Raw genomic sequence first — 112,614 nt, forward strand, 5'->3', positions numbered from 1 at the left:
TATACAGTTGGGTGTCATCCGCGTAGCTATGAAAATCTATACTGTATTCTCTGATGATGTCACTAAAGAGAAAAGAGTAATGGACCTAAACAGCTCCCTTGTGCAACCCCATAGCAGCTTTTATGTTTCTCTGACATATGGTCTCCTAGACTAACGCAAAACTTCCTTCCTCTAATATATGTTTTGATCCAGTTCAATACACAGTCTGAGAACCCAATAAGATTTTCAAGTCTATTGATTAGGATGTCGTGATCAATGGTATCAAATGCTGCACTAAGATCTAATAGGATAAGGATAGAAACTTTATTTGCATCAGAGTTTTGTCTGAGGTCGCTAATTATTTTGGTATGAGCGGTTTCAGTACTGTGATATTTTCTGAAACCTGACTGAAAGACTTCCAATATGTTATTTTGTTCCAGAAAGGAATTTATTTGGACTAATACTATCTTTTCAAGGACTTTACTAATAAAGGGAAGATTTGATATCGGCCTATAGTTTGCTAGTGTACTGGTATCCAATTTGGGTTTCTTTAATAGGGGCTTTACAACAGCTGTTTTGAAGGCATCTGGGAAAACGCCAGTTCTCAGGGATGTGTTTATAATGTCAAGGACCGGACCTGAGACACTATCAAACACTCGCTTAAAGAATGCAGTGGGAATAGGATCAATATCTGAGGTTGTAGATTTACATTCAATGATGATTTTGGAGAGTTCACTTAGTGTGATACATGTAAAACTGCTCATGGTTAAGTTGCAAGATCTATGGATGTCAATTTCACCTCCAGTAGTAGTGATACTAGATCTGATCGATGTTATTTTGTTCTTGAAGAACTGAGCAAACTCTTCGCATTTAGCTGCTGAGGATAGTGAGGGGGCAGGGACAGTGTTTAGCAGCCGGTCAATGGTGGAGAACAGAACTCTGGAATTTCCGGCATTTTCTGTAATAATGTAGGAAAAATAACCTTTCCTTGCTAGACGGATGGTTTTGTTATAGGTAGTTAGTGCATCTTTGTAGATACCGTGGTGGATAGTGGTCTTTGTTTTTCTCCATTTTCTCTCTGCTACGCGACATTTTCTTTTTATTTCACTAACATTTTTATTTTTTAGCCATGGGGAGGTCCTACTTGTAAACTTCTTTTTAGTTTTAAGTGGGGCTACGGAGTCTAACACAGATGATAATGCATCATTTAGGTTTTCTACCATTTCATTTAGAGAGCAGTCATGACTAGTTGGCTCATATAGAGCAATCTGCTCAGAAAATCTCTCCGTAGCTTCATTGTCTAGATGTCTTTTATGGACTAAGAATTCTTTTGTGGTTTTTGGTAAGATGATTTCCACATCAAAAAGTATAAAATGATGGTCAGAGAGCGGTAGATCAGTTATTGAAATATTATTGATGTTTAATCCAGTTGTTATTACTAGATCTAGTGTGTTTCCGTGCTGGTGTGTTGGATCCGTTATGTGCTGAGTTAGATCGAAACTGGTGAGGAGATTTAAAAGCTCAATAGTTCTTTGGTCTGCTTTTTTATTAACGTGGATGTTAAGGTCTCCATTCAGGACTATTTTGTCATATCTGGTGACACATAGTGATAATAGTTCAGAGAATTCTTGTATGAATATTGGTGAGTGCTTGGGTGGCCGATATATAATAACAAAGAGTACTGATTCAGTTTTGAGCTCTATAGCAAGATATTCAATTGATGTAAATTCACCTAGCTCAGTGATTTTGAACAACAGTTTAGATGAGAAAATAGCTGCGACTCCTCCACCTCTTTTTGATTTCCTAGAAACTTGGTGGAAGCTGTAATCAGGCGGACACGCTTCTATCAAAGTTGCTGTTGCCGTGTCATCGTTTAGCCAAGTTTCTGTTAGACAGATACAATCTAAGTTGTTTTCTTTAATCAGATCGTTGACCAGAAAGGTTTTGTTATTTAGTGATCTGACATTTAGAAGGGCCAGTTTAATCTGTGGGGTATTTACAGGTAAAACTGGGGGAGATATAGGAAGAACATGGATAGTTTTCAACCTTCTAGGACGAGTTTCGGGTTTATAACCATGCATTTTACCATGCCATTTGCTGTTTAGGCAAGTCTACCACTAGTGATGCTGCCAAATGCTCGCGTTGCTATCATTGGAGCTGATAGTGTGTAGGCAACATTTTGGCGAAACTATGTTCATAAAATGTAAAAAGTAACGAAACCTATAGTAGAAATGTAGTGGAGTAGAAAGTATAGATAATAGCTGCAAAATGTAACATTCCACCACTACTGTATTTAAACAATTATCTGTCACCGTATGGAGGCTCCTCAGCTGTTCTCACAGACTGATGGTTATTAACACCCCAGCATCTTAGAATGGCCGTACATCAACATTTCAACAATTTTAATGGATTTCAGACTCTTGTCAACTACTGACCCTTGAGCCAAGAGAGTCGGAGTTGATAGGCTCAATCGACAGAGAAATTGGTGCCAAAATATGAAACTATTTTCACAGCAACTCCCAGAGTGTTCATCCTGGTCCAATATCCAAAGGTGCAAAAATGCATCCCAACAGCACTACTTGCCCAATCAAAGTGTGGGAATCAAACTCTGCACACCTTTGATATCAAGGAGAGATACTTGTCAGGTTCAGGCCCTCTATAGGGACTGAGCATCGCTGTTTACTCACAGTGTTCTGTGTAACTCCACATCAGGCTCTTCCTGTAAATAAGTGACAGCCTAATTGTGTGTATATATATACTACATACATTTCAGCTGTCCCCAACAAATTATCACTTGCACTCAAACAATTCTCTGTCACCTTATGGAGGCTCCTCAGCTGTTCTCACAGCCTGATGGTTATTAACACCCCAGCATCTTAGAATGGCCTTTTACATGAACATTTCAACAATTTGAATGGATTTCACACTCTTGTCAACTACTGACCCTTGAGGGGTCTTCAAGCCAAGAGAGTCTAAGTTGATAGGCTCAATAGACAGAGAAATTGGTGCCAAAATATGAAACTATTTTCCCAGAGTGTTCATCCTGGTCCAATATCCAAAGGTGCAAAAAAATGCATCCCAACAGCACTACTGTACTAATCACTTAAAAACTCTGCACACCTTTGATATCAAGTAGAGATACTTGTCAGGTTCAGGCCCTCTATAGGGACTGAGCATCGCTGTTTACTCACAGTGTTCTGTGTAATTCCACATCAGGCTCTTCCTGTAAATCTTCCTGTAAATAAGTGACAGCCTAATTGTGTGTATAGGTATACTACATACATTTCAGCTGTCCCCAACAAATTATCACTTGCACTCAAACAATTCACTGTCACCTTATGGAGGCTCCTCAGCTGTTCTCACAGCCTGATGGTTATTAACACCCCAGCATCTTAGAATGGCCTTACTTAATAAATTACCATTTCAACAATTTGAATGGATTTCACACTCTTGTCAACTACTGACCCTTGAGGGGTCTTCAAGCTGTGAGTAACTGATGCCGTTAGCACACAAACTTAACCTTCAGACATCTCCCTTCAGCACTGATGTAACAATAGTGGATGAGGTGCTACATGCTGTTCTTCTCAATCAAACACAGGCACTCGGCAGGAATCTCACAGTGCTATCTTTGTGCTTATGTGAGAAGACTAAGGAATCTATGATGTGCCAACAGGGCAGGGTAAAGTGAGGCTTTGTCATCAGATGACAGCTGACTGACCTTGGCCTTGACTGGACTTACACAGACACCAGCTGGGCTTGGTTTAAGGCCACACATGAGCACCTGTGACCACAAGAAAACACTCATAAACACCTGAAGAATTTCAGATGGAGCATTTGACCATAAAGATCACTGGCTGACTTGCTATGTCCATAAGTCACAAAACATCATTGTTTTTATTGTTAAATGCATTTAATTTTTTTTTATGCAGCTACTGGTGAACACAACATAACATTCTCAGCGTCAAAAACAAATAGCTTTGTTTACACATACTCATGGAGATTATTAATGGAAAAAATGTACAGACCTTTGATTTTAAGTGTGTTTAGGTCTAGAATAAATATTTGGAGCTCACTTTCCACATTTGACCTTTGACCTTTATTTTGGGGTACCGTCATTTATAAATGACTACAGCCCATTAGGGTAAAAAAAAAAATAACATTTTCCTAATGTAAAATACCATTGATAAAAACACAGAGGCATATATATATTTTTTATACATTTTAATGAAAAACACTTAAGTTCATATCATAAATCATCTCAAAATTCATCATTTAAAATCAATTATGAGATGACTTTTTCCTTTATATGGAATGATCTGCTCATCAACACAGAGATGTTCACTAGGTGGGATGCATTGCATTCTCTCAAGTGTATAGGTAAGAAAAGGTCTGACCTTAAAAAGTGGGTAATGGCCCCAGCAAGCAAGCCTCCACAGGACCCATGCAGGCACTGTGGGCACTGTGAGCTAGGGCCAGCCCACACCAATCCTACACAGGCCCTGTGTGGGCTTGCCCAAGCGGGGCCCGCAGCTTTGGGTTCACTGCGGGCTGTCACCGGATAGCCCAACAAAAGATTCTAGAGTTTAAGCTGCCCAGAAAACCCATGCTGGGCCTGTGCGGGCTGCCACATATGGGCCCCCTTAGGGCTGGCACAAGGGCCCTTTGAGGGCTGCCCACGCAGGGCCCCTGAGCTTTTGCTAATTGGCAAAGTGCTGGGCCCTCAGTGATGGCCCTGCGTGGGCAGCCCTAACATAGCCCACAGGAGCCCTCACTAGGCCCACACAGAGCCTGCACTCATTTTTTGCTCATTTATTTATTATATCATCCTCATCCTGTTCTTCCTCACCACTCTCAGCATCACTGCTTCTGTCATTTTGTACTCTAACTACCTCATCCTCATCACAGCTTGACTGACTTTCTTCACTTCCCTCAGGAATTGGCAATGCTGTCCCTCTCACCTTTCCATAAAACTTATACTTAAAACTTCCATAAAAAACATACAGTATGTGTAAATGTGTGTATACTGTCTGATAGTGTATCTCAACAATTGGAAACTATACTGAGCAATTGTGTAAATTTCTATCCCCTTATAGGACTTTGTTAGTTATACATGACATGAACTTTTTCAAGGTTTTACACAAATATTTCAATATATCTCTACATAAAATTGCAAAAACAATAAGAAAACAGTTTAGGCTACCAAGAAATATTTTTTTGGTTGGTGTGTTTTATGTCATATTGCTTAAAAACTGAACTTACCACCGTGCTCTTCCGGCATGTGACTCACATGTGCTCTCCTCTGCTATACTTCCTTATAGCAACATATATCACCAAGATATGTAACAACTTTTGATTTTATTGGTTGAAGGGGATGTCATGTGACACATTTTTAGGTTAATATTATTAGTCAAAGGTTTAGGTGTTTTTTTAAAAGCAGTTTTTCTTAGCGTCATTTATAAATGACAAGTCCCTTAGAGGGTTAATAGGGGCTTTACAACAGCTGTTTTGAAGGCATCTGGGAAAACGCCAGTTCTCAGGGATGTGTTAATGATGTCAAGGACCGGACCTGAGATACTATCAAACACTCGCTTAAAGAATGCAGTGGGAATAGGATCAATATCTGAGGTTGTAGATTTACATTCAATGATGATTTTGGAGAGTTCACTTAGTGTGATACATGTAAAACTGCTCATGGTTAAGTTGCAAGATCTATGGATGTCAATTTCACCTCCAGTAGTAGTGATACTAGATCTGATCGATGTTATTTTGTTCTTGAAGAACTGAGCAAACTCTTCGCATTTAGCTGCTGAGGATAGTGGGGGGGCAGGGACAGTGTTTAGCAGCCGGTCAATGGTGGAGAACAGAACTCTGGAATTTCCGGCATTTTCTGTAATAATGTAGGAAAAATAACCTTTCCTTGCTAGACGGATGGTTTTGTTATAGGTAGTTAGTGCATCTTTGTAGATACCGTGGTGGATAGTGGTCTTTGTTTTTCTCCATTTTCTCTCTGCTACGCGACATTTTCTTTTTATTTCACTAACATTTTTATTTTTTAGCCATGGGGAGGTCCTACTTGTAGACTTCTTTTTAGTTTTAAGTGGGGCTACAGAGTCTAACACAGATGATAATGCATCATTTAGGTTTTCTACCATTTCATTTAGAGAGCAGTCATGACCAGTTGGCTCATAAAGAGCAATCTGCTCAGAAAATCTCTCAATAGCTTCATTGTCTAGATGTCTTTTATGGACTAAGAATTCTTTTGTGGTTTTTGGTAAGATGATTTCCACATCAAAAAGTATACAATGATGGTCAGAGAGCGGTAGATCAGTTATTGAAATATTATTGATGTTTAATCCAGTTGTTATTACTAGATCTAGTGTGTTTCCGTGCTGGTGTGTTGGATCCGTTATGTGCTGAGTTAGATCGAAACTGGTGAGGAGATTTAAAAGCTCAATAGTTCTTTGGTCTGCTTTTTTATTAACGTGGATGTTAAGGTCTCCATTCAGGACTATTTTGTCATATCTGGTGACACATAGTGATAATAGTTCAGAGAATTCTTGTATGAATATTGGTGAGTGCTTGGGTGGCCGATATATAATAACAAAGAGTACTGATTCAGTTTTGAGCTCTATAGCAAGATATTCAATTGATGTAAATTCACCTAGCTCAGTGATTTTGAACAACAGTTTAGATGAGAAAATAGCTGCGACTCCTCCACCTCTTTTTGATTTCCTAGAAACTTGGTGGAAGCTGTAATCAGGCGGACACGCTTCTATCAAAGTTGCTGTTGCCGTGTCATCGTTTAGCCAAGTTTCTGTTAGACAGATACAATCTAAGTTGTTTTCTTTAATCAGATCGTTGACCAGAAAGGTTTTGTTATTTAGTGATCTGACATTTAGAAGGGCCAGTTTAATCTGTGAGGTATTAACAGGTAAAACTGGGGGAGATATAGGAAGAACATGGATAGTTTTCAACCTTCTAGGACAAGTTTCGGGTTTATAACCATGCATTTTACCATTCCCATTTGCTGTTTAGGCAAGTCTACCACTAGTGCTGCTGCCAAATGCTCGCGTTGCTATCATTGGAGCTGATAGTGTGTAGGCAACATTTTGGCGAAACTATGTTCATAAAATGTAAAAAGTAACGAAACATATAGTAGAAATGTAGTGGAGTAGAAAGTATAGATAATAGCTGCAAAATGTAACATTCCACTACTGTATTTAAACAATTATCTGTCACCGTATGGAGGCTCCTCAGCTGTTCTCACAGACTGATGGTTATTAACACCCCAGCATCTTAGAATGGCCGTACATCAACATTTCAACAATTTTAATGGATTTCAGACTCTTGTCAACTACTGACCCTTGAGCCAAGAGAGTCGGAGTTGATAGGCTCAATCGACAGAGAAATTGGTGCCAAAATATGAAACTATTTTCACAGTAACTCCCAGAGTGTTCATCCTGGTCCAATATCCAAAGGTGCAAAAATGCATCCCAACAGCACTACTTGCCCAATCAAAGTGTGGGAATCAAACTCTGCACACCTTTGATATCAAGGAGAGATACTTGTCAGGTTCAGGCCCTCTATAGGGACTGAGCATCGCTGTTTACTCACAGTGTTCTGTGTAACTCCACATCAGGCTCTTCCTGTACATAAGTGACAGCCTAATTGTGTGTATATACAGCCGCGGAAAAAATTAAGAGACCACTTCAAAATTATCAGTTTCTCTGGTTTTACTATTTATTGGTATGTGTTAAAGTAAAATGTACATTTTAGTTTTATTCTATAACCTACTGGCAACATTCCTACCAAATTTCAAATAAAAATATTGTCATTTAGATCATTTATTTGCAGAAAAATGACAATTGGTCAAAATAGCAAAAATGATGCAGTGTCTTCAGATCTCGAATAATGCAAAGAAAACAAGCTCATATTCATTTTTAAACTACACAATACTAATGCTTACACTTAGGAAGAGTTCAGAAATCAATATTTGGTGGAATAACCTTGATTTAAAATCACAACTTTCATGTGTCTTGGCATGCTCTCCACCAGTCTTTCACATTGCCGTTGGGTGACTTTATGCTACTCCTGGCGCAAGAATTCAAGCAGCTCGGCTTCTTTTCATGGCTTTTGACCATCCATCTTCCTCTTGATCACATTTCAGAGGTTTTTTATGGGATTCAGGTCTCGAAATTGGGCTGGCCATGACAGGGTCCTGATCTGGTGGTACTCCATCCACACCTTTACTGGCCTGGCTGTGTGGCATGGAGCATTGCCCTGCTGGAAAAAACACTTCTCAGAGTTGGGGAACATTGTCAGAGCAAAAGGAAGCAAGTTTTTCTTCCGGGACAACGTTGTACTTTGCCTGGCTGAGGTTTGTAAAAGACCATAAGGGTTGAAAAAGCGGACTGGAGGTTCTTCTAAGTTAGTCTTCTCTGATGAGTCCGATTTCACAGTAGGTGCAAGACTCTCTGGCTTGTAGGCCTCTCCAGGTCTCCGTCTAACCATCAGACGACCATGTGTTGGGCAAAGCTGAAAATTGGACTCATCAGAGAAGACGAACTAGAAGACCCTCCAGTCCGCTTTTTTCAATCCTTATGGTCTTTTACAAACCTCTGCCAGGCAAAGTACAACGCTGTCCCGGAAGAAAAACTTGCTTCCTTTAGCTCTGACAATGTTCCCCAACTCTGAGAAATGTTTTTTCCAGCAGGGCAATGCTCCATGCCACACAGCCAGGCCAGTAAAGGTGTGGATGGAGTACCACCAGATCAGGACCCTGTCATGGCCAGCCCAATTTCGAGACCTGAATCCCATAAAAAAACCTCTGAAATGTGATCAAGAGGAAGATGGATGGTCACAAGCCATGAAAAGAAGCCGAGCTGCTTGAATTCTTGCGCCAGGAGTAGCATCAAGTCACCCAACGGCAATGTGAAAGACTGGTGGAGAGCATGCCAAGACACATGAACGTTGTGATTTTAAATCAAGGTTATTCCACCAAATATTGATTTCTGAACTCTTCCTAAGTGTAAGCATTAGTATTGTGTAGTTTAAAAATGAATATGAGCTTGTTTTCTTTGCATTATTCGAGATCTGAAGACACTGCATCTTTTTTGCTATTTTGACCAATTGTAATTTTTCTGCAAATAAATGATCTAAATGACAATATTTTTATTTGAAATTTGGTAGGAATGTTGCCAGTAGGTTATAGAATAAAACAAAAATGTACATTTTACTTTAACACATACCAATAAATAGTAAAACCAGAGAAACTGATAATTTTGAAGTGGTCTCTTAATTTTTTCCGCGGCTGTATATACTACATACATTTCATCTGTCCCCAACAAATTATCACTTGCACTCAAACAATTCACTGTCACCTTATGGAGGCTCCTCAGCTGTTCTCACAGCCTGATGGTTATTAACACCCCAGCATCTTAGAATGGCCTTTTACATGATCATTTCAACAATTTGAATGGATTTCACACTCTTGTCAACTATTGACCCTTGAGGGGTCTTCAAGCCAAGAGAGTCTAAGTTGATAGGCTCAATAGACAGAGATATTGGTGCCAAAATATGAAACTATTTTCCCAGAGTGTTCATCCTGGTCCAATATCCAAAGGTGCAAAAAAAATGCATCCAAACAGCACTACTGTACTAATCACTTAAAAACTCTGCACACCTTTGATATCAAGTAGAGATACTTGTCAGGTTCAGGCCCTCTATAGGGACTGAGCATCGCTGTTTACTCACAGTGTTCTGTGTAACTCCACATCAGGCTCTTCCTGTAAATCTTCCTGTAAATAAGTGACAGCCTAATTGTGTGTATAGGTATACTACATACATTTCAGCTGTCCCCAACAAATTATCACTTGCACTCAAACAATTCACTGTCACCTTATGGAGGCTCCTCAGCTGTTCTCACAGCCTGATGGTTATTAACACCCAAGCTTCTTAGAATGGCCTTACTTAATAAATGACCATTTCAACAATTTGAATGGATTTCACACTCTTGTCAACTACTGACCCTTGAGGGGTCTTCAAGCTGTGAGTAACTGATGCCGTTAGCACACAAACTTAACCTTCAGACATCTCCCTTCAGCACTGATGTAACAATAGTGGATGAGGTGCTACATGCTGTTCTTCTCAATCAAACACAGGCACTCGGCAGGAATCTCACAGTGCTATCTTTGTGCTTATGTGAGAAGACTAAGGAATCTATGATGTGCCAACGGGTCAGGGCAAAGTGAGGCTTTGTCATCAGATGACAGCTGACTGACCTTGGCCTTGACTGGACTTACACAGACACCAGCCTGGCTTGGTTTAAGGCCACACATGAGCACCTGTGACCACAAGAAAACACTCATAAACACCTGAAGAATTTCAGATGGAGCATTTGACCATAAAGATCACTGGCTGACTTGCTATGTCCATAAGTCACAAAACATCATTGTTTTTATTGTTAAATGCATTTAATTTTTTTTTATGCAGCTACTGGTGAACACAACATAACATTCTCAGCGTCAAAAACAAATAGCTTTGTTTACACATACTCATTTTCCTAAAGAAGACTGATCGGTCCAGCTTAATCTAAATACAACATACTAGTAAGGGGTAATTCTTAACCAATACTTATTTTTTTTTCATTGAGTAGCCAGATTTATAATATGTCATCCCAGGTGCTATATTTAATCAATCTGCAACTAGTTGAATAAGGACAGCTCTGCCTAACTATATGCTTTTATGGATGGGAGCGTTGACACAATAATGATGGACCTCCTTCCCCACTGATGTTGAACCCCATTACCCTCACCAAACAGACCCTGAAAACTCTTAAGAAATGCATTGAAACCTGTCACAAAAATACTAGAGAGGTACAGAAAACCAAGAAATATTATGATACACAACCTTTTCATTGTTCCTTCTAAATCATCATTACTGTATAGGTCCAAAAACAATTGTTTACTGTACCTTTAACAGTACTGAATGACCCAATTGCCCCCACCTTTCCATTCAAACCTAACTGGGGTGCTATCGCTGTCTATTTCTGCCACAGCCCTTATATGAGGGCCAATTGTTGTATATATAACAGGGAGTTGTGTCTGCTCACACTCAAGTTTATCATCCCATTACCCACAGGTAAGACAACCAGACTAATCAAATGATAATGTACCCTAAACTTTAAGAGCTTTTAGATCCAACAGTTCACATTGATCCTTCAAATAAGGAATTAATAATGACATTTTAGGGCTTGATAGGCAATCTCTTTTTTTTCTTTTTCATTTCAGGCTAATCATTAGGAGAGTGAACATCAACTACAGGTACTGTAGTTGGTTTTAAAACTTGTGTCTATACTGCACTCGTAATACACTATACTCAGCATCTGATTAAGCTTACTTAAACTCTGTGCTCAGTATGTATAATGGATGTGTAATTTTACTGTCATTCTTAAGTATATTTAACTACATAATAAGTAATTTATGGATGTTCTCTGTGTCTTGCTGTGGTTGATCTGACTTGAACTGTGCTTGTTCTATCTCTATCAACAATTGTCTTGAGTTATGTAATTTTACAGTGAACTGTCTGACTAATGATAAGTTGCGGTTGGTCATATTTACACACTTTAACAAAAGTCATGCTGTCCAATATCCAGTCGCCAGGCTTGAGATATTTTTTGATAAAATAGCTGTGCTTGCTTGTCTATGATGTGATTTTTATATTCTGACAATCTAAACTACTCAATCTTTCTAATTAATATTATCAAGGACTAAACCATGTGTGATGCGATGATGGTACATTTAACTACACAATGTGTTAATAATGGATATTCTCTGTGTCTTGCTGTGGTTTATCTGACTTGAAATGTGCTTGTTCTATCTCCCCAGGGCATATTTTTTCCCCACTGACTAAGGACTAAACCATGGGGGATGCTGCTATGGCAGAATTTGGGGCGGCGGCTTCATTTCTGAGAAAATCAGATATGGAGCGTCTGGAGGCCCAGACTCGCCCCTTTGACATCAAGAAGGCATGCTTCGTGACGGATCCTGAGGTTGAATTTGTGAAGGGAATGATTGTCAGCAGAGACGGGGACAAAGTCACCGTTGATACTGAGTATGAGAAGGTAAACAAATCAGTTTTACTGTATTCTTTCACATTTTATTTGAACAAATCTTTTAGACCGTTTTAAGATTATTTAGACACATACATTGTCATTTTAAGACCTAAAGACTACCAAATGCATATATGTAGATTTCCATGATTGCAGGCCTGTGAATAACACAAGACTTTTGACTTCCGATGAATAATGTCCGCACAACAAAGATTTGTATGACTAACATATTCACTCCTTCTCAAAGACTGTCACTGTAAAAGAAGAAAACGTCCACCCCCAGAATCCACCAAAGTATGACAAAATTGAGGACATGGCGATGTTAACCTTCCTGCACGAACCTGCTGTGCTGTTTAACCTCAAAGAGCGTTATGCAGCCTGGATGATCTACGTAAGTACATTGACAAGTGTGTTTTCTCAGGAGGTTCTCAGGAGATGTCAGATATGTTCAGTGTTGTATAGTAACGAAGTATAAATACTTCGTTACTGTACTTAAGTAGTTTTTTTGGATATCTGTAGGCTACTTTACTTTACTGCTTTGATGACTTTTACTTTTACTTCGCTACATTTTGCAAAGAAAACTGATACTTTTACTCCGATACATTTCCCCTGAAACCTTCGTTACTCGTTACAAAATCGAATCATCTTTAGAAAAAATTATAATCATGAGAGTGATGAGACCAAAGTCGGGGACTGTGGTAGAACAGACTCCAAGCAGGTTTGGCGAATCAGCTGTCCTAGCGCTCGTTTACCGTTTGCAAAAGCCCCCTTAGTTACAGTTGCTACGTCAGACAAAACTCCGAGGTCTGTACTCAAAAGCATGGCTACGACGAGGACAAGCCGCGCTATATCTGTCAGTGTCAGTGATTCTTTTTGGAGTAATATATCCGCGATATCCTCCAGATCAAGGCAAAATGGACTGCAATATGCAGTGGAAGAACATATCAAAAACAAGGTGTCAATCAGGGAATAGCTCAGCGTGCAATTCCAGACGGTAACGTTAACATTTTGACATCAACATTTTGATTGTAACATAAACACATTTGTTGAAGAGACTAGTTATATACTAGAAGTGGTAATACTACCAGTTGACATTAACCATAACTGTTTGTGGATTTTATCTTAACTAGATAGTTAGTTACCACCTAGCAAAAGTGTAGATCGCTATCTAGATATATCTAGCTGCAAGCAGCTTCATTTGCAGACATACAGTAGCCTATGTGTTTGTCTTTGTCGATGTAGGAGTGGGGTTCAAATCAGCCCATGTTTATAAGTTTGCTCATTTTAGTCTGAATAAACTTCATTATTCTCAAAATTCTGACCCTTTGCTTTTTTTACTTTTTACTTTTACTTTCAATACTTAAGTACATTTAATATCAGAAAATTACTTTTGATACTTAAGTACAGTAAAGATCAGATACTTTAGTACTTTTACTTAAAGGCACCCAGTGCAACTTTCGAGGCTTAAAAATAAACATTCAATTTCTAGTCTTTTTTACACGTAGTAAGTTTCAATAACTCCATACCATTACATACCGACATTCAAGCAGCAAAGATGAGACGTCGTTGTGTGGTGAGAACTGATAGAAAATCGATAACAACAACAATCGCCGCCATTTTCTTTATTTTTTGGTAACCTACAATAAATAAAGCAGGTTCCAGTCAATGGAAAAATGGCTTCTCCCCACCGGCGATTGTTTTTGTTTACGATTTTCTATCAGTTCTCACCACACAACGACGTCTCATCTTTGCTCCTTGAATGTCGATATGTAATGGTATGGAGTTATTGAAACTTACTACGTGCAAAAAAGACTAGAAATTGAATGTTTATTTTTCATTGAATGTTTACATAAAGTTGCACTGGGTGCCTTTAAGTAATATTCTAAAAGGTGACTTTTACTTTTACTTGAGTAATTTTCCAGTAACGTATCTATACTTTTACTCAAGTATGGCTTTTGAGTACTTTATACAACACTGGATATGTTCAAACTAATTATGATCAATCTTATGTCTCTTTCTACAGACCTACTCTGGGTTGTTCTGTGTGACTGTCAATCCCTACAAGTGGCTGCCAGTGTACAACCAGGAAGTTGTTGTTGCTTACAGAGGCAAGAAGAGGACTGAAGCTCCTCCTCACATCTTCTCCATCTCTGACAATGCCTACCAATACATGCTGTCAGGTAAAAAGGTCTTAATATATTCAAACAAGGATATTTTATATATGAGGTATAATCACTACATATACGTACATATAAAATATATATGAAATGAAATTAATTAATTTGCTTTGTTTGATTAGACAGGGAGAATCAGTCCTGCCTGATCACGTAAGTACATTATAGTAATGCTGTTTCTATTTCTTACTTAAGAGCTGGTAAAAAATAATAGCATAAAAACTAAATTCCTTGCCCTTCTTTCTAAGTGGAGAATCTGGTGCTGGGAAGACTGTGAACACCAAGAGAGTCATTCAGTATTTTGCCAGCATTGCTGCTGTAGGTGGAGGCAAGAAGGATCCGAATGACAAAAAGGTTGTTGAATTGAGACAGTGCCTCTTCTGTGTTTAATGCAAATTTCCCATAATCTTAATGGCAGTGACACTGATAGGTGTTTCTCTTCAGGGAACCCTGGAAGATCAAATCATCCAGTGTAACCCTGCTCTGGAGGCCTTTGGTAATGCAAAGACCATCAGAAACGACAACTCCTCTAGATTTGTAAGTATGACTTTGGATCGTCAAACGTCACTAAAGAAATGGAAATAAAATCCTAGCAATGCAAAACAATGTATTATGAATGCTAATTATTTTTTTTCATGTTTTTTTCAGGGTAAATTCATCAGAATCCACTTTGCTGCAAGTGGCAAACTGGCCTCTGCTGACATTGAGACATGTGAGTGAACTTCAGTTCAATTACATCAAATCAAAATCTATTATTCCTTAAAAATGCTGAAAAACATGTATTTCCTCATCATTTGGCAGATCTCCTGGAGAAATCTAGGATAACTTTCCAGCTAAAGGCTGAGAGAGATTATCACATCTTCTACCAGATCCTCTCTATGAGGAAACCAGAACTGCCGGGTTAGAATCCTCAAACTTTAACATAGCATACCAATCACATGTCACTTACTGAGGAAGAAACTGATGAGAACCATATTCTTCCATTTTAGAGATGCTGCTCATCACAACCAACCCCTACGACTATGCTTTCATCTCCCAAGGACAGACCACAGTAGCATCCATTGATGATGGTGATGAGCTGACAGCTACTGATGTGAGTAAAGCTGCTGTTGTCTTTAAGTTAGTCTTCTGCTGGATAGAAACACATTGGATAATTTTTCTATTTGGTTCTGATCTGTTTTCATCTGGAGGAGCCCTGCAATGTCCCTGTCCTTTTAAAGTATTACTATGTTAATAATAATAATAATACTTTTCTAGATACCCCAAGACGCTGGGTGATGTTGGGTTACATATAGTTATATACACAGCTAGTGAGTGTAATTTCACCACTTACTCTATTATTTCCGCTACAGGAAGCTTTTGATGTGCTGGGCTTCACTGCAGAAGAGAAGATTAGCATTTACAAGCTGACTGGTGCCATCATGCACTATGGCAACTTGAAGTTCAAGCAGAAGCAGAGAGAGGAGCAGGCAGAGGCTGATGGCACTGAGGGTATGATGAAAAGCACCACTGTATCTTGACAGTCAATTTAACCTGACCACAATTAATAATAACCAAGGTTGTGACAAAGATTGTTTTTGAGCTACTAAACATCATGATATAACTACTCCTATTGAAGGTTTAGATCGATAGCTTCACCTAAAAACATGGTCACAAAATTGTATTCATATAATGTATCAATGCATAAAGTATGTGTTCTTTAAAACAGATATGGACAAGGCTTGTTATCTGATGAACTTGAACTCTGCTGAAGTCATCAAGGCCTTATGTAATCCAAGAGTCAAAGTAGGAAATGAGTGGGTCACCAAGGGACAGAATGTCCAACAGGTAGGAGGGATGCAAGTTTTTTCAGAACTTTGTCCTCTTGTCTATTAAGTATTAAGTATAAGTATATTGAATATACTATGTATTAAGTATGTTTTAATTATTAACCCCTCTTTTCTGAAAGGTGTACTATGCCATTGGAGCACTGTCCAAGGCAATATATGAGAAGATGTTTAACTGGATGGTAGTGAGAATCAACAGCCAATTGGACACTAAACAAGCTCGCCAGTACTTCATTGGTGTGCTGGATATTGCTGGATTTGAGATCTTTGATGTGAGTTTGTAAAACAAAACAGACATCTAGTTAATAAAGAAACCTGATGCTATAAAAGGCCAACAATATTTCTATCTTCTTTATAGTTAAATACCTTTGAGCAACTATGCATCAACTTCACTAATGAGAAGCTGCAGCAGTTCTTCAACCACCACATGTTTGTGCTGGAGCAAGAGGAGTACAAGAAGGAGGGCATTGTGTGGGTTTTCATTGACTTCGGCATGGACTTGGCGGCGTGCATTGAACTCATCGAAAAGGTGTGCAAATCTATAGTTTATATGTATAATTATAACTTTTATTGTTAAAATGTCATTTTTAAAACATTTTAAGATCTAGTTCCAGTTCCTTCCCTAGAGCAGTAAAATAACATATTTGTTTCCGAAACTAACTTAAAATGTGCTACTAAGGAGCATGAATGTGATTTTAGATCTAGATTTTTAATGATAAAAACACACCAACGATCATCTGACATTTCTTATGTCTGTTTATACTACAGCCCATGGGGATCATGTCCATCCTTGAAGAGGAGTGCATGTTCCCCAAGGCCAGTGATGCTACATTTAAAGCCAAGCTTTATGACAACCACTTGGGCAAAAATGCCTGCTTCCAGAAGCCCAAGCCAATCAAGGGGAGACCAGAGGCCCATTTCTCCCTGGTTCACTATGCTGGAACTGTTGATTATAACATTTGCAACTGGCTGACGAAAAACAAGGATCCCCTCAATGATACAGTTGTGGGACTGTATCAGAAGTCATCAATGAAGATGCTGGCACAACTCTTTGAGGGATATGCTGGGGCTGATGCCGGTAAGCTATTTATCCATTACATAAAACACCACCTTTTTTTTTAGCACACAACTGCCAAATACGAGACAAAGAGAGAACATTGGCAAAAGATCAAATCTGGGGTACCCTCAAGGGTTTTGTATTTTTTTCCATTCAAAATTTTAATAATTTTAGTCCACATATAAATAAGGGTCATCAGGAATCTAATCCAACCTCAACCCCAAGCTGGAGTGTGTATTCAATTACGGACATTTATACTTTTGCTGCAGATGCTCCAAAGAGCAAGGAGGCTGGTAAGAAGAAGAAAGGTGGTTCCTTCCAGACTGTGTCCGCTCTCCATAGGGTCAGTATGACTTACTAGTTCATGTATGATGTTTCTGTTCATTATGCATTGTACACAGGGTCAGTGATTACTGTTTTATTATCATAGTTCTAAACCTGTGACAGACATACTCATGCTGTTCTGAACTCTCATTAAACAAATACAAAATATCTTACAACAGGAGAACCTGAACAAGCTGATGACCAACTTGAGGTCGACTCACCCCCACTTTGTGCGCTGCATTATCCCCAATGAGACCAAGACTCCTGGGGCCATGGAGAATCCTTTGGTCATGCACCAGCTGCGCTGTAACGGTGTGCTGGAAGGCATCAGGATCTGCAGAAAGGGCTTCCCCAACAGGATCCTGTATCCAGACTTCAAACAGAGGTAAAATCTGTAAATGTTTTGTCCTGACTATATGATAACACTATGAGGACATATCAAACAGACCATTTAACTATTTTTTCAGATACCGTATCCTGAATCCTGCTGCTATCCCTGAGGGACAGTTTATGGACAGCAAGAAAGGAGCAGAAAAACTCCTGGGATCTTTAGATATTGACCATGAGCAGTACAGATTTGGACACACTAAGGTGTTTCATTGTATAATGTTCCTATATACATCTTCAATATTAAATTAGCACGTTTTGTTCAGCCTAATGGAACTCTAAATGCCCAAACTGTTGATTTTAAGGTGTTCTTCAAAGCCGGTCTCCTGGGTGCCCTTGAGGAGCTGAGAGACGACCGTCTCACTATCATCATGACTGGCATCCAAGCAAATGGTCGCGGCCTTCTTGCAAGAGTTGAATACCAGAAGATTGTTGCACGCAGGTAAATTGGTTTACTAATTAAATGGGAGGGTCATACTACCGAAGTGTCCAAAAAAGTATCATTAAATGCATTCGTTATTCTACATATGTTGTTTTTCTACATATTACATGTATTACTACATGTATACATTATTGCAAAAAATGGAAAACATATGACCAAAACTGTCTATACATGATAGTGGGGACAAAAACCTTCATGGTTTTTGGAATTCATACTGGTTGATTTAAAACAAATATTGCCCAAACTGATGGCTCAAATATGTAGGAATAAATGTTCAAAGAACATACTGTATCAATAACTTAGCTGACAACATACAGATTAAGCAAAGGGAAATTTCCACAGAATAACCTGGGTCCATCTTCCCAAATTCACAAATATATTTGCCATGTCAATCTATACTTTGGGACTCCAACTTTTTTTAAATTCACAAAGCCACTTAGCACTCATAGTAGCACCTAACTTTGGGAGAACTAAGAAGCAGTCAAGATGACTCATAAGTCACCAAGGACCAACTCCTAGAAGATAGTGGGTATCGTGGTTGGGTAGCGTATTACGTTATTACTGATGAATTTGCAATTCTTTGCAATAGGCCCTAAAGCGCATGCCTAATCACCGGCACAGACCTGCCACTCATCAATCAATCACCAAGGTCACTGAAAGCAAGCTCATGACTTGACTTCAGCCAGCTTTGGGAATAGGATTTTTGGAGAGAACTTTCAGTTAGAAACTTTAAGTGTGACTTAGGAGTACACTGAGTGGTAGGATCAAATTCTTAATGAAATAAATGTAATAGTCATAACACTTTCATTATCAATTTGTGATGTTGGGAAATTCATTAGGAGAAAATATTTGCAATATATAAGATCTAAGTTTAACTCCCTTTGCCTGATCACACAGCAAGGAAGCACTCGTCATCATCTTCCAACACATTTCTTCACAATGTAATGGAGCCTTTTACTTTTACATTGAAAAATGTTGCATTCAGCATTCAGTTCTCAAAAAGCTCTACCTCTTATCAAGTATTAAAATGTATGTTTCCTTGTTTTGCTAAATGGCCTTTCCTTTCCATCGAGTTTAATTGTACAAAAACTCACTCAAACTGAGGGCAAAAATCAATGTTGCGATTCATGTGATTGTGAACAGAGAATTGCTGAAATTGCTGACACTAAAGTCAAATCATACTCACACATTACTATGAATACAGTTTATGGGTACAAAGGTTGAGCCGTGGTAAACTTGAATGTAATCATGTGCTACAAGTTAGAAAGGAGTTACAATGTAATCGGCAAAACATGCCTTTCACGTTTCTTTCTGTGCTTAGATGAGAAAAATGGCCATATAAAGACAATAACTCACATCAACCCGTTTCTTCTACAATCTCCTATTTCTTGCACATACATCTTTCCTTCCTTTCCAAATTGCAAGGGATGCCCTGCTGGTGATTCAGTGGAATGTCCGTGCATTCATGGGTGTCAAGAATTGGCCCTGGATGAAGATGTACTTCAAGATCAAGCCCCTGTTGAAATCAGCTGAGTCTGAGAAAGAGATGGCCAACATGAAGGAAGAATTCCTGAAACTGAAGGATGCCTATGCTAAATCTGAGACTCGTAGAAAAGAGCTGGAGGAAAAAATGGTTTCTATTCTCCAAGAGAAGAATGACCTGCAACTTTCAGTTCAGACTGTGAGTAAAGCTTATTTTCAGTGTTCAACGATGTGTTTAAACGATACATTTGTTTGGCATATAGATGAAGGAAATATTTGTAAAATAAGCATTAAGCTACAATTACCATTTTCACCTACAGCAATCAATTTCTCTTCACAGGAACAAGATGCTCTTTGTGATGCTGAGGAACGTTGTGAGGGCCTGATCAAGAGCAAGATCCAGCTTGAGGCCAAAAGCAAAGAGCTGACTGAGAGACTGGAAGATGAAGAAGAGATGAATGCAGAGCTGACTGCTAAGAAGAGGAAGTTGGAGGATGAGTGCTCTGAGCTCAAGAAGGACATTGATGATCTGGAGCTAACACTGGCTAAAGTGGAGAAAGAGAAACATGCCACTGAGAATAAGGTCAGTGCATGTGAAATAGGCGTAAGGAGATGGTAAGTGAACTCCCTATTCTAAAATGTTTTCATTCCTTCTATTCATTTAGGTTAAAAACCTGACTGAGGAGATGGCAGCTCTTGATGAAATCATTGCCAAGCTGACCAAGGAGAAGAAAGCTCTACAGGAGGCTCATCAGCAAACGCTGGATGACCTTCAGAGTGAGGAGGACAAAGTCAACACTCTGACTAAGGCCAAAGCCAAGCTGGAGCAGCAAGTTGATGATGTGTGTGTCCAGTTATCACCTTATTCAAATCTTTGTGTATTGCGCTGGTGTCGGAAAATGAAAAACAAATTCCTTTCCGACTCTTTTTCAGCTTGAGGGCTCCCTGGAACAGGAAAAGAAGCTAAGGATGGATCTGGAGAGAGCTAAGAGGAAGCTTGAGGGTGACTTAAAGTTGACCCAGGAAAATGTGATGGACCTAGAGAATGACAAACAGCAGCTAGAGGAAAGGATGAAAAAGTATGTTTTCTGGATCACACATGAGACAAAACCAAAACCATTTTATTTCATTAATAAATATCCCAAAATACAGAGTACTATGTTAACTCTAAAGACGATTAAATCTGTTTTTTTTTTTTACCACAGGAAAGACTTTGATATGAGCCAGCTTACCAGCAAGATTGAAGATGAGCAAGCTATAGGAGCACAGCTCCAAAAGAAACTGAAGGAACTTCAGGTACAGAGGAAACAATTAGAATAAAAAGCTGAGTTTACAATATAAGATTTCATTTGAACATATTCATGTTTTCTTGAAAAAAAGGCCCGAATTGAGGAGCTAGAAGAGGAGCTGGAGGCTGAGAGAGCTGCCAGGGCCAAAGTGGAGAAGCAGCGGGCAGACCTGGCAAGAGAGCTGGAGGAGATCAGTGAGAGGCTGGAGGAGGCTGGAGGTGCCACTGCTGCCCAGATTGAGATGAACAAGAAGAGGGAGGCTGAGTTCCAGAAGTTGCGCAGAGACCTTGAAGAGTCCACTCTGCAGCATGAGGCCACCGCTGCCACACTGAGGAAGAAGCAGGCAGACAGTGTAGCTGACCTTGGCGAGCAGATTGACAACCTTCAGAGAGTGAAACAAAAGCTTGAGAAGGAGAAGAGTGAACTCCGTCTGGAGCTGGATGATGTTGCCTCCAACATGGAGCAGGTTTCCAAAGCCAAGGTAAAGTATGAAAACCTTTCATAAACAAAATTGTTTACATATCAAGACTCTAGATGTCTTAGATCTTTCTATTTTCATGAACAATTTTCTTTTTTCAGGGAAACTTGGAAAAAATGTGCAGGACCTTGGAGGATCAGATGAGTGAATATAGGACAAAGTATGAGGAAGCCCAGCGTGGCATCAATGATTTTTCTATGCAGAAAGCTAAGCTTCAAACTGAAAATGGTACATAACAGTTACACTGACATAACCTGTTTAAACATTAACACTCTCATCATGCTATCATGACTAACCATCATATCTCAATCAAACAGGGGAGCTTTCCCGGCAACTAGAAGAGAAGGATTCTCTTGTCTCTCAGCTAACTAGAGGCAAACAATCCTACACTCAACAGGTTGAAGACCTTAAAAGACAACTAGAGGAAGAAGTCAAGGTGTTTAGAAAACATACTATAACATGACTTACATGAATGATGAACATACTGTTACAGCAGAATGTAAGGTAAATATGAATGTATTAATTTTGGTTCTTAAAACAATTGACTTATTAGCTTCTCCTATGATCAATTTATCCCAGGCTAAGAATGCGCTAGCCCATGCAGTGCAGTCTGCTCGCCATGATGCTGACCTCCTAAGGGAGCAGTTTGAGGAGGAGCAGGAGGCCAAGGCTGAGCTGCAGCGCAGTCTCTCCAAGGCCAACTCTGAGGTGGCTCAGTGGAGAACCAAGTACGAGACTGATGCCGTCCAGAGGACTGAGGAGCTGGAAGATGCCAAGTAAGGCCCCCTGACGTGACTCTGTATGAACTGTTTGAAAAGACTAAACATGGCCAGTGCCATCATAATGCACCCTTTCAATCTATTCTTACTCAGGAAAAAGCTGGCTCAGCGTCTGCAAGATGCAGAGGAAGCTGTGGAGGCTGTTAATGCTAAATGCTCCTCCCTGGAGAAAACTAAGCATAGACTGCAGAATGAGATTGAAGATCTCATGGTAGATGTGGAGAGATCTAATGCTGCTGCTGCTGCCCTGGACAAGAAACAAAGAAACTTTGACAAGGTAACAAACCCATTTCCCCTAACGAGTATTTAACTTCGGACCCTTAATGTTATATCGCAGGGAGAAAAATATTCCATATTTTAATTTCATCAGGTCCTAGCAGAGTGGAAGCAGAAGTATGAGGAGTCTCAGACTGAGCTGGAGAGCTCCCAGAAAGAGGCCAGATCTCTTGGCACTGAGCTCTTCAAACTCAAGAACTCTTATGAGGAATCTCTGGATCACCTGGAGACCATGAAGAGGGAGAACAAAAACCTCCAAGGTCTGTCAAGACATGAAATCACTGCCATGTGCAAGAACAGTGATGTATTTAAACATACTTTTGTTTGTGAACCCAATTTTTTTACCCTATAGAGGAAATATCTGATCTCACTGAGCAACTTGGTGAGACTGGCAAGAGCATTCACGAACTTGAAAAGGTCAGAAAGCTACTTGAGCAAGAAAAGGCAGAGATTCAAACTGCTTTAGAGGAAGCAGAGGTATGTTCAAAATAACTCAATTCGATTGCGTCTGTTTCTTAGACTTGCTAAGGAATGTTCTAAGTGTATACTAATGTGCTTATATATTTCAACAGGGTACTCTAGAGCATGAAGAGGGTAAGATCCTGAGAGCTCAGCTGGAGTTCAACCAGGTCAAAGCTGACATTGAGCGTAAACTTACTGAGAAGGATGAAGAGATGGAGCAGGCCAAGAGGAACCAACAGAGAGTGGTGGATACCCTGCAGAGCTCCCTGGAGTCTGAGACTCGCAGCAGGAATGAGGCTCTGAGGCTGAAGAAGAAGATGGAGGGAGACCTCAATGAGATGGAGATCCAGCTCAGCCAGGCCAACCGGCAGGCATCTGAGGCCCAGAAGCAGCTCAAGGGTCTCCATGGGCATCTGAAGGTTAAAAAGCAGTACCTGAGTTCAGTTATAACTTTAGATGCAAATATGTCCATGTGCATTTACGATTTCTAAAATGTATCCATCATAGGACTCTCAGCTTCATCTGGATGAAGCTATCCGTAGTAATGATGATCTCAAAGAGAACACTGCAATTGTGGAGAGACGCAACAATCTGATGCAGGCTGAACTGGATGAGCTGAGGTCCCTGGTGGAGCAGACTGAGAGAGGCCGGAAACTGGCTGAACAGGAGCTGCTGGACGTCAGCGAGAGGGTGCAGCTACTGCACTCTCAGGTAAAATCCTTAACATGGTGGTTCTCCTGACTAATACATAATGTGACACAGACCATCTTGAACACTTTTGTCTTCCCAAACAGAACACCAGCTTGCTGAACCAGAAAAAGAAACTGGAGGGTGATACATCCCAGCTTCAGAATGAAGTGGAGGAGGCTGTGCAGGAGTGCAGGAATGCTGAGGAAAAAGCCAAGAAGGCCATCACTGATGCTGCCATGATGGCAGAGGAGCTGAAGAAAGAGCAGGACACCAGTGCTCACCTGGAGCGCATGAAGAAGAACATGGAGCAGACCATCAAGGACCTGCAGCACCGTCTGGATGAAGCTGAGCAAATTGCCATGAAGGGCGGCAAGAAACAGATCCAGAAGCTAGAGTCCAGGGTGAGTGCTCTATTTTACTGATTTGAGTTTATGCCTTGTTCAGTAAGGATATCTTTTCAAAATATTTTTTTGACGTTTGGTTTATGTGTCTACTTAGGTGAGGGAACTTGAGAATGAGGTTGAGATGGAGCAACGGAAGGCCGGTGATTCTGTTAAGGGGATCCGTAAATATGAGAGACGCATCAAGGAGCTCACCTACCAAGTAAGTATAATTTTATAAAATGTCTGGAAAATGTCTCGGTGTGTCTCTCCCCCACATCACATAGATACACAGTAATACATACAACATGCACTTACCTCTTAATCTACAGACTGAAGAAGACAAGAAGAATCTGCATCGTCTCCAGGATCTTGTGGACAAACTGCAAATGAAGGTCAAGTCCTACAAGAGAACAGCAGAGGAGGCTGTAAGTTTTCCATAATTCACCATTTCATTCAGACATACTAGAGTGATCTGTTACTTAATTCCGTGACTAATTATGATTTTCAGGAGGAACTGGCCAATGGCAGCATGGGCAAGTTCCGCAAGCTGCAGCATGAGTTGGATGAGGCTGAGGAGAGAGCTGATATTGCTGAGTCTCAGGTCAACAAGATGAAAACCAAGAGCCGCGATGCAGGTGGCAAGGTAAAGTCACACACTTACAAAAAATCCACTATCAATGTAATTCACAAAAAAAAAAAAAAATTGATATTACATGGCAAGTATCTGCCTACTAAGCACATGGGTCTATGGTAAACACTAGAACAGCCAAGCAATTCACACCAGATTAGAACAATAACCTGTGCTGTATGCACAGCTATTATCCCGGTTCACCTGAGTTGAACAGCATCTGCCATACAAAATGTATTGTAAAGACAATACTCCAGTAGCAGCCAATAGGTTGAGTATGAAGTATGAGCGGCATGACTTTTCTCAACGGTTTCTGGCTAATTTAACCATGAGGAACACTGGGTGCACTAGGGTGCTGTCATTTACTGTAACCCGAGCGAACATCGAGATTTTGCCACGCCCTTTTAGCATGTGTCCAGCACATCTGTATCTCAGCTTCTGAAGGTCGTAGACACTTGATTTTGGTCTCAAATTGACCGGAATACGCATATTTATATATGCACTATGAAGGTTTCTAAGCTCTAAAACCTTAACTCTTGAGATATTCAAGAATTCTAATTTTTTTAATTTTTAAATGTGGCGGGTGCTGTCGTTTACTGTCAACCGAGCGAACATTGAGATTTTGCCATGCCCTTTTCCCGTATCTCAGCTTCTGAAGGTCGTAGACACTTGAATTTGGTCTCAAAATGACCGGAATATGCATGTTTATGTACGCACTATAAAGGTTTCTAGGCTCTAAAATCTTTGCCTTTCGAGATATTCAAGATTTTTTGGGGGGGATATTCGCATGGGACGCAAAAAGCTTCAAATCTTGAATGTCTTGAGTATCTCGAATATCTAGAAAAGTAAAGGTTTTAGAGCTTCATAGTGAATATGTAAACATGCCTATTCCGGTCATTTTGAGACCAAATTCAAGTGTCTATGGCCTTCAGAAGCTGAGATACAGATGCGCTGGACACGCCCTAAAAGGCGTGGCAAAATCTCAATGTTCGCTCGGGTTACAGTAAATGACAGCACCCTAGTCGTTTTCCTTATGGTCAAATTAGTCAGAAACAGTTGAGAAAAGTCATGCCGCTCATACTTCATACTCAACCTATTGGCTGCTACTGGAGTACAAAATGCTAATGTCTGTCTGTTTTGAGTTTGCATGCTAATGTTCAGTAATCACGTCCATTAACATATAAGCATTCTAAAGCCATTAAAGTCTACAACACCCAAATTAAGTTTTTACGACACCAGCTTGTCCACTTTCAAATCATGTGCCACAGGGATTTATTTCTATATAAACTGTAAAATCAGTCTCATGTTTATAGGACTACTTAAATAGGCCTATCTGATGATGGAGATTGCAAAACAAATCATTCATCAATCAATGATGAACCCTCGGCCATTAATGCTAAAACTCCCACTCTAACCTGAGGCATAGCCTTTTATCTGACAAGAAAAATCACATATTCATGTTCTTGCCACAGGCAGGTTTTCAGCCAATCACAACCAAAGCTAGTGGGCAGCAATTCATCTTGATAACCTGTTTGCCTGATCAAGATACATATTTGTTGAACAGTAAAATACTTGCTTGATTAAAACAGATTATACATGCAAAATATATATTTTCTTTTTTATATTTCTCTTGCAGAAAGGTCATGATGAGTGAAGAGTGAAGCTCTGACTTGGATCTTTCCAAAGAGCATATCTGCCTTACAGTGATTTAGTCCTTTTAGCTATACTCTGTAGATTCAATAAAATGCGTGTCAAAACTATCACTCTGGTTGTCATATGGTTGTCATATTTTAGTGTATACTAGCACCTGAGTCATTGATGAATGTTTGCTCCAAATCAATCAATGAACTATAAAAGTAAGCAGCCAGCAAAAGGCAGTTGACCGATGGTGGATGGTATCTAAAAGCCTCTTAAAGAAGCTAATTTAAAAAATTAAAAAAATGATTTATGTACTGTACATGTTACTAATAATATAACTCTGGCCAGGAGCATTTTCATTGTGGCCAGCCAGTTGTACATTTCTGTGTGGAAATGTACAGGTGCATCTCCAAAAATGTGAATATCGTGGAGAAACAAAAATCAGTAATTTAATTTAAAAGGTGGCACCCTCATATATCATCACACATAAAGTGGCAAGTTTCAAGCCTGTTTTGTTTTAATCTTGATGATAACTGCTTACAGCTCATGAAAATCAAAATTCCAGTGTCTCAAAATATTAGATTAAAGAATTTAAAATACAGAAATGTTAACCTTAGATGAGCTCTAATCATCTAATTAACTCAAAATACCTGCAAAGGTCTCCTGAGGCTTCAATGTCTCAATCTGGTTCAGTAAACACAACCTCAATCATGGGGAAGACTGCTGACTTGACAGTTGTCCAGAAGACACTCCTTGACAGCCATCATGAGGGTAAGCCACAGAAAGTCATCGCTGAAAGGGTTGGCTGTTCGCAGAGCGCTGTATCAAAACATATTCATGGGAAGTTGACTGGAAGGGAAAAGTGTGGTAGGAAAAGGTGCCCAAGCAACAGGGATGACCGCAGTCAGGCAAAGCCGATTCAATAACTTGGGGGAGCTTCATAAGGAGTGGACTGAGGGCGTCAGTGCATCAAGAGCCACCACTTACAGACGTGTCCAGGAAATGGACTACAAGTGTCACATTCCTAGTGTCAAGCCACTCCTGAACCAGACACAACATCAGAAGTGTCTTACCTGAGCGAAGGAGAAAAAGAACTAGACAGTTGCTCAGTGGACATTTCATTTGGAAATCAAGGTACCAGCTTCTGGAGGACGAGTGGAGAGGCACAGAATCCAAGTTGCTTGAAGTCCAGTGTGAAGAATCAAAGTCAAAGTCATTTATTTCTTGCCACACAGCACGACACCCAACACACAACACACCTGTGCATTGGGCGGCGACACAGGACACACACACACACACACACACACACACACACACACGCTGAAGATGTCAGCAGTGGAAATTGTCCTCTGCTTTTCACCCATCCTGAGCTGTCCTTCATCACAGGCAGCCAGGAGCAGGGGGCAGCCTTTTAATGGCGCCAGGGGACCAGGCCAAGAGCTTGTGTCAAGTCCTTGGTCAGGGAGGGACAGGAGAGCGATCTGTTCTTCTGCATGTTTTTATGTTGGGGTTCTTAGGGGAGAAAACCCTTGTGAGAACATGCAAACTCCGCACAGAAAGGCTTGGGGGATAGCCCACCTGAGCACTGAAGGCCTGGGGAGAACCTGCCCCCCCAACAGCATCCCATGCGTAAATCGCACCCAGGACCTTCTTGCTGGGAGGGGGCAGTGCAAGCACCTGAGCCACAGTGTCACTGTTTCCAGCAGGACTTGGCACCTGCCCGCAGTGCCTAAATGACTGGTAACTGGTTTTCTGCTCATGGTATTTCTGTGCTTGATTGGCCAGCCAACTGTCCTGACCTGAACCACATACAGAATCTATGAGGTATTGTCAAGAGGAAAATTAGATCCACCAGACCAAACAATACAAGCGAGCTGAAGGCCGCTATCAAAGCAACCTGGGCTTCCATAACACCTCAGCAGTGCCACAAGCTGATTGCCTCCCTGCCACGCCACATTGATGCAGTAATTTGTGCAAAAGGAGACCCAATCAAGTATTGAGTGAATAATTTAACATACCTTTTTGTGTTTTGAGTTAAATAGCATATTAGAGCTCTTCTTCTCAGGTCGACATTTCTGTATTGTAAATTTGTTATTTGAATATTTTGAGCTACTGGATTTTTTATTTCCATGAGCTGTAAGCCGTAATCATCAAGATTTACACACAAAAGGCTTGAAACATGCCTCTTTATGTGTTATGATTCTAGAATATATGAAGGTGACACTTTTTGAACTTAATTACAGAAAAAAAAAAAAATGTGCAAATATAAGAAGTTTGACTAACTAGCTTGGTAGACTGAAACAAAATTGTATTAGTAGCTGAATGACAGGTGACTAGTCACAGGGAAAAACATGCTACACTACACTATATAAGCCATTTCTCAGGGGCTAGGATGACATGGTGCTGTATCCTAGAACACCACACTTTCATGAACTGGGGGAGGGTTCATATCAATAAACCCAGGCCACAAACAATACTATTTTCTACAGAAAACATCTAAAACAGATAATCATGTGATAAAAAACATGATCATAAATGTCCCAAATTTTTAATGATGGTCTAACTACAGAATATTTTACTGAATAATACACTACTGCTAAACCGTGGCACAAGGACACACACCCATTCACAATTTACTTCTCACACTTCTTCTGATATCTAACCAATGGTAAAATACTTTTGTTTGCGATCAAAAAGAGGAAGGTACTGTATATCCAATTGAAAATATAACAAAAGAAAAACATTTGTTTGCCAGTTACGCAATAAAATAACTATAGTTTACTGAAATTTAACAAAAAGACCAATGCTTACTTACTTTAATATCCAAAAAGCGCTTTGTTCAGCAACTGCAGCATAAAGGATCCATATCATCCAAAAGTGGTAGCATAATCAAAAATAAAAATACAAAGGAAGATTTAAATATAGATTTAGCTACAAAATACTGATTTCTTCAACATGTTTTAAAGTTATGAAGAAGAGTAGCCGCTGTTCAATTAACGGAGGAGTTCAGAGTGAACAGCTAACAGCCTTAGGATGGGAATGGGGTGAGGTGGTGTGGTGTTGGAGGAGTGAGGTTGTCCACAGGCACAAACTATTCTATTCTTGAAGTTGTAGTGCACTACAATAACTGGCAAGTTAGGGTTGAGGTAAAAGAAAAACAAAAATGATTACAATGTTTTAGCAATATACTCTGATGGACAGAGAGTTACTCATTGTCTAGTTATTAGGTTAGGTACTGCTCAAATGGGTTATATTATAGGTTATATTAGTCATTGACAAATGTTTCTAGTTATAGATATAACATTTTTTGCAGTAGAACCTTTTAAGAATCAAGACTTTCTGATCTCTCAAACTTTAACCAAAACCTTCTCTATTATTTGAAAGAAAAGGGGGTACAAGCAAATAAATTACTAACATTTAGTAGCTCCAAAAACAACACAATTAAAATTAACCACCACTTCAACATTATGCTTGCTGGGGAAGTATTGCCTCTCTGAACAGGGATCCAAACCTTCATGTAAGAAAACATTAATCTACACAAAATGACCAATCACAATCATAATCACCCTGTAGAATATGAGTAAGAGCATCCTGTACAAAAGCCCTGAAGGAAAACGAATGAAGTATCTTCAGACTTTACAAAATGATATCACAAGGGTTATACATATAGAGTGTGGGCACTGCAATGACTGCAAGTTGTCCAAGGCAAAGGAGGAGGTTAATAGTGTAATGCTATTGAAGGAGGAGTCTCGGCTGAACAGCTGAGATGACATCACTTAGAAAATAAGTGCTCCTCAATCAGACAGAGACACTGGGCAGGTTTTTCACAGGTTATCTTTGTCCTCAAGGACAATGGCAATGAAACCATGCAGAGTAAACAAGAATCAGGTGACACCATACAAGCAACCTGAGATGTCTACAACTCCCAACCATACCCTTAAGTGGGCTTCATAGTTCATGATTAGCTGATTCTGAATTAATTGTCATGATTTTCCCTTATGTACCTCAGCACATAGCAAGAACATTATTATTATTATTATTATTATTAAAATAGTAAATTAACACAACTATATGTATCTGTAATGAAGGTCATTTTCAAATTAGGCTTTGGCAATGACTTTGCAATTAAAGCAAAATAAAAAACAAACTAACAAAGAAAACCTGATCTGACCCTGATCTTGCAATTTCCATTAAAACGTTATGACAGTTTCCTGTAAGCAACTTACAAATTCATACATTTACACATTGGGTTTCCAAAATGGTTGAAATCAAAAGTTAAAAATGTTTAAATCCTAATCATGGCACAAATCAGACGTAACAGTGTGTTGATCAATAAACATCCAGCCATTTCACCTGCATTATACTATAGGAACCTAACACTCTATAGGTAATTTGTGGGTCAAACTAAGGTACTACGTGTGAGGATGTTAATGAGAGATGTCTTAGCACTCATCAATGGTACTTGGACCTTGTTGTTTCCCTCGACCTGTTTATTTAGCTGTCTATACTTAACCAGGTCACATTTATGCTACTTTCACTACTGTATTACTCTTCAAAATGTAAGAGCCTACAGCAACTGGCCAAATGGTGACCTCTGGACCAAAGGAAGGCAGCCATCAGATATTTCAAAGGGCTATCTTTATCCTTAATTCTGAAGGCAAATTAACAACACTGCACTGCCAGGATGGAACAATGTGAGTGTGACTACCAGCTGGTAGCTGACTGACCTTGGCTATTCCTTGGTTCGCTTCTAATAGCAGACGTAATCTATGCCTGTATGCAAGTCAAGGGAGAATACTGGCACCTACTGGAACATATTTCACATACCTTCATAGTAACATTCTGTTTTGTCTTTCACCTTCACCACTTTCACCTGACAACTGGACATCTTCTATACAACATGAGTGAAAATTCTATTTGGTTTGTGAAGTTTTTGCCTCAGGTTAGTCATTGCTTGGACTGAAAGTTGATAACAAATAAAACACTTGAAAGTGAAAGCAGTCTTGTTCGTCTAAAACACATTACTCAAAGTTAAGTTTCAGAGAGTTTGAAACAAGAAGCTATTAAAATACCATTATTTTTCCATATAACCAGCCATCAAACTGTCAAAATGAAATGGTAAAGACTATAACATTTTCTTACAGATTTGATGTCAAACAAACATTACAACAATCATATATCTTCAGGGACGTAGACAGGAGGGGGCTAAGTTTGCTCGGGCAACTGCCCGTTTGCCCTCCTCGACTGAAGTTGCCATTCCGAAGGAAATATATGTATTTTTTTAAATAGTATTACGGCTGCAGAACTTCATGAATGCCTAGATAAAATAATTGTAGAATAAGCGTCCAGGGGACGGGGGTGTGGCGGCGGCGATTAGTGAGAGTTTTAAATGATATAGGCAAAATAAGCGTCCAGGGGACGGGGGCATGGCAGCGGCGGTTAGTGAGAGTTATAAATTATCTAGGCAAAATTTGCGAGACCAAAATTTGCCAGAAATAAATGTACGTGTATCCCATTTTGTGGTGGACCCTCCACGTGAATGTGCTAACAGGTAGCCTACACAAATTTCAGCTGTCCCCAAAAAACACTTGCACTCCAACAATTCACTGTCACCTTATGGAGGCTCCTCAGCTGTAATCACACCCTGATGGTTATTAACACCCCAGCATCTTAGAATGGCCGTACATCATACATGACCATTTCAACTATTTAAATGGGTTTCACACTCTTGTCAACCACTGACCCTTGAGGGGTCTTCATGCTGTAAGTAACTGATGCCGTTAGCACACAACCTTAACCTTCAGACGTCTCCCTTAAGCACTGATGTAACAATAGGAAGAGGTGCTACAATCAAACACAGGCACTCTCACAATCTCACAGTGCTTTCTTTGTGATTAATGAGAAGACTAACTAGAGTTCAGGCAAACGTGACTCCGTGTAAACAGCGCTTAATGGATCAATGATGGGTCAAGGGTACAGGGAAAAGTGATGCTTTGTCATCATATGCCAACAGACTGACCTTAACCTTCGCTGGAGTCACACAGACACCAGCTAGGCTTTGTTATGGGCCACACATTTTAGCACCCGTGACCACAAGAGAACACTCATAAACAACACCTGAATCATTTCAGATGGAGCAATAATCTATATAGATCACTGGCAGATTTACTATGTCCATCTTTTAGGGCAGAGATGCTTTACAAAGACTCAAAAACATCACTGTTTTTTATTGCAATGTTTAAGGCATTTACATTTTTTTATGCAGCTAACGTTGAACTTAACATAACAGAACATTCTCTGCATCAAAATCAGACAGCTATGTTTTCACATACTAATTTTCCGAAAGAAGACTCGTTACAGCTTAATCTCAAAACAACATACTAGTGTGGGTAATTCTTAATTAACACTTCTTTTTTTCATCCAGTAGCCAGATTTCTAATGTGTCATTTCAGGTGCTATATACAATCAATTGGCAACTGATGAACTATGGACAGCTCGGTGTAACTATTTCCTTTTATGGATTGGAGAGTTGACAGAATAATTATGGATGCCCTTCCTTCACTGATGTTGTTACCCATCACCCTCACCAAACAGACCCTGAAAACGTTAAATAAATGCATGAAAACCTGTCCCACAAATACTAAAGAGGTACATAAGGTACCAAGAAATATTACGCTACATGACCTTTTCATTGCTCCTTCTAAATCATCATTACAGTATAGGTCCAGAAGCAGTTTATTTCTTGGCCAATGCAATTATCTACTGTAACTTTAACAGTACTGAATGACCCAGTTGCCCCCAACTTTCCATTCAAACCTAACTGGGGTGCAACCGCTGTCTATTTCTGCCACAGCCCTTATATGAGGGCCACTTGTTGTATATATAACAGGGAATTGTGGCTGCTCACACTCCAGGTTATCGTCCCATTCCACAGGTAAGACAACTGAAGTGATACAATTATAATTTACCTAAAACTTTAAGAGCTTTAAGATCCAACAGTTTATTGTGATTCTTTGATCATTCAAATTCTGGAATTACTAATGACATTTTAGGGCTTGAAAGGTAATCTCTTAATTTTTCATTTTTCATTTCAGAGTAATCATTAAGACAGTGAACATCAAAGGTACTGTAGTTGGTTTTAAAACTCTATGCTGCACTCGTAATACAGTATACTCAGCATCTGATTAAGCTTACTTAAACTATAAGCTCATTATCTATACTGGATGTGTATTTTAACTGTGATTCTAAAGTATATAAAACTACCTAATCAATCATTTATGGATATTCTCTTTGTCTTGCTGTGGTTGATCTGACTTGAACGGTGCAAGGTCTATTTCCATCAACAATTGTCTTGAGTTATGCCATTCTTCAGTGAACTGTCTGACTAATGATTAGTTGCGGTCCGTCATATTTACACACTTTAACAAAAGTTATGCTGTCAAGTATCGAGTCGCCAGGCTTGAAATATTTTTTTGTCAAAATACCTGTGCTTGCTAGTCTATGATGTGATTTTTCTACTCTGACAATCTATTCTAATCTATTCAATCTATCTTATTAAAATGATCAAGGACTAAACCATGGGTGACGCGCTGATGGCAGAGTTTGGGGCGGCGGCTTCATTTCTGAGAAAATCAGATATGGAGCGTCTGGAAGCCCAGACTCGCCCCTTTGACATTAAGAAGGCATGCTTCGTGACGGATCCTGAGGTTGAATTTGTGAAAGGAACCATTGTCAGCAGAGACGGGGACAAAGTCACCGTTGATACTGAGTATGGGAAGGTAAACAAATCTGTTTTGCTGTATTCTTTCACATTTTATATTAACAAATCTTTTAGAATGCTTTTGTTTTGGAATGAAATGTTTTGGACCTAAAGACTACAAAATTCATCTAAATTCATCATTATATGTAGAATTCCATGATTTCTGGCCTGTGAAAAACCCACAACTTTTGATGAATCTGATGAATAATGTCCTCACAACAAAGATTTGTATGACTGACATATTCACTCCTTCTCAAAGACTGTCACTGTGAAAGAAGACAACGTCCACCAACAGAATCCACCAAAATATGACAAAATTGAGGACATGGCGATGTTAACCTTCCTGCACGAACCTGCTGTGCTGTTTAACCTCAAAGAGCGTTATGCAGCCTGGATGATCTACGTGAGTACAATGACAAATGTGTCTTCTCAGGAGGTTCTCAGGAGATGTAAGAAATGTTCAAACAAATTATGATCAATCTTATGTCTTTCTACAGACCTACTCTGGGTTGTTCTGTGTGACTGTCAATCCCTACAAGTGGCTGCCAGTGTACAACCAGGAAGTTGTTGAGGCTTACAGAGGCAAGAAGAGGACTGAAGCTCCTCCTCACATCTTCTCCATCTCTGACAATGCCTACCAATATATGCTGGCAGGTAAGAAAAAGTCTTCATATAATGAAATCAAATCTGAGTTAAGAGTCAGTAAGAAACACTTAAAAGGATATTTAATATATAAAGTATAATTACAACATATACATGTCAAAGATATATAAAATGAAATTCATTTGTTTGTTTTGTTTGTTTAGACAGGGAGAATCAGTCCTGCCTGATCACGTAAGTACACTATAGTAATGCTGTTTCTATTTCTGTAGTAAGTGCTGGTACAAAATAATATCATAAAAAATACATTCCTTGCCATTCTTTCTAAGTGGAGAATCTGGTGCTGGGAAGACTGTGAACACCAAGAGAGTCATTCAGTACTTTGCCAGCATTGCTGCTGTAGGTGGAGGCAAGAAGGATCCGAATGACAAAAAGGTTGTTGAATTGAGACAGTGCCTCTTCTGTGTTTAAAGCAAATGTCCCATAATCTTAATGGCAGTGACACTGATAGGTGTTTCTCTTCAGGGAACCCTGGAGGATCAAATCATCCAGTGTAACCCTGCTCTGGAGGCCTTTGGTAATGCAAAGACCATCAGAAACGACAACTCCTCTAGATTTGTAAGTATAATTTTGGATTGTGAAACGTCACTCAAGCAATGCACAACAATGCATTATGAATGCGAAATAATTGATTTCCATGTTTTTGTCAGGGTAAATTCATCAGAATCCACTTTGCTGCAAGTGGCAAACTGGCCTCTGCTGACATTGAGACATGTGAGTGAACATCAGTTAGATTACATCAAATCAAAATGTATTAATCCTGAAATGCTGAAAAACATTTATTTCCTCAACATTTGGCAGATCTCCTGGAGAAGTCTCGGATAACTTTCCAGCTAAAGGCTGAGAGAGATTATCACATCTTCTACCAGATCCTCTCTTTGAGGAAACCAGAACTGCCGGGTTAGAATCCTCAAACTTTAACATAGCATGACATCACATGTCACTAACTGAGGAAGAAACTGATGAGAACCATATTCTTCCATTTTAGACATGCTGCTCATCACAACCAACCCCTACGACTATGCTTTCATCTCCCAAGGACAGACCACAGTAGCATCCATTGATGATGGTGATGAGCTGGTAGCTACTGATGTGAGTAAAGCTGCTGTTGTCTTTAAGTTAGTCTTCTGCTGGATAGAAACACATTGGATAATTTTTCTATTTGGTTCTGATCTGTTTTCATCTGTAGGAGCCCTGCAAAGTCCTTGTCCTTTTGAAGTATTACTATGTTAATAATAATAATAATACTTTTCTAGATACCCCAAGACGCTGTGTGATGTTGGGTTACATCTAGTGAGTGTAATTTCACCACTTACTCTATTATTTACGCTACAGGAAGCTTTTGATGTGCTGGGCTTCACTGCAGAAGAGAAGACGAGCATTTACAAGCTGACTGGTGCCATCATGCACTATGGCAACTTGAAGTTCAAGCAGAAGCAGAGAGAGGAGCAGGCAGAGGCTGATGGCACTGAGGGTATGTTATCCAAACACTGCTTCATTATGATGAAAAGCACCACTGTATCTTGACAGTCAATTTAACCTGACCACACTTAATAATAACCAAGGTTGTGACACAGATTGTATTTGAGTTAATAAACATCATGATATAACTACTCCTATTGAAGGTTTAGATCCATAGCTTCCCCTAAAAAACATTGTATTCATATAATGTATCAATGCATAAAGTATGTGTTTTTTAAAACAGATATAGACAAGGCTTGTTATCTGATGAACTTGAACTCTGCTGAAGTCATCAAGGCCTTATGTAATCCAAGAGTCAAAGTAGGAAATGAGTGGGTCACCAAGGGACAGAGCGTCCAACAGGTAGGAGAGATGCAAGTTTTTTCAGAACTTTGTCCTCTTGTCTATTAAGTATAAGTATATTGAATATACTATGTCTAAAGTATGTTTCCATTATTAACCCCTCATTTTGAAGGTGTACTATGCCATTGGAGCACTGTCCAAGGCAATATATGAGAAGATGTTTAACTGGATGGTAGTGAGAATCAACAGTCAATTGGACACTAAACAAGCTCGCCAGTACTTCATTGGTGTGCTGGATATTGCTGGATTTGAGATCTTTGATGTGAGTTTGTAAAACAAAACAGACATCTAGTTAATAAAGGAACCTGATGCTATAAAAGGCCAACAACATGTCTATCTTCTTTATAGTTAAATACCTTTGAGCAACTATGCATCAACTTCACTAATGAGAAGCTGCAGCAGTTCTTCAACCACCACATGTTTGTGCTGGAGCAAGAGGAGTACAAGAAGGAGGGCATTGTGTGGGTTTTCATTGACTTCGGCATGGACTTGGCGGCGTGCATTGAACTCATCGAAAAGGTGTGTAAATCTATAGTTTATATGTATAATTATAACTTTTGTTGTTAAAATGTCATTTTTAAAACATGTAAAGATCTAGTTCCAGTTCCTTCCCTAGAGCAGTAAAATAACATATTTGTTTCAGAAATTAAATTAAAATGTGCTACTTAGGAGCATGAACTTGATTTTAGATCTAGATTTTTTAAGAGAAAAACACACCAACAATTATCTGATATTTCTTATGTCTGTTTATACTACAGCCCATGGGGATCATGTCCATCCTTGAAGAGGAGTGCATGTTCCCCAAGGCCAGTGATTCTACATTTAAAGCCAAGCTTTATGAAAACCATTTGGGCAAAAACCCCTGCTTTCAGAAGCCCAGGCTAATCAAGGGGAGACCAGAGTCCCATTTCTCCCTGGTTCACTATGCTGGAATTGTTGATTATAACATTTGCAACTGGCTGACAAAAAACAAGGATCCTCTGAATGAGACAGTTGTGGGACTGTATCAAAAGTCATCACTGAAGATGCTGGGACAACTATTTGAGGGATATACTGGGTCTGAAGGGGCCGGTAAGCTATTTATCCATTACATAAAACAAGACCTTTATTATTTAGATGTAAAATCAGGACTAAGGCACACAACTGCCAAATACAAAAAAAGAGAGAACATTGGCAAAAGTTAAAAACTGGGGAACACTCAAGGGTTTCCAAGTTAGTTCCATTATCCAAAATTTTAATAATTTCAGTACACGTATAAATTAGGGTCATCAGGAATGTAATCCAACCTCAACCCCAAGCTGGAGTCTGTATTCAATTACATACATTTGCACTTTTGCAGCCGAGGCTCCAAAGAGCAAGGAAGCTGGTAAGAAGAAGAAAGGTGCTTCCTTCCAGACTGTGTCCGCTCTCCATAGGGTCAGTATGACTTACTTGTTCATGTATGATGTTTCTGTTCATTATGCATTGAACACAGGGTCAGTGATTACTGTTTTATTATCATAGCTCTAGCAAGATCTACCTATTAAGGCGTTGAGAGAAAAAGACTGTCCAGACTCCAAACTGTACTTACAGCTTATCTTAGTATTGGGCCTAGTTTTAATTGAATTAAATCAAACACTTTGGTCCAGCTTTCAAATTGATGTGACCAAGAACACATTTAACCAGGGGTTCTCAATTATATCAATTATTAATCTCTCAAACTATAATTTTTCTTAATTATTTCCACAGCCCATATAGAACCACAGACAGCAATTATTGTATTAGTTTAACGCTGAAACTATGTGTCAGATTTCATCTTCATATCCAATTTGAAATCTCTATCTGTCTGCAATACCGCTCGCGGCCACTACGCAACTTCGGCGCTCTCACACTTGCCATGCATACACAGTAATAGAAAGCACACACAGCATCTACTGTTTGGGCAAACCTGGATACAGGGCTGTTAACGATGTGTTTTTCGCCTGGAAGTCTCTAGAAATCTGGCACCTTATTCAATTTCAAGTTCAATTTAAGAATCCTCCTGAGAACACTTCAGCTGTGTTCAGATATATTTTCTGACTATGGTCTTCCGAAGTCTGTAAGAAAACAGTTTGAAAATGAAAATGATTTGACAGGGAAATTGTCCGAGATTGACACGTCGATCGTGATCGACGGGTTGGGCACCTCTGTTCGAAACCTTTGAAAGACATACTCATGCTGTTCTGAACTCTCATTAAAGCCCCATTACGCAACAATTATACTTCAGGATTAGGGTTAGGATAAGCAGTTTAACCTTAAAATAACAGCTTAAAAAAAATTGGGGCGCTACAATGACATTTAATATGGAGAATCAACTCCATATTGCCATACCAGGGTCCATAGGCATATAACTGCGTTCTGTAGTTTTGCCTGCCACAGCTCAAGTTGTTTACTTTCTGCAGTAGTACCAGTACTAGTAAGTAGCTTATTTGCCGTCTTGCTTTGTCTTGTGTTGCACTTGCTTGATGTTTGACTGTGTAAGGACAGTCGTCGAGTATCTAGTTTGTCATAATGTCATAATCAGCACATTTCAAGAGATTTTGTTAGTTTTAGCTGCTAGCATACTGATAGCGAATAGCTATTGATCCGTATTGCTGCTTTAAGCAAATACAAAATATTTTACAACAGGAGAACCTGAATAAGCTGATGACCAACTTGAGGTCGACTCACCCCCATTTTGTGCGCTGCATCATCCCCAATGAGACCAAGACTCCTGGGGCCATGGAGAATCCTTTGGTCATGCACCAGCTGCGCTGTAACGGTGTGCTGGAAGGCATCAGGATCTGCAGAAAGGGCTTCCCCAACAGGATCCAGTATGCAGACTTCAAACAGAGGTAAAATCTGTAAATGTTTTGTCCTGACTATATGATAACACTATGAGGACATTTCAAACAGACCATTTAACTATTTTTTCCAGATACCGTATTCTGAATCCTGCTGCTATCCCTGAGGGACAGTTCATTGACGGCAAAAAAGGAGCAGAGAAACTGCTGGGATCTCTAGATATCGACCATGAGCAGTACAGATTTGGACACACTAAGGTGTTTCATTGTATAATGTTCCTGTACACACCTTCAATATTAAATTTGGACGTTTTGTTAAGCCCAATGAAACTCTAAATGCCCAAAACTGTTGATTTTAAGGTGTTCTTCAAAGCCGGTCTCCTGGGTGCCCTTGAGGAGCTGAGAGATGACCGTCTCACTATCATCATGACTGGCATCCAATCAAGTGGTCGCGGTAATCTGGCAAGAGTTAAATACCAGGAGATGGTCGCACGCAGGTAAATTGGTTAACTAATGAAATGGTTAGGGTATACTGCTGAAGTGACCACTCCTGGAAAATATCATAAAATGCATTTGTTTTTCTACATATGTTGTTTTTCTCTATATTACTGCATTGGAAATTGGAATTGGAAAAAATATGACCAAAACTGTCTATACATGATAGTAGGGACAAAAACCTTCCAGGTTCTTGGAATTTATACTCGTTGATTTAAAACAAACGCTGCCTAAACTGATGGCTCAAATAGGAGTAGATGTTCAAAGAACATAGTGTATCATTAAGTTAGCTGCCACCATACAGTGTGTTAGGGGCAAACAGGCAAACAAAAGGAAATTTCCACAGAATGACCTTATTCACAAAGCACCTTTAAGCTAAAAGAAGCTCCTAACTTGTCGATATAGGAGAAATTCCCCAAAAGAATGGCCAGGTCAATCTCTACTTTGGCACTCCAACGTTCTTAGGGTAATTCCCAAAGCCCCTACGCACTAATAGTAGCACCTAAACCTGGGAGAACTAAGAAGCAGCCAACCTTCTAAGGGCCTTATTTACTTACAGGATTGTGCCCATTTCAGGCATAATTTCTGCGCAAATAGTGGGTAAAGACATAAAACAGTATTTACAAAGGCGGCGCACTTGAGTTTATACGCAGATTACCGCTGCTGAAAGGGTATAAAGAAAGTGGGCGTAGCATCCAATAGCAACCCAGAAACTTTCCCCAAACCAGCTCACCATTAAAATACAGTCTTGAATTCAAAGTGATCACGGAAGGGCTAAACGGAGAGATATTTATGAGTTTCTATATTTACCCGGGTAAGTTTGACTTAACCTTGTGAACCAAAAGCTCTTATTCTAATTTTAACTCATCATCCATGGTGGGAGGAAAACTTTGTTAGTAAATAAGGCCCTAAGACTCAAAGACTAAGACAACTCCCTGAAGATACTGGTTTGGGTAGCGTATTCCGTTTTTACCAGTGTTGGGAGTAACGCGTTACAAAGTGACGCATTACTCTAATTCCACTACTTTTAGCGGTAATGAGCATGTAACAAAGTATTATTTTAAATCAAGTAACTGAAATAACTGGAATTTAAATTAGTTCGTTACCCGGTTACTCTCTTTTGTGGACTAAAAACACTTGCAGAAGAGAAGACAAGATAGGCCTACTTAAACTGCTTCTGATCTGACGTCGCAGGACCTTGGTGGCACAACGAATGAGCATTTAACCCAGAGGTTCCGCTAGAAAAAATGTGACCGGCAGAGTTTTCGTTTTCATTTCAAAGTGACCGGCAGAGTTTTCATTTTCCGGACATTTTAATTATAAGCCGTTCAAATATCTAATACTGTTTCTGAATTAGTCTATTGAAGAAAACTGACGACAGGCTATGTATCTTAAAGGAGCCCAAAGCAACATTTCTTTTTTTGGCTAAATGGCCTTTCCTTTCCTTCCAGTTTTAATGTACAAAAACTCTGAGGGCAAGGATAAATGATGTGATCACGTGAACAGAGAATTGCTGGAATTACTGACATTAAAGTCAATGCATCATACTCAAACACTACTAAAAAAATACAGCATATGGGTACAAGGTTGAGCTGTTGGTAAACTTGAAACTGAATATGTTCTACACGTTGTACAGGAGTTACAATGTAATCACAAAAACATGCTTATCAAATTTCTTCGTGTGCTCAGATGAGGAAATGGATATATAATTACAATAACTCACATCAACCCTATTCTTCTACAATCTCCTGTTTGTTGCACACACAATATGACTTTCTTTGCCTTCAAAATTTTAGGGATGCCCTGCTCGTGATTCAGTGGAATGTCCGTGCATTCATGGGTGTCAAGAATTGGCCCTGGATGAAGATGTACTTCAAGATCAAGCCCCTGTTGAAATCAGCTGAGTCTGAGAAAGAGATGGCCAACATGAAGGAAGAATTCCTGAAACTGAAGGATGCCTATGCTAAATCTGAGGCTCGTAGAAAAGAACTGGAGGAGAAAATGGTTTCTGTTCTCCAAGAGAAGAATGACCTGCAAATTACAGTTCAGACTGTGAGTAAAGCATATTTACGGTGTTTATACGACTAAACGATACATTTCTTTGATATACAGACGTAAGAAATATTTGTAAAATGACCATTAAGCTGCCATGGCCATTTTCACCTACAGCAATCAATTACTCTTCACAGGAACAAGATGCTCTTGGTGATGCTGAGGAACGTTGTGAGGGTCTGATCAAGAACAAGATCCAGCTTGAGGCCAAAAGCAAAGAGCTGACTGAGAGACTGGAAGATGAGGAAGAGATGAATGCAGAGCTGACTGCTAAGAAGAGGAAGTTGGAAGATGAATGCTCTGAGCTCAAGAAGGACATTGATGATCTGGAGCTAACACTGGCTAAAGTGGAGAAAGAGAAACATGCCACTGAGAATAAGGTCAGTGCATGTGAAATAGGTGCAAGATGATGGTAAAGGAACTCCCTATGCTTAAAGGTTTTCATTCTTTCTATTCCTTTAGGTTAAAAACCTGACTGAGGAGATGGCAGCTCTTGATGAAATCATTGCCAAGCTGACCAAGGAGAAGAAAGCTCTACAGGAGGCTCATCAGCAAACGCTGGATGACCTTCAGAGTGAGGAGGACAAAGTCAACACTCTGACTAAGGCCAAAGCCAAGCTGGAGCAGCAAGTTGATGATGTGTGTGTCCAGTTATCACCTTTTTGAATTCATTATGAATTGCGCTGGTGTCTGAAAATAAAAACAATTAAATCCTCTCCTACTCTTTTTCAGCTTGAGGGCTCCCTGGAACAGGAAAAGAAGCTAAGGATGGATCTGGAAAGAGCAAAGAGGAAGCTTGAGGGTGATTTAAAGTTGACCCAAGAGAATGTGATGGACCTAGAGAATGATAAACAACAGCTAGAGGAAAGGATGAAAAAGTATGTTTTCTGGATGACCCATGAGACAAAACCCAAAACATTTTATTTCATTAATAAATATTCCAAAAAACAGTGTTTACTCTAAAGACGATGGAATCTTTTTTATTTTTTTACCACAGAAAAGACTTTGATATGAGCCAGCTTACCAGCAAGATTGAAGATGAGCAAGCTATGGGAGCACAGCTCCAAAAGAAACTAAAGGAACTTCAGGTACAGAGGAAACAATTAGTGTACAAATTTAGTATAGAATAGGAAATTTCATCTGAACACATTTATGTTTTTTGAAAAAGGCCCGAATTGAGGAGCTAGAAGAGGAGCTGGAGGCTGAGAGAGCTGCCAGGGCCAAAGTGGAGAAGCAGCGGGCAGACCTGGCCAGAGAGCTGGAGGAGATCAGTGAGAGGCTGGAGGAGGCTGGAGGTGCCACTGCTGCCCAGATTGAGATGAACAAGAAGAGGGAGGCTGAGTTCCAGAAGTTGCGCAGAGACCTTGAAGAGTCCACTCTGCAGCATGAGGCCACTGCTGCCACACTGAGGAAGAAGCAGGCAGACAGTGTAGCCGACCTTGGCGAGCAGATTGACAACCTTCAGAGAGTGAAACAAAAGCTTGAGAAGGAGAAGAGTGAACTCCGTCTGGAGCTGGATGATGTTGCCTCCAACATGGAGCAGGTTTCCAAAGCCAAGGTAAAGTATGAAAACTTTCATGAACAATAGTGTTTATGTATCAAGAGTCAGGATGTTTTCTATTCTTTCTATTTTTATGAACAATATTCTTTTTTCAGGGAAATTTGGAGAAAATGTGCAGGACCTTGGAGGATCAGATGAGTGAATATAGGACAAAGTATGAAGAAGCCCAGCGCGGCATCAATGATTTTTCTATGCAGAAAGCTAAGCTTCAAACTGAAAATGGTATATAACAGTAACACTGACATAACATGTTTAAACATTAACACTCTCATCATGCTATCATGACTAACCATCATATCTCAATCAAACAGGGGAGCTTTCCCGACAACTAGAAGAGAAGGATTCTCTTGTCTCTCAGCTAACTAGAGGCAAACAATCCTACACTCAACAGGTTGAAGACCTTAAAAGACAACTGGAGGAAGAAATTAAGGTGTTTAGAAACTATACTATAACATGAATTACATGAATGATGAACATACTGTTACAGCATAATGTAAGGTAAATATGAATGTATTAATTTATACTGTTGGAAAAATGTATTGTTAAATTATTGCCTTCTTCCATGATCAATTTTTCCCAGGCTAAGAATGCACTAGCCCATGCAGTGCAGTCTGCTCGCCATGATGCTGACCTCCTGAGGGAGCAGTTTGAGGAGGAGCAGGAGGCCAAGGCTGAGCTGCAGCGCAGTCTCTCCAAAGCAAACTCTGAGGTGGCTCAGTGGAGAACCAAGTACGAGACTGATGCTGTCCAGAGGACTGAGGAGCTGGAAGATGCAAAGTAAGGCCCCCTGACTTGATGCTATGAACTGTTGAAAACAAAAGACTAAACATAGCTCGTGCCATCATAATGCACACTTTCAATGTATTGTTACTCAGGAAAAAGTTGGCTCAGCGTCTGCAAGATGCAGAGGAAGCTGTAGAGGCTGTTAATGCTAAATGCTCCTCCCTGGAGAAAACTAAGCATAGACTGCAGAATGAGATTGAAGATCTCATGGTAGATGTGGAGAGATCAAATGCTGCTGCTGCTGCCCTGGACAAGAAGCAAAGAAACTTTGACAAGGTTACGAACCCATTTCTCCCAACTTCCAACACTTGATGTAATATCGCATGAAAACTCATGTTCCATATTTCAATTTGATCAGGTCCTGGCTGAGTGGAAGCAGAAGTATGAGGAGTCTCAGACTGAGCTGGAGAGCTCCCAGAAAGAGGCCAGATCTCTTGGCACTGAGCTCTTCAAACTCAAGAACTCCTATGAGGAATCTCTGGATCACCTGGAGACCATGAAAAGGGAGAACAAAAACCTCCAAGGTCTGTAAAGGCATGAAATTACAGACATGTGCATGAACAGTGAATAATTTGAACATATTTTTGTATTTGAACACAGTTTTGTTTACCCCATAGAGGAAATATCTGATATCACTGAGCAACTTGGTGAGACTGGCAAGAGCATTCATGAACTTGAAAAGGTCAGAAAGCTACTTGAGCAAGAAAAGTCAGAGATTCAAACGGCATTAGAGGAAGCAGAGGTATGTTAAAAAAAAAAAAAAAAAAAAGGTCAGTAATACTGGGACTGTTTCTTTGAATGGCTAAGGAATGTTCTATATATTTCAACAGGGTACTCTAGAGCATGAGGAGGGTAAGATCCTTAGAGCTCAGCTGGAGTTCAACCAGGTCAAAGCTGATATTGAACGTAAACTTACTGAGAAGGATGAGGAGATGGAGCAGGCCAAGAGGAACCAGCAGAGAGTGGTGGATACCCTGCAGAGCTCTCTGGAGTCTGAGACTCGCAGCAGGAATGAGGCTCTGAGGCTGAAGAAGAAGATGGAGGGAGACCTCAATGAGATGGAGATCCAGCTCAGCCAGGCCAACAGGCAGGCATCTGAGGCCCAGAAGCAGCTCAAGGGTCTCCACGGGCATCTGAAGGTTAAAAAGCAGTATATAACGTCAGTCATAACTGTACATGCAAATATGTCCATGTACATTTACGATTTCTAAAATGTATCCATCATAGGACTCTCAGCTTCATCTGGATGAAGCTGTCCGTGCTAACGATGATCTCAAAGAGAACACTGCAATTGTGGAGAGACGCAACAATCTGATGCAGGCTGAACTGGATGAGCTGAGGTCCCTGGTGGAGCAGACTGAGAGAGGCCGGAAACTGGCTGAACAGGAGCTGCTGGATGTCAGCGAGAGGGTGCAGCTGCTGCACTCTCAGGTAAATTCCTTAACATGTTGCTATGACTTATTCATAATTTTAACACAGACTATCCAGAATATTTTTGTCTTCCCACATAGAACACCAGCTTGCTGAACCAGAAAAAGAAGCTGGAGGGTGATACATCCCAGCTGCAGAATGAAGTGGAGGAGGCTGTGCAGGAGTGCAGGAATGCTGAGGAAAAAGCCAAGAAGGCCATCACTGATGCTGCCATGATGGCAGAGGAGCTGAAGAAGGAGCAGGACACCAGTGCCCACATGGAGCGCATGAAGAAGAACATGGAGCAGACCATCAAGGACCTGCAGCACCGTCTAGATGAAGCTGAGCAAATTGCCATGAAGGGCGGCAAGAAACAGATCCAGAAGCTAGAGTCCAGGGTGAGAGCTATATTTGAATAATTTGAGTTTATGCCTTGTTTAGTAAGGTTATCTTTTAAAAACATAGTTTCGTGTCTACATAGGTGAGGGAGCTTGAAAATGAGGTTGAGATTGAACAACGGAAGGCCAGTGATTCAGTCAAGGGGATACGCAAATATGAGAGACGCATCAAGGAGCTCACCTACCAGGTAAGTTTAATTTCATAAATGTCTTGGTGTTTCTCTCCCTCACATCACATAGATAAACAGTAATACAACGTGTACTAACCTCTTCCTTTACAGACTGAAGAAGATAAGAAGAATCTGCATCGTCTCCAGGACCTAGTGGACAAACTGCAGATGAAGGTCAAGTCCTACAAGAGAACAGCAGAGGAGGCTGTAAGTTTCCCATAATTCACCACTAATTTCATTCAAACATACAGAGATCTTTTACCTAATTCCGTGACTAATTTTGTTTTTCAGGAGGAGCTGGCCAATGGCAGCATGGGCAAGTTCCGCAAGCTGCAGCATGAGCTGGATGAGGCTGAGGAGAGAGCTGATATCGCTGAGTCTCAGGTCAACAAGATGAAAACCAAGAGCCGTGATGCAGGTGGCAAGGTAAATTCACACACTCAAATCTAGAAAATCCACTATCAATGTTTTTCATTGAAAAAATCCATTGATATTGCATGGCAAGTATCTGCCTACTAAGCACATGGGTCGATGGGTAATACTAGAACGGCCAAGCAATTCACACCACCTAGAACAACAGAGTGTCAAGTGATCATTGCCATCAGCATGCAAGCAAAGTAAAGCCATCAAAGTCTACAAAACCCAAATTAGGTTTTTATGACACCAGCTTGTCGACTTTAAAATCATGTGATCTATATAAACTGTATATAAAATGTATAGGACATTAAAATCCATAAGACTTCTTAAATAAGCCTATTTGATGTTAGAGATGGCAAACAAATAATTAATTAATCAATGATGTTCCCTCGACCATTAATGCTAAAACTCCCACTCCAACCTGAGGCGTAACCTTTTATCTGTCAAGAAAAATCTGATTCATGTTCTTGCTAACGGCAGCTTTTCAGCCAATCACAACCGAAGCCATTGGGCAGCTATTCACCTTGATAACCTGTTTGCCTGATCAAGATCACATTTATTGAACAGTAAAATACTTGTTTGATCAAAACAGATTATTCATGCAAATTATATCTTTTCTTTTTTATATTTCCCTTGCAGAAAGTTCATGATGGAGAGTGAAGCTCTGACTTGGACCTTTCCAAAGAAGATAGATAGAGATGAAGATAGAGATGGTAATAAATCATTCTATGTACTCCCAGCAACTTTTCAGCCAATCACAACCAAAAGTAGTAGGCAGCTTTTCACCTTGATAACCTGTTTGCCTGAACAAGATACATATTCATTGAACAGTAAATGACCAGTTTGATTAAAACAGATTATACATCTATTTTCTTTCCTTTGCAGAAAGGTCATGATGAAGAGTGAAGCCCTGACTTGGACCTTTCCCTAAGAGCATGTATGCCTTACAGTGATTTAGTTGTCCTTTTAGCTGTAATTAAATAAAAAGCGTGTCAAAAATATCATTCTGGTTGTCATATTTTAGTGTATGCTAGCACCTGATTCGTTATTAATGAAAACCATCAAATACTATTTTTTTGCTTCAAAGCAAGTTAAATTAACTATTATAGAAGCAAGCAGATAATGAGAGGGCACAAGGCACTTGGCACAATGGTAGAAGTTTGTATCCAAAAGCTTGTTTTTGAAAAATGTGAAAATGTCTTACAGAACTGTGACCAGGAACATTTCATAATTTTGATGAAAGCCAGTCAGTTGCATTTGTGTGTGGGAATATATTGTTGGGGTGCGAGGATGAGAAGTTGGAGGGGCTGGACTAACTTGGGGGACTGAACAATGTTGCCTAAAAATCTTAGAAAATTTGAGAAGAACCGTTACTTGTAACATAACATATAATGTTCTTTGGTCATACTGGGTGCTGAAAAGATTACCTTAAAACTGAGTACTGTAAAACATGGCACTGAAGGACCTCTCTTCTTTACATATCCAGAAAAATAATGCTAGAGGTTGAGAAACACTGAACTATGTAAAACACTGTGTCCATAATGGCTTCTGTGTATCTACTAAATGAATCACCTTCTACTGTAAAACAATGCATCTCCACTAGTACTACAGGGGAAATATCATGTGACTGAGATACAGAAAAAGGAAAGACAAGACAGTAGACAATAGAGATGTCTATTAGTTCACCTGAACAATTTAAATGGACTTAACCTCATCTTCTGTCTTCATCACACGAATACCCCCTACGGTGAAAACATGACAACAAAGCTTAAATAATTTTGTGTGAAGAGTGCATCACTTTAAACAGAGGATAGAAATTTAGAAATCTCAGCTCTCACAGTGAAGCACACACCTGGAGCCATGGGGAGGAGCTTGGACTGGTCTTCAGAACAGAAGGGTGGGTTCTTCAAAGGCTGTGAAGAGTTGGCGAAGTAGAAATGTATTAAATACTATGTTCTACAGAGTACACATCTAATTCAGATAATCATGTGTGTGACAGAGCGCAGGGCTACTGTCACTTAAAGCGGTGGTTTCCCCGCAGATCTGAGTCACTGTGTCTATAATGCGTTCGGATGGACATTAATATGAACATTGGAATATGTGATACTGTTGTGTGATATATGTGATGATGTGAAGAATATAATGGGCTGGGGTTTATGTGCATTGATCGGTGGCCCAAACTGTTTAATTGGAACGTAAGAAGCAAACGGGGATGCAGGGCTGATAAGGATTACCTGTGATTATTTCGTGTTTTGCGAGAGACGTGCTCATCGGGGCAGGGGGGGTCATAGTTATCAAACGTGCTCTTTTTTATTAAGTGTTTCATTGTAGAATTGTTAATAGAACCTGCATGTACGTATGTGATGTTTCATGTCAGTTTGCGTGGAAGATAAGAATACCGTGCGAAACGGTTAATTGTTTAATGCGTGTCAGTGGTAACGGCCAGCTGGTTTAAATACGGGCCGCATAGTTCAGTTGAGGGAGGTTGCTGACGAGAGCAGACCGAAGTTGAGGGTTGAAGAAACCAGGTGCATAGTTTAGTGGGCATTGTCCCGGTGTGTTAGGTTGCTGACGTGAGCAGACCTAAAGTGATGGTTGTTTGAAACCAGGTGCTAGTGCATAGCTAAGTGGGCATTGTCCCGGTGTTTGTTTCATGTTACATTCAGTGTTTGTTTGTTTGTTTGTTTGGTTTGTCTGTTAAACATGCAGGTAGAAAATAAATAGAAAATTAAAAAACCCTTTTTGGAATACTGTTGTGCCGTCATCCATCCCTTAAGTCTGACCAAACCAAACGCTCGGGCACACTATTTCACAATGTGATAAAACACATGTCCATAAATGCCCAAAAAATGTAATGATGGTCTGACTACAGACATCGTATTTTACTGAATTATAGATTACTGCTAAACCATGTTGAGTGGCACAATGACACATACCCATTCACAATTTACACCTCACACTTCTACTGCCATGTCACCAATGGTAAAATACTTAAGTTTGCAATCATAAAGAGCAAGGTACTGTAAAAAAAAATATTAGTTTGACAGTTACACAATAAAATGACTATTGTTGACAAGTCAATAAAAGGACTATGGTATCATGTCGACATGTTTATATTACAATCTCTTAAAATAAAACTAGAAAAAAACATCTTTTACACACAAAAGGGCACAAGCAATGCTAGCAATTGTTGTCAATGAAGAAAGACATAGAAGTAATGAAATTGTACAAACACATTTAAAGAACATCAGTCATTCAATCCATGGTACATTGAAGCACGTACACAGTTCACACAAACATGCTGTGCTATACTATATAAACCATTTCTCAGGGACTAAGGTGACATGGTGCTGTATCAAGGATCCATCTTTATGCATCCGAAACATTCAGACTCAACCACTCAGTGCCCTTCTGAGGTTTCATAACAGTATTATACAGTAATGTTTCCTGTAAAATATAAAATGCTGAACGGATGCTGAATTATGCATTTCCTAAAGACACAATCAAACAACAAAATGTGAAAATGGCATTTATTGTAGGCATATATTATATATACAGACCCGTCCACAACTTCTGGCACCCCTGGTAAAGATGAGTAAAGAGGGTTATAAGACTTTCACCTCTTGGTGAATCAGCTTAATCTTACACTGAAAAAATCCAATGAAGACATTATTTTAAACAAAATCACACGTGCCACAATCATTGGGACCCCCTAGAAATTCGTATAATCTCAATGTAACTGAACAGTGTTTGGGAACACAAGTTTTCACGTGTGCGCTGACATCTGCTCCGGCCACACCCCCTACAGCACACTCCCACAGCTGCATTACATCCAACAGCCATGTCCACTCTCACACACACCTGGCACGTCCCTAGAAATACTCCTCCCCTCTCTCCGGTGTCTGGTCTCGTCGCTACATGGAGAAAATGACTGCCCGAGAGGACCAGCTTCCAATACATCTAGTGTTATCAGGATTCCGCCTTCTGGAAGGCAAGTTAAGCATTATCTTTGCCCACTGGATTCCACTTCCCTGTCACCTGGATTCCTCTCCAGCAATTCCGTGCTCTTAACCCCTGTGCTTTCAGTGACTATCTTGTCCAGCACTGTGCTGTGTTTTGCAGTTGGACAGTGGTATCTAGTGATGAGGATCACACATTAAAACAGAAAAATGGAGAGGGTTCTCACCCAAAGATGGGGTTTACCCCCTCCATAGACTCCTTACAACCCACAGAGACCAGAATTCTCCTGTCTCTGAAATCCATGTTAAGACTCATCTATGCAGCTGTCGGACTGAGACCACTCTACCACTCAAACTGAGACCATTCAAATAAGCCCAAACATGACAAAGAAATAATTGTCCAATGCAATATCTCACTTTGCGCTCTGAAATTATTTTCCCTGTCCCTAGTTTTACCCTGGTATAGAAAAGCACAGGATAGAGAAAAAAGTCCCAGCAGGAGGGTGGGAATATCCACAAATGGTACAGTGTAGTCCTGGAATGTTTGTGTTGTAAACCAACACCTAACCCACACCCAATGAGTATTTACAAGTGGAAGAAGGCCATCTGTAGTTTTCCAATCCAAAGACTCCCATTATACCTTGCACACATAACTGACCAATTATTTAGTAGGTTCAAGAACACTTACCACTTTCAGAATTAACCACACATGATCCTTGGTGGGAAGTCCTAGATGTCTTGCCTCTCTGAACAGGGATCAAAACTTTCATGTAAGAACAATGAAAGAAAACATTAATCTACACAAAATGACCAATCATAATCACCTTGTAGAATAGGAGTAAGAGCATCCTGTAAAAAAGCCCAGAAGGAAAACGAATGACTTCAGACTATAACACAAGGGTAATAATACATAAAAATTGCTGTGGGCACTGCAATGACTGCAAGTTGTCCAAGGCAAAGGAGGAGGTTAATACTGTAATGCTATTGAAGGAGGAGTCTCAACTGAACAGCTGAGATGAGATGACCTTTACACATGTATCATCACATAGAACATCAGTGCTCCTCACAAGCTGTCTCCTCAATCAGACAGAGACACTGAGCAGGAATTTCACAGGTTATCTTTGTCCTCAAGGACAATGGCAAGGAAACAATGCAGAGTAAACACGGCTGAGCAGAGAATCAGGTGTCACCATACAAGCAACCTGAGATGTCTACAACTCCCAACCATACCCTTAAGTGGGCTTCATAGTTCATCTGCTGATTCTGAATTCCCTGTCATGACTTTCCCTCATGTACCCCAGCATATAACAAGAACATCCTGATCTGACCCTGAACCTGCAACTTCCATCATAATGTTATGACAGTTTCCTCTAAACAATTTACAAATTCCTACATTTACACATTGGGTTGCCAAAATGGTTGAAATAAAAAGTTAAAATCCTAATCATGGCACAAATCGGACGTAACATTTCACCTGCATTATACTACAGGTACATAACACTCTATAGGTAATTCATGGGTCAAACTAAGGTACTACATGTGAGGATGTCAATGAAAGATGTCAAAGCACTCACCAATGGTACTTGGAACTTGTTGTTTCCCTCAACCTGTTTCTTTAGCTGTCTATACTTAACCAGGTCACATTTATGCTACTTCCACTACTGTGCTACTCTTCTAAACGTAAGAGTCTAACATAACTGGCCTTTGCAAACGCTGACCTTGGACCAAAGGAGTCAATAGTGTATGATGGGTCTACAAAACTGGAACAAGTTCAATGAACTACACAAGCTGTCCTTCTCAGTCAAAGGAGGGCAGCAAGCAGATATTTCACAGGGCTATCTTTATCCTTAAGTCTGAAGGTAGAATAACAATACTGCACTGGCAGGATGGGACAATGTGAAGTGTGACTACCAGCTGGCAGCTTACTGACCTTGGCTATTCCTTGATTCACTTCTAATAATAGCTGTAATCTATGCCTGTATGCAAGTCAAGGTATACAACTGGCATTTACTGGAATACCTTTACCATACATACATTGTAACATTCTGTTTTGTCTTTCACTTTTACCACTTTAACCAGGCAACTAGAACTCTTCTATAAAATATTCTGACTGAAAATTTGAGGTACATGTAAAAAAAAAAAAAAAAATTCCTTAGGCAACTCATTCCTTGGACTAAAACTTGATGACAAACGACAAACTTGAAAGTGAAAGCAGTCAAACTATCAGCTTGTTTGTCTGAAATACTACACTCAAAGTTAAGTTCCACTCTGAATCAAGAAGCTATTAAAAAGACCTTTATTTGTCCATATAATCAGCCATCATACTGTCAAAATGAAATGGTGAAACATTTGTATACACATTTGATGTCCAACACTTACAACAATCACATATCTTAGACTGTTACCTTAAAGGGGATGTATATATGACTGAACTGATTTGATGTAACCGCTAACTAGCTGGATACCTAACAATAAGTACCTGCCTAAGCCGTATCAATCAAATGCAGAGGTAGGAACTACTGAACAAGTTCTTGTTGTCTTTCTATTAAGGGATAGGGTGTGTTACAGTGGCAAACTTTGCCATGGAAAGAACAGCTTGATATCACATTTATTTACATCGATATAATGAACATAGAAAACATTTAAAACACCATAAAATACTTTTGGGAGACCCGAGAAAATGTACAATTCGTCTTTAAATGTTACGCTACGTGTGTGGGGGAATAATTTCACATTATTTCCTTATTAGTTCCATACTCACTCTGTATCACCTACACCCAACATGTTATTATATACTATTAGATTGTTTTTACAAATTCAGAGAATGACCTTGTGTATCAACCAGAAACCGACACAGAAACCTATACAGTAACTGAGTGTTCATCCTGGTCCAACATCCAAAGGTGCAAAAATGCATCCCAACATTAGCCTACTACTTGCCCAATCAAAGTGTGGGAATCACATTAAGACCTGTGCACACCTTTGATATCAAGGAGAGATACTTGTCAGGTACAGGCCATCTGAAGAGGTTGAGCATCCCTGTTTACTCACAATGTTTTGTGTAATTCAAAATCAGAGACTCTGCCTGTAAATCTTCCTGTAAATGAGTGACATCCTAAATGTTGTTAGAGTAGGTATCCTACACGAATTTTAACTGTCCTCAAAAAATTATCACCTGCACTCAAACAATTCTGTCACCTTATGGAGTCTCCTCAGCTGTTCTCACAGACTGATGGTTATTAACACCCCAGCTTCTTAGAATGGCGTTACTTACAGGGCAGGACCATGCCTTAAAGCTCTGAGTAACTGATGCCGGTAGCATATTACCTTAACATTCAGACGTATCCCTACAGCACTGAGGCAAAATTAATGGAAGAGGTGCTACATGCTGTCCTTCTCAATCAAAGACTCTGCAGGATTCTCACAGTGCCTACTTTCTGCTTAAGTAAGAACACTAAGGAATCAATGATGTGTCAAGGGGACAGGGCAAAGTGATGCTTTGTCATCTGATGGCGGCTGACTAACCTTAACCTTCGCTGGAATGACACCAGCTAGGCTTTGTTATAGGACACACGTTAGCACCTGTGTCTACCAGAGAACACTCAACAACAACACCTGAAGAATTTCAGAAGGAGCTATATGCCATATAGATCACTGGCAGACTTATGATGTGCATCTTTAAGGGCAGAGATGCTTTACAAAGACACAAAAACTTACAATATTTTTTAATGCAGATACCACAGAACTTCATAACATTCTCAGCAACAAAATCAGATAGCTTACTGTACCAACTTCCCTAAAGAAGACTGATCAATCTTACATACAAGTATGAGCAATTTTTCAGTCATATTTCTTGTGAACCATGTGCGTCATCTCAGGTCCTATATTTAATCAATTGGCAACAGATGAAGTAAGGACAGCTCTGTGTAACTTTTTCCTTTTATGGATAGGAGAGTTGACAGAATAATTATGGATGGCCTTTCCCACTGATGTTGTTCCCCATCACCCTCACCAAACAGACACTGAAAATTCTACAAAACCTGTCAAACAAATACTAAAGAGGTACTTAAGGTACCAAGAAATATAACGATATATGACCTTTTCATTGCTCCTTCTAAATCATTATTACTGTATGAAGAAGCAGTTTATTTCTTGGCAAAAACAATGATTTACTTTACCTTTAACAGTTCTGAATGACCCAATTGCCCCCACCTTTCCATTCAAACCTAACTGGGGTGCAACAGCTGTCTATTTCTGCCACAGCCCTTATATGAGGGCCACTTGTAATATATAACAGAAAGTTGTGGCTGCACAGTCACACACTACAGGTTTTCATCCCATTACCCACAGGTAAGACAACCAGAGTAATCAAATGATAATTTACCTAAAACTTTAACATTTAAAGTTAACACAACAGTTCATTGTGATTCTTTGATCAATCAAATGCTCATAATTAATATTCACATTTAAGGGCTTGATAGGTAATCTCTTTTGTTTCTTCTTCATTTCAGGTTAATCATTAGGAGAGTGAACATCAAAGGTACTGTAGCTGGTTTTGAAACTTGTGTCTGTACTGCACTCGTAAAACAGTATACTCAGCATGACATTAAGCTTACTTAAACTATGAGCTCATTATCTATACTGGATGTGTAATTTAACTGTGATATTAAAGTATATTTAACTACATTATGAATCATTTATGGATATTCTCTGTGTCTTGCTGTGGTTGATCTGACTTGAACTGTGCTAGTTCTATCTCCATCAACTTAACTTAACTCTTGAATTATGCCGTTTTACAGTGAACTGTCTGACTAATGATTAGTTGCGGTTGGTCATATTTTCACACTTTAACAAAAGTCATGCTGTCCAGTATCCAGTTGGCAGGCTAGAGATATTTTTTCTAAAATAGTTGTTCTTACTTGTCTATGATGTGATTTTCATATTCTGACAATCCAATCTACCCAATCTATCTAATTAACATTATCAAGGACTAAACCATGGGAGACGCGTTGATGGCAGAGTTTGGGAAGGCGGCTTCGTTTCTGAGAAAATCAGATATGGAGCGTCTGGAGGCCCAGACTCGCCCCTTTGACATTAAGAAGGCATGCTTTGTGACGGATCCTGAGGTTGAATTTGTGAAGGGAATGATTGTCAGCAGAGACGGGGACAAAGTCACCGTTGATACTGAGTATGAGAAGGTAAACAAATCAGTTTTACTGTATTCTTTCACATTTTATTTGTTTTGAGATTATTTAGACACATTCATTGTCATTTTATGAACGAAAGACTACAAAATGCATCTTTATTCATCATTATATTTAGATTTCCATGATTGCAGGCCTGTGAAAAACACACAACTTTTGACTTCCGATGAATAATGTCCTTACTACAAAGATTTGTATGACTGACATATTCACTCCTCCTCAAAGACTGTCACTGTAAAAGAAGACAACGTCCACCCCCAGAATCCACCAAAGTATGACAAAATTGAGGACATGGCGATGTTAACCTTCCTGCACGAACCTGCTGTGCTGTTTAACCTCAAAGAGCGTTATGCAGCCTGGATGATCTACGTGAGTACAATGACAAATGTTTCTTCTCAAAAAGTTCTCAGGAGATGTAAGAAATGTTCAATCTAATTATGATCAATCTTATGTCTCTTTTGACAGACCTACTCTGGGTTGTTCTGTGTGACTGTCAATCCCTATAAGTGGCTGCCAGTGTACGACCAGGAAGTTGTTGAGGCTTACAGAGGAAAGAAGAGGACTGAAGCTCCTCCTCACATCTTCTCCATCTCTGACAATGCTTACCAATACATGCTGTCAGGTAAAAAGGTCTTTATATATTAAAATCAAACCTGAGTGTTGTATACAAACATCAGATACAGTGGTGGTTTTTTGGCGAACCGAGTCTTATTGTAAAGTGGTACCAAATTTTTTTCTGCTAAAGTAATCAAGTAAGCCTACATGATCATTGACAGCACCAGCTTACTTTCACCACTGATGTCATGCTAGGCTTAGGCAAGATATCACTGGTTAAAACTAGCAAATGTAAGCTATTCACTAGCCGCGCTAGACAGTTCGGTGTTAATTATCGGACTGCGTGTGTTATCGGCAAACATTCCTGTTGTCATGTTAATCCATTATTAAACTGAGCATATCGATTGTTAATCCATTATTAAACTCAGCATTTTGATTGTTAAAGAAAATGGCCGATGTTTGACACTGTCCGATAGCTGACATAGCTACACTAGGACACTGCCCTGTCAGGGATAGAGTAATGCTAGTTAATGAACTAATAAACATAGGTCTGCATCTTAGTGCCTCTCCAGATTAGTTAAATTAACTGAAGGTAGGAGGGGGTCTCGCCCGGGGCGTAATTCCATGTAGAACCGCCACTGATCAGTTAAAGAAAACATTTTAAAAGGATATTTCATATCTTTGGTATAATCACTACATGTAAATATAATAGATATAAAAAAAAACTTTAAAAAAATGAAATTAATTTGTTTGTTTTGTTTGTTTAGACAGGGAGAATCAGTCCTGCCTGATCACGTAAGTATACTATAGTAATGCGGTTTCTATTTCTGTATATGCTGGTACAAAATAATAACATAAAAAATACACTCCTTGCCCTTCTTTCTAAGTGGAGAATCTGGTGCGGGGAAGACTGTGAACACCAAGAGAGTCATTCAGTACTTTGCCAGCATTGCTGCTGTAGGTGGAGGCAAGAAGGATCCAAATGACAAAAAGGTTGTTGAATTGAGACAGTGCCTCCTCTGTATTTAATGCAAATGTCCCATAATCATAATGGCAGTGACACTGATAGGTGTTTCTCTTCAGGGAACCCTGGAAGATCAAATCATCCAGTGTAACCCTGCTCTGGAGGCCTTTGGTAATGCAAAGACCATCAGAAACGACAACTCCTCTAGATTTGTAAGTATGACTTTGGATTGTGAAACGTCACTCAAGCAATGCACAACAATGCATTATGAATGCAAAATAATTGATTTCCATGTTTTTGTCAGGGTAAATTCATCAGAATCCATTTTCATGCAACTGGCAAACTGGCCTCTGCTGACATTGAGACATGTGAGTGACCTTCTGTTAAATTACATCAAATCAAAATCTATTAATCCTGAAATGCTGAAAAACATTTATTTCCTCATCATTTGGCAGATCTCCTGGAGAAGTCTCGGATAACTTTCCAGCTAAAGGCTGAGAGAGATTATCACATCTTCTACCAGATCCTCTCTATGAGGAAACCAGAACTGCCGGGTTAGAATCCTCAAACTTTAACATAACATGACATCACATGTCACTTACTGAGGAAGAAACTGATGAGAACCATATTCTTCCATTTTAGACATGCTGCTCATCACAACCAACCCCTACGACTATGCTTTCATCTCCCAAGGACAGACCACAGTAGCATCCATTGATGATGGTGATGAGCTGACAGCTACTGATGTGAGTAAAGCTGCTGTTGTCTTTAAGTTAGTCTTCTGCTGGATAGAAACACATTGGATAATTTTTCTATTTGGTTCTGATCTGTTTTCATCTGGAGGAGCCCTGCAATGTCCCTGTCCTTTTGAAGTATTACTATGTTAATAATAATAACAAAACTTTTCTAGATACCCCAAGATGCTGTGTGATGTGTGCGGTTACATATAGTTATATACACAGCTAGTGAGTGTAATTTCACCACTTACTCTATTATTTATGCTACAGGAAGCTTTTGATATCCTGGGCTTCACTGCAGAAGAGAAGATGAGCATTTACAAGCTGACTGGTGCCATCATGCACTATGGCAACTTGAAGTTCAAGCAGAAGCAGAGAGAGGAGCAGGCAGAGGCTGATGGCACTGAGGGTATGTTATCCAAACTGCTTCATTATGATGAAAAGCACCACTGCATCTTGACAGTCAAATTAACCTGACCAAACTTAATAATAACTAAGGTTGTGACAAAGATTGTTATTGAGCTACTAAACATCATGATATAACTACTCCTATTGAAGATTTAGATCGATGGCTTCTCCTAAAAAACATGGTCACAAAATTGTATTCATATAATGTATCAATGCATAAAGTATGTGTTTTTTAAAACAGATATAGACAAGGCTTGTTATCTGATGAACTTGAACTCTGCTGAAGTCATCAAGGCCTTATGTAATCCAAGAGTCAAAGTAGGAAATGAGTGGGTCACCAAGGGACAGAATGTCCAACAGGTAGGAGAGATGCAAGTTTTGTCAGAACTTTGTCCCTTTGTCAATTAAGTATTAGGTTAAGGTATATTGAATATATATTCATTTTGTTTCCATTATTAACCTTGCATTTTGAAGGTGTACTATGCCATTGGAGCCCTATCCAAGGCAATATATGAGAAGATGTTTAACTGGATGGTAGTGAGAATCAACAGCCAATTGGACACTAAACAACCTCGGCAGTACTTCATTGGTGTACTGGATATTGCTGGATTTGAGATCTTTGATGTGAGTTAAAACAAAACAGACATCTAGTTAATAAAGAAACCTGATGCTATAAAAGGCCATCAACATTTCTATCTTCTTTATAGTTAAATACCTTTGAGCAACTATGCATCAACTTCACTAATGAGAAGCTGCAGCAGTTCTTCAACCACCACATGTTTGTGCTGGAGCAAGAGGAGTACAAGAAGGAGGGCATTGTGTGGGTTTTCATTGACTTCGGCATGGACTTGGCGGCGTGCATTGAACTCATCGAAAAGGTGTGTAAATCTATAGTTGATATGTATAATTATAACTTTTATTGTTAAAAGGTCATTTAAAAAAATGTTAAGATCTAGTTCCAGTTCCTTCCCTAGAGCAGTAAAATAACATATTTGTTTCAGAAATTAAATTAAAATGTGCTACTAAGGAGCATGAATGTGATTTTAGATCTAGATTTTTAAAGAGAAAAACACACCAACAATTATCTGATATTTCTTATGTCTGTTTATACTACAGCCCATGGGGATCATGTCCATCCTTGAAGAGGAGTGCATGTTCCCCAAGGCCAGTGATGCTACATTTAAAGCCAAGCTTTATGACAACCACTTGGGCAAAAATGCCTGCTTCCAAAAGCCCAGGCCAATCAAGGGGAGACCAGAGGCCCATTTCTCCCTGGTTCACTATGCTGGAACTGTTGATTATAACATTTGCAACTGGCTGGTGAAAAACAAGGACCCCCTCAATGATACAGTTGTGGGACTGTATCAAAAGTCATCAATGAAGATGCTGGGACAACTCTTTGCTGGATATGCTGGGGCTGATGATGGTAAGCTATTTATCCATTACATAAAACACCACCTTTTTTTTTAGCAAACAACTGCCAAATATGAGAAAAACATTGGCAAAAGATCAAATCTGGGGTACCCTCAAGGGTTTTTTATTTTTTTTCCATTCAAAATTTGAATAATTTTAGTCCACATATAAATAAGGGTCATCAGGAATCTAATTTAACCTCAACCCCAAGCTGGAGTCTGTATTCAATTATAGACATTTATACTTTTGCTGCAGATGCTGCAAAGAGCAAGGAAGCTGGTAAGAAGAAGAAAGGTGGTTCCTTCCAGACTGTGTCCGCTCTCCATAGGGTCAGTATGACTTACTAGTTCATGTATGATGTTTCAGTTCATTCTGCATTGTACACAGGGTCAGTGATTACCGTTTTATTATCATAGTTCTAAACATGTGAAAGACATACTCATGCTGTTCTGAACTCTCATTAAGTAAATACAAAATATTTTACAACAGGAGAACCTGAACAAGCTGATGACCAACTTGAGGTCGACTCACCCCCACTTTGTGCGCTGCATCATCCCCAATGAGACTAAGACTCCTGGGGCCATGGAGAATCCTTTGGTCATGCACCAGCTGCGCTGTAACGGTGTGCTGGAAGGCATCAGGATCTGCAGAAAGGGCTTCCCCAACAGGATCCAGTATCCAGACTTCAAACAGAGGTACAATCTGTTAATTGTTTGTCCTTACTATATGATAACACTAAGAGGACATATCAAACAGACCATTTAACTATTTTTCAGATACCGTATCCTCAATCCTGCTGCTATCCCTGAGGGACAGTTCATGGACAGCAAGAAAGGAGCAGAAAAACTGCTGGGATCTCTAGATATCGACCATGAGCAGTACAGATTTGGACACACTAAGGTGTTTCATTGTATAATGTTCCTATATACACACCTACAATATTAAATCAGCATGTTTTGTTAAGCCTAATGAAACTCTAAATGCCCAAACTGTTGATTTTAAGGTGTTCTTCAAAGCCGGTCTCCTGGGTGCCCTTGAGGAGCTGAGAGACGACCGTCTCACTATCATCATGACTGGTATCCAAGCAAATGGTCGCGGTAATCTGGCAAGAGTTGAATACCAGAAGATTGTCGCACGCAGGTAAATTGGTTTATTAATTAAATGGGAGGGAATATCTGGAAAATATCGTAAAATGCATTTGTTTTTATACATATGTTGTTTTTTTATATATTACAGCATGTTTACATTATTGCAAAATGTCTATACATGATATTCGGGACAAAATGGTGGTTCTTGAAATGTTTTATGGTTGATTTAAAACAAATACTGCCTAACTGATGGCTCAAATAGGAATAAATGTTCAAAGAACATACTGTATCAGTTAGCTGTAACCAAACGGTGTGTTAAAAGGTCAAACAAAAGGACATTTCCACATAATGACCTGGGTCCATCTTCACAAAGCACCTTAAAGCTAAAAGAAGCTCTTAACTTTTCGGTATAGGAGAAATTCCCCAAAATAATGGCCATATCAATCTCTACTTTGGGACTCCAACTTTTTAAGAGTAATTCACAATGCCCCTTAGCACTGATAGTAGCACCTTACCCTGGGAGAACTAAGAAGAAGTCAAGAGGACTCATAACTCACTTACACCAATTCCTAGAAGATAGTGGGTTGTGTAGTGTTTTCCGTTATAAATGATGAATTTATCTGTCTTTGCAATACGCCCTAAAGTGCATGCATAATCACCGGCACAGACCTGCCACTCATAAATCAATCACCAAGGTCACTGAAAGCAAGCTCATGACATGACGTCATCCAGCTTTGGTAAAAGGATCTTAGGAGAGAACTTTCAGTTACAAACTTTTAGTGTAACCCGGGAGTACACTCAGTGGTAAGTTCAAATGCTTTGTTAATACGGGTCCTGGAGTTTGTTTCAATAAAATAAATGTAATCGTCATAACACTTTCATTATCAATTTGTCATTTTGGGATTTAATTTGGAGGAAATATTTGCAATGTATAAGATTTAAGACAACTCCCTTTTCTTGATCACACAGCAAGGAAACAATCCTAATCATCTTCCAACATATTTCTTTAGAATGCATTAGAGACTTTACTTTTAAAGTGAAAAGTGTTGCATTCAGCATTCAGTTCCCAAGAAGCTCTCCTTCTTATCAAGTATGAAATGTATATGGAGAATTTGACGTCCTTTTTTGGTTAAATGGCCTTTCCTTTCCTTCCATTTTCATTTTACAAAAACTCTAAGGGCAAAACATAAATGTTGTGATTCATGTGAACAGACAATTGCTGAATTTCAAAGCATACTCACACACTACTATACATTCAGTTTATGGGTACAAAGGTTGAGCCGATGGTAAACTTGAATGTGAACATGTGCTACACGTTGTACATGTTATCACTGAAACATGCCTATCACATTTCTTCCTGTGCTTGGATGAGAAAATGGCCATATAATAACAATAACTCACATAAACCATATTCTTCAACAATTTCCTGTTCTTTGCACACATAATATTACTTTCTTTCCCTTCCAAATTTTAAGGGATGCCCTGCTCGTGATTCAGTGGAATGTCCGTGCATTCATGGGTGTCAAGAATTGGCCCTGGATGAAGATGTACTTCAAGATCAAGCCCCTGTTGAAATCAGCTGAATCTGAAAAAGAGATGGCCAACATGAAGGAAGAATTCCTGAAACTGAAGGATGCCTACGCTAAATCTGAGACTCGTAGAAAAGAGCTGGAGGAGAAAATGGTTTCTATTCTCCAAGAGAAGAATGACCTGCAACTTACAGTTCAGACCGTGAGTAAAGATTATTTTCAGTATTTATAACAATTGCATTAAATTATGAATTTGTTTGACATATAGATGTAGAGAGTGGAAATATATGTAAAATGAGCATTAAGCTGCCAAGGCCATTTTCACCTAGAGCAATTAATTACTCTTCACAGGAACAAGATGCTCTTGGTGATGCTGAGGAACGTTGTGAGGGTCTGATCAAGAGCAAGATCCAGCTTGAGGCCAAAAGCAAAGAGCTGACTGAGAGACTGGAAGATGAGGAAGAGATGAATGCAGAGCTGACTGCTAAGAAGAGGAAGTTGGAGGATGAGTGCTCTGAGCTCAAGAAGGACATTGATGATCTGGAGCTTACACTGGCTAAAGTGGAAAAAGAGAAACATGCCACTGAGAATAAGGTCAGTGCATGTGAAATAGGTGCGAGGTGATGGTAAGGGAACTCCCTTTGCTTAAATGTTTTCATTCTTTCTATTTATTTAGGTTAAAAACCTGACTGAGGAGATGGCAGCTCTCGATGAAATCGTTGCCAAGCTGACCAAGGAGAAGAAAGCTCTACAGGAGGCTCATCAGCAAACGCTGGATGACCTTCAGAGTGAGGAGGACAAAGTCAACACTCTGACTAAGGCCAAAGCCAAGCTGGAGCAGCAAGTTGATGATGTGTGTATCCAGTTATCACCTTATTCAATTCTTTGTGTATTGCGTTTGTGTCTGAAAAATGCAAAAACAATTCCTTTTCTACTCGCTTTCAGCTTGAGGGCTCCCTGGAACAGGAAAAGAAGCTAAGGATGGATCTGGAAAGAGCTAAGAGGAAGCTTGAGGGTGACTTAAAGTTGACCCAGGAAAATGTGATGGACCTAGAGAATGATAAACAGCAGCTAGAGGAAAGGATGAAAAAGTATGTTTTCTGGATCACACATGAGACAAAACCAAAACCAATTATTGCATTCATGAATTTTCCCAAAAACTATTTTGTCTACTTTAAAGATGATGAAATCGGTTTGTTTTTTGAACGACAGGAAAGACTTTGATATGAGCCAGCTTACCAGCAAGATTGAAGATGAGCAAGCTATGGGAGCACAGCTCCAAAAGAAACTGAAGGAACTTCAGGTACAGGGGGAACAATTAGTAGAAAAACTGAGTATACAATAGGACATTTCATTTGAACACATTCATGTTTCCTTGACAAAAGGCCAGAATTGAGGAGCTAGAAGAGGAGCTGGAGGCTGAGAGAGCTGCCAGGGCCAAAGTGGAGAAGCAGCGGGCAGACCTGGCAAGAGAGCTGGAGGAGATCAGTGAGAGGCTGGAGGAGGCTGGAGGTGCCACTGCTGCCCAGATTGAGATGAACAAGAAGAGGGAGGCTGAGTTCCAGAAGTTGCGCAGAGACCTTGAAGAGTCCACTCTGCAGCATGAGGCCACTGCTGCCACACTGAGGAAGAAGCAGGCAGACAGTGTAGCTGACCTTGGCGAGCAGATTGACAACCTTCAGAGAGTGAAACAAAAGCTTGAGAAGGAGAAGAGTGAACTCCGTCTGGAGCTGGATGATGTTGCCTCAAACATGGAGCAGGTTTCCAAAGCCAAGGTAAAGTATGAAAACTTTCATGAACAAAACTGTTAACATATCAAGACTCCAGATGTCTTTGATATTTCTATTTTTATGAACAATATTCTTTTGTCAGGGAAACTTGGAGAAAATGTGCAGGACCTTGGAGGATCAGATGACTGAATATAGGACAAAGTATGAAGAAGCCCAGCGCGGCATCAATGATTTTTCTATGCAGAAAGCTAAGCTACAAACTGAAAATGGTATATAACAGTAAAACTTACATAACATGTTTAAACATTAACACTCTCATGACAAGCTATCATGACTAACCATCATATCTCAAACAAATAGGGGAGCTTTCCCGGCAACTAGAAGAGAAGGATTCTCTCGTCTCTCAGCTAACTAGAGGCAAACAATCCTACACCCAACAGGTTGAAGACCTTAAAAGACAACTGGAGGAAGAAATCAAGGTGTTTAGAAAACATACTATAACATGAATTACATGAATGATGAACATACTGTTACTGTTCTACTGTTGAAAAAATGTATTGTTAAATTATTGCCTACTTCTATGATCAATTTTTCCCAGGCTAAGAATGCGCTAGCCCATGCAGTGCAGTCTGCTCGCCATGATGCTGACCTCCTGAGGGAGCAGTTTGAGGAGGAGCAGGAGGCCAAGGCTGAGCTGCAGCGCAGTCTCTCCAAAGCAAACTCTGAGGTGGCTCAGTGGAGAACCAAGTACGAGACTGATGCCGTCCAGAGGACTGAGGAGCTGGAAGATGCAAAGTAAGGCCCACTGACTGTATGAACTGTTTAAAACAAAAGACTAAACATAGCTCGTGCCATCATAATGCACACTTTCAATCTATTGTTACTCAGGAAAAAGTTGGCTCAGCGTCTGCAAGATGCAGAGGAAGCTGTGGAGGCTGTTAATGCTAAATGTTCCTCCCTGGAGAAAACTAAGCATAGACTGCAGAATGAGATTGAAGATCTTATGGTTGATGTGGAGAGATCCAATGCTGCTGCTGCTGCCCTGGACAAGAAGCAAAGAAACTTTGACAAGGTTACGAACCCATTTCTCCTTACTTCCAACACTTGATGTAATATCGCATGAAAACTCATGCTCCATATTTCAATTTGATCAGGTCCTAGCAGAGTGGAAGCAGAAGTATGAGGAGGCTCAGACTGAGCTGGAGAGCTCCCAGAAAGAGGCCAGATCTCTTGGCACTGAGCTCTTCAAACTCAAGAACTCTTATGAGGAATCTCTGGATCACCTGGAGACCATGAAGAGGGAGAACAAAAACCTCCAAGGTCTGTAAAGGCATGAAATTTCAGCCATGTGCATGAACGGTGAAGAATTTGAACATATTTTTGTATTTGAACACAGTTTTGTTTACCCCATAGAGGAAATATCTGATATCACTGAGCAACTTGGTGAGACTGGCAAGAGCATTCATGAACTTGAAAAGGTCAGAAAGCTACTTGAGCAAGAAAAGTCAGAGATTCAAACGGCTTTAGAGGAAGCAGAGGTATGTTCAAAATAAAAAAAATGGTCAGTATTACTGGGACGGTTTCTTTGAATGGCTAAGGAATGTTCTATGTGTATATAATAATGTGCTTATATATTTTAACAGGGTACTCTAGAGCATGAGGAGGGTAAGATCCTTAGAGCTCAGCTGGAGTTCAACCAGGTCAAAGCTGATATTGAACGTAAACTTACTGAGAAGGATGAGGAGATGGAGCAGGCCAAGAGGAACCAGCAGAGAGTGGTGGATACCCTGCAGAGCTCCCTGGAGTCTGAGACTCGCAGCAGGAATGAGGCTTTGAGGCTGAAGAAGAAGATGGAGGGAGACCTCAATGAGATGGAGATCCAGCTCAGCCAGGCCAACAGGCAGGCATCTGAGGCCCAGAAGCAGCTCAAGGGTCTCCATGGGCATCTGAAGGTTAAAAAGCAGTATATAACGTCAGTCATAACTGTAGATGCAAATATGTCCATGTGCATTTACGATTTCTCAAATGTATCCATCATAGGACTCTCAGCTTCATCTGGATGAAGCTGTCCGTGCTAACGATGATCTCAAAGAGAACACTGCCATTGTGGAGAGACGCAACAATCTGATGCAGGCTGAACTGGATGAGCTGAGGTCCCTGGTGGAGCAGACTGAGAGAGGCCGGAAACTGGCTGAACAAGAGTTGCTGGATGTCAGCGAGAGGGTGCAGCTTCTGCACTCTCAGGTAAATTCCTAAACTTGTTGCTATGACTTATTCATAATTTAAACACAGACTATCATGAACATATTTGTCTTCCCACGTAGAACACCAGCTTGCTGAACCAGAAAAAGAAGCTAGAGACTGATACATCCCAGCTGCAGACTGAAGTGGAGGAGGCTGTGCAGGAGTGCAGGAATGCTGAGGAAAAAGCCAAGAAGGCCATCACTGATGCTGCCATGATGGCAGAGGAGCTGAAGAAGGAGCAGGACACCAGTGCCCACATGGAGCGCATGAAGAAGAACATGGAGCAGACCATCAAGGACCTGCAGCACCGTCTAGATGAAGCTGAGCAAATTGCCATGAAGGGCGGCAAGAAACAGATCCAGAAGCTAGAGTCCAGGGTGAGAGCTATATTTGAATAATTTGAGTTTATGCCTTGTTTAATAAGGTTATCTTTTAAAAATATAGTTTCGTGTCTACATAGGTGAGGGAGCTTGAAAATGAGGTTGAGATTGAACAACGGAAGGCCAGTGATTCTGTCAAGGGGATACGCAAATATGAGAGACGCATCAAGGAGCTCACCTACCAGGTAAGTTTAATTTCATAAATGTCTTGGTGTTTCTCTCCCTCACATCACATAGATAAACAGTAATACAACGTGTACTAACCTCTTCCTTTACAGACTGAAGAAGACAAGAAGAATCTGCATCGTCTCCAGGATCTAGTGGACAAACTGCAGATGAAGGTCAAGTCCTACAAGAGAACAGCAGAGGAGGCTGTAAGTTTCCCATAATTCACCACTAATTTCATTCAAACATACAGAGATCTTTTACCTAATTCCGTGACTAATTATGTTTTTCAGGAGGAGATGGCCAATGGCAGCATGGGCAAGTTCCGCAAGATGCAGCATGAGCTGGATGAGGCTGAGGAGAGAGCTGATATTGCTGAGTCTCAGGTCAACAAGATGAAAACCAAGAGCCGTGATGCAGGTGGCAAGGTAAATTCACACACTCAAATCTAGAAAATCCACTATCAATGTTTTTCATTGAAAAATTCCATTGATATTGCATGGCAAGTATCTGCCTACTTAGCACATGGGTCTATATATTCTATCTATGGGAAATACTAGAACGGCCAAGCAATTCACACCACCTAGAACAACTTTTTTGAGTTTGCATTTAAATGTCAAGTGATCATTGCCATCAGCATGCAAGCAGAGTAAAGCCATCAAAGTCTACAAAACCCAAATTAGGTTTTTATGACACCAGCTTGTTGACTTTAAAATCATGTGATCATGAGATTTATTTCTATATAAACTGTAAAATCAGTCCTGAAATCTAATTATTTATAGGACATTCAAAGTCCATAAGACTACTGAAATAAGCCTATCTGATGATAGAGATGGCAAACAAATCATTCATTAATCAATGATGACCCCCTCGGCCAATAATGCTAAAACTCTCACTCTAACCTGAGGCATAACCTTTTATCTGATATGAAAAATCACAGAACTATGGTCTTTACCAGCAGCTTTTTAGCCAATCACAACCAAAACTACTGGGCAGACATTCACCTTGATAACCTGTTTACCTGATCAAGATACATATTTATTGAATAGTAAATTACTTGTTTGATTATACATCTATTTTCTTTCCCTTGCAGAAAGGTCTGGATCAAGAGTGAAGCTCTGACTGGGACCTTTCCTAAGAGCATGTCTGCCTTCCAGTGATTTAGAAAGGTTGTCCTTTTAGCTGTGATTTATTTCTGTATAAACTGACATTTTAAATTGTAAATTTGTAGAATATTAAAGTCCTTATCATTACTTGCCTTTTTGATGTTAGAGATGGCAAAACAATTATTCATTGATCAATAATGACCCCTCGGCCAATATCAAGATACATATTTGTTGAACAGTAAATTACTTTAATTAAAACAGGTTATACTTATATTTTCTTTCCCTTGCAGAAAGGTCATGATTAGGAGTGAAGCTCTGACTTGGACCTTTCCTACGAGCATGTCTGCCTTAAAGTGATTCAGTTGTGCTTTCAGCTGTGCTGTGTAACTGGATTGAATAAAAAGTGTGTCAAATATATCATTCTGGTTGTCATATTTTAGTGTATGCAAGCACCTGATTAGTTAATGATACCACAAAATGAAACCATAAAATTATACATTTTTGCTTCAAAGCAAATTAAATTAACTATAAAAGCAAGCAGTTAATGGGACGGCACAAGGCAGTTGGCACAATGGTAGGAGTATGTATCCAAAATTTTGTTTTTGAAAAATGTAAAAATGCATTATGTACATGACCAGGAACATTTCAGACAGGAAACTCTCATAATAAGTAAACAGATTTTATTAATGTAGTACAAGGTAGTATGTTTGGTCGTGGCGCCCTAGATCTGCTCAAGCTGCTGCTGCAAGATAAGTTGCACATTGCAACTGCTGCAGCAAGATAAGTTGCACATTGCAACTGCTGCACAAAACAAAGCTGCACATTGCAACTGCTGCTTAAACACAATTTACACTGTAAATTACTGCCACAATAAATACAAGCAGGATTTAACAAAAAACCCTTTAACTATAAGCAGATCTAGACAGGTGGAGCTGGGGAGGAGGAGGGAGAAAATAAGCGGCGTCATGCTCAAAGCTGAGTGAGCCTGGAGACCGGAGGATTTAAACTAGCGCGGGCGTATGAGAGCGAAGGTGATTGGATATGTTGTGTTGTCACTAATTAGGGGCGCCTCTCCCGTTTCCTGTATGAACTTGGTCATTTCCGAATTTTGATGAAAGCCAGTCAGTTGCATTTGTGTGTGGGAATATATTGTTGGGGTGCGAGGAGGAGTATGGAGGACTGAAAGTGCCAAAATTCAATAAATAAATACACCATCAATAATTATTTAAATGTGTCATTAATTAATTAAAATGGGAATTAAATACATAAATGTTTTATTAAATGTGTCATTAATTAATTCAAATTGGAAATAAATACATAAATGTTTCATTAAATGTGTCATTAATTAATTAAATACAAATTCATTTTATGTCAAAAAACACATTTAATTATTTCACTATTTAATTAATTATGTCATGGTCCTGTGTTGCAGCGCATCAATAATTTATTTTATCTGTCAAACTCACCCATCAAAGTCAGTGGGCGGATTCCTAAAACCTGATTGGTTACCCTGCACATCAAGTCAAGGCTTACCGATTCAAGATATTTGGATTGACGCAGGCCTCATTCCTAAACACTGTCAAACAAAACTTTTTCTTAAACGCTAAAAATCCAGAGCGTGCGAGATGAAGAAAACGGAAAATCGATCCAGTAGTGGACCATGGATTAAATACCTCGAAAGCAATTTAGCCATCAACAGAAATGCAAAACAAAATTGAAAAGTCAGTAAGGAAAGCTAAAATGTATGGGGAAATACGAGGAGAGTTGGATTCAAAAGGACAGGGTTCAAAAGGACAACAGACCTAATAACAAACACATTACAAATAATAAAGAGGGCTTTCATCCATCAAAATGTGTTGGTTTGTCTGCTTTGTATACATTATCTCTTTCAATCTGGCTTGTTGTTTTTGTGTGATATTACACTTGATATTAACAGTTGACTAAGCAAGTTCTTGTAGCAGCTAGCTGCTAGCTGTCGTGAGGTACTATGCTAGTCAACTCCCATCATGAGCTGCATTGCCTGCTCGTAGAAAACCCGTAGTTGCATCATTAACTGAGACCGTGATGTAGTGCTGGTTTTGTATTGTGTGTACTGTAGAAGACTTGCCACTTGAAAAAAAAGAAGCTCTTGACTAAGCACTTTCGTGTAGTAACTAGCACTAGCTGCTGTAGGTTACTGCTACAGTTGTTAAGTAGCTAGTCAACTCCCGTCATGAACTGCATTACCACTCGTCTGATCTACGTGAGAAAATATAGAAAGCCATGGCCAAGTAAACAGAACTTTTATATGTCGTGGAAAATTCTAAGAGTTCTCAAGAAACTTCTCAAGGCAAATAGGTGTGAATATGCTGAAAGGTTTATTTCAGAGGAATTAACTACTGCTGAGCTGGTCCATGGAGCATCTCAAAAACTCTAGTCTAAAGTGATCAAGTAAACAGAACTTTAACTTTAGGTCGTATGGTACTACATGGTATTAAAAAGTTAAACAAAATTTAAGTTTTATCGAAATGAATTTGCGTTCTCGCTGGAAGAAGACCACTCGTGAATAACTCACAATTTTAACCAAAGTAACATGTCACAAGATTCCATAACGTTAAGTTTTGGTGCTGGAACCGGTGGAAAAATGTCTCTCTCCAGGCACTTCAGACTAAAGCAATGGATCAGACTAAATCAGCGTTAGCCCCGCCCACTGACTTTGATGGGTGAGTTTGACAGATAAAATAAATTATTGATGCGCTGCAACACAGGACCATGACATAATTAATTAAATAGTGAAATAATTAAATGTGTTTTTTTTACATAAAATGAATTGGTATTTAATAAATTAATGACACATTTATTGAAACATTTATGTATTTAATTCCAATTTGAATTAATTAATGACACATTTATTGAAACATTTATTTATTTAATTCCAATTTAAATTAATTAATGACACATTTAAATAATTATTGATGGTGTATTTATTTATTGAATTTTGGCACTTTCAGTCCTCCATAGAGGAGAAGTTAGAGAGGCAGGAATAACTAACTTGGGGGACTGAACAATGGGCCTCATTCTCGATCATTTTCTGAAGTTCTTCTGAAATGTTTCTTACGTACTTCGGAAAAACAACGTAAGCAAAGACCCCTGCTGCATTCTTGCACGCTTGAAAATGTGTTCATGGCTCCCCCGGAAGAGCTTTCTTAAGTTGAACGGGCGCTCATGTGTATCTGGATCTACGCCCCGCAAACTCCTTATAAGGGCACGCAACAGCAGTAACGTGTTTAGTCGTAATCGACCGAGTCTACGCGAAAGCAGCTCAGTTCATTTTCTAAATTTCTATCTAACTGCCTCTACGCAACTTTGGCGCTCTCACACTTGCCAGGCATAGACAGTAGAAGCAAGCACACCCAGCAATTGACTGGTAATGCAACACTGGATACAGGACTGTAACATTGTGAGTTTTTCGCCTGGAAGACTCTAAAAATCTGGCACCTTATTGAAAAAAATTAAAAAGAGTGAACGTGCCTTTCACAGACACCAGAATGAATGCGTTCACAGTATCGTTCATCAGGCAGTAATACAGTACGTTCAGTTCACATTCACCAAAATTATGAACGAGTTCATGAACTTTCTTTTAATTAACACTTTCAGGCGGAACACTGCAAATGAAAATAGTCTGGATTGCTGTACTTGCACAGACTATACTCACTAGACTAGTGCAGCATCCTGGTGTAGTCCTTTAATTTATTTTATATGTAGAATCATGACTATAAATGTGAATGTAATTGTTAATTATACAAACAATCTCATATTTATTATAATTATAATTATTTAAATCCAATGATTTCTATAGAGTTGATGTGAACGCAATCACCAAAGAATTCTCACAAATTCAGCCGTTTACCCTTTTAACACGGACAGCTTTTTCAAATGTGATTCCTCAAATAACCACAAGATGGCCCAATCGCATTTGAGACGACTCCGGCAAACTTACGACTGCTATCTTGTGTTCTGAAAGTCTTCTGAATCCCAGATGAGAAAACTATCGAGAATGGCAAAATGTTTTCCTAAATCCACTGAAGTAGAGTTCAGAAGAAAGTCCTTCTAAAAATGTTCTCAACTGCGTTCGAGAATGAGGCCCAATGTTGCCTGAGAATCTCAGAAAATCCCAGAAGAACCGTTACTTTCAACATAACTTATAATGGTAACACTGGGTGCTGAAAAAATTACCTTAAAACTGAGTACTGTAAAACATGGCACTGAAGGACCTCAATTATACAGAAAAGTGATGCTAGAGGTTGAGAAACATACTACTCAACTATATAAAACACTGTGTCCATAATGAATTCTGTGTATCTACTGAATGAATCACCTTCTACTGTACAACAATGCATCTCCACTAGTACTACAGGGGAAATATAATGTGACAGATACAGAAAAAGGGTAGACAAGACAGTAGACAATAGAGATGTCTATTAGTTCACCTGATCAATTTAAATGGACTTAACCTCACCTTCTGTCTTCATTACGCGAACATCCCCCTACAGTGAAAACATTACAACAAAGCTTAAATCATTTATTGAGAAGTGTGCATCACTTTAAACAGAGGATAGAAATTTAGAAATCTCAGCTCTTACAGTGAAGCACAGAACTGGAGCCATGGGGGCGGAATTTGGACTGGTCTTCAGAACAGGAGGGTGGGTGCTTCAAAGGCTGTGAAGAGTTGCCAAAGTAGAAATGTATAAAGACTATGTTTTACAGAATACACATCTACTACAGATAATCATGTGATAAAATGTCCATAAATGTCCAAAAAATGTAATGATGGTCTATTTTACTAAAATAAAGACTATTGCTAAACCATGTTGAGTGGCACAATGACACATACCCATTCACAATTAACAGCTCACACTTCTACTGCCATCTTAACAATGGTAAAATACTTTTGTTTGCAATCATAAAGAGCAAGGTACTGTAACAAATCATTAGTTTGACATTTGCGCAATAAAATGGCTATTGTTGACTAGTCAATAATAGGACTGTGGTTTCATGTAAAAACCTCACCACAGTGTTGTTACAAGACGTGTTTACATTACAATCTCTTAAACTAAAACTAGAAAAACAATATGGAAAGAATCTTGTACACACAAAAGGAAACAAGCAATGCTAGCAATTGTTGTCGATGAAAAAAGACATAGAGGTAATGAAATTGTACAAACACAATTAAAGAATGTCTTCCCACATCAGTCATTCAATCCTTGGCACATTGAAGCACATACCCAGATCACACAAAAAATGCTATGCTATACTACATAAACCATTTCTCAGGGACTAAGGTGACATGGTTTCCTGTGAAAAATAAAATGCTGAACAAATGCTGAATTCTGCATTTCCTTATGACACAATCAAAAGACAAAATGTGAAAATGTAATTTATTGTAGGACTATAATATAAATACAGACCAGTCTACAATTACTGGCACCCCTGGTAAAGATGAGTAAAGAGGGTTATAAGACATTCATCTCTTGGTGAATTAGCTTAATCTTACACTGAAGAAATCCAATGAAGGAATTATTTTAAACAAAATCACATGAACTCTAATGAAGTGTTCCAGCTTGCACTACATCTAGCGTTCTCAGGATTCCGCTTCCTGGAAGACAGGTTAAGTGTCCTCTTAGCCCACTCAATTCCTCTCCAGCAAGTTCCGTGTTCTATACCCCTGTGTTTTCAGTGTTAGTATAGGTTTATTATTATATGTGTATTATATGTTCAGAGTATTAATATGTTATGTTATGTTAGGTTGTTGTGCAGTGTCCTGTCATAAGAATTTCAGTGCCCAGTCTGACTGTGTTGTTCTGTGCATCCGCCAATAAAAGACTTGAACTTGACCTTGAACAAGATTTACACATAAAGTCTAGATTTACACAAAAATGGTTTACTGAACACAAAATCAAGCTTCAGCCATGGCCATCTCAGCCCCCTGATATAAACTCCATAGAAAACCTGCCGGGTGAGCTATAGAGGAGAGTCCACAAGAGGTCCTCGCTACGACCTTAGACGAGCCGAGATTCAAAAAGTGAAATGGTCTCAACTTCCCTGCTCTGCATTTTTTCAACCTTATAAGATGTTATAGGAGAAGACTTTGTGCTGTTTTATTGGCAAAGGGAAGTTGTACAAATTATGAAATGCAGGGATGACAATCTTTGTAGCATATGCAGTTGGGTAAAAAATAAATATTTCTTGATTAGGTTTTTTTATTCTCAGAATAAATTGACCAGATTTGAGGGTTGGGTTTTGTCTCAGTATTTCAGTGTGAGACTAAGCTAATTTACTCATCTTTACCAGAGGTGCCAATAGGCAGTGGTGGACAGTAACGAAGTAAATGTAATTCGTTCCTGTACATTAGTAACATATCTTTGTATCTGTACTTTACTCAAGTATTTCTATTTGGTGAGACTTTATACTTTCACTCCACTACATTTCAAAGTGAAAATTCGTACTTTTTAACTCCATTACATTTAGTAAAGCCTCTCGTTCCTTTTTCCCAAAGCGAATCAAATAATGAAAGGTCAGAGTGAGTTCACAATCACACCAATCAGGGATTAGCGCTATTTGCTCTGAAGTCCTTTCGGTTTTGTCAGTTTGGTTCGTTCGTTGAGCGTGAGCTACGTTGAATTCTGCTGCATTTTGAGGCTGTTTTATGCTCAAGCTTAGCCTACGTAACGCTAAATGATGGAAGAAACAATCAACGGAGTTTCTGCTCAGGCTCACATTTAAAAATGCTTGCCTTTTATAAGGGCACAAGATGTTGCAAACTTTTATCATGCAGTTCTTGACAAACTCCCTCGGTAAAGGTATCACTCACTATACTTCTTTACAGTCTTCGGTGCAGACCGGTATGCTCTGTAATTTTGTGCATCTTCTGCAAAAACTAGTTCCTGTAATGACGTTTCTTTTCTTCACGTTTGATCTGAGGTCAAGTGTTTTGTATTTGTACCTAGGGTTGTGTAGTAGCTAGGGAGTATCACAGCTAACACTAGTCTTCAGCACAAACTAGCATAACTAGTTCAAGTGTTGTTGTTTTTGTACCTAGGGTTGTGTAGGGAATTTCACTGCTAACACTAGTCTCCATCACAAACTATTACAACACCACATTCTCTGATTTTGTGGAACTAGTTCCTGTAATGGTATTTATCATACTTTGAAACATAAATCAGGAATTATGAGTTTAAGGGTAACACAGACCGACAGATGTGATGTGTCACATTTTTGTATAATTAAATGTGCAACTAAGTTACAAATAAATGTAAAATTAAATAATTGTTCTCTTGTATTTCATAACCACTTTGTCTTACCTAATGGCAAAAGATAGCTTTCAATGTGTTGTGCTTACACTTTTAAATAGACAGTAGTATTTTCATCTTATATCAGTTGATTGACCCCGAGCTTTGATGTGAAAATGATAAAAGGCCATTAGAACCATCATTCATTAAAGTACTTTTACTTTTAATACTTAAGTATATTTGAAGGCAAATACTTTTATACTTCTACTTAAGTGGAAATTCAAAGTGCATACTTCTACTTTTACTGGAGTAATATTTTACACCAGGTATCTATACTTTGACTTAAGTACATAGTTAGTGTACTTCGTCCACCACTGCCAATAGGAGGAAACGGTACATGTACATCATGTATACTTGTATCTACAGAATGCACATTTAATACAGATAATCATGTGATAAAATACATGACATAATATTTGACTAAATTATAGACTATTGCTAAACCATGCGCATATGTATCTGCCTGAGTGGCACAATGACCATTTCAACACAATTCATAACACCAACTAAATATTTGTTTGACAGGAATATAATTACTCTAGTTGACTGAGATTTAACAAAAAGACCAAGGGGTGCTTACCTACTTTAATATCCAAAAAGTTCTTCATTCAGCAAATGCAGCATAAATTATCCATATCATCCGAAAGTGGTAACATAATAACAAATAGAAAGGAAAATTTAGATATTAATGTACAGGAGACCCAGTGATTTCTTCAACATGTGTCAAAGTAAAAGGGAAGACTGTCCGCTGTTCACTTAAAGGAGGAGTTCACTGACAGTGTGAACTGCTGACCACATGAGGGCGGGAATGGGGTGTGGTGGTGTGGTGTTGGAGGAGTGAGGTCGTCCTTAAAGGTACACAGGCCCAAACTATTCTATTCTTCATGTTGCAGCGCACTACAATAACTGGCAAGTTAGGGCTGAGGTAAAAGAAAAACATTTTTTCTAGTAATAGGTATTACATTTTTTTTTGCAATGGAACCTTTTCAGGATGCATTTTCTGATCTCTGGTACTTTAACTAAATACATTCTCTATTATTTGAGAGAAGAGGCGGTACAAGCACATAACTGACAAATATTTAGTAGGTCCAAGAACACTTACCACTTTAACAAGTAACCACCACTTCAACATTTTGCTTGCTGGGAAGTCTGATATGTCTTGCCTCTCTGAACAGGGATCCAAACCTTCATGTAAGAACAATAAAAAGAAAACATTAATCTACACAAAATGACCAATCAGAATCAGAATCACCTTGTAGATTATGAGTAAGAGCATCCTGTACAAAAGCCCTGAAGAAAAACGATTGAAGTATCTTAAGACTTCAGACGATAACACAAGGGTAATACATAAAGAGAACTGTGGGCTCTGTATTAACTGCAAAGGAGGGAGTTAATACTGTTATGCTATGGCAGGAGGAGACTTGACTGAACAGCTGAGATGAAATGACCTTTAGATATACTTCATCACGTAGAACATCAGTGCGCCTCACAAGCTGTGTTCGTCAATCAGACAAAGGCACTCAGCAGGAATTTCACAGGTTATCTTTGTTCTCAAGGACAATGGCAATGGCAAGGAAACAAGACTGAGCAGACAATCAGTCACCCTTAGATGTCTACAACTGCCAACCACCCCTTAAGTGGGCTTCATAGTTCATCTGCTGATTCTGAATTAATTGTCATGACTTTGCCTCATGTACCTCAGCATATAGCATATAACAAGAAAATTATTTTCATTAAAACAGCAAAATGACAGTTATATTCTTTATGTAGAGGGTCATTGAGTTCTTTTTCAGAATTATAATCATAACCATGAACTTAATAACTTTGCAATTAAAGAAAATTAAAAAAAGAAATATTTACCAAGAACATCCTGATCTGACCCTGATCCTGCAACCTCCATCCAAATATTATGACAGTTTTCTCTAAGCCATTTACAATTAATGAAGTAATAAAGGTTTGGCTGAAGTCATGGGATGTTAATGAGAGATGTCTTAGCACTCATAAATGGTACTTGGACCTTGTTGTTTCCCTCTGTTGTTTCTTTAACTGTCTACATAACCAGGTCACATTTATGCTACTTTCACTACTGTGTTACTCTTCTAAACGTAAGAGTCTAACATAACTGGCAAACCGTGACCTTTGATCAAAGGAGTCAACAGTGTATGATGGGTCTACACAACTGGAACAAGTTCAGTGAACTATACAAGCTGTCCTTCTCGGTCAAAGGAAGGCCGCAAGCACATATTTCAAAGAGCTATCTTTATCCATAAGTCTGAAGGTAGAATAACAATACTGCACTGACAGGATGGGACAATGTGAAGTGTGAATACCAGCTGGCAGCTGACTGACCTTGGCTTTTCCTGGGTTCACTTTTAAATGTTATCTATGTCTGTATGCAAGTCAAGAGAAAATAATGGCACCTACTAGAACACATTTCACATAAATGCGTTGTAACATTCTATTTTGTCTTTCACCTTCACCACTTTAATCTGGCAACTGGATATTCTGACTGAAAATTCCATTTGGTTTCTTTAATGTTTGCCTCAGGCTATACGTTGTTGGGACTAAACGTTGATGACAAACAAAACACTTGAAAGTGAAAGCAGTCAAACTATGATCTTGTTCGCCTGAAACACATCATTCAAAGCTAAGTTTCAGAGAGTCACTCATCTGAATCAAGAAGCTATTGAAAATACCCTTATTTGTCCATATAACCAGCCATCATACTGACAAACTGAAATGGTAAATCTTATAACATTTTTACACACACATTTGATGTCCAACTCTTACAACAATCACATATATTGGAATGTTACCCTTTCAGGTCTTCTATGTATGACTGAACTGATTGATGCTTTTGAAGACCCAACTCTTCATAGAGCAACTCCCTTCCTAACCGGCACTTCAACTAGTGCTTAACTTGGACTTACAGCAGTTACAATCCTGCACTTCTTTTTCTTTTCTATTTTGTTTTTCTATTTCTTATGTAAAGTAGTATTTATTATTACACCAGGTTTCTATTGCTCGTAGCTTGACTGTTCTCTACCTTGTATGTTGCTTTGGACAAAAGTGTCTGCTAAATGACTGTATGTAAATGCAGGGTTTTTCCTGCATAGAGAAAATGTGGGCGCGCGCCTAAGCCGTTTTCCCGAACGCCTATGAAAAATCCCGAGCGCCTAAAGGCAAAAAAAAAGAGTCTGCGATAAAAAAAACAAAACTCTCATTCAGCTTAATGGTGTTTTAAGCGCTCACGTTGAATTCAAGCAGCAGCAGCAGATCCCGCCTCCTACAACCCCCTCAGCCAATCATTGAACAGAGGCGTCTCCAAGTTTGCCAGACGTTAGACACTTTAATTTGATTTTTTTTGTATGAAGCAGAGCGAGCAGTTGCCTACATTATCCTAAAAAAACAATACTTTGATAGTAGGCTTTAAGTTTTATTAAAGCAGTGTGTGCGTGAACGTATATATCCTATGTGTGATGGTAAGAATAATATTAATGCCATATATACAATAACTGATTTATGAGAGCTATCCAAAGACTGGTGGCTGCCGATTTAGCAGTCAACCTACCTTACTCTGTACGTTTAGATGCTTTACAGGTAGCTTTAAGCCATTAGATGCCTGAGAAATATTTAGTATCTATAAATAACAGCTCACCTTTATCTTTTTAACCAGATTTGTAAACAGGTCACGATCAACAGGCTCAATAGGTACCTTGGTTAAAAATCGAATTACGGTAGAGTCATGCTAGCATTGCGCTAAATAATTAGGCAGCTAACATTTAATAAGTGGTGTTTACATAAAGTCACTTATTGTATATGGCATAAATATTATTCTAAAACACCTTCACTAGTTGTTTTAAGCAGATTTGTGAGCAATTCATCACGTATGCGATGCACGTCAGCGAATATGTTCTGAATAGTATGTTTCAAGTAGGCTACAGCCGAACTCTCGTTCTGTTTTGATCAATATCCAGTTGCTAAGTCTGTGAGGTGCGCGAATGGACAGAGCCAATCCCAATCACTTAATTACTCAACCTGCGGATGCATCCTGACTTCATCAGTCGGCGGTTTCAATATTCATGGCTTTCAATTTATTAAAATATCTGCTATGTTGTGAACTTACACAGGTGTAGGCTATTACTTGATTTGTCTACGCGTTTGAACGAGTACTAGAACGCGGGGCCTCGGGAAGACAGACAACAGCATTGGTTTATCAATGAAAGCTCAACTCGTTTGTGTTGCATCTCGAATATAATAATATTAATATTATTATTGATAAACCGGTGCGGTTGAAAACTGTCCTTCCACTGCGAGGGCCAGCCCAACGTGCACGAGTACACCTGTACAAATGCACATTAAATTTCCACTCAAAATACTGTCAAAAGTTTGATTATTGATTTCCAACGCAGCCTCCATTGGTGAAAATAATGGTATGTAGGTTTGTATAATAAACATGAATAGTAATAATAGATAAACTTGACTTTCATAATTCGTGTGTTCCATTTCTGACCACTGGTTAGTTCTAGATTCTATTGATATAGATTTCAGCAGTTTGCATATACGAGGTAAACCTTGATAATCTTTGAACCATACATGATAGCACCATGGGGCTTGGACTATTGTCAATATATTAGCCTATCTATTTTAATTTAAAGTGGAAGCAAAATGATAACCTCAAGCATAGCCTCCATTATTTATGAAATGTAAAAAAAAAAAAAAAAAAACATTGATTTCTGCTGATAGGTAACACAGACTGTGCGCGCGTAGCGCGCAATTTTTTTTATTGGGAGCACCGAAGAGCCATTTTGACCCAGGAAAAACCCTGAAATGTACCTGCTAACTAACTTGCTACCTAACAATTAGTACTTGACTAAGCCATATCAACCAAATGAAGAGGCAAGAACTACTGAACGATTTCTTTTTGTCTTCCTGCCATTAAATGTAGCTTTCAAATTACTAGAAAAAAAGGAATTGGCGAGAAGCAAATGATATTGGGCCTTTCCGGAACAAGCCCCTCCACACTTTGGAGGGCACTGATTATTAAGGGATAGGGTGTAATACAGTGGCAAACTTTGAGATGGAAAAAATAACTTGACATCACAATTGTTTACATGGTTGTAATGGTTAATTTAAAACACCATAAAATACTTTTGGGAGACCCCAGAAAATGTACCATTCCTGTTTAAATGTTACGATGTGTGTGTGTGTGTGCAGCATTTCAAATTATTTCCTTATTAGTTCCATACTCACTCTGTATCACCTACAGCCAACATGTTATTAGTGTGCTTGCCCGAAGGGAAGCACAGTATTGTTATCGTCAAGTTTTCTTTATTTATTTATTCTCCCCGTTTTTCTTGCAGCTAACTCCTCCTCGCCCGTTTGAGCTAGAGACGCCATTCAAACACCAAAACGTCCGGCCCGATCCGGTGCAGGTTGCTATGACTTTTCGTGGCGATACTCTTTGCCACTCCTTTTTTATCCCTCTTTTTCATCCCCTTTTTCTCTCATTGACTAACATGGGGAAGGTTGAGCCATTGTGACGTCACGCACTCTAGCCAACTGACATTAGATCAGTTGACATAGGAGAAGCTCTCTTAAATGCCAGAAGTGGTTAGATAGAGAGTGCAAAATATTAAAACGAATGTAGTGGCAACAGTTTCAGGTACAGTTTATACACCCACTCTAACAGTGTTAACCAGTATGTGAGTAACGTGGGTTTTATTAAGGCATAGCGTGTGTAATGTGTAGCTATTTCATTCCGTTTGTTAACCTTTCCGGCTGTCTGTATACCAGCAGCAGAGCGGAGCATTTCACTCCCCTGCAATCTCGGAATGAAATAGCTACACAATACACACGCTATGCTTTAATAAAATTCACGTTTTACGAGACACCAACAGAGGCACAACCGACAAGTCTTACCATTGAAGATCTTTGACGTTCGGTCTGAAACTTCATCCAGCCATCCAGGTTAATCCAAGTTGTTATGGAGAACGACAGTTGCATCAATCATATTTCATTAAAACTTCACACTTCTTACATTGGACATATCCACCAGCCTAATTAGAATCTGCATTGTCTACTGAGCAGAAAATTCTCCATACAGTAGATTTCCCTTCGTTTAGTATCATTTTAAACTTTCCAGATGACTGTATTGCCCTCGCTCGTCAAGTGATACGTGTCCAGAAACAAGGCTCCTTTGACTGGATAGCCAGAGCTAGCATAACTGCCATTGAAATCCAATGGTAATGCTACCTAGCTAGGTATGCTAATTGTCGGTATCCATCGTTAACTCGTTAATCGTTAACCATCATGTCACTGGCTTTAATTTAAGAATGGCATGTTAGTAGTACATTTAGTAGTACATTTAATATCAGTACACTTGATTCATTACTGCTGATGTGTTACTTATTGTAACTGTTTAGATTTTGTTTTGTTATTTTTTGTCTTAGTTTTTGCTTGTGGTGATTATTTTCGTTTGATAAGTTGTTTTACCTTTTGTCTGTCATGATTGGGTTTAGTTTATAGGAAGTGAGGTCATGGGGTTCAGGGGTCACACACACACCCTTATTATGGTAGCGTTCATTACACCTGACTAGGAGACCTAAGACGCCGGCTCGCGGTCGTGCTAGTATACCGCTGAGTCCAAGCTGATGAATGTGATTGCGTTTACCTTGCCTCATTTCCCCTCTCAATTGTTATGCAGCCAACGAGGTATGTTTGTCTATTTATGATGCTTTATTTCTTTGATTTCTTTGGGTTTGATTGTTTGGTTTGATTGTCTGTTGATTGTGTTTTTACTGCTTTTAACCAGTTCGACGTTGGATTACAACTGAATTAAAGAGAATAATAAATCCATCAGTAACTGAAGAACTTTGGCCTTGCGTCTTTCCTGGAGGGGAGTGATAGTCGAACTCGCGGCGAACTCGGAGCAGAACTCTGCATCGGCTCACGGGTTATCTATCCTCAACGTGAAGATTCATCAGTTTGCCGGGGATTAATGCAAATTTCTCGGATTAAAGCCACGTTTTCGCTGAAGAAGCAAGCGAATTGGACTCGTTGCCTAAAGTGACTTCACGCATGAACTGTATTCGGATTTACAACGTGCTTTTCAGCGATTGAAGACGCGTGGAGGAACGGCATGAAACAGATAAGCAGCTTTTAGCATTCATGTTTTCTTTTAGACGGTTTGAAGCTTTAATGAACAATGATGATGGGTTGTCTTTATTAGCCTGATGGCCACATTTAAGGACATTTCAAACTGATATTGGGGGTTTTGACATGCAACCGAATTGAAAATGTTTGCACCACCAGGTTGCTGAATTGTATGATGTTGATGTACGTTCGTATTGTTGTTGCCGACTACGTTCAAGTGTAGCTGAAGCTGTCATCAAGTTGTTTTATGAACCCTTCAAGTTTAGTAGATAGTAATTGTTTGAAGACAGCCTCTCAGTGTAACAGTTAATAGGCAATACACAATCCACTATGTCTCAGATTGGTAGAGATGAAGGCCTGCCTTTAGTGGAGTCTCAGCATTCAGCAGAGCTTCAAAAGGCAAATGAGTGTGATGTTGTTGAGCAACAGCCTTTAGGCGCATTGGAACTACAGAATGAGCCTCGTAGAAGTGACCGATCACGTACATTGACGGAGAAGGGCAAAACCCTACACATGGACCAGTTAAACTTACTGCTGCTTCGTTTTGACAATGTCTATGAATGTTGGAAAGTCATGACTAAAGTGGCTAAAAGAGCTGTGCAGCAAAACCTTCCAAGTGACATTCTTCAAGAACATGAAACCCGCATTGAAAAGGAATTAACTGAACTTAATGATATTTACGATGCTTATAGAAAACTTGACGTTCCAACTCAAGACATGCGCCGCAAATTTGACAAAAGCGCCTCTATTACTAAGGTTATGTTTAAGAATGTTAAGTCTCAGATTCAAGGAGCCGAGGAAGAGCTGCTTTGGCCTGATGACGAATCTGTATTTGCATCCTCTGCCTCTAGTATTTTACTTTCTGTTAATAAGGGCCGTGGAAGCAGTTCAATTTGTTCCAATGAGTCTCTAGCAAAAAGACAAGAGGCTGCTGCAGAGTATGCCTCTACAAGAGCAGTGCTCAAGATCATGAGTGTACAGGAGCGCAGGCAAGAAGAATTGGAAGCACTTGAAGTCAAAGATAAGCAGATAACTGCAGCCCAAGAAGCAGCAGCATTATCCCGTCGTCTCCAGGAAGAAAGGGAAGAAGTTGAACGAAAAATTAAAAGACAAACCCAAGAAGCTGCCCTGTTGAGAACACAACAAGAAGAGAATGCCGCCAGAAGACAGTCTGTCGAAAACTTAAAGAGGGAGGTGGAGCGTTTGGAAAGATTGAAGAAATTGAATGCTGCCCAGGCAAAGCTACAAGTGTACGAAGAAACCAATATTGACGTGAACCAAGATCTCGCTATTCAGAAGCCTGATGTCTCCATGATTATGAAGGTAGCTAAACAAGCTGATCCTGTGTGTGACGTACAACCAAGAAGTGCGCCATCAAGGGGTGGTTGCTCAAATGACATTCAAGATCTTGTCAAGGCCTTGGCTGAGGCCATAGCAGCAAATAGGCTGCCAGTTCCAGAACCAACCATCTTCTGTGGCAACCCACTGCAGTTCAATCACTGGAAGTTATCCTTTCAAACCTTAATTGAGAGGAAGAATATCCCAGATATAGAGAAGATTTTCTTCCTCCAGAGATATGTCGGGGGCACAGCAAAGGAGGCCTTAGAAGGTCATTTTCTGCTTGCGTCAGAAGATTCATACAGCTTAGCTTGGAATATGCTTGATGAAAGGTATGGCCAGTCATTTGTCATTGCAAAGGCTTTCCGAGATAAATTGTACGCCTGGCCCTGTATAGCTACTAAAGATGGTGCTGCATTGAGACGGTATGTAGACTTCCTGCGTAGTTGTGAATGTGCTATGACCCGTAACGAGAATTTGCATGTTCTCAATGATCCAATGGAGAATCAAAAACTTGTTGCTAAGCTGCCTGAGCTTTTAAGCCATGGATGGAACAGAAGCGCTACACTTTACCAACTAGAGCATGAACGTTTTCCAAACTTCAGTTATTTTGTAACATTCTTGTCCATGGAGGCTAGTATTGCTTGCAACCCAATAACCTCGCAGCAAGCTATATGGGCAAGTGAGCCAGAAGAGTCCAAAACCAAGAGTCAAGGTGCAGCTGCCTCTGCCAAGAGCCTTCACACCAACATCACTGACAATTGGGCCTCTTGTATGTTTTGTAAGAAAGCTGCACATAGCCTCCAGAAGTGTCACAGATTTCTCGAGCGACCACTTGCTGAGAGAGTTCAATTCATTCACCGTGAGCATCTGTGTTTTGGCTGCTTGAACCCGGGCCATCAGTCAAGAAGCTGTAAGAGGCGGTTGATTTGTGATTCCTGTTCCAGACCTCATCCCACTTGTTTACATGAGGGCCGCTCAGAACGGGAATCCAAGCAGAATCAAGTTGGCTCTGCATCACTAGACATTACTGCAGAAACTATGTCTAACAGGATTTTAAAGGATGGCAGTAGTATTCAAACTTCAGCAATAGTTCCAGTCATTGTGTCAAGTGACTCAGGCAAGGAAGTTGTTGTTTATGCTTTGCTAGATTCCCAGAGTGATTCCTCTTTCATTCTAGAGCATGTGGCAGATGCTTTGGAAATGAGTGCAGAACCTATAAAGCTGAAGTTATCTACCATGTCCTCAAGGGAAACTATTGTCTCCTGCAAAAGACTCAAGGGTTTACAAGTAAGAGGGTTGAATTCCATCAAGAAAATCGCAGTGCCAACAGTGTACACCAGAGAATTTATCCCTGCCAATAGATCACACATTCCTACTCCTGAGATAGCCAAGGCATGGACACATTTGGAGCATCTGGCACAGCATATTGCTCCACAAAGCGAATATGAAATTGGATTGCTGATAGGATACAATTGCCCACAGGCTCTAATGCCCAGGGAGGTTGTCTGTGGAGAAGAAAATCAACCATTTGCACAGAAAACTGATTTGGGCTGGAGTATTGTGAGCTATGGTGACCCAGGTGAACAGTATGGTGATGCGCTTGGTGTGAGTCACCGTATCTTTGTAAAGCAAGTAATCCCTCAACTTGAAGTGCCTGACCAGCTCAAAGGTGAAGTTAATTTTGTCTTCAGGACCCAGATTAAGGAAATGATTGCCCCCGATGATGTCATGAAGATGCTGGAGTCAGATTTCAGTGAGCGTGTAGGAGATGACAAGGTGGGAGAAGTCACTGAGGATGATCCAGAACGTAAAACTGTCCATGTGTCTAGGATCAAAGCAACGGAAAATGGGACATTGTTAGATCGTCTGACAAAGTTCTCTGATAGGAAAAGAGTTGTCACATGTCTTAAGCGTCATGCAAAACGTTTCAGTGGCTGTAAGTCAAACCCAAGTTGTGCCAAAAGCATTGAAGAAAGACGAGAAGCAGAGGTATCTATTATTAAAATGGCTCAAATGGAAGCATTCAGCGTTGACATTGAAAGTTTAAAAAGGAACCATGAAGTTAAAACCAAGGACAAAGCCAACAAGCTGCACCAATTAAGTGCATTTATAGATGAACATGGTGTCCTTAGAGTTGGGGGACAGTTGGCAAGATCTACTCTCCACCCTCACATTAAGCACCCTGCCATCATCCCGAAAGGCAGTCACGTGTCCTCTCTGCTCATTAAGTATTACCACGAAAGAGTACATCATCAAGGAAGGGGAATGATGGTTAATGAGTTACGTGCCAATGAATTTTGGTCAAGATGGAGAAAGGAATATCTCCTTAATCTTCAACAAAGACAGTGGTGGCAAAGCCTAATACAAGAGTCAATGATAGTCATCCTCCTAGAAGATAATTCACCTCGAAATCAATAGAGATTGGCAAGGGTGGCTGAAGTTTATCCAAGCTCTGATGGAAGGGTTCGAAAGGTTAAGCTATTGATGAGCGATTCAACTTTGGATCATTTAGGAAGGCGCACTTCTAAACCTGTGTATCTTGACAGACCTGTTCAAAAGATTGTCGTGCTGCTTGAAGCTCAATAATGCTGTACTTTGCACAGTTTGCTATAGGGTTATAAAAGTTTGAACCATTTATGATTTTTTTTTTTGAGTGAAATCAGTTCTGATTCGGTGGGAGTGTAACTGTTTAGATTTTGTTTTGTTATTTTTTGTCTTAGTTTTTGCTTGTGGTGATTATTTTCGTTTGATAAGTTGTTTTACCTTTTGTCTGTCATGATTGGGTTTAGTTTATAGGAAGTGAGGTCATGGGGTTCAGGGGTCACACACACACCCTTATTATGGTAGCGTTCATTACACCTGACTAGGAGACCTAAGACGCCGGCTCGCGGTCGTGCTAGTATACCGCTGAGTCCAAGCTGATGAATGTGATTGCGTTTACCTTGCCTCATTTCCCCTCTCAATTGTTATGCAGCCAACGAGGTATGTTTGTCTATTTATGATGCTTTATTTCTTTGATTTCTTTGGGTTTGATTGTTTGGTTTGATTGTCTGTTGATTGTGTTTTTACTGCTTTTAACCAGTTCGACGTTGGATTACAACTGAATTAAAGAGAATAATAAATCCATCAGTAACTGAAGAACTTTGGCCTTGCGTCTTTCCTGGAGGGGAGTGATACTTATATATGTTACTTATTAGCAGCTAGCTACCTAGCTAGCCACTGTGTTCCGATGTGTTTTCAGTTAGCGTTAGCGGCAAGCTAGCTGCTGTAATAGTTGAGTTGAGCTTCAGTTAAGACGCTGCGTACCGTACTTCATCATCACATTCGATTATTTATTACAAACAAATTCGAATTCAGCTGTAGGCATGAGATCTGTATCTTGGAGACTAATTGCATCCACAATGTAAGTACTGCAAGCTAGACTACTATGCAGTTGACACAACACAGGAGGTCCCTGGGCCTGAGAAGGGAAGGGAATGAGTTTAATGTGGCTATAATATGGAATTTTAAATGTGCCTAAAACTAGACTAAATTGTAATGAGTTTTCGAAAACTAGACTGAAACTAAGAAGGATAACTATGACTAAATGTGACTAAAACTAATATGCATTTTTGTCTTAAGACTGAATCTAAAAATAGCTGCCAAAATGAACACTGAGATAGGGGACCCCTTAATCTGCAATTCATGGTTGCTAGCTCTAATCAGATGTACTACCTAGGCTTATAAGAGAAGACTAACTTTGTATGGCAACGAACACCAATAACTAGAACTAATTTGACAGACTATAAACCAATGTGATACACGTGCTCTCTATCTATACAGTAAAAGTGTTGCTTACGTTTGATACTACACCTACAGACTAACTCTAACTGCATTAAGTCTAACATATAGGCCTATCTTACAATAAACTTTAAGTAAAGCTGGCTATGTAACCGCATTCATTCTAATATTGTTGCAGAGATGTTTCCTTTTACCAAGATAGCAATTTCAACAATTCACTTAGCTCAGTAAGTCAGTATAACGAAACTCTGAGATACCCTCATATGTCTAAACGTCAGTGGAGCCAAAATATAATGGTTGAGCTTGGTTGCTTGCTAAAATATATTGGAAGAAGGCCCCACTACACTGATTGAGTAGATGTAAATACATGTTATTACACGGCTCTTCTTAATGCTGTAGAATGCTCCATTCACTTGAATGGGGCTTCCCAACGTTCTGCGGTCAACTATTTTCCGATAACTGACCGTTGCTATGCAGTTAATGACCGCTGTCAAGGAAAGTGGCCTTTTTGCCTCTGATTCACATCTTTCGTAGCACTCCGCAAGTAGTACGGTAACTTATCAAGGGAGTTTCAGCGGACGGTTGAGCAGCTGTGTTCTAAAGAATGTTCAACTGTCTTTGAAGTTCAACGTCTTTGGCGAACTATTTCTCTGCTTTTTAACACTACGTATAGTAACAAAAACAAATACATTGTAAAAAGACACACTGTGTTAAGTAATTGTTTTAGTTTTAGCCGTATAATAAGCGGGATAATGTATAGAACGCCGGTCATTGTCGGGAAAATAAGCCCCTTCACGGTGAATCAACACCCCTCCGCTTTGCGTCGGGGTGCTGTTCGCCCTGTCGGGGCTTATTTTCCCGACAATGACCTGCGTTCTATACATTATCCCTTACTTAATTCATAGGCACTTGTTCTCTCTGTCACAGAGCAAGCACACTCTCGCAGTTCGTTCACGAAACGCATTCTAGTTATAAGATACTATTTCGATTTGTTTTCCAAATACAGCGATGATGACCTTGTGTATCAACCATATGCCTACGTGTCAACTCCCAGACTGTTCATCCTGGTCCAATATCCAAAGGTTGCAAAAATGCATCCTAACAGCACTGCTTGCTCAATCAAAGTGTGGGAATCAAACTCTGCACACCTTTGATATCAATTAGAGATACAGTACTTGTCAGGTACAGGCCATCTATAGGGACAGAGCATGCCTGTTTACTGTGTCATTCAACATCAGAGACTCTGCCTGTAAATCTCCCTGTAAATTAGTGACAGCCTAATGGTGTGTATAGGTATACTACATACATTTCAGCTGTCCCCAAAAAATTATCACTTGCACTCAAACAATTCTCTGTCACCTTATGGAGGCTCCTCAGCTGTTCTCACAGCCTGATGGTTATTAACACCCAAGCTTCTTAGAATGGCCTTACTTAATAAATGTCCATTTCAACAATTTGAATGGATTTCACACTCTTGTCAACTACTGACCCTTGAGAGATCTTCAAGCTGTAAGTAACTGATGCCGTTAGCACACAAACTTGACCTTCAGACGTCTCCCTTCAGCACCGATGTAACAATAGGAAGAGGTGCTACATGCTGTTCTTCTCAATCAAACACAGGCACTCGCACAGGAATCTCACAGTGCTATCTTTGTGCTTAAGTGAGAAGACTAAGGAATCTATGATGTGCCAACAGGGCAGGGCAAAGTGAGGCTTTGTCATCAGATGACAGCTGACTGACCTTGGCCTTGACTGGACTTACACAGACACCAGCTGGGCTTTGTTTTAGGCCACACATGAGCACCTGTGACCATAAGAGAACACTCATAAACATCACCGGAAGAATTTCAGATGGAGCATACCATATACTATGTCCATAAGTCACAAAGCATCATTGTTTTTTATTGCATTGTTTTATGCATTTACATTATTTTTTTTTACGTAGGTACCGCTGAACATAACATTACGGTCTAAACATCAAAAACAGATAGCTATGTGTACAAATACTAATTTTCCAAAAGAAGACTACAGTAGTATGGGTAATTCTTAACTGATACTTCTTTTTTTTTTCATTGAGTAGCCATACTTCTTATGTGGCATCCTAGGTGCTATATTTAATCAATCTGCAACTAGTTGAATAAGGACAGCTCTGCCTAACTATATGCTTTTATGGATGGGAGCGTTGACACAATAATGATGGACTTACTTCCTTCCCCACTGACGTTGAACCCCATCACCCTCACCAAACAGACCCTGAAAACTCTAAAGAAATGCGTGAAAACCTGTAAAAAAAAAAAACCTAAAGAGGTACAGAATTCCAAGAAATATTATGATATGTGACCTTTTCATTGTTCCTTCTAAATCAGCATTACTGTATAGATCCAAAGACAATTGTTTACTGTACCTTTAACAGTACTGAATGACCCAGTTGCCCCCACCTTTCCATTCAAACCTAACTGGGGTGTTACCGCTGTCTATTTCTGCCACAGCCCTTATATGAGGGCCACTTGTTGTATATATAACAGGGAGTTGTGGCTGCTCACACTCCAGGTTATCGTCTCCATCCCATTACCCACAGGTAAGACAACCAGACCAATGAAATGATAATTTACCTAAAACTTTAAGAGTTTAAAGATCCAACAGTTCATTGTGATTATTTGATCATTCAAATGCTAATAATTAATATTGACATTTTAGGGCTTGATAGGTAATCTCTTTATTTTCTTTTTCATTTCAGAATAACCATTAGGAGAGTGAACATCTAAGGTACTGTAGGTGGTTTTAAAACTTGTGTCTATACTGCACTGGCAAAACAGCATAGTCAGCATAACAATTAGCTTACTTAAACCCTGAGCTCATACTGCATGTGTAATTTCACTGTGATTCTAAAGAATATTTAACTACTTAATGAGTCATTAATGGATATTCTCTGAGAACTGTGCTTGTTCTTTTTCCATCAACATTTGTCTTGAATTATACCATTTTATGATGAACTATCTGACTAATGATTAGTCGCGGTTGGTCATATTTTCACACTTTAACAAAAGTCATGCTGTCCAAAATCCAGTCACCAGGCTTGAGATATTTTTGGTAAAATAGCTGTGCTTGCTTGTCTATGATGTGATTTTTATATTCAGACAATCTAATCTACTCAATCTATCTAATGAACATTATCAAGGACTAAACCATGGGTGACGCGATGATGGCAGAGTTTGGGAAGGCGGCTTCGTTTCTGAGAAAATCAGATATGGAGCGTCTGGAGGCCCAGACTCGTCCCTTTGACATTAAGAAGGCATGCTTCGTGACGGATCCTGAGGTTGAATTTGTGAAGGGAATGATTGTCAGCAGAGACGGGGACAAAGTCACCGTTGATACTGAGTATGAGAAGGTAAACAAATCAGTTTTACTGTATTCTTTCACATTTTATTTGAACACATCTTTTAGACTGTTTTTAGATTATTTAGACACATACATTGTCATTTTAAGACCTAAAGACTACAAAATGCATCTATATTCATCATTATATGTAGATTTCCATGATTGCAGAACTGTGAATAACACAAGACTTTTGACTTCCGATGAATAATGTCCGCACAACAAAGATTTGTATGACTGACATATTCACTCCTTCTCAAAGACTGTCACTGTAAAAGAAGACAACGTCCACCCCCAGAATCCACCAAAGTATGACAAAATTGAGGACATGGCGATGTTAACCTTCCTCCACGAACCTGCTGTGCTGTTTAACCTCAAAGAGCGTTATGCAGCCTGGATGATCTACGTGAGTACAATTACAAGTCTGTTTTCTCAGGAGGTTCTCAGGAGATGTCAGATATGTTCAAACAAATCATGATCAATCTCATTCCTCTTTGGACAGACCTACTCTGGGTTGTTCTGTGTCACTGTCAATCCCTACAAGTGGCTGCCAGTGTACGACCAGGAAGTTGTTGTTGCTTACAGAGGCAAGAAGAGGACTGAAGCTCCTCCTCACATCTTCTCCATCTCTGACAATGCCTACCAATACATGCTGTCAGGTAAAAAATAGTCTTTCTTCATATATTGAAAACAAATCTGAGTTAAGAGTTCTTAATTCATTAAGAAAAAGGATATTTAAAATATAAAGTATAATTACAACATATACATGTAAAAGATATATAAAATTAAATGAATTTGTTTGATTTGTTTGTTTAGACAGGGAGAATCAGTCCTGCCTGATCACGTAAGTACACTATAGTAATGCTGTTACTATTTCTGTATAAAGTGCTGGTACAAAATAACAACATAAAAACGAAATTCCTTGCCCTTCTTTCTAAGTGGAGAATCTGGTGCTGGAAAGACTGTGAACACCAAGAGAGTCATTCAGTACTTTGCCAGCATTGCTGCTGTAGGTGGAGGCAAGAAGGATCCGAATGACAAAAAGGTTGTTGAAATTAGACAGCTCCTCTTCTGTGTTTAATGCAAATTTCCCATTATCATAATGGTAGTGACACTGATAGGTGTTTCTCTTCAGGGAACCCTGGAAGATCAAATCATCCAGTGTAACCCTGCTCTGGAGGCCTTTGGTAATGCAAAGACCATCAGAAATGACAACTCCTCTAGATTTGTAAGTATAACTTTGGATTGACAAACGTAACTCAAGAAATGGAAATAAAATCCTAGCAATGCACAACAATGCATTATGAATACTAAAAAAATTATTTCCATGTTTTTGTCAGGGTAAATTCATCAGAATCCACTTTGCTGCAAGTGGCAAACTGGCCTCTGCTGACATTGAGACATGTGAGTGAACTTCAGTTAAATTACATCAAATCAAAATGTATTAATCCTTAAAAATGCTGAAAAACATTTATTTCCTAATCATTTGGCAGATCTCCTGGAGAAGTCTCGGATAACTTTCCAGCTAAAGGCTGAGAGAGATTATCACATCTTCTACCAGATCCTCTCTTTGAGGAAACCAGAACTGCCGGGTTAGAATCCTCAAACTTTAACATAACATGACATCACATATCACTTACTGAGGAAGAAACTGATGAGAACCATATTCTTCCATTTTAGACATGCTGCTCATCACAACCAACCCCTACGACTATGCTTTCATCTCCCAAGGACAGACCACAGTAGCATCCATTGATGATGGTGATGAGCTGATAGCTACGGATGTGAGTAAAGCTGCTGTTGTCTTTAAGTTAGCCTTCTGCTGGATAGAAACACATTGGATCATTTTTCTATTTGGTTCTGATCTGCTTATATCTGTAGGAGCCCTGCAATGTCCCTGTCCTTTTGAAGTATTACTATGTTAATAATAATAACACTTTTCTAGATACCCCAAGACGATGTGTGATGTTGGGTTACATATAGTTATATACACAGCTAGTGAGTGTAATTTCACCACTTTATTATTTCTGCTACAGGAAGCTTTTGATGTGCTGGGCTTCACTGCAGAAGAGAAGATTAGCATTTACAAGCTTACTGGTGCCATCATGCACTATGGCAACTTGAAGTTCAAGCAGAAGCAGAGAGAGGAGCAGGCAGAGGCTGATGGCACTGAGGGTATGTTATCCAAACACTTCTTCATTATGATGAAAAGCACCACTGTATCTTGACAGTCAAATGAACCTGACCACACTTAATAATAACCAAGGTTGTGACAAAGATTATTTTTGAGCTACTAAACATCATGATATAACTACTCCTATTGAAGGTTTAGATCGATAGCTTCCCTTTAAAATCATGGTCACAAAATTGTATTCATATAATGTATCAATGCATAAAGTATGTGTTTTTTAAAACAGATATGGACAAGGCTTGTTACCTGATGAACTTGAACTCTGCTGAAGTCGTCAAGGCCTTATGTAATCCAAGAGTCAAAGTAGGAAATGAGTGGGTCACCAAGGGACAAAATGTCCAACAGGTAGGAGAGATGCAAGTTTTGTCAGAACTTTGTCCCTTTGTCAATTAAGTATTAGGTTAAGGAATATTGAATACATTTATTAATTTTGTTTCCATTATTAACCTTGCATTTCGAAGGTCTACTATGCCATTGGAGCCCTATCCAAGGCAATATATGAAAAGATGTTTAACTGGATGGTAGTGAGAATCAACAGCCAATTGGACACTAAACAAGCTCGCCAGTACTTCATTGGTGTGCTGGATATTGCTGGATTTGAGATCTTTGATGTGAGTTTGTAAAACAAAACAGACATCTAGTTAATAAAGAAACCTGATGCTATAAAAGGCCAACAACATGTCTATCTTCCTTATAGTTAAATACCTTTGAGCAACTATGCATCAACTTCACTAATGAGAAGCTGCAGCAGTTCTTCAACCACCACATGTTTGTGCTGGAGCAAGAGGAGTACAAGAAGGAGGGCATTGTGTGGGTTTTCATTGACTTCGGCATGGACTTGGCGGCGTGCATTGAACTCATCGAAAAGGTGTGTAAATCTATAGTTTTTATGTATAATTATAACTTTTATTGTTAAAATATCATTTCTAAAACATTTTAAGATCTAGTTCCAGTTCCTTCCCTAGAGCAGTAAAATAACATAGTTGTTTCAGATATTAACTTAAAATGTGCTACGAAGGAGCATGAATGTGATTTTAGATCTAAATTGACAATGATCTGATATTTCTTATATCTACACTACAGCCCATGGGGATCATGTCCATCCTTGAAGAGGAGTGCATGTTCCCCAAGGCCAGTGATGCTACATTTAAAGCCAAGCTTTATGACAACCACTTGGGCAAGAATGCCTGCTTCCAGAAGCCCAGGCCAATCAAGGGGAGACCAGAGTCCCATTTCTCCCTGGTTCACTATGCTGGAACTGTTGATTATAACATTTGCAACTGGCTGACGAAAAATAAGGACCCCCTCAATGATACAGTTGTGGGACTGTACCAAAAGTCATCAATGAAGATGCTGGGACAACTCTTTGAGGGATATGCTGGGGCTGATGCTGGTAAGCTATTTATCCATTACATAAAACAAGACCTTTATTATTTAGATGTAAAATCAGGACTGAGGAACCAGGACTGACAATCAATAAAAAAAAACAAGCACACAACTGCCAAATACAAAAAAAAATAGATAACATTGGCAAAAGTTAAAAACTGGGGTACACTTAAGGGTTTCCAAGTTGTTTCCATTATCCAAAATTGAAATGATTTCAGTCCACATATAAATAAGGGTCATCAGGCATCAATTCCAACCTCAACCCCAAGCTGGAGTCTGTATTCAATTATGGACATTTATACTTTTGCTGCAGATGCTCCAAAGAGCAAGGAAGCTGGTAAGAAGAAGAAAGGTGGTTCCTTCCAGACTGTGTCCGCTCTCCATAGGGTCAGTATGACTTACTAGTTCATGTATGATGTTTCTGTTCATTATGCATTGTACAAAGGGTCGGTGAAAACGGTTTTATTATCATAGTTCTATACCTGTGAAAGACATACTCATGCTGTTCCGAACTCTCATTAAGTAAATACAAAATATTTTACAACAGGAGAACCTGAACAAGCTGATGACCAACTTGAGGTCGACTCACCCCCACTTTGTGCGCTGCATCATCCCCAATGAGACTAAGACTCCTGGGGCCATGGAGAATCCTTTGGTCATGCACCAGCTGCGCTGTAACGGTGTGCTGGAAGGCATCAGGATCTGCAGAAAGGGCTTCCCCAACAGGATCCAGTATCCAGACTTCAAACAGAGGTAAAATCTGTAAATGTTTTGTCCTGACTATATGATAACACTATGAGGACATATCAAACAGACCATTTAACTATTTTTCAGATACCGTATCCTGAATCCTGCTGCTATCCCTGAGGGACAGTTCATTGACGGCAAGAAAGGAGCAGAGAAACTTCTTGGATCTCTAGATATCGACCATGAGCAGTACAGATTTGGACACACTAAGGTGTTTCATTGTATAATGTTCCTATATACATCTTCAATATTAAATTAGCACATTTTGTTAAGCCTAATGAAACTCTAAACGCCCAAACTGTTGATTTTAAGGTGTTCTTCAAAGCCGGTCTCCTGGGTGCCCTTGAGGAGCTGAGAGACGACCGTCTCACTATCATCATGACTGGCATCCAAGCAAATGGTCGCGGCCTTCTTGCAAGAGTTGAATACCAGAAGATTGTTGCACGCAGGTAAATTGGTTTACTAATTAAATGGGAGGGTCATACTACCGAAGTGTCCACTTTTGGAAAATATCATTAAATGCATTTGTTTTTCTATATTGTATTTCTATATGTCTGTATATATATCTGTATTTCTGCATGTATACATTATTGCAAAAATTGGAAAAAATATGACCAAAACTGTCTATACATGATAGTTGGGACAAAAACCCTCATGGTTCTTGGAATTTATTATGGTCGATTTAAAACAAATATTGTCTAACTGATGACTCAAATAGGAATACACGTTAAAAGAACATACTGTATCATTAGGTAAGCTGGCACCATATAGTGTGTTAAAGGGGAAAACAAAAGGAAATTTCCACATACAGACCTGGGTCCATCTTCACAAAGCACCTTAAAGCTAAAATAAGCTCTTAACTTGTAGATATAGGAGAAATGTCAATCTTTCCTTTGGGACTCCAACTTTTTTAGAGTAATTCACAAAGCCCCTTAGCACTGATAGTTGCACCTAACCCTGGGGGAACTAAGAAGCGGTCAAGATGACTCATAACTCACTAAGACCAACTCCTAGTAGATAGTGGGTTGGGTAGCGTATTCCGTTATTACCTTTTCCCATAGCCTGTCATTATATATGAATTCATCTTTCTTTGCAATACGCCTCAAAGCGCATGCCCAATCACCGGCACACACCTGTCACTCATCAATCAATCACTAAGGTCATTAAAAGCAAGATCATGACTTGACATTAACCAGCCTTGGGAATAGGATTTTTGGAGAGAACTTTCAGTAAGAAACTTTTAGTGTGACTTAGGAGTACACTCAGTGGTAGGATCAAATGCTTTGTAGTGAATGTAATAGTCATGATGTGGGGAATTAATTTGGAGATTTGGATATTTACAGTATATAAGATTTAAGATGAACTGCCTTTGGCCGAGGAATCACTCGTAGTCATCTTACAACACATTTCTTCACAAAGAAGTAGAGCCTTTTTCTTTTCTTTTGAAAATGACATTTTGTTTTAGTCAGAGCAAAAAGAAATAATGTGATTCATGTGAACAGAAAATTGCTGAAATGGCTGAGGAAGTCATACTCACACACTGTATATCACATTTCTTCCTGAGCTCAGATGAGAAAGTGACAATATAATGACTATAACTCACATCAACCCTATTCTTCTACAATCTCCTGTTTGTTGCACACACAATCTGACTTTCCCTTTCAAATTTTAAGGGATGCCCTGCTCGTGATTCAGTGGAATGTCCGTGCATTCATGGGTGTCAAGAATTGGCCCTGGATGAAGATGTACTTCAAGATCAAGCCCCTGTTGAAATCAGCTGAATCTGAGAAAGAGATGGCCAACATGAAGGAAGAATTCCTGAAACTGAAGGATGCCTATGCTAAATCTGAGGCTCGTAGAAAAGAGCTGGAGGAGAAAATGGTTTCTGTTCTCCAAGAGAAGAATGACCTGCAACTTTCAGTTCAGACTGTGAGTAAAGCTTATTTTCAGTGTTAATAACAATTGCTTTAAACAATACATTTGTTTGACGTATAGATGAGGGAATATTTGTAAAATGAGCATTAAGCTGCCATGGCCATTTTCACCTACAGCAATCAATTACTCTTCACAGGAACAAGATGCTCTTGGTGATGCTGAGGAACGTTGTGAGGGCCTGATCAAGAGCAAGATCCAGCTTGAGGCCAAAAGCAAAGAGCTGACTGAGAGACTGGAAGATGAGGAAGAGATGAATGCAGAGCTGACTGCTAAGAAGAGGAAGTTGGAGGATGAGTGCTCTGAGCTCAAGAAGGACATTGATGATCTGGAGCTAACACTGGCTAAAGTGGAGAAAGAGAAACATGCCACTGAGAATAAGGTCAGTGCATGTGAAATAGGTGCAAGGTGATGGTAAGGGAACTCCCTTTGCTTAAATGTTTTCATTCTTTCTATTCCTTTAGGTTAAAAACCTGACTGAGGAGATGGCAGCTCTTGATGAAATCATTGCCAAGCTGACCAAGGAGAAGAAAGCTCTACAGGAGGCTCATCAGCAAACGCTGGATGACCTTCAGAGTGAGGAGGACAAAGTCAACACTCTGACTAAGGCCAAAGCCAAGCTGGAGCAGCAAGTTGATGATGTGCGTGTCCAGTTATCACCTTATTCAAATCTGTGTGTATTGCGCTGGTGTCTGAAAAATTAAAAACAAATTCCTTTCCTTTTCAGCTTGAGGGCTCCCTGGAACAGGAAAAGAAGCTAAGGATGGATCTGGAGAGAGCTAAGAGGAAGCTTGAGGGTGACTTAAAGTTGACCCAGGAAAATGTGATGGACCTAGAGAATGATAAACAGCAGCTAGAGGAAAGGATGAAAAAGTATGATTTCTGGATGACACATGAGACAAAACCATTTTATTTCATTAATTAATATTCCAAAATACAGACTACTATGTTAACTCTAAAGACGATGAAATCTGTTTTTTTTTTACCACAGGAAAGACTTTGATATGAGCCAGCTTACCAGCAAGATTGAAGATGAGCAAGCTATGGGAGCACAGCTCCAAAAGAAACTGAAGGAACTTCAGGTACAGAGGAAACAATTAGTAGAAAAGCTGAGTTTACAATATAAGATTTCATTTGAACACATTCATGTTTTCTTGAAAAAAAGGCCCGAATTGAGGAGCTAGAAGAGGAGCTGGAGGCTGAGAGAGCTGCCAGGGCCAAAGTGGAGAAGCAGCGGGCAGACCTGGCAAGAGAGCTGGAGGAGATCAGTGAGAGGCTGGAGGAGGCTGGAGGTGCCACTGCTGCCCAGATTGAGATGAACAAGAAGAGGGAGGCTGAGTTCCAGAAGTTGCGCAGAGACCTTGAAGAGTCCACTCTGCAGCATGAGGCCACCGCTGCCACACTGAGGAAGAAGCAGGCAGACAGTGTAGCTGACCTCGGCGAGCAGATTGACAACCTTCAGAGAGTGAAACAAAAGCTTGAGAAGGAGAAGAGTGAACTCCGTCTGGAGCTGGATGATGTTGCCTCCAACATGGAGCAGGTTTCCAAAGCCAAGGTAAAGTATGAAAACTTTCATGAACAATAGTGTTTATGTATCAAGAGTCAGGATGTTTTCTATTCTTTCTATTTTTATGAACAATATTCTTTTTTCAGGGAAATTTGGAGAAAATGTGCAGGACCTTGGAGGATCAGATGAGTGAATATAGGACAAAGTATGAAGAAGCCCAGCGCGGCATCAATGATTTTTCTATGCAGAAGGCTAAACTACAAACTGAAAATGGTACATAACAGTGACACTGTCATTACATGTTTAAACATTAACACTTGCATCATGCTATCATGACTAACTATCATGTCTCTTTTTAACAGGGGAGCTTTCCCGACAACTAGAAGAGAAGGATTCTCTTGTCTCTCAGCTAACTAGAGGCAAACAATCCTACACTCAACAGGTTGAAGACCTTAAAAGACAACTGGAGGAAGAAATCAAGGTGTTTAGAAACTATACTATAACATGAATTACACGAATGATGAACATACTGTTACAGCATAATGTAAGGTAAATATTAATGTATTCATTTTGGTTCTGAAAACTATTGACTTATTAGCTACTTCTATGATACATTTTTCCCAGGCTAAGAATGCGCTAGCCCATGCAGTGCAGTCTGCTCGCCATGATGCTGACCTCCTAAGGGAGCAGTTTGAGGAGGAGCAGGAGGCCAAGGCTGAGCTGCAGCGCAGTCTCTCCAAGGCCAACTCTGAGGTGGCTCAGTGGAGAACCAAGTACGAGACTGATGCCGTCCAGAGGACTGAGGAGCTGGAAGATGCCAAGTAAGTCCCCCTGACCTGATGCTGTATGAACTGTTTAAAATTGATGACTAAACATAGCTTTTAAAGTTGTAATCCACACTTTCAATCTATTGTTACTCAGGAAAAAGTTGGCTCAGCGTCTGCAAGATGCAGAAGAAGCTGTGGAGGCTGTTAATGCTAAATGCTCCTCCCTGGAGAAAACTAAGCATAGACTGCAAAATGAGATTGAAGATCTCATGGTAGATGTGGAGAGATCCAATGCTGCTGCTGCTGCCCTGGACAAGAAGCAAAGAAACTTTGACAAGGTAACTAACCCATTTCTCCCGACAAACATTTAACTTTAGACACTTCATGTAATATCGCAGGGGGAAAAAATACTGTTCCACATTTCAATTTGATCAGGTCCTAGCTGAGTGGAAGCAGAAGTATGAGGAGTCTCAGACTGAGCTGGAGAGCTCCCAGAAAGAGGCCAGATCTCTTGGCACTGAGCTCTTCAAACTCAAGAACTCTTATGAGGAATCTCTGGATCACCTGGAGACCATGAAGAGGGAGAACAAAAACCTCCAAGGTTTGTAAAGACATTAAATCACTGTCATGTGCGTGTAATTGAACATATGTGAACACAGTTTTGTTTACCCCATAGAGGAAATATCTGATCTCACTGAGCAACTTGGTGAGACTGGCAAGAGCATTCATGAACTTGAAAAGGTCAGAAAGCAACTTGAGCAAGAAAAGGCAGAGATTCAAACCGCTTTAGAGGAAGCAGAGGTATGTTCAAATAATATTTGAATCATTTAGATTGTGACTGTTTCTTAGACTTGCTAAGGAATGTTTTATGTGTATATAATAATGTCCTGATATATTTCAACAGGGTACTCTAGAGCATGAGGAGGGTAAGATCCTTAGAGCTCAACTGGAGTTCAACCAGGTCAAAGCTGACATTGAACGTAAACTTACTGAGAAGGATGAGGAGATGGAGCAGGCCAAGAGGAATCAGCAGAGAGTGGTGGATACCCTGCAGAGCTCCCTGGAGTCTGAGACTCGCAGCAGGAATGAAGCCCTCAGGATAAAGAAGAAGATGGAAGGAGACCTCAATGAGATGGAGATCCAGCTCAGCCAGGCCAACAGGCAGGCATCTGAGGCCCAAAAGCAGCTCAAGGGTCTCCACGGGCATCTGAAGGTTAAAAAGCAGTATATAACGTCAGTCATAACTGTAGATGCAAATATGTCCATGTGCATTTACGATTTCTAAAATGTATCCATCATAGGACTCTCAGCTTCATCTGGATGAAGCTGTCCGTAATAATGATGATCTCAAAGAGAACACTGCAATTGTGGAGAGACGCAACAATCTGCTGCAGGCTGAACTGGATGAGCTGAGGTCCCTGGTGGAGCAGACTGAGAGAGGCCGGAAACTGGCTGAACAGGAGCTGCTGGACGTCAGCGAGAGGGTGCAGCTCCTGCACTCTCAGGTAAAATCCATAACATGGTGGTTCTTCTGACTAATTCATAATGCGACACAGACTATCATGAACATTTTTGTTTTCCCACATAGAACACCAGCTTGCTGAACCAGAAAAAGAAGCTGGAGGGTGATACATCCCAGCTACAGACTGAAGTGGAGGAGGCTGTCCAGGAGTGCAGGAATGCTGAGGAAAAAGCCAAGAAGGCCATCACTGATGCTGCCATGATGGCAGAGGAGCTGAAAAAGGAGCAGGACACCAGTGCCCACCTGGAGCGCATGAAGAAGAACATGGAGCAGACCATTAAGGACCTGCAGCACCGTCTGGATGAAGCTGAGCAAATTGCCATGAAGGGTGGCAAGAAGCAGATCCAGAAGCTAGAGTCCAGGGTGAGAGCTCTATTTTACTGATTTGCGTTTTTGGCTTGTTCAGTCAGAATATCTTTTCAAAATATAGTTTTGACATCTGGTTCATGTGTCTACATAGGTGAGGGAACTTGAGAATGAGGTTGAGATGGAGCAACGGAAGGCCGGTGATTCTGTTAAGGGGATCCGTAAATATGAAAGACGCATTAAGGAGCTCACCTACCAAGTAAGTATAATTTTATAAAATGTCTGGAAAAATGTCTCGGTGTGTCTCTCCCCAACATCACATAGATAAACAGCATACATACAACATGCACTTACCTCTTAATCTACAGACTGAAGAAGACAAGAAGAATCTGCATCGTCTCCAGGATCTAGTGGACAAACTGCAGATGAAGGTCAAGTCCTACAAGAGAACAGCAGAGGAGGCTGTAAGTTTCCCATAATTCACCACTAATTTCATTCAGACATACTAGAGTGATCTGTTACTTAATTCCGTGACTAATTATGATTTTCAGGAGGAACTGGCCAACGGCAGCATGGGCAAGTTCCGCAAGCTGCAGCATGAGTTGGATGAGGCTGAGGAGAGAGCTGATATTGCTGAGTCTCAGGTCAATAAGATGAAAACCAAGAGCCGTGATGCAGGTGGCAAGGTAATTCACACACTACAATAAAATCCACTATCAATATTTTTCATCCATGCAAAAAAATCCATTGATATTACGTGGCAAGTATCTGCTTACTAAGCACATGGGTCTTTGTTTAAAACTAGAACGGCCAAGCAATTCACTCCACATAGAACAATAAACCTGTGCTGTATGTGAAGCTACCGGTTCACCAGTTCCGGAAAGATAGTCTGTCTGTTTTAAGTTTGCATGTAAATGTTCAGTGACCCATCTGCAAATAAGCAAAGTAAAGCCATCAAAGTCTACACTACCCACATTAGGTTTATACGATACAGTTGGTCCACTGTCAAATCATGTGCCACAGAGATTTATATTCATATAAACTGTAAAATCAGTTGTGAAGTCTCATTATTTTCATAAGACACTAAAGTCTCATTATCAAAAAAGCATTCATCAATCAAAAAGTCATACAATGTGCCAACCAACGGCTATTAATGCTAAAACTCCCACTCTAACCTGAGGCATAACCTTCTATCTGACAAGACAAATCACAGATCTATGTTCTTGCTACCAGCAGCTTTTCAGCCAATCACAACCAAAACTACTGGGCAGCAATTCACCTTGATAACCTATTTGCCTGATCAAGATACATATGTAGATACAAGATACGTATGATTAAAATAGATTATATATGCAAATCATATCTTTTCTTTTTCATATTTCCCTTGCAGAAAGGTCATGATGAGTGAAGAGTGAAGCTCTGACTTGGACCTTTCCTAAGAGCATGTCTGCCTTACAGTGATTTAGTCCTTTTAGCTGCTCTGTGTTACAGTAGATTTAATAAAATGAGTGTCAAATATTATTCTGGTTGTCATATTTCAGTGATTGATGATTTCATTAGTCATTGATGAAAAACCATCAAATAATACATTTTTGCTTCAAAGCAAAACATCAACTATAAAAGCAAGCAGATAATGAGCCAGCACAAGGCAGTTGGCACAAAGGTAGAAGTATGTACCTAAAAGCCTCTTGAAGAAGCTTATTTAAAAAAAAAAGTAAAAATGCATTATGTACATGTTACTAATACTAGAACGGCGGCCAGGAACGTTTAGGAATTTTGATGAAGGCCAGAAGGTTGCATTTCTGTGAGGGTTTTTCTAGTAAGGATGAGAAGTTGGAGAGGCTGGACTAACTTACTTGGGGGACTGAAAAGAATTGGCCCAAAATCTCAGAAAATCACAGAACAATCGATACTTACAGCGTAAACAATAATGTTCTTTGGTCACACTGACATCAATAGGTCCTCAAAGATAACATTAAAACTAAGGGCCTGATTTACTAACAGGATTGCGGCCATTTAAGGCGTAAAATAGCGGTCGTAAACATACAACGGTATTTACAAAGGAGGCGCATTTGAGTAGAGGCGCATTTTTACACATTGTGGGTGTGAAGCGCAACCAGATGGGAGGGAATAAGAAACCTGGGCGTGAAGCGCAAATATATGGGAGGAGAGAAGTTAAGTGTGCCTAATGATGTATTATGTGGTATTTACTAAAACTGCCTGGCGAGCGCACGTCTCTAATTTGCGGGCTAATTCTCCGCCTCATAAGAGCACGTCTTAACCAGGAAGTGCATTTCCATTGAGTCTGAAAACGTTGATATGGCAGCAGTTATAAGAGCAAGGCGAAGAAAGATGACAGAGACAGCGCACAGAAAGAATTTTTTTCAACTCGTATAACACTTTTTCAGTTAAGCGAACCACAAATCATTAGACGGTACAGGTTAACCAGCCATGCAATACTTCAATTACTGGACCAGATCAGAGATGACATCGAACCCTCCACGCGGCGATCACATTCCATTTCATCAGTTGTTAAAGTCCTGGCAACATTTGCAAATATTGGCCTCCGGATAATTTCAAACAGTTATAGCATCTGCAGTTGGTATATCTCAGCCTTCACTCAGCCAAATATTCACCCAGGTACTCGACACATTGCTACGGCGCACTGGTCAATATACATTTCCCCACTACGATAGCTGAAATTAAACCATTGATCCATTGATTGCACCAACATGCAAACAGTCCCACCTTCAATCCACGAACACATTTACCGAAACAGAAAGCACACATATTCAATGAATGTCCAGGTCATATGTGATGCCAACATGACCATTACTTACGTGGTAGCCAAATACCAAGTTTTATCTTCCGGAATAGTGCCATCTATCCATGATTGAGCAACAGTGATTTTAGAGAGGCCTGGCTCCTTGGTAAATGTATTTGTTTCAGTGGGGATATACTGTAGTGAACCCATGTTCCTTGTAGAACTTATTAATCTCGCCATGTACACATCTATATTGTTATAATAGACAGTTTATGCATTAATGCCACCAATAGCATATTCTTTATAATCGTGTTCTTTTAAACATCTCGCTGTAGGTGATGGCGGGCAGAACAACAATATAACTGCGTGCCCATTGAATCGGGTTCAGTGATTGAGCGAACGTGAACCAATATATCTCTATTCTCCTCTTCGCTGAACCTTTTTTCTTCCTCGAATCTCCATGGTGGCAGTAACTTGCAGGCGATTTCTTCCGTCTTTTAACGGTGCGCTAAATAACGATTGCCCAGCGCAGATGTGGTTTGATAAATACCACGGAAAATGCAGAAAAACACCATGGGTTAATGTGCGCCTGGCAAAGGAGCAGATTAAGCTGCGGCCGCAATGTTAGTAAATCAGGCCCCAAAGGGCGGAGTAAGCACAGAGTGCCCAGCGCGGATCTGGTTTGATAAATACCACGGAAAATGCGCAAAAACACTGTGCCTTAATGTGCAGATTAAGCTGCGGTCGCAATGTTAGTAAATCAGGCCCTAAGTACTTTAAAACATGGCACTGAAGTATCTCACTTCTTTACATATCCAGAAAAGTGATGCAGGTTGAGAAACACTCAACTATATAAAACACTGTGTCCATAATGACTTCTGTGTATCTACTGAATGAATCACCTTCTACTGTACAACAATGCATCTCCACTAGGACTACAGGGGAAATATCATGTGACTGAGATGCAGAAAAAGGGTAGATAAGAAAGTAGACAATAGAGAAGTCTATTAGTTAACCGAAAAAAAAAAAAAAAACTTACCCTAGTCCAAAAAAATAAAAGGATGGTCTGACTACAAACATAATATTTTATTGAATAATAAACTACTGCTTAACCATGTGCATATGTATCTTCCTGAGTAGCACAATTAAACAAATCCACTCACAATTCACAGCTCACACTTCTACTGCCAGAAAGAGGAAGGTACCTTTATATTAATTTGCAAATATAACAAACATTAAGGGATGTCTTCCCACATCAGTCATAAAATCCATGAAAAAAATGCTATGCTATACTATATTAAGCATTTTCCAGGGGCCAATCATGGTGCTGTATCAAGGATCCATCCTTATTTATCCATAACATTCAGACTCAACCTCTCAGTGCCCTTCTTTATGCATCCTTTACATTCAGACTCAACCCTCAGTTCTGAGGTTACAATAATTCTACAGTAATGTTTCCTGAGAAAAAGTAAATGCTGAGCTAATGCCAAATGATGCATATCTTAATGACACAATCAAATGACAAAATGTGAAAATTGCATTTATTGTAGGCCTATATTATATACAGACCCGTCCACAACTTCTGGCACCCCTGGTAAAGATGAGTAAAGAGGGTTATAAGCTCTTGGTGAATTAGCTTAATCTTACAAAAATGAGAAAAACTTTTAACTCTGGTAAATGTATTCTTAGGTCCCATATTAATAAATTACACACAGTGATGAGGTTGGAAAGAGGCAACAAAAAAAATCCCAAAGGGTTGACTAAAATGTAACAAGAAGACCAAGGGGTGCTTACCTACGTCAATATCCAAAAAGCAGCAGAAATGATCCATATCATCCAAGAGTAGTAACATGATCAAAAATAAAAATACAAAGTAAGATTTAGATATAGATAAAAGATTTCTTCAACATGTGTCAAAAAGTAATAGACAAGACTGGCCGCTGTTCAATTAAAGGAGGAGTTTAGAGTGAACAGCGGACAACATGAGGATGGGAATGGGGTGAGGGGGTGCGGTGTTGTAGGAGTGAGGTTGTCCACAGGCACAAACTATTCTATACTTCAAGTTGCAGTGCACTACAATAATTGGCAAGTTAGGGCTGAGGTAAAAGAAAAACAAAAATAATTACAATGTTTAAACAGTACACCCACATGGACTGTTTAAGAGTAACTCATTGCTTAGGTTTTAGGTTGTGTACTGGTCAAATAGGTCATTGTCATGTTTCTAGTTAGAGGTATTACATTTTTGCAGTGGAACCTTTCAGGATGCATTTTTTGATCTCTGGTACTCTAACTAAAAACATGCTCTATTATTAGAAAGTAGAGGGGGTACAAACACATGTAAGACACATCTCCCAAACCAATGGCGGAAGGTTTTAGCGTGTTTGTCTCTCTTCGCTTTTCTGAAAACATGCATATTTATTAAAGCGGCCTTCTTGGTACGACCATAATTAATCTGACTCCATTTTAATTAGTCTGACTCAATAAGGAACTCAGCCTTAGCTCCTGGCTTTTAATGTAGATTGACACCCTTTTAGGTAGTCTGATCTACGGTAATTTCTATGGATACCTACAGTCTCTTTCATGAATACCCCTCTTACTTTTTAACAACAAGTTTCTTCTACGAATAGTGTCGCACAGGATTTTGCCATGGCCAATTTTTTATCTTGACATATTCCACGGACACAACCTGTTTCTAGTTGTGGATACTACCTCAGAGGCTTTAATGCTGTTACGGGGCTTTGCAGCTGGCTCAATAGACTTGGTTCAGGGACGGGCGCCAGGCTACTGTGGGTCTCTGTATAACAATTCGATTCAGTACAGAGGCTGGTCAGCAATCCACCACTGTATATTAAAATGAACAGTTCTGCTGCAGGGTGTCTAGCCGATTTGATTAAGGCAGTATATTCCATACTTGCACTTTTCATTGCTTTTGGTTTGAAACTAATCCTTGCCAGCCACTGCGGAAACACCATTACCTACGAATACTTATCTAGTTAAGAATTTCTGGATAGGCCACAGTGGGTCAGAGTTTAACAATGTATTTAGTCAAGTACAAGTTACTAATACAGTTACATATTCAACAAGTATAAGCTGAATAATATAGGGCTACAAGTATAAAAGAAACATCTGAAACATCCAAACACTCAGAGACTATGAACATACCTAGCTGCTCAGAAGATGACTACACACATAGAGTGCAGTGCAGGAGACTCGGTTTACAGAATGCTCCAAGTCCTTTGACTATCATCCCTTTAAGTAGCCATTTAGTCTTACATCTGGTATAATAATTAACCACATGGACAGGTATCTATTGATGAGGATCACATATTAAAACAGACAAATGGAGGGGGTTGTTGCCCCAAAGATGGTGAAGGCTAGCCTGATGTTGTCATACTCATAATTCTAGTCAGAATATGAGTCTTATACTGCTCCATTGGGCTGTGATTAAGGTGCTGCTCTGGTGCTGATATAGTTCTGCCCCCAACGGAGCAATGCCAGATCGAAATTCCAGACCTCAAATGTTGTGGGCAGGGCTAAGTTCGGCTGGCACCCAGGCTAGGTGTTGGCACCTCCAGAGAGAGATTACCTAACAACCCACAGAGACCAAATTCTCATGTCTCTGAAATCTATGATAAAACCAATCTATGCTGCTGTAGGACTGAGGCCACTCTACCACTCCACTGAGACCATTCAAATAAACCCAAACATGTAAAATAAATCATTGTCCAATGCAATATTGCACTCTTACATTATTTATTTATTATTTAGAGAAAAGTATCCCAGCAGGAGGGTGGGAATATCAACAAATGGTACAGTGCAGTCCTGGAATGTTTGTTAGGGGAACCATAAACCAACACCTAACCCACACCCAATGAGTGTCCCTTCAGACAAGTGGAAGAAGGCCATCTGAGGTTTTCCAATCCAAAGACCCCCATTCTACCTTACACACATAACTGACCAATATTTAACAAATAACAAAACTATAACACAAGGGTAATACATATAGATAGCTGTGGGCACTGCAACGACTGCAAGTTGTCCAAGGCAACGGAGGAGGTTAAAACTTTAATGCTATTGAAGGAGGAGTCTCATCACTTAGAACACCAGTGCTCCTCACATGCTGTCTCCTCAATCAGACAGAGACACTGGGCAGGAATTTCACAGGTTATCTTTGTCCTCAAGAACAATGGCAAGAAAACCATGCAGAGTAAAGACTGAGCAGAGAATCAGATGTCACCATACAAGCAACCTGAGCTGTCTACAACTCCCAACCATACCCTTAAGTGGGCTTCATAGTTCATCTGCTGATTCTGAAATCCCTGTCATGACTTTCCCTCATGTACCCCAGCATACAGCAAAGCATTGGCCCTCATTCTCGATCATTTTCTGTAATTCTTCAGAAATGTTTCTCACGCGACATCGTAAAAACAACGTAAGGGAAACGCTTCCGCTGCATGACCTTTACACATGTATCATCACTTAGAACACCAGTGCTCCTCACAAGCTGTCTCCTCAATCAGACAGAGACACTGGGCAGGAATTTCACAGGTTATCTTTGTCCTCAAGGACAATGGCAAGGAAACCATGCAGAGTAAACAAGACTGAGCAGAGAATCATACAAGCAACCTGAGCTGTCTACAACTCCCAACCATACCCTTAAGTGGGCTTCATAGTTCATCTGCTGATTCTGAATTCCCTGTCATGACTTTCAATCATGTACCCAAGCATACAGCAAGAACATTGGCCCTCATTCTCGATCATTTTCTGTAATTCTTCAGAAATGTTTCTTACGCGACATCGTAAAAACAAGGTAAGGGAAACGCTTCCGCTGCATAAGTGTTCTAGAACCTACTAAATATTGAAAATGCGTTCATAAGCAGCCCAAGTCTTCTCAGCTGTGTTCGCTCGGATTGGTTTCTTAAATTGATGCACGTTCTCGTGAAAGTGGATTTGCATACATACACGCCCCGCCAGCTCCTTATTAGGGCACACAGCCATAGCCAAGTGTGCTGTCGGAATTTCCCAAATCCACACGAAAGCAACTCGTAATAGGTGTTCATTAATAAGGTGGAGATCTTTTCTTACGTTGAACTTCCGAAGTCCATAAACACATTTAAGAAGTCACTTTTTTTTTTTTTTTTTATCGAAAGCCACCATAAGTGTGAAGACTGGTCACGAGTAGGAGTATACAGTGCTGTAAGTACATGCCATAGTTCTTAGAGATTAGGTTTAGTGTTTATTTATTCACTTACATTTGCAGTGTTCGTGTAAATTTACATTCACATTCAGTCATTTAGCAGACGCGTTTTTCCAAAGTGATGTACAAGGGAGAGAACAGTCAAGCTAAGAGCAATAGAGACCTAGTGTAACAATAAATACTGCCTCGTAGAATCAAGACTAAATGTGAAACGTAATTGTTAATGAAACAAATATTCTCGTATTTATTATTGTTATAATTATTTTAATCAGAGGATGTCTGTAGAGTAGAGTGAACGTAATCACCAACGGGTTCTCACAAATTCAACACTTTTTTCAAATGTCATTCCTCAACGCGATTCCTCAAATAACCACAAGAGGGCCCCGTGGAATCGCATTTGAGAAGATTCCGGAAGAGTTACGACTGCTATTTCGCGTTCTGAAAGTCTTCTGAAGTTCAGAAGAAATCGCAGGTGAGAAAACTATGGAGAATGGCAAATGTTTCCTAAATCCACCGAAGTGGAGTTCCTTCTGAAGTTTTTCTGAAAGTCTTCCCAACTGCTGTTGAGAATGAGGCCCATTATTTTTTATTAAAATAGCCAAATAACTGAATTATATTTTTCTATGAAGAGGGTCATTGAGTTTATTTTCATACTTATAATCATAACCATGAACTAAATAACTTTGCAATTCAAGAAAATTAAAATGACAATTTTTTTTTTTTACCAAGAACATCCTGATCCTGATACTGCAACTTCCATCCAAATATTATGACAGTTTCCTCTAAGTTATTTACAATTAATGAAGTAACCAAGTCACCAAGGCTTCCAAAATGGTTACAATCAAAAGTTCAAAAGGTTTAAATCCTAATCATGGCACAAATCAGACATGACAGTGTGTTGGTCAATAAAAATCCAGCCATTTCACCTGCATTATACAACAGGTACCTAACACTCTATAAGTTATTTGTGGGTCAAACTAAGGTAGGCCTACTACGTGTGAGGATGTTAATGAGAGTTGTCTTAGCACTCATAAATGGTACTTGGACCTTGTTGTTTCCCTTGACCTGTTTCTTAAGCAGTCTATACTTAACCAGGTCACATTATGCTACTTCCACTTCTGTGCTACTCTTCTAAACGTAAGAGTCTAATGCAACTGGCCATTGCAAACAGTGACCTTGTACCAAAGGAGTCAATAGTGTTTGATGGGTCTTCACAACCGGAACAAGTTCATTGAACTATACAAGCTGTTCTTCTCAGTCAAAGGAAAGCAGCAAGCAGATATTTCACAGGGCTATCTTTATCCTTAAGTCTAAGGGCATATTAACGATATTGCACTGGCAGGCTGGGACAATGTGAAGTGTGACTACCAGCTGGCATCTGACTGACCATGGCTATTCCTTGATTCGCTTCTAATAGCACCTGTAATCTATGCATGTATGCAAGTCAGAGTATAATACTGGCATTTACTGGAAAACCTTTACCATACATACATTGTAACATTCTGTTTTGTATTTCACTTTCACCACTTTAACCTGGCAACTGGATATCTTCTATAAAATATTCTGGTACATGTAAAAACATTTCTTTCCTTAGGCTACTCATTCCTTGGACTAAAACTTGATGACAAACGACAAACTTGAAAGTGAAAACAGTCAAACTATAGGCTTGTTTGACTGGAACACTTCAATCAAAGTTGAGTTTCACTCATCTGAATCAAAAAGCTATTAAAAAGACCCTTATTTGTCCATATAACCAGCCATCATACCGTCAAAATGAAATGGTGAAACATTTTTATACACATTTGAAGTCCAACACTTACAACAATCACATATCTTAGACTGTTACCTTAAAGGTGATCTATGTATGACTGAACTGATTTGATGTAACCGCTAACTAGCTGGATACCTAACAATTAGTACCTGACTAAGCCGTATCAATCAAATGCAGAGGTAGGAACTACTGAACTAGTTCTTGTTGTCTTCCTGCCATTCAATGTAGCTTTGAAATCACTAGAAAAAAAAGGACTTGGCGGATAACAAAATATATTGGGCCTTTCCAGAACCAGCCCCTCCACACTTTGGAGAACACTCATTCTTAAGGGATAAGGTGTGTTACAGTGGCAAACTTTGAGATGGAAATAAGAGCGACATCACAATTGTCTATATCGATATAATAAACATAGTTAACATTTTAAACACAATAAAACACCTTTGGGAGACACGAGTAAATCTATGATTCGTCTTTAAAAGTTACGGTAAGTGTGTGGGGGCAGCATATTACATTACTCCCTTATTAGTTCCATACTCACTCTGTATCACCCACATGTTATTATATACTATTTACATTTTTTTTCCAAATACAGAGGATGACCTTGTGTATCAACCAGAAACCGACAGAAACCTATACAGGTACTGAGTGTTCATCCTGGTCCAACATCCAAAGGTGCAAAAATGCATCCCAACATTAGCCTACTACTTGCCCAATCAAAGTGTGGGAATCACATTAAGACCTCTGCACACCTTTGATATCAAGTAGAGATACTTGTCAGGTACAGGTCATCTATAGAGACTGAGCATCCCTGATTACTCACAGTGTAATTCAACATTAGAGACTCTGCCTGTAAAAATTCCCGTAAATTAGTGACATCCTAAATGTGGTTAGAGTTGGTATCCTACACGAATTTCAACTCTCCTCAAAAAATTATCACTTGCACTCAAACAATTCTGTCACCTTATAGAGGCTCCTCAGCTGTTCTCACAGACTGAGAGTTATTAACACCCCAGCTTCTTAGAATGGCCTTACTTACAGGACAGGGCCATGGACCATGCCTCTAAGCTGTGAGTAACTGATGCCGCTAGGACATTAACTTAACCTTCAGACGTATCCCTTTAGCACTGAGGCAACATTAATGGAAGAGGTGCTACATGCTGTCCTTCTCAATCAAAGACAGGCACTCTGCAGGAATCTTACAGTGCTTACTTTCTGCTTAAGTGAGAAGACTAAGAATCAATGATGTTTCAAGGGGACAGGGCAAATGTGATTGTCATCTGATGGCAGCTGGCTAACCTTCGCTGGAATGACACCAGCTAGGATTTGTTAT

At 39.6% G+C, this 112,614-nt stretch overlaps 4 protein-coding genes across 4 annotated transcripts; all 4 read left to right on the forward strand.

The window, feature by feature from the left end:
• Positions 1 to 11,101: 11,101 nt before the first annotated feature.
• Positions 11,102 to 26,528, forward strand: LOC308378711 (myosin-7-like). The gene is made up of 39 exons (XM_080855679.1): positions 11,102 to 11,118; positions 11,268 to 11,300; positions 11,865 to 12,100; positions 12,336 to 12,479; positions 14,112 to 14,268; positions 14,388 to 14,415; positions 14,511 to 14,616; positions 14,707 to 14,799; positions 14,911 to 14,974; positions 15,064 to 15,162; positions 15,252 to 15,355; positions 15,615 to 15,753; positions 15,971 to 16,089; positions 16,211 to 16,360; positions 16,447 to 16,617; positions 16,857 to 17,166; positions 17,415 to 17,488; positions 17,649 to 17,854; positions 17,937 to 18,060; positions 18,162 to 18,298; positions 19,724 to 19,979; positions 20,121 to 20,363; positions 20,446 to 20,622; positions 20,714 to 20,859; positions 20,986 to 21,076; positions 21,161 to 21,550; positions 21,649 to 21,775; positions 21,865 to 21,983; positions 22,127 to 22,323; positions 22,420 to 22,603; positions 22,697 to 22,862; positions 22,955 to 23,079; positions 23,175 to 23,483; positions 23,572 to 23,775; positions 23,859 to 24,155; positions 24,253 to 24,357; positions 24,467 to 24,562; positions 24,646 to 24,780; positions 26,402 to 26,528. Exons 3-39 carry the CDS (start codon positions 11,900 to 11,902, stop codon positions 26,417 to 26,419), a joined length of 5,811 nt encoding a protein of 1,936 aa, XP_080711805.1. The 5' UTR covers positions 11,102 to 11,118; positions 11,268 to 11,300; positions 11,865 to 11,899; the 3' UTR covers positions 26,420 to 26,528.
• A 6,795-nt stretch (positions 26,529 to 33,323) lies between these two features.
• Positions 33,324 to 47,752, forward strand: LOC308378708 (myosin-7-like). The gene is made up of 40 exons (XM_080855676.1): positions 33,324 to 33,337; positions 33,498 to 33,526; positions 33,972 to 34,181; positions 34,422 to 34,565; positions 34,660 to 34,816; positions 34,969 to 34,996; positions 35,092 to 35,197; positions 35,288 to 35,380; positions 35,473 to 35,536; positions 35,624 to 35,722; positions 35,811 to 35,914; positions 36,158 to 36,296; positions 36,528 to 36,646; positions 36,759 to 36,908; positions 36,995 to 37,165; positions 37,405 to 37,717; positions 37,986 to 38,062; positions 39,293 to 39,498; positions 39,582 to 39,705; positions 39,808 to 39,944; positions 41,739 to 41,994; positions 42,132 to 42,374; positions 42,457 to 42,633; positions 42,727 to 42,872; positions 42,992 to 43,082; positions 43,163 to 43,552; positions 43,651 to 43,777; positions 43,867 to 43,985; positions 44,136 to 44,332; positions 44,431 to 44,614; positions 44,697 to 44,862; positions 44,956 to 45,080; positions 45,169 to 45,477; positions 45,566 to 45,769; positions 45,850 to 46,146; positions 46,230 to 46,334; positions 46,428 to 46,523; positions 46,608 to 46,742; positions 47,373 to 47,446; positions 47,619 to 47,752. Exons 3-39 carry the CDS (start codon positions 33,981 to 33,983, stop codon positions 47,391 to 47,393), a joined length of 5,820 nt encoding a protein of 1,939 aa, XP_080711802.1. The 5' UTR covers positions 33,324 to 33,337; positions 33,498 to 33,526; positions 33,972 to 33,980; the 3' UTR covers positions 47,394 to 47,446; positions 47,619 to 47,752.
• Positions 47,753 to 54,957: 7,205 nt separating this feature from the next.
• On the forward strand, positions 54,958 to 68,632 carry LOC308378709 (myosin-7-like). The gene is made up of 39 exons (XM_080855677.1): positions 54,958 to 55,042; positions 55,204 to 55,232; positions 55,681 to 55,890; positions 56,122 to 56,265; positions 56,362 to 56,518; positions 57,219 to 57,246; positions 57,339 to 57,444; positions 57,535 to 57,627; positions 57,720 to 57,783; positions 57,871 to 57,969; positions 58,058 to 58,161; positions 58,423 to 58,561; positions 58,802 to 58,920; positions 59,035 to 59,184; positions 59,268 to 59,438; positions 59,677 to 59,986; positions 60,229 to 60,302; positions 60,463 to 60,668; positions 60,750 to 60,873; positions 60,977 to 61,113; positions 62,537 to 62,792; positions 62,942 to 63,184; positions 63,267 to 63,443; positions 63,536 to 63,681; positions 63,803 to 63,893; positions 63,976 to 64,365; positions 64,463 to 64,589; positions 64,681 to 64,799; positions 64,919 to 65,115; positions 65,209 to 65,392; positions 65,475 to 65,640; positions 65,734 to 65,858; positions 65,964 to 66,272; positions 66,361 to 66,564; positions 66,645 to 66,941; positions 67,025 to 67,129; positions 67,223 to 67,318; positions 67,403 to 67,537; positions 68,203 to 68,632. Exons 3-39 carry the CDS (start codon positions 55,690 to 55,692, stop codon positions 68,221 to 68,223), a joined length of 5,814 nt encoding a protein of 1,937 aa, XP_080711803.1. The 5' UTR covers positions 54,958 to 55,042; positions 55,204 to 55,232; positions 55,681 to 55,689; the 3' UTR covers positions 68,224 to 68,632.
• A 21,724-nt stretch (positions 68,633 to 90,356) lies between these two features.
• LOC308378710 (myosin-7-like) lies at positions 90,357 to 103,071 on the forward strand. The gene is made up of 39 exons (XM_080855678.1): positions 90,357 to 90,397; positions 90,557 to 90,585; positions 90,998 to 91,207; positions 91,457 to 91,600; positions 91,697 to 91,853; positions 92,011 to 92,038; positions 92,134 to 92,239; positions 92,330 to 92,422; positions 92,535 to 92,598; positions 92,688 to 92,786; positions 92,875 to 92,978; positions 93,231 to 93,369; positions 93,612 to 93,730; positions 93,847 to 93,996; positions 94,083 to 94,253; positions 94,469 to 94,778; positions 95,085 to 95,158; positions 95,319 to 95,524; positions 95,606 to 95,729; positions 95,831 to 95,967; positions 97,192 to 97,447; positions 97,590 to 97,832; positions 97,915 to 98,091; positions 98,178 to 98,323; positions 98,442 to 98,532; positions 98,616 to 99,005; positions 99,104 to 99,230; positions 99,320 to 99,438; positions 99,582 to 99,778; positions 99,879 to 100,062; positions 100,160 to 100,325; positions 100,401 to 100,525; positions 100,629 to 100,937; positions 101,026 to 101,229; positions 101,313 to 101,609; positions 101,707 to 101,811; positions 101,921 to 102,016; positions 102,104 to 102,238; positions 102,943 to 103,071. The coding sequence occupies exons 3-39, from the start codon at positions 91,007 to 91,009 to the stop codon at positions 102,958 to 102,960; spliced, it is 5,811 nt and encodes a 1,936-aa protein (XP_080711804.1). The 5' UTR covers positions 90,357 to 90,397; positions 90,557 to 90,585; positions 90,998 to 91,006; the 3' UTR covers positions 102,961 to 103,071.
• The last annotated feature ends 9,543 nt before the right edge of the window (positions 103,072 to 112,614 follow it).

The sequence above is a fragment of the Sprattus sprattus genome (assembly GCF_963457725.1).
Source record: "Sprattus sprattus genome assembly, chromosome: 17".
In the NCBI taxonomy this organism is placed as follows: domain Eukaryota; kingdom Metazoa; phylum Chordata; class Actinopteri; order Clupeiformes; family Clupeidae; genus Sprattus; species Sprattus sprattus.

What these genes read in the sequence shown, in the direction of transcription:
- LOC308378710 (XM_080855678.1), top strand. Translation starts at nt 91,007, where the DNA reads ATGGGTGACGCGATGATGGCAGAGTTTGGGAAGGCGGCTTCGTTTCTG. An exon ending in ATGAGCTGATAGCTACGGAT is followed by an intron (nt 92,979 to 93,230) that starts GTGAGTAAAGCT and finishes TTTCTGCTACAG; the next exon opens with GAAGCTTTTGATGTGCTGGG. An exon ending in TCCAGAAGCTAGAGTCCAGG is followed by an intron (nt 101,610 to 101,706) that starts GTGAGAGCTCTA and finishes GTGTCTACATAG; the next exon opens with GTGAGGGAACTTGAGAATGA.
- LOC308378708 (XM_080855676.1), top strand. Translation starts at nt 33,981, where the DNA reads ATGGGTGACGCGCTGATGGCAGAGTTTGGGGCGGCGGCTTCATTTCTG. An exon ending in CTGTGTCCGCTCTCCATAGG is followed by an intron (nt 38,063 to 39,292) that starts GTCAGTATGACT and finishes ATTTTACAACAG; the next exon opens with GAGAACCTGAATAAGCTGAT. An exon ending in TGCAGCTGCTGCACTCTCAG is followed by an intron (nt 45,770 to 45,849) that starts GTAAATTCCTTA and finishes CTTCCCACATAG; the next exon opens with AACACCAGCTTGCTGAACCA.
- LOC308378709 (XM_080855677.1), top strand. Translation starts at nt 55,690, where the DNA reads ATGGGAGACGCGTTGATGGCAGAGTTTGGGAAGGCGGCTTCGTTTCTG. An exon ending in GCATTGAACTCATCGAAAAG is followed by an intron (nt 59,439 to 59,676) that starts GTGTGTAAATCT and finishes TTTATACTACAG; the next exon opens with CCCATGGGGATCATGTCCAT. An exon ending in AGCAAAGAAACTTTGACAAG is followed by an intron (nt 65,393 to 65,474) that starts GTTACGAACCCA and finishes CAATTTGATCAG; the next exon opens with GTCCTAGCAGAGTGGAAGCA.
- LOC308378711 (XM_080855679.1), top strand. Translation starts at nt 11,900, where the DNA reads ATGGGGGATGCTGCTATGGCAGAATTTGGGGCGGCGGCTTCATTTCTG. An exon ending in ATGAGCTGACAGCTACTGAT is followed by an intron (nt 15,356 to 15,614) that starts GTGAGTAAAGCT and finishes TTTCCGCTACAG; the next exon opens with GAAGCTTTTGATGTGCTGGG. An exon ending in TGGAGCAGCAAGTTGATGAT is followed by an intron (nt 20,623 to 20,713) that starts GTGTGTGTCCAG and finishes ACTCTTTTTCAG; the next exon opens with CTTGAGGGCTCCCTGGAACA.